General features: G+C 39.2%; 12 protein-coding genes and 1 long non-coding RNA gene across 20 annotated transcripts; 6 read left to right on the top strand and 7 right to left on the bottom strand.

Moving 5' to 3' along the window:
• The first annotated feature begins 16444 nt into the window (after positions 1–16444).
• sncb (synuclein, beta) lies at positions 16445–25872 on the top strand. The gene is made up of 6 exons (XM_077609388.1): positions 16445–16614; positions 17374–17507; positions 21103–21132; positions 21274–21359; positions 23152–23238; positions 25094–25872. The coding sequence occupies exons 2-6, from the start codon at positions 17387–17389 to the stop codon at positions 25121–25123; spliced, it is 354 nt and encodes a 117-aa protein (XP_077465514.1). The 5' UTR covers positions 16445–16614; positions 17374–17386; the 3' UTR covers positions 25124–25872.
• Positions 25873–26066: 194 nt separating this feature from the next.
• Positions 26067–31892, top strand: gprin1 (G protein regulated inducer of neurite outgrowth 1). The gene is made up of 4 exons (XM_077609387.1): positions 26067–26276; positions 26348–26410; positions 26813–28268; positions 28614–31892. Exon 4 carries the CDS (start codon positions 28635–28637, stop codon positions 30249–30251), a length of 1617 nt encoding a protein of 538 aa, XP_077465513.1. The 5' UTR covers positions 26067–26276; positions 26348–26410; positions 26813–28268; positions 28614–28634; the 3' UTR covers positions 30252–31892.
• On the bottom strand, positions 31570–41641 carry cdhr2 (cadherin related family member 2). The gene is made up of 31 exons (XM_077609386.1): positions 41398–41641; positions 40733–40789; positions 40588–40647; positions 40374–40513; positions 40235–40285; positions 40043–40132; positions 39745–39834; positions 39540–39662; positions 39214–39360; positions 39063–39138; positions 38869–38978; positions 38544–38765; positions 38314–38463; positions 37933–38097; positions 37761–37822; positions 37444–37687; positions 37111–37350; positions 36954–37023; positions 36296–36880; positions 35837–35911; positions 35531–35580; positions 35157–35308; positions 34974–35070; positions 34580–34668; positions 34362–34433; positions 34012–34147; positions 33188–33309; positions 32978–33091; positions 32796–32879; positions 32649–32712; positions 31570–32579 (listed from the first exon to the last, which is right to left on the bottom strand). Exons 2-31 carry the CDS (start codon positions 40785–40787, stop codon positions 32421–32423), a joined length of 3894 nt encoding a protein of 1297 aa, XP_077465512.1. The 5' UTR covers positions 40788–40789; positions 41398–41641; the 3' UTR covers positions 31570–32420.
• Positions 41642–43308: 1667 nt separating this feature from the next.
• rnf44 (ring finger protein 44) lies at positions 43309–54118 on the top strand. Of its 6 annotated transcripts, none has more exons than XM_077609915.1 (12): positions 43309–43416; positions 43496–43626; positions 49623–49818; positions 49907–50129; positions 50289–50456; positions 51210–51383; positions 51456–51617; positions 51698–51813; positions 52257–52353; positions 52636–52757; positions 53258–53357; positions 53431–54118. In XM_077609915.1, exons 3-12 carry the CDS (start codon positions 49712–49714, stop codon positions 53491–53493), a joined length of 1332 nt encoding a protein of 443 aa, XP_077466041.1. In that variant the 5' UTR covers positions 43309–43416; positions 43496–43626; positions 49623–49711; the 3' UTR covers positions 53494–54118. The 6 variants fall into 6 exon arrangements, with proteins under 6 accessions (XP_077466041.1, XP_077466042.1, XP_077466046.1 ...); XM_077609916.1 differs by having other exon boundaries at positions 43331–43416; positions 43493–43626; XM_077609920.1 differs by having other exon boundaries at positions 43346–43626; positions 50289–50408.
• A 5055-nt stretch (positions 54119–59173) lies between these two features.
• Positions 59174–63853, bottom strand: faf2 (Fas associated factor family member 2). The gene is made up of 11 exons (XM_077610297.1): positions 63716–63853; positions 62926–62994; positions 62109–62243; positions 61921–61997; positions 61707–61845; positions 61390–61475; positions 61185–61276; positions 60889–61066; positions 60443–60614; positions 60222–60365; positions 59174–60143 (listed from the first exon to the last, which is right to left on the bottom strand). Exons 1-11 carry the CDS (start codon positions 63776–63778, stop codon positions 59961–59963), a joined length of 1338 nt encoding a protein of 445 aa, XP_077466423.1. The 5' UTR covers positions 63779–63853; the 3' UTR covers positions 59174–59960.
• Positions 63854–64347: 494 nt separating this feature from the next.
• pin4 (protein (peptidylprolyl cis/trans isomerase) NIMA-interacting, 4 (parvulin)) lies at positions 64348–65223 on the bottom strand. The gene is made up of 4 exons (XM_077609961.1): positions 65083–65223; positions 64812–64879; positions 64605–64724; positions 64348–64530 (listed from the first exon to the last, which is right to left on the bottom strand). The coding sequence occupies exons 1-4, from the start codon at positions 65117–65119 to the stop codon at positions 64372–64374; spliced, it is 384 nt and encodes a 127-aa protein (XP_077466087.1). The 5' UTR covers positions 65120–65223; the 3' UTR covers positions 64348–64371.
• A 342-nt stretch (positions 65224–65565) lies between these two features.
• On the bottom strand, positions 65566–90122 carry LOC144082554 (uncharacterized). Its single transcript, XR_013303276.1, has 4 exons — positions 89780–90122; positions 89059–89144; positions 88669–88763; positions 65566–66746 (listed from the first exon to the last, which is right to left on the bottom strand). It is a non-coding gene; the product is annotated as an uncharacterized LOC144082554 (long non-coding RNA).
• On the top strand, positions 65788–68843 carry nek12 (NIMA-related kinase 12). The gene is made up of 2 exons (XM_077609789.1): positions 65788–66809; positions 67559–68843. Exons 1-2 carry the CDS (start codon positions 65837–65839, stop codon positions 67762–67764), a joined length of 1179 nt encoding a protein of 392 aa, XP_077465915.1. The 5' UTR covers positions 65788–65836; the 3' UTR covers positions 67765–68843.
• LOC144082553 (uncharacterized) lies at positions 69981–71547 on the top strand. The gene is made up of 4 exons (XM_077609792.1): positions 69981–70217; positions 70567–70611; positions 70698–70838; positions 71385–71547. The coding sequence occupies exons 1-4, from the start codon at positions 69981–69983 to the stop codon at positions 71478–71480; spliced, it is 519 nt and encodes a 172-aa protein (XP_077465918.1). The 3' UTR covers positions 71481–71547.
• Positions 74161–78202, top strand: LOC144082551 (D(1) dopamine receptor-like). Its single transcript, XM_077609790.1, has 2 exons — positions 74161–74608; positions 75303–78202. Exon 2 carries the CDS (start codon positions 75610–75612, stop codon positions 76717–76719), a length of 1110 nt encoding a protein of 369 aa, XP_077465916.1. The 5' UTR covers positions 74161–74608; positions 75303–75609; the 3' UTR covers positions 76720–78202.
• Positions 90123–90127: 5 nt separating the features above from the next.
• On the bottom strand, positions 90128–93584 carry LOC144082552 (B-cell receptor CD22-like). Its single transcript, XM_077609791.1, has 7 exons — positions 93338–93584; positions 92680–92961; positions 92177–92422; positions 92026–92095; positions 91583–91619; positions 90792–91054; positions 90128–90364 (listed from the first exon to the last, which is right to left on the bottom strand). Exons 2-7 carry the CDS (start codon positions 92933–92935, stop codon positions 90310–90312), a joined length of 927 nt encoding a protein of 308 aa, XP_077465917.1. The 5' UTR covers positions 92936–92961; positions 93338–93584; the 3' UTR covers positions 90128–90309.
• A 1237-nt stretch (positions 93585–94821) lies between these two features.
• LOC144082331 (cytoplasmic polyadenylation element-binding protein 4-like) lies at positions 94822–106724 on the bottom strand. Of its 3 annotated transcripts, none has more exons than XM_077609406.1 (12): positions 106583–106724; positions 104587–105709; positions 103687–103785; positions 100309–100399; positions 99953–100003; positions 99846–99869; positions 99504–99680; positions 99119–99208; positions 98922–99040; positions 98548–98662; positions 98288–98469; positions 94822–97690 (listed from the first exon to the last, which is right to left on the bottom strand). In XM_077609406.1, exons 2-12 carry the CDS (start codon positions 105646–105648, stop codon positions 97463–97465), a joined length of 2238 nt encoding a protein of 745 aa, XP_077465532.1. In that variant the 5' UTR covers positions 105649–105709; positions 106583–106724; the 3' UTR covers positions 94822–97462. The 3 variants fall into 3 exon arrangements, with proteins under 3 accessions (XP_077465532.1, XP_077465531.1, XP_077465533.1); XM_077609405.1 differs by having other exon boundaries at positions 100309–100402; positions 106583–106723; XM_077609407.1 differs by lacking the exon at positions 99846–99869 and having other exon boundaries at positions 100309–100402.
• Positions 106725–109982: 3258 nt separating this feature from the next.
• stc2a (stanniocalcin 2a) lies at positions 109983–114283 on the bottom strand. Its single transcript, XM_077610425.1, has 4 exons — positions 113943–114283; positions 112545–112687; positions 111308–111519; positions 109983–111169 (listed from the first exon to the last, which is right to left on the bottom strand). The coding sequence occupies exons 1-4, from the start codon at positions 114079–114081 to the stop codon at positions 110821–110823; spliced, it is 843 nt and encodes a 280-aa protein (XP_077466551.1). The 5' UTR covers positions 114082–114283; the 3' UTR covers positions 109983–110820.
• Between the last annotated feature and the right edge of the window lie 13506 nt (positions 114284–127789).

The raw sequence follows: 127789 nt of genomic DNA, 5'->3' as shown, positions 1-127789 counted from the left end.
GCTTAAAGACGCTAAAGTACTACATTTGTTGGTGTTTTATGAACATATGTCATTATAAATGTGTTTTTTTCCACCTCCTTCAGCTCCCACGCACCTTTTACCAAAATCCCCAAAAGGCACGTTCTGCATGTGCACGTAGTTATAAATGGTCGTTAATCTATAAGTGACCTGCTATTGCAAACTATAATCGTCACCAACTCAACTGTGTCAAATTGTGTATATGTATGGAAATCGTTGTGAATTTTTGTTATTACTCTGCTTTCCACTTTTCTTACCCACATCAAATCGTCTTCTCGTGTTAAGCAATATATGAATAGAATGTGGCAGCAATTGTCTACATAACAAAACAGACATGTCTGTTTATCTTCACCAAGGCATAATTTAAAATCCTCCCGTAATTTTATATTCTCTGATGGACAAAAAGTTTCTGTAATTTGATTTTTTTTTAATTCTATATTTGTTTGTAAACTGTGAGCAGTTCATTCAAGACCATATCTTTAATATCTTTATTATTATTTAAACCTTAGGTTAGTGGTTCTCTTTTATTATATGACTGCAAACAAGCACAATATGGACTACACCTTGTGTGTAATTTTAGGTTGGGATAAGTACATCCCATCACTCAGAAAATGACAAGTGAGATGAAAAAAATTCCTCCCCAAAAATTGTCAATTGAGTATCATCCCAGGCAAAATGTTTTCCACCGAAAGGATGACTGCTGCAAACTACACAATAGAAATATGAGCAGTCATAATTTTTCCTTCAGTTGCTTTCACTCAGTTAGACAATTACATCCCAGAATGCCTATTCAGTTTGAAAGGGACATAATTGCTTGTGGGCAAGTGATTAAGACAATATAAAAAGGAGAAATTTCAACTTGCTGGTATTCAGTCACTACTTTCATTTGCAGTTTTTTGTCCAACTGTTAAAAAATAATTATTCTCACAAATTTTATCAAAAGCCTAAGTGCAAAACATGTCATTAACAAGAGCTCTGAGTCTTCCTCCAAAAGCTAACTATTCCCTTAAAACAAACACAAAAAAAGGTAAAAACCGCTAAACAGTTCTTACTTACAACATTAATTAAAAAGAAAAGCTCAATGATCAGGTCATAAAGCTCATCACTGGATAACACACCAATAACATTAGGGTTTTAGGGCATTAAAATATAATTACAAGCTATCCCAAACTGATTGAAAAATGCACAGGTGTTCACCACACTTTTATTAGACAGTAGTTTGAATCAATAAATCAAATGGCAACGTAGGGTATGAAAGTCACGTGAAATTGCAGCAGTTCTGCCAGAAGAAAATAGAGATTAAAAGTAGATGGGGGGGCCAACAATGTGTGTAAATACAGTATATGCATGTTTGCTCATCCTTTGCATTAACTTGTATGTACTACTGTACCATGACTTCTGCACATGTTGCTAATAACTTTCGTCATTTTTTTTTACCTCACTTCATTTTTATTATGTATAAATCCATTAAGAACTACTTATTTATGTGTGCACTTTATGGTGAAGCTTTAAATCTCATTGTACCTGTAAAATGACAATAAAGACATTCAATTCAATTCAATACCTTAACAAAAAGGTTTCAGGGAATGAGAAGTTCACTTCTCTTGTGACAGGTATGGTGAGTAGTAACAGGAGTACCATGACAGGTGTCACAGTGACAAATTTTGTTCAGACGACGACATATCATGTCCCCATCGTCAACACTTGACTGTCATTTAACAGCAGCCAGTGTGGGAGTGAAGACCAATGCACATGTTGGTGTTATTATCGGGTACACTATAGTCAGAGGCTGACTGGTCGCGATCCAGTGCCCACTGCTGTTCACCATCTGTCATGTGAAAGAAAATACAATAAAAGGTGCTGATAATAAAGCTTCTCCTGCTGGGAAAAAAAAACAAATGTGCTCGTGCGATGAGGCAAATTCATGGCAGCCCTTGACGTTGTTTTAAAAATGAACATCTCCTGCCTTGTAAATGGCATGTGCTCCTGGCACTTCCAGAATAGCAGACATCTTATCTAGCGTTCCTTTCTTATCACCCAGCCCCAGTGGAAAGTATTGCGAGGAGGCAGGTTGTCATATGACACACAGCGCTGTGACAAGACGCAGCTCGGCAGAGTTTGCCATACCACTGGCAGCTTCTAAGTAATAATACATAACACGACAGTACCTGGGGGCTCGTAGATAGCACCAGGGGGATATATGAACCCTTTGGTGATCCGTATCTGACTTATTAAAGAGCTGACCTTGACCACTGGGGGAAACTGGATTAGACTGATTTTCAACAAAGAGGCTGGATGATGTTATGCTGTTGAAATGAAGAGCCTCTTGCATTTTATGTCCTCACCAGGCCTCTTTCTCTTTTTTCCCCTCCCTCGCTCTCAATGTCTTGTTTTTACTGGCAGTGTTCATTGTCCTGTTAAACAAAAGGAAGGGATGATGCACCCGTCTGTAGCCAGGCGTCCGCCAGCACGACGTAAACACTGCAAACACTGACTCCACACCCAAACAAACAACCAAACGCGCAATCATCAGCAATCTCGTTACCTCCATATGTGAGTTTTACAAGTACTATTTTTCTTACCTACCCCGCCATAAGGCACTCGTTTAACTCACTAGCTGCTATTGACAGCAATAGACATCCAGAGCCTGTCTGTAAATGATCGAAGATAGATTAAACAGTGGAAGAATTGAACAATTCATTAAGGAATATTATTGGTTAATCCATTGAATGGTTTCATAATAGGGGATCTGATAGATTAAAGTCTTGACAAATTTTGAACATAATTCTTTTTGAGAATAATCGATGATTATAGCACCATCAATAGGGCTGAAAGGGCTTAATGTTTGCTTGTTTGTTCGTTGTTTTTTTCGACTAAAACTAGTCAAGTGCCTGATTTAAAAAAAAAAGCCTTTTATCTATGTCCCTTTTAACTTCTAGAAAAAGCTGTAGAACAATGCAACATAGTGTGAATGGCTGTGACCTTGAAGATGCTGCTCTTTGCTCGCTTTAAATCCATTTTGAACACCAGTAATTGCAGAATGAAAACTGATAGTCTCAAAGGACAAAGGCCAGTTCTTGACTAAATGAATGGAAAGGTATTTACATCGCTGAATTGACTGCGGGACATTGAATTGACCTTACATTAAAGGGTCACTTCACTCATTTCTCTTCTCCCACGTGAGGCATTAGTGGCTGCTTTCCCCCTCCTTTTTGTCCTCCCTTTCCCTCTCTAGTTCCTCCCCAAGAGTCTTTCACCGTCAGACCTTATCTCAAAGACCAGATCACTATGGCAACAATTAGTCACATCATCATCGCCCACACATGCATTTGATGACTGATTTTTTTTTTTTTTTTTACTTTGGAGGGTTTGATGAAACGTTGGTAGCTCACTGGCACACGGCCAAATCTGCTCTGATGACGAAGGAGCAACGTTGCCATCTGTTGGATTGGCGTGATTGCGGACCGCCGACGACACTGACAAACATCCTGACAAGTGCCTGTCAGTCACACGTCAATTAGGCTCTCCTAAAAACAGAGCTATAGATTTCCCTCTGTTCAAAGGTCAGACCCTCCGTCGAAAACTGACAGAAAATGAAGCATTTCTTTTCACCATGTGAGAAGTTGACAGATGCGCAGGTATCTTTGGACAGCAAAAAGGGTGGCAGCTTTTCAAATTAAATCTGGAACATTTGGGCTCACAATCAGGATCCACATTTATTCACTGCTCGTCATTTTGTATATCTCTTAATGAAAAGAGTGCTTTCATGCAGCATGAGCCCATCTAATGTGAGAGATAATCTATCGGCTCAAATTTTAGCTCGGTGCTACTATTATAACCTCAACTCAGTCTGCTCCCCGGAGCAAATAATTAAATTATTTTTTCATCTTTTCACTTTTTGGGACCTATCTTGACTGATTAAATAATGTGTTATTTGTTGGACAGAATGTTGCTTTAGTTGTTTCGTATTGTGTTCACTTTAATCTTTCTCCGGGCTTGCAATGTTTACTTACAATATCAGGTGATCTGCAGTAGATATTGCTGGGGAGGATTGTTCTCTTTTTGTAAGTTGATTGGTTTGGTCTCCAAGTAAATACTTCATATCTTATGGTGTCTGCTGACATTCAAGTATATGGCTAGGTCTTATCTTGCTGCGTCGGTTTGGTCTTTATAGCTAATATAATATTGAAGCCGCAGTTACTCTGAACATAAAATAACTATAATTACATGTGATAAAGGTATTTTCAAATATTTAGTGTGTTGCATAGAAATATGGCGGCCCAGCGGCTGAGTGGTTAGCGCATCGGCTTAATAATCTAGGATCAGAAATCGTGTCAAACCACGTTTTATACAGAATAGATTCATATGGCATTGCAGCTATTTTAATCAAAATTACAATTCTTAAATCACCAGAGTATATTTTATTTTCTACAGTGGTTCTGTTGATTTTTTTTTAAATTTGAGATTGTTGATTTTTATGGTAAGAAATGTATTCAGAAAAGTATGCCTCAATTTAAAATTTAGAAATTGTCACAGTAATTATAGTTCAGATAATGTAGTGCTGTGCAAAATCAGGCCACAGTATTTTATCAATGCTATAATTGTACATGCTGTATTCATTTATTCATCCAAACATCCATCCAGAGGCGGTCCTGGACAAATGTGGACCAACCCAAACCCACCCACACAGACAACGTAGAAACTCAAGAATATATTATATTATTCGCTGTATTTATGTTTAACGATTGAACATTTGAATAAAATCATAGGTATTCTTTCATTTAGTGTCATTTTATCAAAAAACTAATTTTGACCAAATAGAAGAGTAGAAATATACAATATATGTACTCTAATGTAAAATATGCAAATCTAGAAACACAAAAATAGTATTTAAATAAAAAAACATTTAAAAAACAATTAACATAATCTGAATTCAGTGTAGCAGAGGTTTTTAGTTGTATTTCCCCCTTTTCACACTTTTCATACACATTAAATTGTTGCAGGCCCTGCAGGCACCAACCAGGTAATAGCAATGCCAAGCAAAACTTTGAGTCGGACACGATCAACTCCGGCAGCAATGCACCAGGCCAAAGTGCATTCCCGCCATCTTTATTGTATGAAGAGCCAGTGTGAGTGTGTGCGTGCATGCGCAGGCAGCAGTATTGACACATTAGATGGAACCCGCCAAAGTGTGTGGGTGATATTTACGTGTGTGATTGGGTTGGAGACTGTTTACCTGGCAACCCTGAGGTGCAATGCGCCATTGGCTCTGGTTCTCCATACTTGAGCGTCTGTGGTGCCTTGTATGGGTTTTAAAATGTTAATATTATGGTCTTGACAACTGGTAAAACAATTGATAAAAATGGAGGGACGGTTCTCATGCACCCCCAAATAGATTGGGCTCTGGGAGGCCGCCCATATTGCCCATGGCCAAAACCAGGCCTGCATCCATCCATCCCTTTCCCATTCCACATAGCCTATTCACAGTCACATCAGGTTGGAGCTTGTCCCAGCTGACTTTGGACAAAAGGTAGACTACACTCTGGAATGGTCATGGTCACAGAAGCCGTACACCATACGAGTCTTCATTAGGCGCAGCTCTAAGATAACGTCTCTAAATTTCAGATCTCTTAGTAAGCACGGTAACAGCTTGATGCCATCTGTCCCATTCCTGTTCCTGTAAAATTAATGGGCCACAAATGTGGAATTAAAAAAAATGACAGTCACAGCTGATATCATTCCTGTGGGAAGCTAAAATGTCTGCTTCAAACTGTCCATTGATCTGTCAAAAATAAGGTTGCGGTATAAAATTCCTGTAGTATGAATGTATATATTTTCTAGGCCACGTGCAAAATGATGATAAGCTCCAGATGTACGACACACAAAATACATTATACTTTAAGACATCTACTCACTGCCTGCACAAAAGTCAGATAATAGAGCTATTGCGCTCTGCATCTGTATTATTATCTGGACAATAATGGACATGATGCATTTTGATAACGTGTCCTACTCGCTTCAAACATATGGCACTTAGAATTGTTTCAAAAATATTTTACTTTATATTAAAATAGTACTTGACCCAAAATCAACAGAGGTGGGGTAAATCAATGAGCATGAAAGAAACTAATAAATCAATATTTATTTATTAATAATATTGAATATTGAGTCTCTTGCCTATAAAAGGTTATATTTTTTACTTCAATACAAATGGCCTTTAAGATGTTACAACAGAAGATAATATAAATTCCATCCAAAGGAAAGGAAAGAAATTCCAATTGAAAGTGGAAGAACTATCACTTGATTTTGAAATATAAACAATCTTGTGCAAGTGGTCATAACCCCAAAAGAGATTTGTCAATTATGGATACGTTCCATTTTCCATGCTCCTAAATGTTCAGAAGATTTAGGCTTGGAACTCTCTACAATCATTTTAATTTGATACTTTCCATACAGAAGTGCAGCTGTATATTTTGTTACATAATGTATTTGCTGACGGTGAAAGCGAAAACATTCAAAACTTGTATAAAAGTTTTGAAAGGTTTTCTGCATTGCCTTTCATTATTCAATTATTTACTGCATGTATTCATGCATAAGATGTTTCCTCTTCAGAGAGTCAACATCGGAAAGCTAAGGTTATAATCACGGTGAACTACACGGTGAAATAAAGAGGAGCTAAAAATATGGCACTCCATATGACCTTACATCAAGCAGCAAAGTATAAACAAAAACTTGATACTCAGAGAAAAAAAATGGACACTTGCCATCACTCATCATTACTTGTCTTTTAATTACAGCAGTATTTTCCATGTTCCTCCTCTCTGAGCCAGATAAATTTAGATCATAGTGGGGGGTACTTAGATTTTTTGTCCATTATCGGTACTGTATAGTATCTTATATTTGGATCTCTTTTCCTACCAGGAAATGTTGTGTTTTGGAAGACTCGCATGTAACAGATGTTTGTGACTTTCACTCCGTTGTTTTGCATTCTGTTCTGTTGTTGACGTTTTAAGTCTGTAAAGATATACTATTGTGTTTTGCCCAGTTTATCTTTTAGTCCAATTAAATCTAACATGGTCAATGGTAAGCAATATCTTAATATTAACAATTCACTTCTTTATTTTATCTATTCATTAAGTCTATTTGGACTATTATTTGGTTCATGAGCAGAGTTTATATGTTTTTGTTCATTTTACTTTTTTTCTTCTTTTAAATATTTTGATAATTTGTACATAAATATGTGGACATGACATTTGGAGTCATGTAGGTCACATGTGGACTACACCGACAATAAAAGCATTCAATTCAATTCAGTATTGAGCCATAAATGACCCAAAATGACATGTCTATGTATGTGGAGGGCAAAGTTTGTTTTTTTAAATGACCAAAAATGTTGACTTGCTCTTTAAAAGTTTAATATAGACAAACATTGCTCTTTGTTAAAAGCCTTTCCCAAACTTTAAATGTGTGCTGTTCGAGACATCCTCAAATCTTCATTGATCTTTACAGGTAGATTTAGCTATGTGAGCAGCAGTTATGACAAGATTGGTAAACATGAACTACCCTCACTGAGGAGAAAAAGCTACAGTGAAAGCACAATGCACCGCATGGGTCACCATCTAGACATTAATATTGATGAGATTGCAGTTCAGGCAATGCCGTATCTAGTACCCAGTGAAGATATCTCGATTAAATACGGCTACTCGGGTGGTGACGGCTATTAAGCCCCGGGCACGTGTAGACCATTGGAGTAAGTCTGAGGTATTGATAAGCTGGGCTTTTGAGGAGGGAAGGGGAGGAAGAAGTCGAACCGTTGGGCTGCAGTGTAATTAAAGTGCGAAGAGGGGCGCTTGTGGGTTGCATGCCGTCTCTCTCATTGACTTTCATCCACGTCGTCAGAGCAAGGTCACCAGCAAGGTGTTTAGAGCAATCTCCACAAATTGTTGGACTGGGTCTTGATAATCTCTAAGGTTTTTAATGGATCTCAGATTTGTTTACCAAGTGAGTGCACTTCACAAAGTCATTTGGCAATTGTTTTAACCTCTAACGCAATAATAGAACTGGAATTGGCTTTTTGATCAATGACATCGGTGGTTAGGTTGATATATTCTATAAGCACGACAACCTTGAGCTTCATAGAATCACCGTGCGTTTATGTGTGTAATGTGCCTGTGTGAATTACACCGAAAGGTAGGTGGTCTCTTGGTATTTTCACTGTACAGAGCACAGCTCACCACAGGAATTCATGCTTGAAAAGGCATTACTTTGGTTTCTTCCAGCCAGTGTAAAGTATTGATGAACAAACGACGGTAACAATACGGTAACAGGGATGAGGATGATTACCTAAGGAGTTGAGCCATTGATAGCATTACAAATTTGCATGAATTATGTCTCGAAGCAAGTTAGGAGAAAGGGGAGAGCACTAATATGCTGCAACCAGCTGAGGTCCTGTTGATTTATTCAATCGTCCTTTTTTGACACATTCTGTGAGGGTTGCAGAGGATGTTGGGCATAATGCAGACCACACCCATGGATTGATTACCAGTCAATCATAACGGAATGTACAGACTGAAAATCATTCTGCCAATCTAGTGCCAACCCCAAAAAATCATCATATTAATTTTGTTGTTTTTGTGGTGCACTCAAATAACTTCAAAAGATGACCAAAATGGAGCATAGAGAACACATTGCATCACCTTAAATTCTGCAGTGCATGGTTCAGGTCTTCAATTCTACAAATTGCCCAAAAATCAAATTAGACATAATCAAGCAGCATTTACATTAGTTGAAATGCTGCATAAAAATGGAATTAGGGTTGTCACTATGAATTATTTTTAGACCCAATTTTCCAATCAATTATTCCATCGAATAATTGAGTAACTGGAAGGCATTCGACTCACCTCCCACCCATTGTAATCAGGGACTGATGTCGCTCTCATGTGCCATTCATAGACCGTGCCAATTTTCCCATGATACCCAGTTCCCAGATCAGCAATCAGATGAAATTCCATTCCGAACTTTTCACCTTTTGAAACCTCTACTTGGACACCTAACAAAATGATGCGGTATATAATTTCAACTCACAATTGTGATTATCATAAAACTAATGTTGCAGAGATATTGTATTACGTCTGAAAGCTGTTTTTGACAACTTTATGCTTAAGTAATGCAAAGCCGATTTCAGTTTTCTGTTAAGCATGTAAAATCCTTAATTTTTTTTATCATTTCTGTGTTTTTTTCATGATTGTTCTTTTAACTGCACTACATGTTCTTTTAGTAATTTTGTGCTTTGCTCTCAAATCCTTTTGCGTGACCTTGTGAATTAAATGTGCCATATCAATCAAGCTGGTTTGCCTTGGGAAAAGAAGAAAAGAGAAAAACTAGGTTGGCGTACTGTACTCTACTGTCTTGTCATGTGTAAGAATTTATATTGAGGCCCAGCTCAGGAATCAGTGAGTTTGGAAGAGGAAAGGGACCCTGGTCTCTTTAAGGGCTGTAATGCTTCCTCTAGTCTACTCTTGGGCATTAATGGTTGAATGGATCGTATTGGACATGCCTGAAGACGCAACCAGCCTCTAGATTTGCTGCCAGCAAATCTCAACAACCAGCATCTTAAGCTCAAATAAGCACTGCGGTCACTCCCCCTCCAATAATTTGAATAACTCCCAAGTGTAAAGTCTCTCTTTCTTTGCATGCCAAACACGGAGCACCGGAGAGAGGAGAGCGGTAGACGGGAAAAAGATGACATCGTCTCAGCCCACCTTGGATGATTTCACTCGTAGACCTACAAGTCACATTTAGGAAATGTCATGTATACATAACATGCCTTATTTAAGGGGTACCGAGCTAATAGGCTCTGATGTTTACGGTTGAATGAGTGGGAAGGGTGGGAGAGAAATGAGCAGCAGTTTCATAAGTCTTTAACTCACGCTGTGCAATGCAGCAGAGATGGTACTGAAAAATATGCTTATGGTCTGTGCAGTCTTTTGCAACATTCTTTCCAGCACTGCCATTGCTTTGTCGTCCTAATTTCCCTGGAACCATATCCATAATTCAGAGCTGTTTTCATGATCTCGTTGTCGCTCTTGTGAGGAAAAGCTGCTGGATGGATTCCCGCAAGTTTAACCTCCAAAGATAGAAAAAATACTCGTCAGCTTTACTGACCCACAATGAGAACATGATTAGGGGAGTTGGCAGAGTGATGCCTCAAAGGCCTTACCACAAAAGCCTGCAGAAATTGGGAAGATAAAAGCACAAACTCATTAGCCTACCAGGTTTCCGATCACATCACTTTTTTATTCGCTGGGTTGCTCAGTCTGCAGGGCTCTCGTCCGATGGATTTTTGTGCTACTTCAAAGGATTGACTACTCCAGCATCAGACGTTGAGATGACATATTTGATTAAAATATAGGTGACGTGCAAATTCTCTTCTATGTAGTATACAATTGTTGCCCTTCCATCACTAGCGCACGCATGGCATGTTGTTCTTTTCCATTTTGGATCATGAGCACAGAGAGAATACAGCATTATGTACAGTTATTAAAAGTTCTTTTTTTTTCTTCTTCTCGCTATTCTTCAAGGACATTGAATATAACATACCGTAGCTATTACAGAATATTCCCAAAAGGCACACAGTTCAGTCTAGACATAATAATTGACCTTGTGTCCACAGCACAATGATAAAGCAGATGGATCCGGTTTTGAAATTTACCGAGCCAAACATTTCGACATTTTTCTCTACACTACAATGTCATCAATACATAAACTTTCAAAACAGCTGAAAAATCTTTATAGATTTATCCACTTCAAGAGGCTTGTAGAAACCTATTAAAACACTTCGACGTTTAAGCGATGTCATTATCTTGTGTTCAGATATTACTTTTACAATTAGAAGAGGCACACTTAAATACTTTGAGCAACCGTCTTTCACACGAATGTTATTCATACTATTGCTGTTATCGGTCCTTCAATGTTACTCTTGAGGGTTAACAACTCTTAGACATTGTCACTCCAAGCTGAGCATTACTAATTTTCTCAAGCAGAATTCTCATCCGGCTTGTACTTGTCTTTTATAGCAAACTCATTTGATTGTGCAGCTTTGAGAATATCACATTTCCACAAGATTTCTCCATTTTGTGGAGGATTCCAATGAAACACAATTTGGACAAGGCATAAATTCTCTGCTGTCTGTCTCCAGATTGCAACTTGAAGCTTGAGGACGCTGATTCCTCTTCTCCGTGATGGATTCACCGTCATGAGTGAGTGCATAGAAAAGTGCAGCCATGCCCACATACTGTAGATACTAGTCAGCGTGCCCCACTTTGAATCATCCCCCTGGGTAGACCATATGGGTGATGTTGAAAGATATATTGCTGTCATTTGCCATTCTCTCTTTTGGAAGGGAAAATAAATGTGCTGGCTGGTGCAATAATGGAAGAGGTAAGATATGAGCCTATTATCCCATTAAGGTGGCCACGTTAGGATGTGTTGCTTTCGTTTTCAGACACCTCACCCTCCTGCACCATTTCCTCCGCCTTAAAGAAGAGCTCCATTGCGATGCTGCACTACCATCTGGTGGGGAAGCCGCGGGCAGACTCACTCATGGCAAATGTTCAAGGGGCTTTCTTGCCCTCCCTCCTTCCCTTTGCCTCCCCAGACTGATTTATCTGTCTGTCACTGATGACATTGTATAACTGCTGGGTTTAAATTAGCAGCAGTGTGATAAAAGCCTATAAATGAATCAAATCTCCTTGGACTTAAAGTCTTCTAATGAGCTGACCAAATATATTGGAGTGCAGCAGCAGTTACGAAAGCACCATTAATACGGCTCGGTGTTGACAGATACCTGAGACAGCTTCTATTTATGATGCAGGCTTTTTTGTTTGCTTGGATAAAGGAGATTGCTTAATTCCGAGGCAGATGTTTGACTTCTCCTAAAGACAGGACAACACATTATGTAATGTAATTAGACATCAGCATTAACAGCCAGCAATTGTGCCGGCAAGGAGCCAGATGGGATGGCCTTATGTAACTGCCAAAAATTGACAAATCAAAGAATTACGGTCACTCCCTTTCCTTGCGGAGTGCAAATTCTCCGGGACACAAAATACCATAACTCATGGTTGTGTTCATGCACTGAGTTTAAAAAATTGCTCTGACATAATTGTAATAGTGTTTCCCGCATGTCACTTTGTTCATTTGTATAGCTTGGTTTACATTTGTGCGCTTTGTATGGAGGTCAATCATTGGGGAAATGCTCTCCCATAGATTCATTGAATTAAGCCTGCATGCATAAAGAAGATGGAGAATGCCTGTAAGCACTTTATGTGTACTATCTACATAATTCCCTTCATTTGGATTCATCTTTTATTATACTACCCAACGGATATTTTGATCTAGAGACTATAGACAAGTGCGTGCGATAACTCTAATAGATGCATTGGATTACGAAAATAAGCGCATTGACAACATATGTTACATAAATTAAAATCCATTATCTTAAGTGTGGCTGTGTTCTAACAAGACGGGGGGAAAGCAAACATGCCATAAACAAAACAGAGAGGAAGGGAAGCATCATCAAAGATATGTGATAATGTGGGCCTATTGTGATGCTCCTGATGTTGGATGTTGTGGCCAGCTCATGTAAAAACATACTTTTCAAGGTGAGGTGTAATTACACCTCCAAGACATCTTTAGAGACGAGCCATATACGAGTAAATACTTCAATCTGTAGAACTGTGTATGCGTGTACATTAATTCCAATCGATGTACGGGTGTCCTGGGTATACGAGTATATAGTGGCATGGTGATGGTGTGAGGCGAATAGTAATCACCTATGGGGAAAATGTAGTCTCTGCTGCCATTTTAAGGCAGAGACTCTAGATGATATATGTTAAGTGTCCTCTTTTTCCTTTAAAATACATAGTGGGATTCTATAATAATAACGTAAAGTGAAATTGTGATCGACGATCAATTCAAGGTCCTATCCCCACATTAGACTCATATGTACACCTCATAGTATGGATATGACTTTCACGAGTGTGGGTGTAAATCAAAGTGGTAATGCATCCCGGGTCTGTGTTTTATAACTCAGATTGATTGGGATTATATAATCACGACGGTGACTGGCTGACTCCACTCAATGAGTCTGTAAAAGGAAAGTTTCCTGTGGGAGCACAGGTCGTAAAAAGCGCCACGAAGGATAAAGGCCGATTCATTGGAGGTGGAGAGAAGAGGCTACCTAGTGCGGCAGTGAAATCAGAACGTACAACCAATTGCAGTGGTTAGGACATGTCAGGACATTTTATTTTACAATTCATGGAGCATTCCGTTTACGGGGTAACTTTCAGACAGGGCTAAAGTTACAACTCAAAACCAATATGGCTACCTCTAGAAATATTTGGTTGTTTATTTCATATTGGAAAGCCGCCTTGTGGTATAGAGGTTCACTCACCTGACTTCGGTGTGGGCAGGTGTGGGCTTGATTTCTGCCAGTGGCAGTATGATTGGAAGTACGGATGGCCGTTTGTCTGTGTACCCTATGACTGATGACTGACTGGCGACCAGTCTAGTAGGGTGTAGTCTGCCTTTCGCCCGTAGACAGCTGGGTTACGCTACAGCATCCTCTGCAACCCTATCGAGGATGTGTGGTATGGAAGATGAATGAATGAATGTCACAATAAATCTGTTTTACAATAGAAAAAAATGTCAGATTCATTAAGATTTATCTTCTTTAGCTTAATGAGTGCTGATAATCATCTTAATCATTGTTCACGGTTTCCAAGAATTGTGTGAAATGTGTAGGTTTAGAATAGTTCAGGTGGTGTGAATGGCTTTTTGTGCTTGGGTGTTTATGTCATCACATTTCAGGGTGACCTGATTTACACTATAATGTTTTCCTTGAACTCTTTGCACTGTAATGTGCCCATCTGCACTTAAACAACCGGACATCAGTTTGCAATGATCTGTGGAACGCATTAGCTGCAAAAGTTCAATTCTAAAGACCCCAAATGATTCCATTGCCCAGCATTTTGATTTCACATGCAGCACATTGCAATTGTCATTTCCATCAAAAGTGTTGTTCAAGTTAATGTAGTGTGGTAAAGTAGGTCTTTGTTAAATGGACCACCAAATTTGAAGGTGTCCTCAGTGGCTAGGCACTTATTCGGGGCGACGGACAAACTCCTGAGTCGAAGAAAAAGCCTACTGGGAAAAGCTCTTATGAAGGAGTGTTCATTAAAATCCATTTTGCTGTTCGTTTAACAATGCGGGTTAGCTGGAGCCTGTCTATATGTGGAATAGACCATACAAACCAGGTTACCCTAAAAATAAAAGCCATTGTAAAATTGAAAATAGTATAATTCTGAACACTATGATGTAAATATATAGAAAACAATAGCATTTGATGGCAAAGGTGTTTACTTAAAGATGCTTTAAGGTCATTTTCTTCTAAAGTTCTAAATGTCTGATTTACAGCCAGAAACACTTTTTGTCAGATTTTTGACGTTTTCGTGTGTTGTCATCACGATCACAAGCTCACTGCGTTGTGGCCCCCCAATAACAAAAGGGTACGCCCCCACCTACCAACTAAAACCATCTCTGCAGCCAGTGAGCATTTTAGAAACTGATAGTTTTGTAAATTGCAAACTTGGCCAAGTTGTTAAAAACAGTCTTTACTTTTGCCCAATCCAACAATGTATTCATTTTAATTTGACCTTACAGGACCTCTAAGAGAAACTTTTGGTGTTTTGTAACTCTCAATGCTCTTATCTGTTGAATAGATGTTATCATTTTTTTATTATTTCTATTGATCTGGAAGGCAAGCTTTCTTTGCAGCACAACTACAATTCTGACTTAAAAATCAATAAAGTCTCTGCCACACTGTCTGATCGGTTTAGCAAAGAAAGAGTAGTCATCGCTAGCAAGCCTCGTCAATGTTGGTATTGTTTTGTTTTCATTTCACTTTTATCAGCCCCCTTAGATTTCAAGGAATTAACCAAAATCTCAACTGCTGTTGACTTTTAATGACTCAACTTCCTTTTATCTGCTTCGTCAATGTTGAAAAACGTAAAGAGCCGATTTTGTATGTACATTGTACATGTTTAAAATCCAAAATAAATGTACACCTACATGTATTCTGTAGTTAGATAAGCATGACCAAAATTGCAATCTCTCGGTAGGTGGACCCTTGGTCTTTATGCAAAACTAGCAATATCTGGAATGACCACAAGAGAGCAACCTCGGCTCAAACTTTGCTTTTAAAACATTAATAAATTATCATGTCTTACACTGACACGTTTATTAGTCACATCTAACGCTATGTATAGTAGATACATTTTGTTCTTCAAGGTATCCATGTCTTTCTTTTGCAACATTTTTTTGTGCCGCGGGTTATCGACTGCATTTCAGAACCACGGACAGAGTTATTTCATCACCATGGACAGGGCGACTCTCCACTCCTATATAACTCGCCTTGACCGGAGACTGCGCATTGAAAAATTAAGACAAGGCGACGCTGATGGCCTCCATGAGAAACGAGTGTTCCACTTTACACCGTCATTTTACAGCAATCCCAGAATGTAGGCCAACATGGCGGGCGCACCTTTCCCATTTTCCTATTGTGGTCCTCTAGAGGACAAGAGAGGCGGATAGTTTAAGATAGCTGGGGTTTCCTTCCACCTAGGGGGAGTTCGAGGGGGGAAATCGTGAATGTTCGCCCGTCACACAGAGGACTGCGTCATTCTACCCACGTCAGAGACGAGAGGGGGTGGGGTAAAATAAGATAGTAGTACGTATAGTAGAGTATTTCTACTATCACTAGCGTTGAGCAGCGAATAATTACTGTCAGCTCTCCCAGTCTAAATGGATTGGATGTGTAGCATCGTCAAAGACAGTCTTCCCAGTTTAAGTATTAATGTTTTTTAGACTGGCTAAACGTTTCTTCTTTTTTTACATTTATTACATTGAAAAAAATGTCAATATTTTGTAGGTATTCATATACCTACAATATTTTGTAGGTATTCATTCATTCTATATAGCGACACAGATTTAAGACCTGTGAGGACATCACATATCACATTTTGGGTCATGTAAGCCAGTGTGATTTATAAGTACTATAATCTAGTGTTGTACTATACCAAATGGTATTTCGTGGCCTACTGGAACAAAATGTGATGTCCAACGATAGGTTTTTTTAAAATAAAGATTTCTTTTGTTTTCAATTACCAAATATATTCCCCTTACCTAGAAGCATCTTCTAGAAGGTTACAAATATATATAAAGAATTGTTTTCAAATAATAATGTCGGGATGGTAGGGGGATGAACGGCGTATATTGTAGTGGTGAAATCGAGCTCGGGGGTGATCAATATATCGTGGAGGTGGCTGGTAATGGGGGTGGAGGCGTGCAGGGGGAGGGTCGGGGAGGAGAGGAAGGAAGGGATACGTGACGGTCTCAGCCGCACTGTTGGTGGAGATCATCGTGAGGAAGGCCCACCGTAGTGATCATTGCAAGCTATCTCCGCTCTTAAAATCGGTACTTGCTCCCGATCGCACGACATCATCACCAAAGGGACAAGTCGAGGCTGCCTGTAAATAGGTAAGGACACATTTCCTAATGGTGAATTGGCTTAAACGTGTTATTTCTTGACGCCTGGAGTTGCAATCATTTGGGGACATCGTGTGCAAGGTTTGTACCGAGCGCTTGCAATAGGCTGCCTCGTGAAACAGATGTCTTGCTTTCTGTCGTTTTCCAATAAATACTATAACAAAATGAACCGGTCAGCAAATTGATACACGCCATCCACTGCGGTTTAAATTGATTTCTTCATATTTAGAAGAGAACATGTTTTAACACCGTGATGCATGTAGATATGTCAGTGTTCCCATCCCCCAGCAATAAAAAACCCCTCCAAGAATATAGTACTGTGCAGTCCCCACATTAAAAAGAAAAAAAACGTTTTTTCCCAGGCAGGCATCCTCCCACATAGTGAGCGTAGCATTACATGTGTGCAATAATTAATGACCCCCTCCACAATTAACCATTTCATTGAAATCTTTTCACCTTTGAATATTTTATGCATGGAGGAGGATGTTGAAAAGGACCTGGCTTGAATGCATGAGTGAACAGTACTATGGGTTTTTTCCTGCAAGCCTGTATACCGGACTGCAGCTATCAGAATTCACTACAGGGGTCGCTGGAGCTCTCATTTCACAAATCCTGATGGACACACTGCTTTTTATTAATATGCTTAATGAAAATGCAGTATTATGTAACATACAGTGACATTTTTGGGGCATGAAACACCTTGTGTGTTATGCACATTTATTGACTAGACACGTGTTTCCTTGCCCGTAGTTGCTCCACCAAGATGGACGTGTTAATGAAGGGTTTGTCCAAAGCCAAGGAGGGTGTGGCAGTGGCTGCAGAAAAGACCAAGGAAGGTGTTGCCGTCGCTGCTGAGAAGACTAAAGAAGGAGTTATGTTCGTGGGTAAGAAATGTGATATCTCCCTGTACTGTGTGACCAAGGACAAACAGTTACACTATATATTCTACTCATTTAATTAGTGTTTTTTATAGTTACGTAAAATATGGTTGCACTCTTTAAAAATATGTTCTCACCTCAGCATTAATTCTGTTATTCATTCAGACAGATGAATGATCAATGCATGTGTTTAATTTATGCAGGTCGATGAACTGTGTCATTAATTATGGAGACCGTTTTAACAACCGGCTACAAAATAACATCAATCTCAGAAATTGTAAATCAGTGCAGTGTGGTGAAGAGTGTTGGTGGTGGAGATGATGTGGTGGTCGGAATGTTCCTGTTGGCTCTTGCCTCACTTGATAGAGCTGCAAGAGGAGTTGGGGTGGGGTTGGGGGTTGGGGTTGGGCAGTGTGTGCCACATGTCTGCGCACTTGATTGCAGACAAAGCCAATGAGCAAGGAAATTTCATGATTCTTTTCATGTTTTGTGGAAGAAGAAGGAATCAAATCAGCATGAGTCTTGAGATAATGAGTTTTTTGCAACCTGGTTTTGCCTATATTTTATGAAATTTTTCACTTCTAAATATTTCATCATTACAGTCGTAATATAAGGGACACTATCATGAAACATTTGGCTGTCCATGTAACGTTGACACAGTTGAAAAAGGACAGCAAGATTTGTGACAAGCTATTTTGGTGTCATTTCTTTGAAAATGCCAAAGGAAATGTAAAACTCTTCTAGAGTTCATTCTTTAGGTGCAAATTTAGTCCTCAGCGGGTCCCATCAAGGTGTGATGTATAACTGTAGTTGGATCATGAGATAGCGGGGCAACTTGGGAAATTACTTTTAACCTCTTAATATTTGTCAAATCCTAATCGGATATTTCAGGAGTACTGAAGTTTTTCCAATTTAACTTGCCGTTTAAAGGCCCCCAAGTGGCATTTGACAGGATCTGTGTGAAATCCTGATGTTTGTCACTACCAATGTGGTCTTACACATTCAGTTGCATTTCCAGTTGACATAACACAAGTTGTCAGATGTACCTGCAATGAGATCTTAGCTGAAATCCAATTACTATGTGCTTGTCACTCATTATGAGGATCAAACCAGTGATGTGGTAGGCAAAATGCATGCAGGTTCATTTTTTGCATTCTCCATCTGTGCTTGCGGTTTGAGACACCGCATACGTGTAGTGTATCTACGCTTCTCCATCCATGCCCCAGAATAAAAAATACTCCACGAGGATGCCTTGATGTATTGAAAACTGAAAAAAAAACAGCTTTTCTTTATACGAGCAGATTTGTACTGTGTTATAGTACAACGAACCCATATGGCACACTAAAAACAAAATATATTTTTGGTCCCTTACCTTGCTTTGATGATTTGCACTGAATGTTCACTTCTTCAGTTTTTTTCTGTCGCATCCCTCTTAGTAGTTAATGTCGTGGCATTAAGAAAAGTCCAAAGGTGCCCTCATATGTCATCTTGGCGAACAGACAAGATTCACTCTGCTGCACGTGTTGTGACCCCAAAAGATTTCAGAGGACTTTGAGTGATCTTTCAAGGCCCACAAAATACTGCCTTTTATGATACCATAGAGTGAATTTACCAAATGAATGAATAGACTCCCTTTTTTTCACCAGGTAAAAAAAATACATTTGTACCTTTTTGCATTCTTGTTCAATCAACAGTAGCACATAAAATCAGAGCACTTCAGAAAATAGGGGACCTTATTGTTTCTTTTTCTAATGCCACGCAGCTGTAATCTATACATTAAGTTTTTTTTCTGACATACATAAGCATGTCCAATATTGCCATCTCTTGGTTACGCCATGTTCTCCTCATAGATGAGAATGTGTGGGTGGGAGCAGATTGTGCTTACCAAGTTTTATTGCAGTTACAGCTACCCACACAATTAAAGAAAATGTTTGGTTTGTTTTTAACTAATTTTTATGACTACAGCTGTCTAAAACAGCAATGCTTCATAGTGACAGCTTTTTTTATACAGTTTTAACAATCTTGGGCTAGTAAAATAATTAGAAACAGGTCAATCTGCTCTTTACTTGGCTTATGTTTTTCAGGCAGCCTATAAATTATAAAACATGTAAGAGCTTTCCTTCTGTAGCGATAGTCATCATTTGTGGACCTTTTTAAGCTGTTTTTTCAGTGTTGTCCACTACTTTGTTGTTTTCACATGGATGCATTTCCTTGATTTATGTTTGCTCTGAAGCTGTTGTTTGTAGAAAGCTTCATCATTTTCTCTTTAGTGGTCTTTGGGGAGCAATAATGCATGTAGATGTGAGATCAAATTCAGGAGCACTGAGTGCACCGTTAATAGAAGTGTGGATGGATGAGATCTGTCAAAAGGTCGAACAATGAAAAATACTGTGGTTGTATTTTAAGCAACTGTGTTTACTTTTCATAGAAAAAATGCTCCCTGGTGCCATCAAAGCTGCAGCCAGTTTGAGATGTAAGCTTTGTGGTCCAGCCCTAAAACAGTGCTAACAATCATCATCACTATCCTATTACTTTCACATGATGGCAAGGATCCAATCCTAAACCGCTGCCGCAGTTGTAACAAGGTTTTATTGGCTTACTGTGACACTTTAAGAACTACTACCTATTGCTCATAAACAATATAACTTTTATAAATCATACGCATGTATTTAAAATTAACCCTAAACTTCAAAGGTGAAACAGTTATATGGTAAGATGTATTGGAAACGCATTGTGATCAACATTTTTGAAAATCGATAATGTGAACTAAACTCCAATTGAAAAGTAATGTACATTTGCAAATGGAATACTATTATAAATTTCCTTGAATGACTGTAACAGAATCAATAATTTACTAGTTATGAATTTGGACTAAAAACTAAAGTGAACATAGCCATGTATTGCCCCCCAGTTGATAAAATAATCAGCAGTAACTTAAAATGGTAACGAATTAATTTTTGGTGTGTGTCACATTTTAGAAGCTCATTAATTTTTGGGGTGTGCCATATTGTGTGCACATACAGTATTCTATTCGTCTGCAGTGTTTTGGATGTATGCCTTTTCACATCCGATAATGCGGATGCTTATGGAAAGTAATCACAATGCAAGAAAACGTAGAATATCGCACACAGTGTCCTAGCTAGTTATTGCTAGATGGACTTCATCATACATTAGGAGATGACTGTCTGGTTTCAGGGGGCTGATGTAATTTTTGGACAAAAGATTTAGGCAATATATCACTTTATATGACCCAACGCAATCTGTCCCAATTTTGTAGTCAGCCAATTTTCTCTAGGACATTGAGTGAAAGTGCTCTGCTAATTTTGCAAATGGGAGCATGTCATAAACCAGGCAAGCTTTTCACACATCTTGTAAGACATTTTTTACATTGCAATGTAGAGATTAACTGCCTCCAACAATGACAATAGTTGTACACCTTGCTCTGACATTTAGCAAAAAAAAATTCCACCACTGAAATTGCAGGTTAAGATATTGTAAATGTGTTTCAAACATGACAATTAAAACATGTCATTTCAATGCTTGTATTAAATGTTACCAATATTTTTGGTGTAAATCTTTGGATTTTTTTTTTTCAATCTAGGTAGCAAGGCCAAAGACAGTGTTGGATCAGGTGAGTTATTTTTTCTAATGTCATTCCAATTAAAGCCATTTGATTTAATCTCACCATATTATATTATTTTTTAAAGTTGTGACAATTTTAATCTGAAAAAGGATTCTGATGAAACATTGTCGTCTATGTGACTGTTTGTAGTGGCTGAGAAGACCACTGGAGCGATGGGGAATATTGCTGCCGCTACTGGCCTCCTGAAGAAGGATGAATTCCCATCTGACATTAACGTATGCATCCAAATTTTATTAGTTCAGAGCCAAAATCATAAGAAATGCAGTCATATATATATCCAATCAATATATCCCATTGATTTTTTTATTTTGAAATATTAATCGAAACCTTGTAAGTTTCTTATCAAGTCTTTTAATACTGTAGTGCAGTGTAGTGTGTGCTTTTCCTTAAACTGATCACTCAGCAGAAAAGTATTTTAAATGCACCAATTAATTGTCTGCTGCATTGTCCGCTTGAATTAATTAGCCAACTCAAATAGATGCTTCCTTTATTCTTCTCAGGTGGTATGGTTACTTAGTTTTTATTTTATTCTTTGACTGTGTCTACTATATGCTACAGTTAATGAATGATTAACCAAATTTACATTCACAGCAGACATAGCATTTTAAGATGACAGCCTGTAGTTGAAAGTAAAAGTGGTGAGCATTGCAGAATAACAGCTAATTACTTTAACAAAAAGAAATAATGATAAAAAAAATCAATGCTCTGTAGAGAAAATGAGAACGACTACCAAGGATAAAAACAAAAAAATTGGACGCAGAACTTTTAGAGCCTATTTATTTAATGTGGGGGAAAAAACATCAATAAGCCTTTATGTAGCATAGACGACTGAGTAAATAAACACCCACGGCTTCTGCATTGTTATTTCCCCATACAATATGCTTTTCATTTTTGTATTATTTTCTATACCTTTTTAAAATGGTTGAAACCTTTATACACTGGGAGGGAAAAGTATTTGAATCTTTTGAAATGTATTCATACATTTTCTTCTTATACTCACAAGGGTCGTGGGGTGGGGGGTGCTGGAGCCTATCCCAGCTGAATCGATTTAACAACAGATTGAAACTTCTTTGGCAACAAAAACCTTAACAAAAAGGTTCTTGTAGATGCACACGTACAAAAAAAAATAATTTCATGTTCAGAATCGTGCCATTCACCGTAAAAACAAACCTTTTTGCGCATATTGTTGACATGCTGTCTAGCTCTAGCAGAATGTGAGTGGAAAAGAGCTCCACATCATTTTCTAAGCCTTCATCCTCACAGTTGGACTCTATCCACTGCTTTCCTGAGATACTCAATCTTACTGATTTGTAGATAAATCTTTCAGGGCAACACTACTGTTTACTTCTAAACTCTGGCCAAAGGTTGCTAATAATCTTCATTGGCATCATTCATGTCTGTTAGTCACAGACCACGAGGTGAGTCTTCCAGAGCTCATTAGTATCTACTGTTGTGCCAAATAGAGGGGAGGGAGTGTCTGCCTGCGGTGGTTTCCCTTGCAGTAAGACTGAGCCCATAGGATTATGGTCTGTTCTCTGACCTAATTGACTTGATTAGTGGAGGTTTAAAAATAAGAGTGATGACCCACAAGCTTTGTTTTCAGGTTTCATTGTTGCCTATTAGGGATGAGCAAACCTTCGAGTAAGGAAATAGTCAATGCCATACGATTACAAAGACACACGGACATTAAAATTGGGTAAAAAAAGAGAATTTGGTTTAAATGTATTCATTTACATTTTTCAGTATTAACGTTCAATTCATTTTGCCTGGGAAACTCAGAAGTGATTGTAATTATTTTCCCTCTTTAGTTCATTTCGTCGGTATCGGCAGGTTTTCAAAATCGGGTGGCTCGGAATCGCATGCAGAAATACGTGATTGGGACATCCCTAATACACACTTACATACATACTGTACATACATAGAAACCTACATATAGGTCTGTTTACATAGACACTAAGTTGAGTAATTTTCAACCTACGTATTTGTTTTGTATCTGTGTGCTCTCAGCCTGAGGAATATGGGCAGGAGGCCATGGAGGGCCAGTCAGAGGGAATGCTGGATCCAGAAGGAGAGACATATGATGACACCCAGCAGGTGATCCGTTTTCACCACACGTTCACACACGTCTGATGTCCCATGTTGTTATGTTCACTTGCTTTTCGAAACACAAAAACATTTTGTTTTACAATCTGGGATGACTCCATTTACAGTAATAAAAACAATGTTTTGTGAGACATAAATGGTGAATCTGATGAGACAAACAACTATCCGTAAATTCTGAAAACGGCGAAAGATATTTTTTATTCATTCATTCATTTTCCATACCGCCCATCCTCGAAAGGGTTGCGGGGGTTGCTGGAGCCGAACCCAGCTGTCTTCGTGCGAAAGGCAGACTAATCCCTAGACTGGTCAGCAGTCTGTTGTAGGGCACACAGAGAGACAAACAACCATCCGCACTCCCAATCATACCACCACCAGCAGGAATCGAGCCCACACTTTCCCGCACCGAAGTCAGGCGAGTGAACCTCTACAGCACGAGGCGGCAAAGAGTTTTTAATCATTAATAATTATTTCTTATACATTTTTATATTTTCAATTAATGAAGACAATTGTAACGTAATACATTGTTATTAAATCAAAATAAATACAATTTCAATTATTTTTTTAAAACATTAATACATACACTTAGGTGTTTGTTTTTTGCAATTATTATTATTCACTGGCAGGATTGGCTGTGAATGGGCATATTTCAATGCAATTGAATGCATTAGAGGTCCAATCCATTTTGACTGGGAGGGCCTCCCAGTCAAAATGGATTGGACGTCAATGACAGCTAGTGATTTCGATGTGCACTTGGAGTAGTAGTATGATTCAATCTCATTATGTCACTGTTTAATTTCCGTTACCTTCCTCTTATTGTCCCATTAATTCAGAGGAAAAAAATATATTTTCATCAATCTCATTTGTGCCAGGCAGCAGCTCATCCCATCCATGTTCTTCTATTTACACTCCTGCATTTCCTTCCCCTCCCCCATCCCTACACGCTCATGGTCAGAATGGGTGTGGTGATGACGTCCGCAGCCTTAGTGCATTGTGGGTAACGTCTGGGTCTCCCTGCATTGCTGTAAATGTGAATTCTGAAGCGGGTTCATTTGCATTCACATCTCTCTCCGTTGACTTATATTTTGATTGAGTGAAAACAAATGTATGACAGGTTTTGTAGAAACTGTGAATTTAATGATTTCATAATGTGAGGAGGCGTGTGGTGACAAGATGCTGAGGCTGAGGATGAGACCACCATGACTTGTCCTTGATGCTCTTGTATAGCCCTCTGCTTCCTTCTAGAGGCACTGCAGGCACATTGAACCAAGTACAACTCGTGTGTTGACGTCATCCTACAGATTTATATGCTAGGCCACACCAGTTGTTGCAAATAGTCTTTACAAATATAATCATTCAATGTCATGCATTTAAATTATTTATAATTAGAAATCATGTTTGCCATAACAGTAAACTGAAATGCCCTCAAATTGCATTGAATCTGGTTCACTAATACTTGATTAATACATTTTTATAAATATTTTAATAGATTCATTTATCATATATTTATTTATAATATATTATATGGTTGAGGGGGCATCTATTTCTGGTACTAATTTAACAAATAAAAGTAGAAGCATTTCAAGTTGGCCCTGATATATTTAGATTTTTTTTTAAGTGAGGCTCGGAAGAAAAGGTTAGGACACCCCTGAGCTAAAAAAAAAAAAAAAAAAAAAATCCAAATATAGCTTGGTCGGTTAGTTTTATATGAGGTCACAGCAACTTTGTCAATGATTTTTTAATTAACCCAATTTCTAGGTGTCTAACAACCAACACCTTCAGAATTTACCATCAAGAAATTGTATTTGGGGTCTTCATGTCATAACGTGAATGATTGTTCACCCTCTAGGAGAGTCAAGACTACGAGCCGGAGGCATAAAAGCATCAGTGCGAGCCACCATTCAACCAGCAGCACAACATTATTTATAATAATAAAGGACAAATACTATTCCAATTATTCTCCTGTTCCAAAAAAGAAAACTACAAAAAGACAAGAATCCCCACGGAAAAATGTTCTTCCTTCAACAAAAGAAATCTTTTATGATTATATATTGTAAATGTTCTCAATGTAATGTGTTGGGTGTCGGTAATTATTGAGCTGTAGGATTGTCCTTCACTGTCTCATTTCCTTGATTCCCTCCCAATGAAATGAGACCAGAAGCAGGGCTTGTGAATGTGTACTTTGCGTGTATATGTATATTTAGAAATGTGTAATAGATGTTCATCAACTTCCAATGAGAACATTGGGAGCAAAAAAAGTCTAAATTGCAAGCAGATATTAATACAAAATCCTCTTTTAAGTGTTGACGATGCCTGGTTGTTTACTATGGGATTTTTTTTAATGTTTTGAAGTATTTCTGTTGTTTCTTTTTTATTTTGTATCTTTCTAGTTGCTTGTGAAATCATTCCAGTAAACTATCTGTTGGAGATGGAAAGTATACATGTTTGTGTGTGGGTGTGTTTGTGTGTACTGACGATTTTAACAACCTAAAGTTACTATATTATGTCTTGAAATCATAATGGTTGTCATATCAAAAATGTGCTTTAAAATGCAGGACTTGTCAATAAAAAGGTTTGTGTTAAGCCAGACATGCAAATCCTCTGTAAATAAAAAAATGAAAAAATTAATGTTGTGTCATAGTTGATAACCTTCGAATTTGATGAATTGTGTGTGTGCGTGCATGTGTTTTGTTCTTTTTTCTTTTCGTTTCTTTTTTTTTGGCATCCGGGTCAGGACGTTGAAAATTTGCAGCGAAAGCTCCTGGCAAAGCTGCCAGGATGCCAGTCTGACCGGACCCTCTGAGAGACGGTTTTGTCCGGGTTAATCCAACTGGAACGTGCAGGCTCACCAGTGTCTGCCTCAAACCGAGGATATTAAACCAGCCGCCCAGGTTGCAGTGTACAGTCTGATCAAGCCCATGCAGTGGACCCCGCAGGGACCAGAAGAGGAACCATGGCCTCGTTGAAGAAATCCTTTGAGGGCCTAAAAGGCAGTAGCCACTCTGCAGTCAAAGGGGTCACAGAAACTGCAGGTAAATATACTTTTAGTTGTTGATGATGGATGTTTTAAATATGTTTACCAAGCAATGTCACATGTTTTCAGTGCAGGCAGCTCAAGAAGCTGTGCAGCAGGTGGCAGACTCATCCAAAGAAACAGCCAATGCGGGTAATGTACAAGTAAAATATATATACTATATACTATATCACTATATACTATACTTCAATCCTCAGGTTTACACAAGAACCAAAATATTTTGAAATAAGCATTTCTATATTTGATGGATCTATAAAAATGTTCGACGTTTTTTAAGGTAATGACAAACAGGCAGCTGGCAGAGGCATTTATGTAATAATAGATTGATTGTTAGACTAAATAATTTTGGTGATATATAAAAAAACAAGTAGGTAAATCTTGAGGTTTTTTTTTGTTCTCCTCAAGTCAAATTTAAACTTGAATTTTCTGAAAATTACCAATTACCTCATTTTGCCAGTTTTACATAAGCCTGAATCTTGTTATATTAAGATTTTTTTAAGATGCTGTTTTATATTATTCCCTAAATGTATGCAGTAGCTCAAGAGGCAAGCAAACAGTGCCAAACAGCCATAGAGAAAGCTTCCGACAAGACCACAGAGGCTATCAAGGAGCTAGGACAGAAACAGGAGACCAAGTGATCCCTTCGACCATCTTCCTAAACTCGAAGCCAACTCGCCATCGGGAGCAGCATCAAAATCCTCGACAGATTTTAGGTGCTGGAATGGGATCGTATCAACAAACTCTAAACTAACATTCCAAAAATGGCATTATTTCCTTTCACTATTGTCTAACCCTTCTATATTTTGTATGTGTGACTATTTTGCCAAATAAAACATTTCGCTTTCCTTATCTATGTGTTGCAAAGACTGTTTTGGTTGCTCACTGATAGTCCATTATGAGCAACCTTTGGCAAGCTCATGAGAGCACGTTCGTTTACCTTGGCTCTCGGCAACACACCTCCTTCCATCACACTACGCGGTTGCTAGGCAACAGAACTCTGTGGGGGCCAGAGAATGGCGGAGGCCTTTGAATTAGTGGTAAGAATACTTCAGGCAGCACACTGTGTTCTAGCCAAGGTGTAACGTAGTATTCCTGCCTATCAGGCAAAGGAAACAATGTCAATTAGTTGAATACAAACATTAAATTAACACATTCAGTGGGGCTTTGAACGTCTTGAATATGAAAGCAGGGATGGTGTATAAAAGACATGGTTGTGCACAAGTGTTTATGTGTGGGTGGCTCCATTCAGACTCCTTCAGGCTCTAACCTCTTTTTTGGTGCAACAAAGAATTTTTTTACCAGTATGGATGAAGTTAATCCAAGTATTTATCGCTAATGATGTCAATATAGTGACGTCAATTGCACAAAATAACATTTAAGTAGATACAACTGAAACTTTTAGAACAATTCTGTTTTGGCACCACTAGTATGGTTGCATAATCGCTGTTAACCTTTTATGGCCCAAAATGTGATGTCTATGTATATGGACAGCAGGTGTTTATGGAGTTTTTTTTAATGGTAACAAGCCAAAGTTACTGTGTGATCAATGTAAAAAGAGTTCACATTTAAAGCTTATCTCTGTCAATTTGTTGATGTCATTCACATCTTGCACGAACTGTTTGCCAAAATCCGTTTAGTCCAATGTTGCACATCCCATTGTTGACCCCCAGAAAGAGACGTTAATTACTATGAATTGCTGATGAGATGAGAGCCGAACATAGATTTTTGTCCTCACCACTCACCACAAGAACCCAAGCGTGGTTTCCAGGGAAACTGGAAATGTGAAGCTTTTCAACAGGCACAGCAGCCACAGATTCAAAGAGTGACGATTGGCTCAGACAGATTCTTCAACAGACGAACCTGTATCCACAGCAGTCAAGAGGAGAACACCGTGCATTGAGGATCCCTCAACATGAAGTTCGAACCATGTTTGACCTAAATGTGCTAGATTGTCTCGTGACGACTTCTTTGGTCTGAATCGACTCCTCAGGTACATTGCAAGCTCTTTGTTTTATCATATCACGATTGTGCGTGTTTGTGTGTATTTTGATTAACTCCACTATGCTCCTTATATGCAATTTCTTGATAATATTCATTTAAAATGTACTATGGAAACTAAAGCATAGCAAATGAGACACAGTGTTGGAAAAATGTATCCATGTATTTCTTGATTTTTGTTTGTTTTAGACTAATTCAAATTGGAATTGAATTGGAATAAAAAGAATTTTCAAAAGAAATGCAAATGAAGAAATCATTAGAGAAGATTTTGCTCATATTACATGACGTGCTGGTTCGTGTAAACAATATCGATCAGCATAGCTTTTCCCCCCTGCAGGAAAATCTTACGCAAGACAAAATGGGAAGTCTTAAGGATGAAACAAAAGGTTTCCGTAAAGACTCTAATGGCGACAGTGCGCTTGAAGGTCCGCTCACGAGCGCCAATCAAGACTCAATGGGTAGAGGAGGCGGTCGGATAGATCGGCCCCATGATAATGAGCACAGCTTTGCAGAGAATACAAAAGAAGCAAACTCAGGCAAGGGTCCTGATGGTAGCTTGCAGCTTCAAAATGATTGTGACAGTGAGCAGAATGTCCATTTGACACAACAATCAGAAAATGACAAAGACACGGCCATGGATGAAACCATTCAAAACACAGACAACACAGCAGAGGACACAGTCTTGTTTCCTTTATCGTCAAGTGCGGACCCCTTTGGCCCAAATTCCCCTGCACCTTTTGGCCAGCAACATATGCGCACACAGGTCAGCCTGGAAGTGGTCCAGTGTCAATCGGCTGCCACGAGCCCCATGACCCCTCCTGAGGGGGCTCATTCATTTATCTTCCCAAGCTCCTTCAGGATTTTTGGAGCTGATGCTGGAATGCAGGCGGCTGAGCGAGTGGAATTTTGTTCCGTGGCCACATCTCCCATGACCCCCAAGACACCCTCCACCTCAGCCTTCCCGGCACTGGCAGGAAGAGACGGGAACAGGACGCAAACGAATCCCCCAGCACGAGTTGAATCGAACTCGAAGGGGGAGAATCACAATCACCAAAGTAAGCAACAACGGATGGGTAGCATGGAACAAGACATTACCATCTTAGTCACTCACTATGATAACGACGAGGTTAAACAAAAAGAGCGAGAGATGATCAAGATTGATGAAGATAAAGAAAATGACAACAAGGTCGAGAACGAACGAGAAATTGAAGAAGTTCCACACGAGAAGAAAGATGTTTCTCGACCGCCTGTTCCGGAGTCTCCAGCTCCTGATGGATATCACAATATACGCACTCAGGTGAGTCTAGAAGTGGTGCAGTGCCACTCTGCGGCCACTAGTCCTATGACTCCTCCCGAGGGCGACCAGGCCTTCCGCTTTCCGAGTTGCAGCGAACGAACCGATGCAGAGACTACAATAGGTCAGCAGGTGCAGTACCGTTCTGTTGCTACGGCACCAATGACGCCAAGAACGCCCGTAGCTACGACTTTTCCCGAGATTGGAAAAGAAGACAACACAGAGGAGAACATGGAAGGAAAGGAAAGCCGCGTAAAAGTTGATGAAAAAAAAGAAGAAGAAGAAGAAAGTGAGGAAAATGAGGAGGAAGAAGGTGAAGATTGCAAGGAGAAGATCGAGGAGGTGCTGCAGGAGGTGAGTTGGGACGAGAAGGGAATGACTTGGGAGGTGTACGGGGCGGTGGTGGAAGTGGCGGTGCTGGGTTCGGCCATTCAGAAACACCTGGAGAAACAGGTGAAGAAGCTGAAAAGCCCGCCCTCGTTGCCCCCGCCTCCGCCGCTCAACCCCTCGGCCACACCGCTGGTCTACGACGCCATGCAGGGAGGCTCCGGCAGGTGCCGGGCAGGGAAGAGGAGGGAGCGGGACGACAAAGTGGGCCACAACAGAAGAAATCCATTTCGACTTCTGATGGAGAACATGCAGCAGCCTCATTGTTGCGCCAGAGCACATACTACGGAGTAATTTTACAGAATGAGATGAGAAGTAAGAATTTGAATGATTTACTAAATGGCCTATAGCCTGTCTTAGGTGACCGAGGCGTGTGCGGGTTGACTCGGCTGTGCATTCTGTAGACTTTACATCAGTCGATCAAGTGGAATGTCCAAAATTAGAACGTGGTCCGAAACGTTGGTGAATTTGGTGAGAATTTCAGGTTCTAATTTGAAAGACAACCTTATTTCATAAGGTCTCTTAAATGGTGAATGTATCATTGAACATTTTTAAAAGGGTCAACAGCACAACATCTCTTAGTTTTAGATCATATTGGCAAAATGAGGAAGTGTTTGTGTATAGTATCGGCGGCAATCACTGTCCAACTTTCATCCGTTAACATCTGGGAGACCCTTGAGCGTCCCTTAACTGTGATGGATGAATGGCATCTGTCAGCAGGCAGTCGATGCACAATATTTTGAGATCCATGGTTGCTTGATTGATATGTTCTAAGAAGTAATGTATGCTAATTTGTTGGTGGTGAACTTTGAAATAATGTCTTCAGTGCAGTGAAAATGCTGTTTATTGTTCACAAGTTTGCTGTTATTTTCATGCAAATCATTATTAACTGTTATGTTTTCTGCATGCATGGTAGTTGCATTATTATCTCCTCTGTAAAAAGTTGTTTATGTGTATGTTTTACTTTCTTTACATTATTTAGTGAATAGCCAGACTCAACACTATTGTTTTATTCTTGGTCTTGTCAAGCAAATTCTAAATCCAAAATGTTACACTTTATCCATGTTTACTTTACTTGGTTCCACTGTATTTTAAGATCATTATTGCTATTACTATTTTCTTTAAATGTTAAAACCATCCTATGCTTTCTACTCTCCCATTGTATAGCTGATTTTATTCCTAAAGCACTTTGTTCATGAACATGGCAGCAAGTTCCACCAATTCCTGAACAAACTAGACGTCCGTGAGTTTTGTGCTGTTAAATAAGGACAGATTTTGTGTGGGATATGAATTCTGAATCTAAACGTTGCGTGAGAGGAGTCCTTAATCTAATGTGTAGTGTCTCGTAGTGTGCTTTTTAATGGCGCCAGTGCTTTTTTTACTTGCTTTGTGAAAATGTTGATAAATGCTTCAATCAGAGCACAAGAACGCAATCATGATCAGAAGTTCTGACTGCAGCCATATGTCGTTCTTACCGCCCTGTTTGCCATTTATATTTAATTGTTATTAGAAATAAAGCCATGCTATCTCTTTCTCTCATATCTTTGATGTACTTTGGTTTCAGCGGTGATAGTCTGCGATATTGCTTGTAGACAATCATTCACAGCAACAATTGAGGTATTTGTTTATTCGTTGTTATACATTAATTTAGATTTGACTATTTTGACTACTTCTTGTGTTGAGTTCACACGGCAGTCACAAAAAGTAAATGTAAACACCACCAAACAATTGTATCAAAACATTTTATCGGATAAAAGACAATATTGTGTCGTTCACTCAGACAATGCAATGGAAAGTTTGTTCTGTCCAAGGCTAGCAAGAGTTTAATTTGGTGTTGCTCTGATGACAAAGTTGATTTAAATGTGATACACTTGTCGAAATATTGTTAACATAACTTTGGCCCAAATAAAAATGACTATCTGCACACGCAAACAACTATAGTTTCTGTCCTTTAATGTGTTATAACACCTAGGTAGGATTTTTCTTTGTTTAAAGTCAGCAATAAGTGTTAGTTTAAAATTGAATATTAATTAAAATGGTGATAAAAAATAAAATAAAAACGTTGAGTCCACAATCCACAAAAAAAACTCATGTGTGAATCACTAATGTGGTGCGTGAATGCAATTGATAAATTTAATGTACAGTATATGCACTATAAAGTGTATTTTAACATAATAAAATATATAAACAATTTCACCCTTAATTTAAGATGTTTTCCAGAATATATAAAAGATCGTGTATAGGCCAAAGTATTAGTGTGTATTATGGTATAGATTTTGGTTTTGCTGAATAAGAATACTCACCATAATCCAACATTCAAATTTTGACATCTCATACAAGAACCTCAAGAAAAAATGTTTTGGAAAATTTTAGTTGGTAATCCAACACTGCTAAGATTGTGTTGGACTCGCAATTTGGTTTTCTCATAAATTAAGTCACATGTGGTCGAGTTTCACTGTCACATCAAATGTCTGTTGTGCTGAACATGGGGTTTGTCACACCATCACTGTGAATTTCTTCATTTTTTGGGGGGCTCCATTGAGCCAACGCCGCACCCAGTGGTTCAATGTATCCGGGGGGGCTGCCATCCTCCTCTTCTTCCTCCTCTTCCTGGATTTTGTGCTGATAAGGAGCAGATGTAGGTAGGATTAGCCCTCTACATTGCTAAACATACACAAATGTGTTGCTTACCATAGTGGCTTTTCCATCCTTCTCAAAGGAGTTTGCGTCATCACTGTAGGTCAGGGAGTCAAGGCTGCCAAATGAGAGAGGAAATTACATGCTACATTAATTCATTTTTCTTTTAATTCAAATTTGTGGAAACAGTGTTCAGTTTACCTGATTTTGTCAACATCTGAACTATCTCCATCTAGGTCCAAATCCATGGCTGCCTCAATGTTAAGGTTGAGAACAGGATTTGCCCTAACAGTGTAAAATGATGGAACAGGGTCAAGAATAAGGCATATTATCAACCATTTGCTGATAATAGCTGAGATAGAATAATGGGATTGTCTTCTAACCCTTCCATGGTGTACTTGTTGGTGCCTGGCACCACAGGGCCACTTTTGAGATTGTCAGATGCCAGCATGGTTGCAGAATTCATGGCTTGTGCGGCTTTGAGCTTTCTCCCGTAACTGGAGTGTGAAGAAGGTTGAGGAGAACAAGTTGCAGACTTACTGGCAGCTCAATAATTAAATTAATATATCCACTTAGTCTTTCAAAGTACTTACTTTTGGCGAGTGCAAACCAGTGAAGTGATGAGGACAACAAGTACAATGAGGAGACCCGCCACGACACCATACAGAATATATTTTACGGTGTCTGACTCTGTTTTTTCCTCAGTATCGCCATCCTGAAACAAAGTAGAGAATTCTCACTTTACTTGAGGGTAATCAATGAGATGCATTCTTCTTTCGTTTATTCCAAAAACATGCATTTTGAACCATAAAAGTAACCTACAGGGAAGCAAGCTGCTCAATACCAACCTAGTTAAGAAAACAGCTGATACCTTAATTTCAAAAAAATGTTTAACCTCATGAGGCCAAACATATCATTTTTTTAATCAATGAATTCTGTATCTTTTCCCCTAGCGAAAAATAAAAAAATATGACAAATTATATTTTAAATTTTGCTGTGTTTTTCTTCTAAGGCTAAAAATATAACAACATATGATTTGCTTTAAATTAGTTGGTGATTTTGGAGAGTTAAACTGACTTTTTATTATTCCCCTTTCACATTTATGAATAGGTTACACACTGGAAATCAAAGTGTTTTTCTTAACAGTGTGAATCCAAATAACGATTTTAAAAAGGTAAAGGGAGTTTCTGATTAATCAAATTTGTGCACTTTTTTAAATCATTCATTTTTTTTCCTATCGTCACTTTATCTAGCTCACACTGCCATCTCTTGGCTCGGACATGTGATGGCAAGTTCCAATCTTTAAACTTTTACAGGACAAGCTGAATAAAATGTATTTAAATACACACAACAAAATGTTGGACTCAATAATTCAACCTGAAAAATTCAAAGAAATGTAAGCAAATGTAATACTTACAACGTACAAAAGGCCTAACTGTTCCAGCACTGCAAAATGCTCGGCAGCAGACACCATAAACTTCACTTCTTCTGACGTGAGTGCCGTCCCATTGGAAAAGAGAAAATATGTCACCATCATTGTGCCAATTGAAGCCCTGTAAAAATAATATTATTGATGATAATACAGCACATGCTTGAATAAAATAGATGAATTTTACATGCTATTTTCCTGCTGATTTTTCAACAAAGTAGCATCAACATTAAAAAATCAAATAAACCATCAATTTTCTTTGCTGTTCGCACCAGCCAGTCATTTTAGACTTCAGTCCACTAACATATAAAAAAAACAGAATTTGGACAACACTTCACCTGGTTTGTTCAGAGGTGTCTTCCTTTATGGAAATAATTTGAACCAATGCTTTGGTGGCAGATGTAAGTTCCCTGAAATGGAGCAAAGAAAGACGTTAGCATGATTTAAAACAAAAAAACAAATTGACAAAGGTTTTCAGCCATAGTTTATTCAGATTTAAATGTTGACAGCTATGTCCCCCCTTTTTGGTTAGCGTACATCGTTCATCTTCACACACCTGATGATGGCAGGCTTATTTTCTTCCACCTCAGCTGGGGGTTTACTGAATTGAAGTACAACTCTGTAAGATTCGTCAACCGAAAAAATCTGTGGTGTTAAAATAGAAGTTTAGTCAAGATACCTTCTGACTGATTTAGATACAGGGGTGTCAAACTGTCAGATAGATAAAACTCATTTTGGGTGGCCCACAAAAGTCAATCATGTGTATCAATGTCAGGTTGATATAGTCCAAATATATTGGACATACAGGACTGTCAATTGCATACATATTTATATGGGTTGATCACCGTAACGACCCCTTGGAAGGATGCAATCAATATGAGTTTGACGCCCCTGGCTTAGAATATATTTGCTCATTGATGAGATGAAGAATTCAAGACCCAGTGACTGACCTCAAGAGTAGTGTTAGTGGAAAGGCCGCCAGTATCAGTTGCAGACACCGTTAATAAATATTTCCCTTTCAGTTTGACATCAAGCTCTTCTGTGTTTCTGGATTCAGGATAAACCAAAAGTCAGTCAAGTATGTGAGAAGATTATCCACAGTATTGCAGAAAATCCTATGTGGTTCAACTCACTGAATAATCCCAACGTAAATATCCTTTTGCTGAGTGGTAACAACTTCGAAAAGCATAAGCGTGTCACTTGTTTGATTGAAGATGTCCTCAAATTTCACGTCGCTTACTTTAAAGTCGAGCTGCGCGTTAATTCCTGTGTCACGATCCGTTGCCTGAGAGCAACAAATGGTTGTGATGTCTATTGCCATCAATGGTAGTTTTAAAAAAATATATAAATTGTATTATTCTTTTACTAACAACCACAGCAGCTACTATGTGAATATTATTCATGTACAGTACCTTGGCTTGCATTGAATGAAATAACTGGGAAAGTCGTCCATGGCAGCTAATGAGTTAAATAGCTTCTTATGAACAGTACTTTCAATCATACTCACAGTAACTGTTGCAACTGAGGTCCCCTTGCTTGCAGTCTCTGATACCACAACTGAAAAAGGAAGACATTACTTTAAGTAAAGTTATTGAATCAAGAAGATTTTTTCTGATACTAGGTTAAGTGAAGTATTCATTTTATGTGTAGTCACTCGTTCATTTTAAACATTGCTTATCCTTGTTAAGGGCGCAAAGGCGGACTACTATATTGATTCTTTTCCGTCCATGCGCTATGTCTATTTCTAAACAAAATGTACGTGAAAATAAATATGTTATCAAGGCTGATAACCAAAAAAGGAGGGATCACTCACCATGGACAGAAGAATCTGAGAAGAGGAAATGTGGGGCATTGTCATTGATGTCTTCAATGTTGATTACCATTTGTCCTAAATGCAGAATGGCGTTAAGATGTAGTAATTAAATTTAACGTCACATATCTTGATGGTGTAAATGCCTATTCTTACACCACAAAATAACAAAAATATTTTTGCTGGGACTCCTATAAACAGGTATTTTGGAGACATTCAGCCAATCGTTACAATGATTTGCTGTATACTGTCACTTGCAAAAAAGCTGTGGCCACATTTCTACTTTTCCACATTAACGATTAAATCTTCAAAGTTCTTGTACAAAAATTGAGAAAACATTTTTATGAACATTTCCCAACCAGGGTTGCCATGATTTTTTTAAAATTCTGTTTTCGCATTCTTTGAACCATCACCATGGTCTCAGTCAGTATGTACATACGTATAGACTTCAAGTGAGCAGACCTGCAACGAGGCTGTAGTTCTCCCCTTTCTCGGTGTAAACGTCTATCACGTGAGCCTCCATCAGCGCCTGGTGACACAGCTCATAATCCACAATGATTTCTGGGTTGACCACTATGTCACCTGTCGGCTCTAAAAGGAACCAGTCACAAGGTGACAGAGAGCCATTGCATATACACTTGAGGGACTCAAACTCATAGATCAGTGAGTGGTTTCCATCTTTATCCGACGCCTCAAATCTCCCAATAGCCTCAGTCAATGTTGTGTTTTCCTTCACTTTCACTGGTTCGGAAGGGAAGAACTCAGGCCTTTCATCGTTGACGTCCAACACGTCCACCTCCACCGCTACCACAGCTTTTTTCTGTCCCAGATCGGTGGCTTCTACTTGCAACGTGTATTTCTTCCGATCGCTTTCATAGTCCAGATCAACACCCAGATCCACAGTGATGTTTCCCATATAAATCTGCTCTTCTGCGGTTGTGAGAATGGCGAAACTGTCGAAACTTCCAGCGATGATTCGAATAGATAGTCGATGAAAGTCTATTGTTTGGTCTAAATCTTCAGCCAGGACGGTCCCCACATATGCACCTGGTTGCAGTAATTTTGTCCTATTAAGAACACGCATGTATAAACAAATTCAAATTTACTGACAAATACTGACCTTCTTCTCCCTCTCGGACACTGAATTTGTATGAAGAGTTTTTAAATGCTGGTGTGTTGTCATTGACATCCTGAAGCGCATGGAAAGAAATACAAAATACCAAAATTAGGAGTTTCAGTATTACGCAGCAATCGAACTCAACCTGCTGTACACATACCTCCACATTGATGACGACTGGGACCATAGTGGACAAGGGAGGCATACCCTTATCTGTAGCTGTAACATTGAGCTCAATTCTCCCTTTCAACTCAGGATTCAAAGCCTCACGATCCAGTTCAACCTGGTTTCTCAACACTCCAGTGTTGGGTTCTATGATGAAGTAACTGCTGTACTCGCTTGGTAATAAGCCAAAGACGATTTGACTGTTTAATGTATCTGGCTCATCTGCATCAGTCGCCTAATCAATGTGGAAAAAAATAGACAGTGTGAATACTAGAACCAATGGCTTTTCTTAAAAAAAAAGGAATCCCTGTTTAAGAAAGTCTCTTACTTCTATTTGAAGTTCAAGCTTTGAACCCTCTTCAACAAATGCCTGATAATAGTCTTTGTTAATAACTGGAGGCTGGTCATTAATGTCTGTCACTGTGATTTCTAGCAAAGCGTTGGCCGGCTTGCCATCCGAATCTTTGGCCTGGAGAGTGGCAGAGAACAAAGATCTGATTTCACGATCCACCAGCGTTTTGTTTTGCACCGTTATCACACCCGTACGTGGCCCCACATCAAAATAAGCCCGTCTGAAAACAAAAATAACATGTGGTCAGTGGTAGGTCGTGGGAAAACTCAGACAGATGGTTAATCAAGTCGTACATGCTTTCTGGGAGAAGCTGGTAGGTAATGTTGTCTTTGTCCATTGTGTCAACGTCTTCTGCCTGCAAATAAAAAAAGAAATATTTTATGTTTTTCTTCTAACTATAATGTAGAATACTGTCCAACTTTCATAAAGATTCCAAATGCAAAATTTGCAGTTAAAAGTGCTTACAGTGATAGTAGCCACCACAGATCCAACGTCAGAGTGTTCAGGCACTTTCAAATCTGAATATGTATCTTTTGGGAATGTGGGACTGTTGTCATTAATGTCTTCTAACATAATAGTGACCGTAGCAGTGGAGACAAAGCTGTCTTCGTCTGCATCGGTGGCAATCACCTTTGTCGTGACACAATTAACACAAAACCTAAAAGTTAATTCATATCACAATGCATTCATTCGTGAGCACACAGGTTTAGGTTTAACTGTATTTGTTCGTATGATGATTGGTTGTAGTTACTTTTCTGGATAGTAGTTTTTATCAATGGGTTGCAGGTCAAAGAACTATCAAGTCAAATTGCTCTAATGCTGTTATCTTTTTTGTAGTCTTCTTACCTCGACAACCATTTGGTGCGTTTTTTCATAATCCAGTTCTTGTGGCTCTTTAACGACAAGTTGTACGACGCTGTCAGCTATGGTGAATTGTGGCTCAACAGAAAACACATTCTTGTCACGTCCCCCCAGGGTTAGTTCAGTGTTCTTCCTCTAAGAGAAGACAAACAAATTCTTGTTTGACCATTAGAGAAGCTTTGAGTAATACTCTATGTCTCGTAGAAAGTTGTTACCTTATCTGCATCCTTGACCATCATGTTAAGGGGAACAGTTCCCAGAGAGTGCTCGGTTATGTTTACACTAAATTGACTTTCTTTATTACATGTTTCCGCTATCCCTGAGCCTTCACACTTGAAGAACTCTGGTTTGTTGTCGTTGATATCAATGATGTTGATCAGTACTGAAGCTGTGGTGCTCGCGTGTACTCCGTGGATGTTTAGCTTTGACTCAGTAGCCTAAAATCGTTAAGCATGGCCACATATCATTTGATGGATCATCTCCAATTTATCATGCAAATTGGTTATTGGTTATTTTACCAACAACTGCAACATTTTATACCTTGACAGTCATGGTAACGGTATCACCAATTTCTTCTCTGTCAATTGCCGCTGAGACATAAATAATGCCGCTATCGCTCATGATTTGAAAGAGGCCATCTTCTGAGGAATCTGTCAATTATTCAAGGGTAGCGGACATATAAATAGCTGAATTGCTTTAATTGATAGCATAAGATGACGCTTTTGAAATCTCACCTTCAATGCTGTAGATTATTTTGTCATTGATTTCAGTGTCTTGATCTATAGCTGTCACTGTAAAAACTGAATGATCCTATAAAAAAAAATCAAATTAGATATTTAAAATATTCTTCAACATAAACAACACGTGTGATTAGCGGGAACTCACTAATTTTGAATTTTCCTCAACACTCGCAACGTAGGGAAGGCTCAAGAACTTGGGGTCGAGATCCGGGACATCCAAAACAGTAATAAAGTAATATACGAAGCTTGAGTGATAATTAAGCTCATCGTAGAAACATTTGCCCCCACCATCCTGCAAAGAGAATTGTAGAAATTAATGCAGTAACAAAGTAGTAGTAAACCCAATAATTCTATTATTAAAAAGGAAACATAATGGTCAGTTTTCTGCCCCAAGAGACAAACAACCTAAAAAAATAACTATTTGTATTTAGTTATTGTTATTGAATACTAACCCATAATATGAATACTCACGGTTGCATTAATCTTCAGTCGATAATAGTTGCTCAGTCCAGTGTAATTTAGCTGACCGGCCAATGTGACAAGACCGCTTGTTTTTCCAATACTGAACAGATTTAGCCCATGAATTGGGTTGGCCTGGAAATTAAAGTGTAATTCAGTTAAATGTGTGGAAAAGTCTAGAATAATATTGTAGACAAAGAATAGAAATGATACTCACATCAGAAATATAGTAACTAATCTGACCACCTTGTAAAATGTCATCATCAGTAGCTTTTACTTGGAAGAGACTTTTCCCTAATTCATGATTCTAAGAAAGAGTAGAAAATATGGGGAAATGTACATTTAATGAGTATAAGTAATACATTTATTGATGTTTCTATTATAATGACTGGTGAACATAATTTTCTGCAATAAAATTATTAATTAAATATGATACAGAAACAAGCACTAAAACGTGCATTTGAAATGAAATGGAGTAGTAATAAAGTATTAAGCGAAAAACACATTTGACTAACCTCATTCACACGAATGTCGAAATTAGATCCTTGAAAAATGGGTCTGTTGTCGTTGGCTTCTTTTAAAAATATGGTTATATTTTTCACCGTCTGAAACACAGTGCTCCATTAATGTGGTGCAAGACTGATTAAATTCAATTTCTTTGTATAACAGCAAATAATTGCATAAAAATTGTCATCATATTGACTCACAGCCTTGTTACCGTCTGAAACTGAAACTTCAAGATTAAATACATCTTGTGCCTGGGAAATAAACGGAAAATACATTATTTCCTAGAACTCTAGTTAATTTGGTTTGGATTATGCTGATATTTGAAAATGAACTCCATACCTCCCTGTCTAGCGTCCTCGAAACCTTTACATCTCCAGTCATTTTGTCAACACTGAAGTATTGAGCATTTTCGCCAAGGAGTGAATATGTCAGTACATCATTTTCTTTATCTGTTGCATTTATTTTGAAAGCAAATTCACCTGTGGAGATTTTGGAGTTGATAGATAGTAATGCATTTATTTGGAAAACATGAACCAAAAGTAAGCGGACTCACCAATGGGTGTATCTTCGCACAGAGAGGCGGATACGCTGCTTATTGAAGGACTGGTGTTTGCTTTAAAAACATGAGATTGAATTTGTCTCTTGTGACTTAAGTGTACTGGAGATTTCTCATGATAAGTTATTAACCCAATACATACCATTAATCAGGCCAAAGACACACAACAGTAAGAAACCTCCTGAGAGCCACGCCATGGCTGTGAACATAACAGATAAATAAATACATAAAGCTCCTGTGAAGTAATTGAGATTAGTTTGTAAATACTATAAATACGTGTTTGAAGATGTTGGCTGAAAACATCGATAATTGACTTAGAATAATCAACTCAAAATTGAGGAGACAGCACTGAAACTGTACACACATTAGTAGTATTCAATTAGAATATCATATCCCAAACAGTTCAATATAAGCAATAAATCACTCACATTGATTGTAGTCTGCCTTTTTCACCAAAATCATCAATAATAGTTTGACATCCCCAGCCACAGAAAATGGCTCAATGTGACAGTTTAAAAAATATTATGTATTGGTTTGGCCCAATTACAGAGGGTTTATATGTGAAATGATTTAATCTGACTACCACTGAAACTATGTTTGAATTTGTAATCTGCTTTTAAAACTAATTACTAAGTCTATTATATTTAAAGTGAGTAAGCATTCTTATTCAATACCATTGTTAATACTCGTTAATGATCAGTTTATATTTGAGTGACTCTAATCATAATAAATGCATACATTATATTCGAAAGTATTATTTTATCCATCATATCATATTTACTTTTAAAAAGTTCCAAGCAGACTTACCTAGCGACAGGCAAAAGGGTTTGTCCTGGCTGAAGTGTTATGAAGAGACCTTTGTCTCTCGTTCCCCACCTAGTGATAATCGTCACTATAAATATAAATGATTAACATCTACCAGTCATATACGTCAGCTGTCTTCCTTACGAAAAAAAAAACTGTGGCAATAAAAACATTAAAATGTGTTTTATGTGGGAGGAGAATCATGGAAGGACAGCATGGCAAAGTTCCCTAGTGTGCCCTCCTCCCTCTGCCCACAACAAAAAGGCTGCACTGGTCAAATTCAATTGGAACTTGGTCCATTACATTGTGTCTCATCATTTAGGCGTTCCGATGAAGCACTGGTCAGTAGACCTCCCTAATGAGCTCTTCCTGAAAAAGCCCACCACCCTCCATCCTTTCCTCAAGCTCCCCCAATTAAACTGCCTCATGCAAACAGTATTTACAGATATACACTAGATTCATTCACAAGCCACCATCTTTGTCCCAAAGCAAAAACACAGCATAACACCTTTCCATGACAATGTATTGTTTCAACATTCCCAGATCAGATTTTGTTTTTGTGTATGGAATGTGCATTGAGTTAAAAAAAAAGAGATTAATTGGTCCCAAAAAAACACAAAGCAGTGTCTCATTGTAAGAGTAGGTACATTTAGTGAAAGTTCAGTAATTGCATTATTCATAACTTGTATATGTATTTTTTAATGGGAATTATAGTATAATTAATATCAATACCACCGTTCTTTTGTTTTTTTTCTGTCATTTCTAGTGAGTAAAACTTTTATTGAAAAAAAAGATTTACAACAAACTCTGGGGAATTAATTCTATTTTACATGAAAGCTCCAAAAAGCGAACAATATGATACATTCAGCTAATATGGTTCCTGTACTGTGTTGTTTAGCCATGAAATCACAATCCATGGTTACATCTGGTTAAGCATAGTATAAGACTAAACAGCATGATTTATCACTTATTTGCGTAATCAAAATTATCGATGGCAGGCATTTCTATATTCGTCACATAATCTTATCCAATAGACTTTGGTTTATAACTTATAATTGTGGCCACATAACTGACACACCCATTAAAGCAAAAAAACAACTACAGAAGACTACATTGAAAGCTGTGATGGTAATACAATACAGCAATATTTCCTCCTATTTTGAAGCCGTATTATACACAGTAATGTTTTGTTAATTTAAATTTGGCAGGCTTGATAACACATTTTTGTGACTCAACTAATACATCTGTTTACTTAAATGTGACCATAGAAGAACAGGTCCGTCAAGAGGCAACAAGAACATTTAATTATTTGACTAATTTGTTCATTTAATTCAAAATCATGACGTCACCCTCACTGCAAAATACATGTGGAAAACACTAATAGTATGTACTAAAATGGCATGTGAAATGGGGGCCGGTAATTGTTGACCCGTGAGTCACAATTGGTCCATTTTCTCCAAATTTTAAATCTTACATGAATGAGAAAAAAAAAGATATTTAAGAAAAATAAGAAAAAATACACCTATGAAACGGTTACTTATAATTATTTCAACTATAAAAATTTAAATATAACGAGGCATGAAATATGAGAATGTGGTCATTATCTGCTGCCATTGACGGCAATAGATGTCCAATTCATTTTGACTGGGATTGCAACTCTGTCGTCATCAATGGCATGGAGAGATGATTTAGTTTGCTTCAAAATTGACAATGTTTACATATAGGTTTACGACATTAGTTGTAGCCAATGAGTTAAAATAATAAACATAAATTTAAAAAAATATATTTAAAAAATATATTTGAACAACGTGGATTATGTGATTATTCGTATCTTGGAACGTATTGTAATGATTTAACATGCATGACATCATATCTTCAATAGGTTAGCGAATAGTTAAAGGAAGTGCAGGAAGAAGACAACCGTGGGCTGGACTACCGGACTACGACTGCCCCAAAAAAAAAGAAGAGAAAATGGCGTGTGCAGAATGAACACAGGGCGTCGCAAAGACATAAAGTCGCATGGTAATGCAGACGCAAGTCTCTTAGGAGATGTCTGCCGTGATTTTTTTTATCTATAGCGCCTTGTTTTTCTTGATAGCAGTGGTGGAAATCACGGGATGTTCACCGCGGGGACGTCTGACCACCGGATACAGCTCGTGACGGATTCACGGACGAGATGTGAACGTAGCAAGGGACATATCAGCGATCGGATGTTTGCACATTAACAATCAGGTAATTGGACGTTCCGCCAAAAGGGAGGGCGAGGAGAGATCGATTCAATGATTGATGTTGAGGCTGGAAATCAAGACGTGTTGTTATCATGGCGATCGGCGCTCGCCGCTCATTGGGCTCAGCCTCCGCTGCCCCTCCTTGTTTTTTTTTTTTTCTCCAGCGTGATGTTGTCATGTTTACGCGAGGAGGGAAAGGCGCTCTTGATGTCAGTCTGGCGTGTTGTGAACTTCACTTGCGTTCTCGTTGTTTAGCAGTGGTTCTTAACCTGGGTTCGGTGAGTCGGTGGACCCTGTGCCACGAAAGGTCGAGACTCATCCACTCGTCGTGTCTATTCACGAGAACATGACCCGCTTGACCAGAACTGCCTGCAGATGATTGCGTGACATTGATTGGCCAATCAATGCTGTTGGGAGTTCATATATCTGGAACTAGGAAATACATCTTTTTTTATTTTATGTTACACTAAAGTAGGGTTCGGTGAATGCTCGTATGAAGCTGGTGGGTTTCGGTAGCTCCAACAAGGTGAAGAACCACTGGGTTAGAGGAAGAATTTAGGGTTAGGGTTAGGATGTAGGGTTATGGTTAGAGGTTAGGGTTAGGGTTGCCATTGCCCTGCATTCAAACCCTAACCCTAAATTCTCACTCTAACCCTAAATTCAATTTAGGGTTAACGTGAGAATAACGTGTTGTTATCATGGCGCTCGCCGCTCATTCTCACTATAACCCTAAATTCAATCTAGGGTTATGCTTAGAATTTAGGGTTAGGGTTAGAGTGAGAATGTAGGGTTATGGTTAGAATTAGGGTTAGGTTAAGAATTTAGGGTTATGCTTAGAATTAGGGTTAGGGTTAGAGTGAGAATGTAGGGTTAGGGTTAGAATTAGGGTTAGAGTGAGAATTTAGGGTTAGGGTTAGAGTGAGAATGTAGGGTTAGGGTTAGAATTTAGGGTTAGGTTAAGAATTTAATGTTATGCTTAGAATTAGGTTAGAGGGAGAATGTAGGATTATGGTCAGAATTAGGGTTAGAGGGAGAATGTAGGGTTATGGTCAGAATTAGGGTTAGCTTTACAATTTAGGGTTAGGGTTTGTGTGAGAATGTAGGGTTATGGTCAGAATTAGGGTTAGCTTTACAATTTAGGGTTGGTTAGTGTGAGAATTTAGGGTTATGGTCAGAATTAGGGTTAGTGTTAGAATTTGGGGTTATGCTTAGAATTAGGGTTAGAGGGAGAATTTAGGGTTAAGGTCAGAATTTAGGGTTATGGTCAGAATTAGGGTTAGCGTTACAATTTAGGGTTAGCGTTACAATTTAGGGTTAGTGTTACAATTTAGGGTTAGCGTTACAATTTAGGGTTATGGTTAGAATTAGGGTTAGGGGAGAATTTAGGGTTATGGTCAGAATTAGGGTTAGCGTTACAATTTAGGGTCATGGTTAGAATTTAGGGTTATGGTTAGAATTAGGGTTAGGGTTAGAATTTAGGGTTATGGTTAGAATTTAGGGTTATGGTCAGAATTAGGGTTAGCGTTACAATTTAGGGTTATGGTTAGAATTAGGGTTAGAGGGAGAATGTAGGGTTATGGTCAGAATTAGGGTTAGAGGGAGAATGTAGGGTTATGGTCAGAATTAGGGTTAGCTTTACAATTTAGGGTTAGGGTTAAAGGGAGAATTTAGGGTTATGCTTAGAATTAGGGTTAGAGGGAGAATTTAGGGTTATGCTTAGAATTAGGGTTAGAGGGAGACTTTAGGGTTATGGTCAGAATTAGGGTTAGCGTTACAATTTAGGGTTATGGTTAGAATTAGGGTTAGGGGAGAATTTAGGGTTATGGTCAGAATTAGGGTTAGCGTTACAATTTAGGGTTATGGTTAGAATTAGGGTTATGATTAGAATTAGGGGTAGCGTTAGAATTTAGGGTTAGGGTTAAAGGGAGAATTTAGGGTTATGCTTAGAATTGGGGTTAGAGGGAGAATTTAGGGTTATGCTTAGAATTAGGGTTAGAGGGAGACTTTAGGGTTATGGTCAGAATTAGGGTTAGCGTTACAATTTAGGGTTATGGTTAGAATTAGGGTTAGGGGAGAATTTAGGGTTATGGTCAGAATTAGGGTTAGCGTTACAATTTAGGGTTATGGTTAGAATTTAGGGTTATGGTTAGAATTTATGTTTATGGTTAGAATTTAGGGTTATGGTTAGAATTAGGGTTAGCGTTAGATTTAGGGTTATGATTAGAATTAGGGGTAGCGTTAGAATTTAGGCTTAGGTAAAGAATTTAGGGTTATGGTTAGAGGGAGAATTTAGGGTTATGGTTAGAGGGAGAATTTAGGGTTAGGGTTAGAATTAGGGTTAGAGGGAGAATTTAGGGTTAGAATTAGGGTTAGAGGGAGAATTTAGGGTTAGAATTAGGGTTAGAGGGAGAATTTAGGGTTAGAGGGAGAATGTAGGGTTATGGTCAGAATTAGGGTTAGAGGAAGAATTTAGGGTTATGGTTAGAATTAGGGTTAGCGTTACAATTTAGGGTTAGGGTTAGAGTGAGAATTTAGGGTTATGGTTACAATTAGGGTTAGCGTTACAATTTAGGGTTAGTGTCAGAATTTAGGGTTAGGGTAGAGTGAGAATTTAGGGTTATGGTCAGAATTAGGGTTAGTGTTAGAATTTGGGGTTATGCTTAGAATTAGGGTTAGTGTTAGAATTTAGGGTTACGGTTAGAATTAGGGTTAGCATTAGAATTTAGGGTTACGGTTAGAATTAGGGTTAACGTTAGAATTTAGGGTTAGAGTGAGAATGTAGGGTTATGGTTAGATTTAGGGTTAGCGCTAGAATTAGGGTTAGCGTTAGAATTAGGGTTCGCGTTAGTGTTAGCGTTAGCGCTAGCATTAGCATTAGCGTTAGCATTAGCGTTAGCATTAGCGTTAGCGTTAGCATTAGCGTTAGCGTTAGCATTAGCGTTAGCATTAGCGTTAGCATTAGCGTTAGCGTTCGCATTAGCGTTAGCATTACCGTTAGCATTACCGTTAGCATTAGCATTAGCGTTAGCATTAGTGTTAGCATTAGCGTTAGCATTAGCGTTAGCATTAGCGTTAGCATGCGTTAGCGTTAGCGTTAGCATTAGCGTTAGCATTAGCGTTAGCATTAGCGTTAGCATTAGCATTAGCGTTAGCATTAGCGTTAGCATTAGCGTTAGCATTAGCGTTAGCATTAGCGTTAGCATTAGCGTTAGCATTAGCGTTAGCATTAGCATTATCGTTAGCATTAGCGTTAGCATTAGCGTTAGCATTAGCGTTAGCATTAGCTTTAGCATTAGCGCTAGCGTTAGCGTTATCACTAGCGTTAGTGTTATCACTAGCGTTAGTGATGGTGTTAGCGCTAGCGTTAGAATTAGGGTTAGCATTAGCATTACACTTAGCATTAGCGTTACACTTAGTGTTAGCGTTATACTTGGGGTTAGCGTTACACTTAGGGTTAGCGTTAGCGTCACACTTAGGGTTAGCGTTAGCGTCACACTTAGCATTAGCGTTACACTTAGCGTTACACTTAGCGTTACACTTAGGGTTAGCGTTAGACTTAGGGTTAGCGTTTCACTTAGTGTTAGCGTTACACTTAGGGTTAGCGTTAGCATTAGCGTTACACTTAGGGTTAGCGTTAGAATTTAGGATTAGGTTTAGAATTAGCGTAATAGTTGAAATTTAGGGTTAGGGTTAGAATATAGGGTTATGGTCGGAATTTAGGGTTAGGGTTAGAATATAGGGTTATGGTCGGAATTTAGGGTTAGGGTTAGAATATAGGGTTATGGTTAGAATTTAGGGTTAGAATATAGGGTTATGGTTGGAATTTAGGGTTATGGTTAGAGTGAGAATTTAGGGTTAGAATTTAGGGATTTGGTTATTTAGAATTTAGGGTTACAATTTAGGGATTGGGTTATTTAGAATTTAGGGTTTGGGGTTAGAGAGAATTCAGGGTTTGGGGTTAGAGTTTGAATTTAGGGTTAGTTAGAATTTAGGGTTAGAGTTAGAATGTGGCGTTCGAGTTAGAATGTAGGGTTAGGTTAGAGTTAGATTTAGGGTTGTGTTAGAGTTAGGGTTAGAATGTAGGGTTAGAATGTAAGGTTAGGTTTAGCATTTAGGGTTAGGGTTAAAATGTAAGGTTAGGTTTAGCATTTAGGGTTAGGGTTAAAATGTAAGGTTAGGTTTAGCATTTAGGGTTAGGGTTAAAATGTAAGGTTAGGTTTAGCATTTAGGGTTAGGTTTAGTAGCATGTGGGGAGAGACTATAAAAATCACATAAGATACAAGAATATAGTCACACTTAACCTTTGTAGTTTAAAGCAATTTCTTCAAATGTTTCATGATTTATTTTACGGGTCAGCCATAGCTGTCTGGACGTCTGCTGTCTGTGTTTTCTGCACTCTGATTGGTCAATCCAAAGCGGAGGCGTGGCTTCTCCATAACAATGCAGTTTAGGGAGCGTGCACGCTGCAATGAGCTTTTTCTGTATTTGACGATCCAAAACGGACTTTTATGTCTATCATCTCTTTGAACGATATTTGAAAGGTTGTTTTTTCTAATACTTCCGGAGAGACGCAGTCATTGCGAAGGCAAAAGAGAGCGGAAGAAAGCGATCTCAGGTTAGCCAGCGGAACTGTTGACCACTTTTTAGATATATAATCATAGGCAAGAAATAGTTTTGGACTAAAAACGAGGAACAGTGTTGCAGCAGGGGACTAATGTCGTTTGGAGCCTAACATAAACACGGATAAGAGGACGGGATTTGACATTTTGGAAGCTGGAACACCTGCTCATCGCAAACTAGCCCTAAAAGTAAGATCTCAAGCTGCACCGACTCGTGTTACGATCGTGTTCACCGCGTGTTGCTGTGTTTATTCTGTGCATCTCGTTTGTAAGAACTTAGTTCTGGGTTTGAGCCAAAAAGTCCTGAAATTGCGCGTATGCTCGCCATCTGTCCTTGCAAAAGCCCGATGGACAAAGCGTTAGCATAGCATCGCTATGGAGCTAGCTCTGCTCTCCTTCAACAGGGGACGTTGACTTGTCTCCAGTACAAAGCGGATTGCGGCTGCTGTTGCCGTCCCTTTTGCGCAGTTTTGTACACAGCTTCGTGCGATGCACCGAAAAAGCAGCGAAGCAAGCCAAGAGGGCTGAAAAGAAGAGTCCGAGCGCGGCTAGAGCTTTTGTTGTTGCTTTGTCTCGCGAGCACATGGCTTGCCATTATTTTTGTTCAGGCGCGTCACAGCGACTCCTATCTATTTATGATAGGGCCGCAAGACGGACGTTTTTTACTTTGATCATCAAGCACATATAAATGATTCATGTTTAGTGTCGGGATTTTGATAAAATAATTTTAATATAAAACATATTTTCTGCATCTTACATGAAATTTTATCTGTGTTGTTATTTGCGATTGTGATTACAGCCTTGTTATGCTGTGTTTTTGTAGCCCTACTTAATGTTTACATACTGTTGTGTAAATAGTGCCTACAATTTATAGGCAAATTGGATCTCAGACAATTTTTAAATTTCTCAAAATCTCACAAATCTATGTTTAAGAATGTGGAAATGAATTCATGGCTGTTCTATTATTGGGAAACTATTATTGTGCAGAACAACAAACATTTTGTCAGCGGTCTACTTTTGTTTCCTCTGTGAGAATAATAAACAATATGTAATGTGTGAATACACATTCAAGACGTTTAAAAAAACAACAGGAGTCAATCTCAATGAGTGCTGATTTAGATGGCCTAAATTTGATATCGCAATATTTTTTTCCTGCATGTCAATATCCGATATAACTTGATATTTATTACATTTAAGTAAAAAAAAAGAATCTTCTTTCATCTGATATGTTAAAAAGAACAGGACATTCCATGTGCTTTGAAAAATCAAAGTCCAGAAATCTGGTATTTCTGAAGTTGCCTTTTTAGACCAAAAATGCTCAAACTGAAAGAGTTGAAGTGTCTCTGGAGTTTATTTTATGTTTTGCATGGTCTATTTTCAGGGTTAAGACAATCGGAGGCAACACACAGGTGCCTCCTCCACTGTGCAATTTCCTTTTCTAGAGAGTGACTCGTCTGCACGACGTCACCAATGCGACCATGGGAAGTAGCAGTAAATAGGCTGCCCCCAACAGCCCCCTTGAATCCAAGGAGGTTCCTTGGAGAGCCCTGTAACGTCCCTGTGCATCTCAGGAGAAGGTAAAATTCATTACTGTACTTTCAGTGCTCGTGAAATTTGAATCCCGTGTGTGTGGAATATCACAAAGCATTGTTTATTATCTTCCAGCCCACCAGTGAGACGCCAGTGGGGTCTCCGAGACAGGCCTGTGCTGCACACTTCTCTGGTCCAGGATGAGAATCTCCACCATCTGCTTTTCGCCCATCATCACCAACAGGTTCCTTTAGATGAATCCAGACGATATAGCCACACCAGCACACCACCACGCATGCTTCACCCTGCGGCCCACCTGCCCCAGCAGAACACCATCATGGTGGACCTACATGAGCAGGTAACAAATTATCATTTGTTCATATAGAAGACAAGTTTTTATGAACAAAATGAAATACATATGTTTTATTTAATAGAAGTTGAGCAGCATATTTTATGAAACCAAGTTTGTTCGTAATGTGGGGCAAATATTTATCACTGTGCTTGTTTCTTATTTCAGATGCCCCAGGGATCTGTTCCAATATCATACACTGTCACGACGGTGACGACACATGGATTTCCCATCCACACTGGGCAGCCTTTACCAGCGTGCAACACTCAGCAGCTCCCAGCATGCTCGGTAATGTTCAGCGGACAGCTCTCTCTGCTCTGCTGCCTTCCTCCTCCTGTGAGTTTGAAAGTGGGAAAAGCCCAAATGTCAGTGGCGTTCTTATAGCCTGTACACTATTTAAAAAAAAGCGTGCAGTTAAAGCTACAGTGTGTGCGTGTATGTCTGTGTGATTTATGAACAACACAGTTGACTTTTTTTTTCATGTGTTTGATGTGGCCCGAACATGCCTGGTGTTGTGGCAACACTGCCAGCACTGTCGTTTTATGTAATATCTCACGTCACGTTTGTTTATCACATGCTTTTAACTAGAGTGCAATGTGAAGTATTGTGAACTGTTAGCTTAACGCAGGGGTGTCCAAACTATTCCACAAAGGGCTGCAGTGGGTGAAGGTTTTTGTTCCAACTGGGACTGTTTACCCAATGAGACTTCTTCTGAAACAAGCAGCACCTGGGTGCAAACCACTGGTTAGAGTTTTACGACACCAGATAGGTTAAAATGTATCTCCTCTTCAGTGGTTGGAATGAAAATCTGCACCTCCTCTAGATGATGATAATAATGATAGTTTAACACTGGAAGAGGGACTAAGATTGAGACATGTGGAACACCTTTGACACGCTTAACTCCTTCCCTCCGTAAAAGCAGCCATAACATTACGTAATTGTAGCATTTGTCAAATCGCCTATCCTTACCTAAGGCATGCTTTAAAATTGTTTTTTCCCCGACCAGGTGAACGATAGATTACAAATTGTGAAAATGAAAAAGAACATTGCATAAAGTGTCTCTCTTCCTGTGCTTTTGTCTCTTGTCAGCTCATTCAGGCATGTACCATGCAACATCTGCCGGTGTCTTACCAAGCCTTCCCGCCCCTGATATCCAGCGAACATTTTGTATTGCACCCTACCCCGTCTGTACCTCCCCACCAGCCGCCGCACCTTACTCCTCTGAGCCAGTTTGTCCCTTTACAGCCTCAACACCCACGCATGGTGAGTAATTGGCACTTCAAAACCAGCACAAACACGAATAGTGGTCTTTTTTTAACTTTTTTTTTTTCTTAGCCTCTACAGAGGGTAGAAAATGAAGTTGATCTAAGAGGGGACCAGCACCCATTAGGAAGCTTCACCTACCCTCCATCACATCACCCACCAGCGCTGCCTCCTTCTCTGCCCATACAGTATCTTCCTCAAGAGCCTCTGCATCAGGAGCTTCCTTTCGGAGTGGTAGGAAACGGCAAATATCTTTTCATCTCAAAACATTTCAGACGATTCACGTGAATCTCCGTGCGGGTTTCACCCTCCAGCCATATCCCCACATGCTGCCCCGACGAGCAAGTGGGCAGAGATACCGGCTACAGCAGCCTCTCCCTCCTCCCCCGCCTCCTCCATCCTACTACCCGGGCTTTCTCCCGTACTTCCTGTAAGTACACAGTGTGGAGGATGCTCACTTCTCAAGAAAGACGATCACTTTTACTTAGAAATTTCACCCCCACTGTACGGACCAAAAGTCACACTTTTTTTTTCTTAATCTGGCTATGACTGCGACTTGTCTTTGTATTATTTTTATTTATTGGAGTTAGATGGAGAGTATGGCAAACTAGTTATCACATGTTGTTTGGGCTGTAATTATCTTAACCGTTCATCTGTTGTGTTAACAGAAGCCCCATTTAGCATTTTATCTTTGCTTATATTGTTATTACTAAATTTGTTCTTGGATTACAGTACTTTGTACACCCCCCAAAATGTAATTTATACTGCAGTGCGACCGTTTTGTTTTTGTTTTTTTCGGTTGGCGCGATACAATACTTGTGTCAGTGGCGAATGCTTTTACCAGGATTGCAATTCATTGTTTTTCTCTCTTAGTTTGTCTGGTTCAATGCTTCCTGTGCCTCCAACATCAGTGGGCCCAGCCATCAGTCTTGACCTTGATGTGGATGATGTGGAAATGGAAAACTATGAGGTTCGTTTAGTGCATGCTAGTGCTAGTCAATACAGTTATGGCTCAGAAACACAGTACAGTGGAAAAGCGTGGCAAATGCCACAAATAGGCAAATGACAAAATATATGTATGCATGCATGTGTATATGTGTATATATAGTATTATGTATATATGTATGTATCTATTTTTATGAATACATATACAGGAACTCCAGAAATGTCACTATTTGCCGTTAAAAGTTCATTTTTCACAATATGTACAGTTGAGGTAACCCTACTTGTTTTTCTTTTTTTCCTCCCACAGGCTTTATTGAATCTGGCGGAGAGACTGGGAGAAGCGAAACCACGTGGGCTCACCAAGGCCGATATTGAGCAACTTCCATCTTATAGGTTCAGCTCAGAAAATCATCTATCGGAGCAAACGCTGTAAGCCTTCTTTTCTACCTTCATTATACTTTGTATTCAATGTGTAATATTCTGCTGCTTATTTTTGTAACACTCAGCACTAGATGGTGCAAAATCACTATTATCACAGATCATCACCCAAACAGTGAACATAACAGTTAACTTATTTATTACAGTGGGCTATATATTCAGTACTGGCTGGCTAATGTATCGGTCAACCTTTATAAGAAATATGATCACCCAAAGAGTTATCACCAAGACTTATTCTGTTATATTGGCTGTATATTTACTCATATTCGACCTTGAAAACGGTCCATATATCGGCCGACCAATGCAACGGTCAACCTTTAACGTTGTGCAAGTATAAGAGGTTGAGCTTAACGTGGGATGTGTACTTTTATGGAGGAGGAAACAACTGGTGACCGCTAGTTTTGAACAATAGCAGTGTGTTAAAAATATATACAAGTCAGGAAAAAAAAGTTCAAGTGTGGATAACCCTACTTGTTATTTTTTTTCCTCAGGTGTGTTGTGTGCTTTAGCGACTTTGAGTGTAGGCAGCTACTTCGGGTGTTACCCTGCAACCACGAATTCCACGCCAAATGCGTAGATAAATGGTTAAAGGTAAGTCCCCTCGAGTCCTTTGCGTATCAGCAGATCAGGTTCACGCGTGACCCTCTTTCCGCTCAACCCACAGACCAACCGCACTTGCCCAATCTGCCGAGCCGACGCATCGGACGTTCACCGAGAGGCGGAGTGAGAGCTCGCTCGAGTTGGGAGAGAAAAAAAAAGTTAGTCCTTAAGATGTGGACACCCGCCACTAACTCTAACTACAGCTAGCAACCCACTTCCTAAATAATAAGCGGTTCCCAGAGCCCGTCACACCTCTGCTGTACTTCATTTATCCCGAGTATTGTGAACAAAAAACAAAACAAAAAAAACAGCAAACTCTGCTGCGGACCGGAGTGCCGGAATCAGCGGCCGCGTTTATTTCTGGCCTCTCAGCTCCCTGGTGGCGTATTCCAAAGAGTTTCCCCTTCCGTGCGCATTATTTGCTGCTTTTGTTTACAGGGTCGGCGGCGTTCACCAGGTCAGGAACCTAAAAGCTGGACACGATGGCGCTGTGAAGCGCCATAGATGCATGTTAGTGTTTGGCTAAATAGACTCGTCCACGTATCCGTTTCTGCAATACTCGATCATTTCCACAGACGAGCGACGCCAATCCGCCACGGCACCCTGGAACAGCTCGCATAACTGCACAATGCGCGCGTTGATCCTGTTCACAGAGCCAATGTATTGTGTAACCACTGGATACAGGGCGGCATGCTCGGATTTGCATGAACTGTTGATTCCGACTAGCAATATTTAAAACTTAAGCGTTACCACCAAAATGATTCAACTTTGGCCGCCGCCGCTGACGGCGACAGGGGCGTCCCATCCGTTTTGACCGGGAGGGTGCGAATGAACGAAGGTTCGACGTGTATCCCCGTCAGCGGTGGTGAATGAGTTAAGAGGGAAAAAAACATTGTAAAAGAACGGCTTGCTTACGGGAGAAGACGACGTCGTCCTGCGCAGATAGCAATACGTGCATAGGGGCGACTTTTGAATGGTCTTGTTTCTCCTCCTGTACCGTTTGTTTGTTTTTTGTGAGTCAAATCCAATATATAAATATAGCCTTCTTTTTTCCACACGTTAGACCTGCCTTCTTACGACCTTGACAAGCACAAACCTATTAATAATACTGATAAATACTGTCTCATTCTCACCGTTTCTAAAAGGTTTATTTATTGCTTCGTAATCTTTAAAGAAAAAGAATTGAAGGAAAGCGTTTGGAGCACTAACAATGTTTGTCTTTATATTACGGTAATGTGGTCATCCGCTTAATGGTGGTGTATAAGGTAAAAAAAACAAAAATAAAAGAAAAAGATAGAACAATTGTATGTATAACTTGCGCGTGAATGCTTTTAGATTTGAAGACAGAAGAATGTCGTAGAAGTCACTGGTCGCACTGCGCAGCACGCCGTCCGTCTTGCACCGCAAATGTGACGGAATGTGTTCAGTAGTGTAGGAACGCTGTTGGACTTCTACTTTTCCTGCTTGTGTTGACACGGACAAAAAAAAATTAGTAAGCACTAACAAGGCAGTTGTAAGCGTTGCTTTTACGTGTAAAGGGATCTTGCCTTTTTCTTTACTTCAGTGTCTTAAGTGAATGTGAGTCTTTGACATGTGTGTGCCATTTTCAAAAGAGAAAAAAAAAGAAGCCATTTAATGAGTTCTACCCACAGCTTGGAGAATTAATCTACGTGTACATATCTATTTGCAGGCTATATTGTATGTTTAAAAAAAAAAAACTCAGGGCCACTCGGTATATGAGGATTCAAGACAAGAAGAGTCTGTCAAATGGGAAGGATGCCATGAAACGCATATAGTATTGGAATTTATGTTTAGGTCATTTTCTTCTGACCGCAAATGATTTACCAATGTAAGCAATTATGATATCCTCTTGTATCTGAAATAGTACGTTTAAAAACAAGGCATGTTTAAAAAAAAAAAATTAAAAATCTGAAAAAGAGGCAACATAAGTCATTTCTCAACCAGTTTGACAATTTGCTGTGGTCCAACTTCTCAATGTGCGCACAGTCCTACCTAATCACTCCAGAAGGTGTTTGCATGCTTAACAAAGAAAACAAACAAAAAAAAGAGACTAATGACAAGAGCTAACGCGCAGAAAGCTTCACATCTGGCGAGGACGCATTTAGCGGTGCACAGTATGCATGCTTGTCATCCAGTTCTAAGTTGGCTTCTGGAAGGATTGGATTTTAACGCTCAGCTGATTACTGCCATGCATTGTACTGCACATATTTCTAATAGAACTGAATGACTACAAGATTTTATTGCGCTTTGTTTTGTTTATGGGAAAAAATGCTCTTGGTCTATCAATTCTTACATGCGTTGTGTTACTGTTATTGCCCTAATGACTGAAAAGAACTTGCTCTGAGACTACTGTAGTTTTATCAAAAAGCCATAGTGACAAGGTGCTAGATGTTCTGCTTTAGCTACAAAAAAACTCACTCGCGTGAATGCAATAGTTTGTCATGGATCTCATGTATTCTTAAAGCATGTTATACTAATACCCCCGTGGAAATCATAATTATAGTTTAAGGGTTTAAAAAAAAGAAGTGTTGTCATACATATTCCAGTGTAGTACTGTATGTGCCACTGGCACTTGCTCTCAGTGTATCAATATCTTAAAATGTATTGTTCACATGTACTTCATGTTGATATTAGCGCTTATTGAATTGACATAATCCAGCTACCCCCACTAATTTAGAAAGGTGGGGGGAAACAACCTCCCACTGAAGCAGTTATGATAAAAGACAACACAGAATAGAGTCTTGTAGTCTTTCTGTTAACTTTCAATAATTTCACAGCTTGTCTGGTGCAAAAAAAGTGTTCCAATAAGCAGCTACAAATTGTTTTGAATTTGTGATGGATTGCTTTGTAGATGCCGTTTATGGTTTACCAATGATTCTTTTTTGCTGTGGTGGGATTGTGGTTTACTGTTCTTGCCCTCCCTCGTTGTTTAAGGGATCCTCAGCCCACCCACCAACAGAGCCAGGGGCACGTGTTGTGTTAGGCGGATATATTTTGCTTTGGTACTTGCACATTTACAGTTACCTCATTTTTCCATGTTTGTATTGTGGGGGATGGGAGGAAGGAAACTAATATATATATATATATATATATATATATATATATATATATATATATATATATATATATATATATATATATTAGACATATATTATATATACACACATATATATATATATATATATATATATATATATATATATATATATTACATAGAGAAAATGGTTCTTGTTTTAATTCCCATTCCATTGGAATCATTGTTTGTAGCATTTAACATGAACTAGTATGTGTATTATATGCATCTGTATACTGTTTGAACTTTTTAAGATTTGTACTTTTTTTAAATGAAAGTTGCTAGTTATGCTTTACCAAGTAGTGCAATCATATTTTTTTTAATTGTTGTGGCTGATTGGAGAGGGTTGTTCACTAATAAATGTATTATCTATACCAATATGCTCGTCTCATTTTAAACTGTGATGTAGTTTAACACGATTTAACTCTTTGATGCAAAACATGGTTCAAAAGTGATCATATTTTTGGCTCATTTGATTAAGAAGCTTCCAGATTCGGTCTAAACAACTTGCAATATATATAATATAATATTGATATTTGAATATCTCACTTAAAAAAATATATACAGACGCTCCCCTACTTACGAACATTCAACTTACGAACAACGGTACATACGAACATGTCTGCAAATTGCGTTTAAGTCCAAAAATGTTCGCAACTTCCAACTTTACTGTGGTGCAGTGGCAAAGACAATGGGTCAGAACTTCAGGTGGACTCAAGTTCAAATCCGAAGTGAGTTTGATTCCACTCTTTGCAATTCTCAAATTGTTTATTGAGGTAATGAAAAGGATAAATATAACTTCCAATCACATCATTTCAGAAGACACTGTGGTCCAGTGGCAAGAACAATGGGTTGAAATTGAAGTTGGACACAAGTTCAAATCTGGAGTGAGTTCAAGTCCACTCTTTGCAAATCTCAAATTGTTTATTGAGGTGATGAAAATGATAAATATAACTTCCATTCATTTCATTTCAGAAGTCACTGTGGTCCAGTGGCAAAGACAATGGGTCAGACAGACCTCAAGTTAGTGGATTTGACTGCCATTTGGGAGATGGGGTTCGAATCCCGCTCTCGTTTGACTAATCACTACACTAGTAGTTCAGTAAATGGGTAATCCTTTTTTCATTCAAATAAACACTTAGTCATTTTTTTCAGCAAAACAATATTTCCGGTCATTCCGGTCAGCCTTCGGCTGACCGGAAGACAGTTGGGAGGGGGGGGTTCCTGGTGGTGTTCGACAGTCGGCCTTCGGCCGACTGCCGACACCATACAGTCGTTGACTGGCGACACCGGGACGTGAACCCTCGACACCCACGTCGCAGGCAGGTGACTTACCCACTACACCACGAGGCGGCCCGCCTATACATGATTGGAAGTTATATTTATCCTTTTCATTACCTAAATAAACAATTTGAGAATTGCAAAGAGTGGAATTGAACTCACTCCTGATTTGAACTTGAGTTCACCAGAAGTTCTGACCCATTGTCTTTGCCACTGGACCACAGTGACTTCTGAAATGATGTGATTGGAAGTTATATCTATCCTTTTCATCACCTCAATAAACAATTTGAGAATTGCAAATAGTGGAATTGAACTCACTCCTGATTTGAACTTGAGTCCACCTGAAGTTCTGACCCATTGTCTTTGCCACTGGACCACAGTGACTTTTGAAATGATGTGATTGGAAGTTATATCTATCCTTTTCATTACCTCAATAAACAATTTGAGAATTGCGAAGAGTGGAATTGAACTCACTCCTGATTTGAACTTGAGCCCACCTGAAGTTCTGACCCATTGTCTTTGCCACTGGACCACAGTGACTTCTGTAGTGATTGGAAGTTATATCTATCCTTTTCATTACCTCAATAAACAATTTAAGAATTGCAAAGAGTGGAATTGAACTCATTCCTGATTTGAACTTGAGTCCACCTGAAGTTCTGACCCATTGTCTTTGCCACTGGACCTCAGTGACTTCTGAAATGAAGTGATTGAAAGTTATATCTATCCTTTTCATTACCTCAATAAACAATTTGAGAATTGCAAAGAGTGGAATTGAACTCAAGTCCACCTGAAGTTCTGACCCATTGTCTTTGCCACTGGACCACAGTGACTTCTGAAAGTTTCAGTTTCTAATACATAAATCTCTCTCTCTCTCTCTCTACAGTACTGTACATATTCTCTCCATGTTATTAAATGTTTTTTTTTTCAGTACAAACCAATGCGTGTTACTTATACAAGCCTTAAACATACAAATGCACTTATATAAACCTTCAATATACTTATATCAGCCTTAAACATAAATTATAATACAAAATATAGCACTGAATCAATTGCGTTCGTAAGTAGGGGAGCGTCTGTATATATATATATATATTTTTTTTTAAGTGAGATATTCAAATATCAATAACGCCAGCATGGGTCATATTTTTTAACCATGAGTGCAAACTTGATATGGTAAAATAAAGTCAATTTCTACTCTATGTATGGAAAAAAAAATCTGAAGTAATACTCATTATTATGAAGCAAGCTACTTAAATATTTGACATGTTCAGTCATAAAAATAAATGGATTTCAAAAGATACTGAAGGAAAACTCAAGGATAAAATAATTTTGGAAATGTGGGTTAATTTTGTGTTGCACATAAGAAGGGGTGCACATATTTAAGCATTGAAGAGTTTTTTTAACAGTGCAAGAATGTTCAATAAACCCATGGTTAAATTGTTTTTGTTTTAATTTATGGTTGGGGAAATGACATCTTTACAAGAGCTTATTTGAATATTACAAGCAAAACGATGAGTGACAGCAGACAAGCAGAGCATGCCAAATGGAAAGAAAAAAAATGTTGGCCTCTTGTGAAACATGAACTTCAGCCTGCTTTGTACTGTCCACGTGTACCTGGTCATCAGATGACACAGATAATTCGGGGATGGATGAAGACCTTAATAGTGTATGCCATGTAAAACAGGGTTCCCGTAGTTTAAATCTACAAAAAAAATCTGCCTTCATCGGAGTCCTCGCATGGGGGGGAAATGGAAAGAATGCCCAATCTGCCAAACAAATCTAAATATTACAAAAACAAAGCCAAGGCAAAACCAAGAAAGAAAAAAAACAATCCTTGTATCCGAGGGATTAATAGATGCTCTAAGGTAATTTTGGTCACATGTCAAGTGGCTCAGCTACTTGTTGCAAGACGACTACGGTCATGGCTATGGACGACAAACGGGCAGCTGACGGACAAGTTGAGACTTGCAGGTGAAAAGGGCTCGAGGAAGAACTCTATATTATATAATAATAAAATTCAAGACTTTCCAGGCTATTGGGAACCCCGTAAACACAGGTGGGCAATGGCCGCTGAAGGGGAACTTGACCCTGTCCCAGATTTGAACGTGATGATCCCATAGTGGCCATTTAACAAAAACTGGGAAAAGGGTGGGCAGGTATGGGATGAGCATTGGAGCCATGAGGTCTCAGTTTTGTTTTTGCTGTTATTTTTGTTTTGTTTAATCGTCCGTAAGATCCTGGACAAATAGCACCTCGGAGCGGCTTAGTCCAGCCTCTTTCAACGTGGGAGGGTAGGGATGTTCTTCGCATGGAAGGCAGGGCAGTACCCGGCGGGGAAAGTTGGTGACGATTTGAAACTTCTCCGGGCTTTCTTTCAACGAGAACAGGAAATCATAGATGACCTGTCAGGGGGAGAGGAAAAAAAACTGAATTTTTAAGCTCATGGTAATCAGCGTGAACATCTCAATGTGTGGACTTGCTGTAAGAGACTGCCCGAAGAGGAATCGCCGTTCGACGCGCGTGTCATTGGGCAACTTGAAGACGATTTTGACGCTTTCCGGATCGTCCGCAGGCGGCTCTGGCGGGAGACATTCGGACTTCCTCTCCTTTTCCTCTTCTAGTGTCTGGTGGCGAAATCAGAGCATTAAAAGCTCACGTTTCCACTTGACACTATCTGTTTGCGCCACGTCACGGCTCTCACCCGTCGTCTCCTCTCCTCGGCGAGCGCGCACTGTCGGACCTTCTCCTCCTCTTGCCTGCGTTGGTCCTCTTCCTCTCGCTTCTTTCTGTCCTTCTCCTGGTCGGCGCGCAGGGACGCCTGGTACGCCTCATCTTGCTGCTGTCTGAGCACTTGTGTCTGGCTTCTCTCCTCGCTGTAAAGATTCAGCTAGTTCAAATTCAAGTACCATGTTTTCTGTACCATGAGTTGTACTTTTTTTCCTTGCTTGGCTGGGCCTGCGACTTCTTTTCAAGTAATATTTTGTCTAGTTGTTTAGTTATGATACTTAAAAGGAAAACTAATAGTTATCGGGGCTGATAATGAGAGGTAATGCAACTTATACTCCAAAAAAACGTGGGCTCTCATTTGAGCATGTACTTGAACATCAGATCTTTTCAGCTTTAAGAATCGAGGGGTATCGTGAGTACCGTTCAAGGCGCTCGGACATCAGATATGTTTGATTGGCCTCCATGATGAAGGTGAGCTGATTGACAAAGTCCTCAGGCTGAATGAGACCCTCGAGGCGGCCGACGACCGTCATCTTGCGGTCCTTTAACATAATCATGGCCAGGAATGGGTACGTGTTTTCCCGCAACGCTTGAGACACTGAAAAGGACAAGAAAAAAAAAAGATTAATTTTAACGTTGTTAAACAGCAGGGGGAAAAAAACAACAAGTTTTCTTTTTTGTTGTGTTTTTTACACATATACCAGTGCAGCCCTTACCTCTGTAGCCCTCTGGCTTGCTTGTCGAGCAGGCCCAGAACAGCATTCGGGTGTTGATAAAGGCTACTATCTCTTCAGTACACAATGTGGAGCTACAGGAAGAGACAGGCAAGCAATGTTAAATGACCTGAGGGTCCCCTATTGCATTATAAGCTTGGGGGTCATCAAGGAATGGAAAACGACGATCAAAATTAAATAAACCAACCGACAAAACTCATCGGTGTCTTGATGATCGTCTCCATGAAGGTAGACTAAGAGGTAGCGGAGCTCTCGTTTAGCATCATTTAATGCCTGTTAACATGGATATAAAAAAGCATGTCAAATGTTTCCCTCATTGGCCGTCATTGACGACGCGAGACATCCAATTCATTTAGACTGGGATGACTGGTAGCCCCTAGCAGTAAAATTCTGATATCATTTTTTTTCTTCTTTACTCACTCCCACAACACATTCAGTGATTAGGATGCATATACCTGGTCTGGCATTTTATTCTTCAAAACCTAACCTCTGTTCTGAACTCACCTGGCTGTATGTTCCCTGATAAAAAACAGGATGTGAGCGTCCATACTGTTCCTCAAAACTATGAATAAAAGAAACGACATCCCCAACTGGGTCCGTAACACGACCACGGGGGTCCGGCCTCACGAATCGCAGGGCAAACCTAGTAAAAGAAATTGTGTCCATCTGTAGAACTATCCTTCCATATGTAGGTATATAATTCCGTCATTGTAATCACCTGAATATGTCCAGAAGTGTGTAATATGTAAATCTGAAAGGTAGCATGATCAAGTAATAACTCCATCCCAGCAAGCCCTGAAATATAAAATCAAAATAATCAATGTTTGGACACACACTAAAAGTAAAAAAAATGTTTAAGCAAGCAATTAAAAGTGTCAATTTTACAATGCAAGGCAGCAAGCCTACCCTTGGTTGTGGTCTGGAGACAATATAACTATATACTCTGTGGTCTGCTGTGTTGACCTGTAACGGTCTTGGCGGGGGAGGGTTGAAAACACTGGGCACTCCTTCCTGCTCGTTGAGTCTGTCTTGGACTGCAGACTGAAAGGCAAACGGGAAAATCCATCACAACTCCTGGAAGAACAAGCTGAAACCCGCAATGACTACACTTTGAAACGAAGGTAGCCTAAATATAATTTGGCAGATAGCCAACAGTTACACAGAAAGAGTCTGACTTTGATGGTTTTAAAATTGTTTATTACACTAATCATAGAAGAAAATTAAAAAATGTACATGAACATTCAGAATTCTCTTCACATTGCTTGCGCAGCGGAATATTTTATACTTTTTCAATGGTGGGAACAGGAAGACTAGATCGTCAGGATTGAAGGTGATATGAATATAGCAATTTATAGAGACGTGCTGGACAGAAAACCTTCCTGACACGACAAATACACCAGATAATGTTGGTCAATGGAATTTGACTATTTTTTTCAAGGTTGTGCAGGAAGAATCAGATCGATTTAAATGTAGCTATGAGCAAAGAAATTGACATTACTGCCACTTCATCACAGCCTCACTCAAAGTCAGCACTGAAATAATTGAAAAAGTTCACTCATATTTTGGTTCTGAAGTTGTTCAGTAATTTGGAACAAAACTGTACCTGACCACACCTTATTGCTACAACTAAAATGTATTTTCCACGAGTTTTATTTGCACAAAATTCACCCCTAGAGTGTGTCAGTGTTCTTAGAGTATGCAAAATATTTTGATGACAGTTTACCTCAATATTCCAGTTATGCTGCTCTAATGTTCGCCGGCATTGGTCAATTGATTCCAAGCCAGTTAGGTCCTGTAAAATAGGGAAAAAAATGATTATTAGACAGATCAGTACAAATATTTTTGAGCGAGTTAACTGTAACAGGTACTAGAAAAAACTTCATTTTACCATGGCAAACCGCATTTGTGGTAAACAAACAGCACATTCAAAAATAAACAGAAGGAAACCCATAGATTGACAGAGGAAACTCCCCAACGACCAAGCTGCTAGTTTTCCATCAAGGAAACTAGTAGTCCATACAAAGGTTCCGAGCAGAAGGTGGATTAGAGATTTGCGTTGGACCCTTTTTATCAGCACAATGTCGCTAAAATTGACTTTAAAGACACGTGTTTAAACTTGAGTTGACAGATCGGACCTTAATGTAACGATACATGAACTCCTCGTCAGCGATTTGGTGACAACTGAGCCAGGGTTCAGGAAAAGACACACCACAGACCATGCCATGCTTAATAACACTTGGGAATAACATCGGTGGCTATTATAGAGACGTCCTAAATCATCTGCGATTTAAATCAATTCCTCCCCTTTAAAGTCTTCTGACTCATAAGACGTTCAAGCTAATGCTAGCTAACATTAGCTCTGAAGTTGACCAGTATCGAAGTTGACTCTGTGGGAAAAGCTTCGAACACTGACGCTTCGGCCAATCAACGCTGGTTCGGGCTTGACTAGGAATGCCATCGTGTGGTTCCACAGATTTTTATGTGTGAGGGGTCGTGTGTTAGACCGCATTTACCTGAAATTGGAGGAGTTTTTCGGTCTGCGCCTGCGATAATTCTGGCTCCTCAGGCGCCGCCATCTTAGCTCGCCAATCACCTAGCAAGGGTTGAGCAACGTCAAAGCGAGGTTTCCGCAAGTTCGATGAGGACGCTGCTGACATCTAGTGGCCTGGATGACGTGACGTTCAACAACTTAACCACATTTTTAAAAAACAAGTTAAAAAAATACTAAAAATTTTAACATTTGGTCAATTTCATGTGTATGTCAATCGCAGAAAATGCAGCTCCATCTATTAAGTTAGAGTGCAAATGCACTTTTCTAAATTGCCTCAAGAAATTTAGTTCCCCATGTTTGAATAATTAAACCAGGGTTGAAACAACTATGAACTAGATCAGTATGTAAATTAGTTAATTTAAAAAAATATTTCAAATGTATTTCAAGTAATTCACTCAAGAGGTCTGTATTGTTAAACACATTAACTTAATTAAATAGAAAACAACCATAAGCCCAATTGTTTATTTCAATAATATGTAATTAAATGTTCTTATGTGGAATAAATTCACCAAATGCTTAATGAAATAGATGATTTTTTTTGCACTTTAACAAAGTAAAAGTGAAAACAATAATTTCCACAATAAAGCAAAGTGGTAAAAATTGAATATTTCAATTTTATTACTTTTTCCCCTCCACCATAATGATGTGATAACCAAATTTGGTCTTGACAGGGGGGTCTGTGTAAACAGGCTTATCCATGGAAGAGATAGCCAAGTTGAACGCAGCCTCTTGAAACGGTCCGACCATGGATCCTCGCGTCATCCATCCCAGATCACCCTGTCAAAAACATTCAAAATGAGTCAAAACGTATGTTTACGGGAGAAACTCAGCAATTGTAATTGTGTATTTACTCCTTGTCTCGCTTTGTCTTCACTGTATTGTGATGCCACTTCACTAAAACGTACTCCAGCCTTCAGTTTCTCCATTGCCTCCATGCATTTCCCATGCTTTTCACAGAGGATGTGGCGAACCTGGGCATAATGTACAAGTGAGTACTACTTTGGCTTTTTAGGCTGATAAATGAAAACAGAGAAAAGCACCAGTAAATTGGGTCTCACCTTTACTGCAGTGCCTCCTTTCGGTGCCTTCTCCTTCTTGTCAGCTTCTGCGCTTCCTGATGCACCTCCTGAACACAGCATCAAAAAATGTGGACAATACGCCCATATTTTAATAATTGAGGTCAATACAGCAGCATTATTAACATTAAAGCAGCGCACATCAGACACCTGAAATAAGGTGTAATTGTAAACTAATGTCATAATACAAGTCCTGATTTGTGACCATTCAGCCCATTTTGAGCAGATATTTACCATAATGGAGAAAACAAACCTTTCGATCCTTTGCCACCTTTTCCTTTTGGTGGCATTTCATTTAATGGTTATTTAAAATTCAAATTGAAAAAAATGTAAACACCACTCTCGAGTGTATGTTCATGCTTCTGTAAATTTAGACATGCGCAGTAGCCCCCAATCTTCTTCTACTGCGAAAAGTTGGGACATATGTACTAGATTTTGCCATCTAGTGGACAATATGTTGTTAGCACAAACAAAATATTGAATATTGAACTTGAACTACAATGGTGATGTTTCATTGCCATTGACAGCGATAGACGTCAATGTCAGCCAATGAGTGAATTTAAAAATACATACAGTAAATCTGATTCGGGCATTGGAAGTTTGTTGATGGTGTTCCTTAGTGTGTTAAGTAGTAATATACCAAAATGATGCGCCGTAATTGTAGGAAAAAAAAGTTATTTTTGAATGCAACTTTGGTTCTTCTAATAGGACCAATCACATCTAATGCTTTTAAAACCTTGCACATCTGCAACCCTTGTGATGATAAGTGGATCACAAAATGAATGAATAACAAGCAAGCCACTTGGCTGCTGGAACCAATAACACAACAACAGTAATTAAACAAGTGAAAATGGAGTAACGGTAGGAGGGCATAAACATTGGTGAACAGAAGACAAAGAACCCTCATCTCAGTTTTCAAAGTGCTTGGTCACCATAGCAACTGCAACACAAACGCCCTTGATGGTGTGGCAGTCAGAGAGCCAACACTCCTCATTTGCTTTGAAATAATGGAGAAGTACGAGAAGATGATGTGTTTGGGCAGGGGAGCATCTGGAGAAGTTTTCTTGATGAGACACGCTGAATCGGAGAGGTTGCATGCGGTCAAGAGAATCAAACTGGGAAACACATGGACGCATAGTGCCGTTCTTCAAGAGGCGGAGATCATCGGCAAGCTGAAGCAGCCTCACATTGTGAATTGCAGCGAAGCTTTGGTGAGCCCCGATGGCAGCTTTATTTACATTGTGATGGACTACTGCGATGGCGGGACGTTAGACGACAAAGTCAAAGAGAGGAAACCGAGAGACTTCTTCACAGAAAGTACCGTCATGGGATGGTTTGTGCAGGTCGCTTTGGCCGTGAGGTACATCCACAAAGCGAAAATACTTCACAGGGACATTAAAACCTCAAATGTGATGCTAACAAAACAAGGCATGGTGAAGTTGGGTGATTTCGGGGTATCTAGAGTGATGACATGCACAGCAGACCTGGCCTCCACCTGTGTTGGAACTCCTTGCTACCTCAGTCCCGAACTTTGCCAAGATGTGCCTTACAGCTCCGAGTGTGACATCTGGGCCTTGGGCTGCCTGCTCTATGAGATCTGTGCTCTCCAGCCTCCATTTACCGCCTCTAATCTCCTCAGTCTCTTTTATAAAATCACCAAAGGAGAATACGATCCAGTGCCTGACCTTTACTCCCCAAACGTCTTCTCTTTAATCCAGACAATGTTAAATACCAAACCTGCAATCAGACCAAGCGCTTCCTGTTTGGTGGACGACGCCTTTGTGCAAGAGCACTTACGGCGCATTCGATGTAGCAGCACGCTGATGGAGGAAGATGGTGCCCATGTGGACGCGCAGAATCAAAGTGGCTGCCTTTACCCAGATGACTTTGACGAAGACGACGAGGGGAGTTTGTCTTCTGTAGAGGAACAAAGCCAACATTCAGCTTTAACAGCAAGAAGACTCTCTGCAGAGTATTTTGGTAATACACAATAAAACACTGGTGTAAACCTCAAGGCCCAGAGGACAGAACATGCCCGTATTTTATTTTGGTGTGGTTTGCAAAATTAATTTGTGCATTGACTTCATGTTTTTGTTTTATTTGCTAAAAAAAATGAAAGATTATGAATTACAAAAATTAGGGTATTTTAGGGTTTTTTTCCACTCATTCGTTCATTTATCCATATATCCTCAAGGGTCATGGGGGGTGCTGGAGACTATCATGCAAACTCCACACAGTGTGAGGACGAACCTGGAATTGAACCCCACCAGGCCACTTAAATGTTTTTTTAATAATCATATTTTATTCAAAATAAGGAGAATATATATAGTCTTCCCCTTTATATTTGTTTCGATTGCAAATTATCAGCAGTGGATCTCAAATGTTTAGACTTAAAAGTATAGTGAATGAAATGAATCATTTCCTCACAACTGTCACACAAAGTTTCTGACAAGAAAGTTGACCTCTTCTTCCCTTTTTGATGTTGTGTTTTTCAAAGAAGTAGTTCCCTGACGTATTGCTCGGTCATAATTGCGGAATTTAGATATCATCCCTTTAGATAGCAGCATCAATTAACAATAAATACATTTCATCCTTGCACTACAATTTTCCAAAATGTTCAATTTCACAATGTTTTCTATTCAAGTTTTGCCTTCTTCCACTTTGAAAAGATTGTTGGAAAAAACTTCCTACCACGAATCACGGCAACTAATCCTCCTTCTGTTTTACAGTATTTTCACAGTGTTGCCAGGATGCTGGAGAACAAGTGGAATATCCCGATGATTTTGAAGAAGATGAGGAAAAGGATGAGGGTGCAGATGTGGTACATGGATATCACAGTTCCATTCATGTGCATGACGATTCTTTGGATGAGTTTCAGCTATGTGATGCAGGAGGAATGGTTGTCACATTGAAGGCTTTGAAGGAGAAGGGCTGAATAGGCTGCAATATTTGGGTTTAATAACAAAAAACATTGTCCCAAAAAGGCATTTTAAATTAGAGGATTGTTTCAGAATCTTTGTAAGAATGTTGTTGAAGTCATAACCACGTAGTAAAGCCAAACACATGTCAGGTCAAGAAAGGGCAGGCAGGGGTTGTCAGAAACCTAAAAATAAGTTTTTTATGCATCAATTCTTCCACTGTTTGTGTCAACATGTGTAATTGACAATGAGTCCATGCAGAATACGTGACTAATAAATAAGAAGTACATGAATGTCTTATTTTAATTGCATAATAACATAAAAGTGATTACTGTGTGTTGCAAAGAGGAGTTTCCAATGAATTTCCATGTGAATTGAAGTTTTTAAGTTAATATTGTGTAAACTGTGAAGTAATTGTAGTTACTTCACAAATGTAGATACAAATAGAAACCAGTAAGCTTTTTATAAATATTTTTAGATTATATTTGAATATTACTGTGTAGTAGATATATTGAAGAGTCAATAGTACTTTTTATACAGTATACGTTACTACTCTACTTCTGGGGTCTATATTGATCATAGGAAACATCTTGTATTTAATGTTGTTTTTGACATAGTGAAACATCAAATGTCAGAAAGTCAAACATCTAAAATACAATAAGGAATATTTAGTTGGTTTATTGTTTATCCGCCTTGGCAGTGTGTTTTAACGGAAATGTAAGATTCGTGGTTTATCGCCACACAATCGCTCGAGAGATAAAGGAGGTTTCAACCACTTGTGTGAAATTTGCAAAAAAAACATTCTTCTATGAATGACCCATTAATGATAAATTGTTTGACATTTTCCTTTATGGCCACCCCTCCCACATCCTGCGTGCCTAAAGTGATGACACATTTTTTTCTCATAAGAGTTGGACAGTGTAACCTGTGATTAGGTCATGGTGCTAACCAGTACTAATATTGTCTAATATTTTTCATCCAAAAATCTAAGGTAGAGGCTCAGTCATGGTGTTGTCATGTATTTATCATAACATTTTGATTAATGATGAAGCAGACAGTCATTTCCTTTCATACTATTCCAGTGGTAATACGGAAAACCAGGTACCAAATGTATATTTTGTTACAATACACTAATATTTCACTGATTATATATATATATATATATATATATATATATATATATATATATATATATATATATATATATATATATATATATATATATATAATATATATATTACTAGTGTTACTTTAACCTATGTTTGTTCTTAGTTTCTGATTAAATAAAAAAAATGTGACACTCCAGTGTGTTTCCTAAAAATATAGTAATGACCACAAAATAACATGAGACTGATGTAACATGCATAAATTATAGACTGGGGGGACTTAGAGTTGTACAAATGTCTCACTACATCCTGCAAAGATTCCCCTCCTTAGATACATCTTTCAAGCGATACCAGTGTCGCGTCCTCCGGCTGATGGTGTTAAGACAAATTCACCACGTTTCCACATTGACACGTAAATGTAACAGCTGTGTTGCGCAAAAATGACTTAATACTTGATTTTTACATTCTAATTAGTATGCAGAATTCTTTCTCTAATTTAATTATTTTTACTAAGATTTTAGAGTGAATTGACTGGTTTTAATTAGTTGTACTTTTTCATGAAATTGATGGTTTTAGTATCGCTTTTAAAAAATATATACATTTTAATTTAGTTTTTCGTATACATTAAAAAAATACATAAATTACATGTGGGCAAGGGAATGGAAAATTCAAAAGGGGCTCCATCTTACAATGTATTACTCTTCAAGAGCCATTTGTGTTTACATACCATCTAATGTAGGTGGACATTACCCGAACAGGCCCTTATGGTTCATAACTTCTGGACTCTGTGTCATATAATGACACCATATGATAACATCGACATGCTGTGTTTCCGACATGATTATTTTAAGAGGGTCAGTCCAGTAAGGCTTGTATATACCATAAAGATACTGAAAATGAGACAATTCTGACCAGTTTAAGACATTTTTTTATGAATCAACCACTAGTCTCAATTCACTTGATATGATCTCATCAGATGTAAGAAAATGTGGTTGAACACGATTGGTCCAGGAATGTGGCGGAAGTCTAAATTTGAATATGCGTTTTGCATTTTGTGTAGGTTCACAAAGATGATATCACTTGCTTCCTTTTTCGCGCCAACTTTAGGAATCAAATAAAATGGGCTGATGCTGGTCTCCTCAGTAAGTTGTGACACTTCGAACCACATGGCGGAAGTATTTAGAGAACGACACACACACGAGTTGAGGAAGAATAAGATGAGGTGCATGTTTGCGCTTGCCTTAGTTCTGCATTTTTGCTCCTGTGCAGGCTCCAGAATCAACTTTAACCTGAACGTGGAGATGATTGAAAGACTGGACATGCTCACCAAACTATACAGAGGCAAACAACTTAATTTCACATCTGTAAGTAATGATGCATTATTCACTTTAGTGGGTGTTTCTTTTATTACACTTGATTGCATTTTTTTTTACTTGCACTGTCAAGGATTAATAATTCAGGTATATTATTCCACATGCACCTGGAGTACAAATTGGTAACGGTTATATAATAAGACTCAAAAAGGTGTAATCTTACAGAATAAACTCAATCAGATAATGGATGTTGTTTTTAAAATATTTTGTTTTATCTAGCATTACATTTTTGGGAAAAAGTTAAGTTTGGGTTAAAGGTATTGAGTGTACTAACAACACTGTACATAGAGTAGATAGTATATATTCTCTGAGTTAAGTATCACTTTTTCTCTCCTTTTAGCCAGATACAGTAAAGATACCAAGCATAGAGATGCACAATAATGTGGTAAGTTGTGTGTAATGTCAAAAACAATAAAAATAATCATAAAATATAAAGCCTGCCCATTAATTCCTGTTCTCCTTCTATTTCAGCTCTTCTGCATGGATGTTTTCAAACGAGAGCTGAGGCTTCTTCTTAACACTGTGTCGGTGAAGTCGGTGAAAAATGAGAGTGCACACATTGTCACTGAGCTCAAAGCAAATCTCGATCAAATGAAGACAAATGTTCCACAGGTTTGTTTGAAATATAGAAATTCTGCTGAAGCCTTTAAATAACATCCAGCTCATCACCACATTGTACACCCTTAGACAACACTTCTAATTTTTAAATTCCCTGGAGCGAGATCTAAAAAAAAAAAACCTGCTTGCTTTGTTTCTGTTGTTCTTCTGACTAACTAAATTAATTAATTGTGGGCTTATTGTGGCATGTCGATTTGGGGTGTGTGATGTGTGCTGTGTGCTCTTTGATTTTGTCTTTAATGTTTCTGGGCATCCATAGAGAGGTAAGAGCGGTCGTAAATCACTTGGAACTTGTTTCATCAATACCATCGCCTTCTTTTTTCCAAGCCAAATTAGGAAAAATTTGAGTATAACTAACTTGTGGAAAATGCTGAAAAAAAGAAAGTGGAACTTGAACAGTTTAATCAGGGAATAATTCATAATTAACTTGTAAAATCACGCGTATAGTATGGAGGGTATTTTAAAAAGGGTGACACGTGATATTTTGAAGTCCTGTCAGTGAACTCTACAAATGATACTCATGAAATTATTTTCTTCTAGAAAGAGAAGTGCAAAATGGAGAATGGCAAAGGGAGCCTGTCACCTTTCAAACCCTACGTGACTTTCCTCAAGAAACTTAATGCAAGGGCATGGTAGTTTTCTTTTGAATAAAATACAGCTGCAATGCAGTTATTAAATACCTTTTTTTATTTAAAAAAATATGTAAAGCAGGCTACTGCAATGAGAAATAGTACATGATAAATGTATTTGTTTTAGATTTTGGCTTATTTATTTGGCACTATATTTATTATTACTATTGAGCTAGAGTTCAAGGACATTCATATAGTTAATATGCAAATCTCTAAATATCTGCTGTTGTATTTAAAATACTGTTTTTACTGACTTCTCTGTATCTTTGTAAAAGCTAGAAGACTCCTGTTCCACCTTGTTGTGTTTTTATAGCAAAATAGTGAGCAGGAATCTCCTTCAAAAGACTAACTTGTGGAAAAAAGTCGTTTTGTTTGTCTTTTTGTAATGATAATAAAGGAGTGTGTCAAAATGCAGCAGAAAAAAAAGTCAAAGAGTGCCAGTCATTCTTGTATGTATTGTATGAATGTGATTAAAAAGAAAAAAATATTAATTTGGTTCATTTTCTGAACACTGAAAAAAAGATTATTTATCGCAAAACTACACACCACTAAATTACAGTATTGCATTCCTTCTTTGTGATGTAACCCTGTTACACAGTCACAAATGTATCCTTGAATAAATCACCTAAAATTAAACATACCAATATACATAACTATTTACTTTTAATATACCTAATTTAACAGAAGGGAGGACACTTTGGCCATGGTTAAAACATGGCCACAACTAGCTTAATAACACACAAAAACATAGGTTGGAATTTGCCAGACTATGTTGACAAGCCAAACAAAACCAAAAGAAATTTTTGGACTATTTTCTATGTATGCTGATGTAAATCCTGTTCAACAAACATGGAGAAAACTGGAGAAAGTACAGGGACAGCTGCTACAGTTTGCTCATTAAAAGTAGGGCCAAAATACCAGCGAAGCTTGACACAAATCTTATTGAAAATCATAACAGGCCTTTGATGGCAGTGGTCACCTCAAAAGGTTGTGCAGCAAAGCATCAATTTAAATATACCATAGTTTTATCAGTGTGTTTCATGAGCAAGGCATCTATTTTGGACGTTCTAGAGACACCTTATTAGGCACTATGAAACACATCCCAACTCCAACTTCCAACCATTGACAGCGCTAGATGTCCAATTAATTTGAAATGGGAGGTGTAGCTTCACTTCTCATTTCAAATGCAACCTCCCACTTTAACTGGATCAGAAGTCTCTTAATGATAGACACCGCAACATGATTGGACCTTTATCACTGTGAATGCCACCCAATGAGTTAACATACAGTTCTTATCAAACAATTTTGTAATATTTGTAGAAAATTAGGGCAATATATTACTCAGATGTGTTTTAAACCACTCATGGGAAAAAATGGCATGAAAATGGTTTGTTTACCTGAGGTCCCTTCTGAGAAAGTTTTCTTTTTTTTGGCACCCAGAAGCACATGTGGTGAAGAAGATTCTGAAACTAATGAGGCATGACTCACAAGCTGGGCTTGAGAACACTGGGGTGTCTCCCTCTGAAATTAGAAGAGCGAGTAAAAAATAGAGGATGTCTGGGACAGAATGAAGCATCTTTGTGTTTGTCTACGTGTGTGTGTATGTGTGTATAAGGAGAAAATGGCCCTTATTAAAAGATTAGTGTTCCTCTGCCATTAGTGCAGGATCATATTAATGGAGTGCCGCTGCGCAAATTAGTGAATGTAAATATTAAATCGCAACATGATCATGCACTCTCTAGTTTAAAATTAGAATATAGAATGCAAATGAGCTGCCACATTTGATTTGTAATGGCAATTAAAGATAAATGAAAAATTAAAAGAGAGTGAGCTATTGTTCTAATTTTAGTTTGTTATTTGCATCCCTCCCCTGCCCTCATGGCCAGTCTTGCCAACTGCTTATAACGTGGATGCTTGAGAGGGAAAAGGCTAAAAGCTGTCGTTCCGGCTCCCGTCACCGCATGCATGGATGTAAGGCGACAGCTGGTATGTCACGATTGTTCTGAATTCCATTATGCGCTGCATGCAAGAATGCCAGCATGGAGTGAATAAAACAAGCCACCACAGCGACAGACAGATATTGCTGTGTTTTTTTTTTAAGATAAGGGATGCATGATTTAAACATCAAAACAGACTCCAGCCATGGGGTGACATTCTGAACATGTTGTCACGGGGTGATGGAGAATATTGCGTTTGGGTTAAAAAAAGAAGAAGGTATTTTTAATTTTTTTTCCTGTCACAATGGGGGTCTTTTTCCTAAATGCAGCTCACCCACTGAGCCCACTAGATGGCCACAGTGGAGCACTGCCCTCTTTGTCTGGCCTGGTGCCCTAATTCAGTTTTATAGCCTGGTTGTTAATATAATTCAACTTCTCAGCGGTGCGCATTACCTGGGTCAATAAATAAATACATATATGAAACCACTGCATATTCATAAATATGTGCGTCTTTTAAAAGAGGTGCAATTATTATCAATGTATTCGTGTCACAGTTACACAAGGCGTATTAAGGGAGGGAGACCTGCTTAAGTCGAAGGTCCCTGACAAATAAACATTTTCTTCCAAGAACATGTGATACCGCAATCAACATGATATGTTCCTACATTTTTGCTTCGTATTTAAATCTCGTTACAAGCCAAGATCGGGTTAGAATAAACCTACTGACGTCCCGGTGTGCTTTCTTCCCCACAATGTATTCAAGCTTTATTTTCTCATGTTAGGTAGGCGTGACGCGCAATCACGAAAAGGATTGCATTTTTTTTTCCAGTGAATGAATGGCACAAAAGTTAATAGAAAGGCAAGACAAGCAGGGATGAGAAGGGCTTGACCGTGTCTTTAAGTGGGACACGGTTGACAGACTACAGCGCGCCGGTGAGGAGGAAAGTGTGCGAAAGAGCGCACATGTCAGTGCGCTCGTCCGCAGAGACGCGCCGGAGCCGCAGGGGGAAGCAGCCCTCAATACGCGAGCGTGGATCTTATTTACAGGCGAACAACATGACTAAAAGGATGCTCGTGCTCCTCGATGCCGAATGCGTGGACTTGACGCTATTTATTTGGAGAAGAATTGGGGGAATACAGTCACTGTTCTGATTTCAGCGACGATTATCACTATTAGAACTGCATGGGCAGCAGGATGGTAGGTGATACTTTTTGTCCTATTTTAATAGTTATTTTATGAGTGAGTGAGGGTGTGAAGAAATTTCTAAAATAACAGTTCTTGCTGACTTTGATTAAATGGGTGTAGATTTGGAGAGACATACAATGCACTGTAATGGACATGATATCATATTGCCATATGATAATAAGTAGCAGTATATTATTGGGCTGCAGTGCAGTGATACGTTGAAGTAATTTGGCTGTCAGGTGCTTTTGATAGTCATCAAATGGAACTAAAGGTGACCACACATTCGAAACAGCATTCAGTGTAGCATGAATGTTAAGTATCAATAGAGACACAATGAAGCATACAGTATTAATTCAATTGCTATTGAATCTTTCAAGACTAAAAATGGCCAAAATCACTTTTCTTCTCTCAAACTGAATTAAAGATGTATTAGTAGGATGTGAGGAAGAACTTTTCATTTGAATCATAAACTCATCCATGATTCTCATACTTTTCATTCAGCAGTAATCCATTCGAATGTACTACCCTAAAAAAATACCATTGTCTGTTTGTAGTTAAACTTGTTATTTCTTTGACCTACATTTGGCCTAGGAATATATCAATCGTGAGTAATGTCATTTGTGTGTCTTTTGATTCAAAAATGTTTTGGGGTGGAAAGTCTCCAAACTAAAACATCCCTAAGGTCATTAATATTGTTCCCCAACAGGTTTTCTGGTGACCTCACCGAGCAGACAGCTGATCTTGGAAACGGCACAGGTTTGGTTACACTGCGGAATTGAATTACTCCTACCTGTTGAGCACTGAAGCCCAAACTATGTCAAATCTCATTTGCCAAGTCAAAGGGCACATCTCAGCGCCCAGGTGGCTCAGCCTTGAGAGTAGCGTTTTTTATCATTTACCAGAAGATAAAAACATTCAGCTGCAGATAAGACTGGAGACATGTTAACAAGGGGTTATGAAGCAAGTGTTTTCCCGCAACATGACTTGAATGAACACTCCCGGGACTTTCAGGGATGGATGACATGAACTTCACAACGGTCATGGACAGTGGCTTTCAGGACGAGGCTTCCTCAAGTCGAGTCCTGACTGGCTGTTTCCTCTCACTGCTCATCCTCACCACATTGATGGGCAACACGCTGGTGTGCGCGGCAGTCACCAAGTTCCGCCACCTGCGCACCAAAGTCACCAATTTTTTCGTCATCTCGCTGGCAGTGTCAGATCTTTTGGTGGCCATCCTGGTGATGCCTTGGAAGGCGGTGAGCGAGATCGCCGGTTTCTGGCCTTTCGGCTCCTTCTGTGACACCTGGGTGGCCTTCGACATCATGTGCTCCACAGCTTCCATTCTCAACCTGTGCGTGATTAGCTTGGACCGCTACTGGGCCATCTCCAGCCCCTTTCGCTACGAGCGTAAAATGACCCCCAAGGTGGCGTACGTGATGATCAGCGTGGCGTGGACGCTGTCCCTTCTGATTTCCTTCATTCCCGTGCAGCTCAACTGGCATAAGGCCGAAACGACGTCCTTTACCTCATTTTCTTCTCCCGCCTCCACACTTCTGAGATCAAATGTCACGTCAGAGAATTGCGACTCCAGCCTGAACAGGACCTACGCCATCTCCACCTCGCTCATTAGCTTCTACATCCCCGTCGCCATCATGGTGGTCACCTACACTCAAATCTACCGCATCGCACAGAGGCAGATCAGGAGGATATCTGCCTTGGAGCGGGCGGCCGAGAGCGCCAAGAACCGACACGACAGCATGGGAGGAGGCTCCAGCATCGCCGAATCGGAGAACTCCTTCAAGATGACCTTCAAGAGGGAAACCAAAGTTCTGAAGACCCTGTCTGTGATCATGGGCGTGTTTGTGTGTTGCTGGCTGCCGTTCTTCGTGCTCAACTGCATGGTCCCCTTCTGCGAGCAGTCGAGTGGAGGAAAGGCTTTCCCCTGCATCAGCCCCACCACCTTTGATGTATTTGTGTGGTTCGGATGGGCCAATTCTTCCCTCAACCCCATTATCTACGCCTTCAATGCAGATTTCCGCAAGGCCTTCTCCATCCTGCTGGGATGCCACAAACAATTTCCAGGAGGCCACAACTTGGAGACAGTAAGTCTAAACAAAAAATGACTCACGACACGCTCACAGCACTGACTCATCCACGGAGGGGTCCGAGCGTCCCCTGCGAAAGCCAGTCTGATTGCCTTCAAAGAAAGATGCCGCTCGGTGTGTGTTAGAGTGACTGAAGGCGCTGACCCTACTCGGATCCCGCTTGTGCTGGGCAAGTGGACCGACTCCAGGCCGACTGTCACAGGGAACACGCTGTCTTCATGTCTTTGCATGAAACTAGATGAGAGGAGGGGATTTGGGGATTGAGATTAAGACTCTTTGCTGCTGTGGCAGGGAGCACTAGAGCACCGAGAGACCCATGGAGTAGATAATCCCATGACTGGGCAGCGTGCACCATAATGCGGCCAGACACTGCTCGCTTCCACACCGTCACACACGCAGCGTACAACAGCATGTCCACAATGCCAGAGAGAGAGAGATCATAGATTAAAAAAGTATGTCAGCAACAGTGGGAAAATTGTCAGTGAAAACACAATTCACCATTTGAGCACCAATTTAACAATTCTTGTCTTTCTATTAAAAATTGAGCAGGGTGTTTCCTTTTGCTCTCACCCAATAATATAATTCATGTCCCATTTGTAGCTTTGTCATATCCACTACTCTGTTTGAAGTGGGTTTTTTAATGTCATAACAATGTCTTTCAGGTGTGTATTTTAAGAAAAATGGAAAGAAATTTACTCTACTTTGTCTTTTGTTTTTGTCTATGTGGTCGAATACATAATTATATGGCAACCACTTATCCCTTAAATTGCTCATAGTTAAATAAACACTATTTTGGGATTATTATCATTTGTCTTACTCTCATAGCTCAGCATCACAAAAATTTACAATGTCAACTTCAATGAGAAACCTGACTTGAATATTATGTTTAGTTTTATGTCTGCAGTTTCAGCCTAACTAACCAAATGTGTAATTAAACATCGACGAAAATCTTAGTTAACGTTAATCCCACATGGAGCTTCTCAGCCAAGGATTTGGCTGCTGTAAACTGCACAAAGTTCCAGAGCAAAATACTCTGAAATCAACACTCACAGAGCTGATATACGCATATAGAGCTGGGACTGTTATTATTTAAAAGTGCTATCAACCATATATTCAGAAAATCCTGTTACAACCATTTTCATCTCAGTAATCGACATGTTATTATTTGAAGATGCCTTATAGTATGTACATGGGACCAATACCAGTGCATGGTGATATGGATAATTTAGTTAATTAATGCATTGAGTAGTGTGTACACAATTTGTTGATGTTGTTGGTTTATATTGTACACAGTAATTTTCATTATCATTTGCAAAATTTACCAACGTATACGAAAACAGTGATCTTGAGATGTGTTGGATCAGACTTAATAACTTGCATATATCAGAAAATTGCACTAATTCTGGATTTTAAAGTGCTTGTTATCTCTTATTCTTTATAGTCTCTTGGGTGTGGTTCCATTGGATCACATGAAAGATTAAACGGAATATTTTCTTATTGATACGCTGCTTCATGCAAATTTGCAATAATGTCTGCATGATCCAATTTCCTCATATATAATCAAGTTTAGGAGCCTTACATGAAATTGAAAATTGAAACAAGAAGACCTTTGTAATAGAAAGTGGATTGCAATAAGCCATTTGTCTCACAGAGATTGTTTGTCCTACTTTACTCTTCACAATAACCAAAATGAGATTCAGGATATGATAGGAAGGAAATACGACTATACAGTCTCTGCCAATTTATCATTTGAAAGGTGGGCGGAAACCGGAGTATGCAGAGAAAAAAACATGCGGCCAAGGGGAGAATATGTTAATACGGTACAGGAAGAATTGGTCTAAAGCTACAACCTCTAAAATATGAGACAGTTGCACGAAGCAGTTGCCCACCGTTCCTCCATATAGTATGTACATATATATAGATCTACATATAGCTCATTGGCAGATGTGCTCCAGTTTCTGCTTAAGTGGACACGCCACAATGATCTTAATTAAACACTATTTGTTCAAATATACGTACTGTTGGAATTCAAAGACCTCCACACGTCAAGCTGTAGCACGTTTTAGTCCAAAGGGCGAAATATAACAAGACCAGCTGTTTCTCACATTTAGAATTTCCCTCTTAAATAACTCGCTCCTGTGTCACTTGCATCCATCCGGTGATGTAGTGCCATCATTAGCAATGTGACAGGCTAAAGCTGGAGGTGTGAAAAGCTCGGAATAATAAAGCAGGGATGCCCACTGAAACACCTCTGATACTACAACTGTCACGATTTCTTTACAGAAGAAATTTTTCATCGTTATTGATAATGTAAGTTCAAGTTTCTTCGGTCGTCACTGCTTTCTGGCCCACCCCTACTACTATTTAAGTCAGTTGGTTTTCCATTATAGCAAGGAAAAATACCACCAGGCCTTTAATATGGACATTTTCTGGATCCCACAGTGCACTAAACAGGTTATTTAAACTAATGAAAAATGAGGAGGTTGAAAAGACTTCATGAGGAGTCACACAAATGAGACCTATTTTACAATTATTGGAATATGTTGTATGTTCCGTTTTCAAAAGTGATGCGCCAGAAAAAAAAAATCAACAACAGTGTCAGTAGTGGGACGGGTTAATAACTCCAAAAGGATGGATTCTCAAAATTTGGCAATGGTGCAGTCCACTAACAGGGGAATACCAACTATTCCAAAGGGGTCTGTTTATTTTTTATTTTTTTTATTCATTCAAAGTTGTCAGGGCTACCAAAATCATTCATTTTAATTTGACCTTGAACGGGAGTTATGACTTTAATGTGCATCAGTAACTTTGTATATTTAGGATACACTTGTCAAAAAGATGTATCCTTTGTTATATTCAGGTCCTGGAATGGTACCAGTCAGGAATTGAAGCGTGAAAAGCAAGCAGTGTTATTCTATCAAAATATGTGACTGTGTGCCTGACAGTCCTGATATTATAAATTGATTCAGGATATGTGCTCCACTAAGTCAAGAAATCTCAAAGTGACCAAGACAGTGTACACCAAGAGAAATGTTCTCCCTCTTTCTTCCTGAGGAGCTTGGTAGCTACTCAAAGTACTGCTGTCGTCCTCGATTGGCACTTTGTAGACGCGATGTCAGGTTCGGCGACTTTGCGCGATGCTAACGACCCGCCCTGAGGAAATGATTTACTGAGACAGGGCAAGGAGAGAGAAAAGAAAGTCTTACGTAAGTATCAAACAATGGAGTGGGAAAAAAGGAAGTGCGAGGATGCTCTTTAAATATAACATAACCCACAAGTAGCAAGGACGGACTGTTGTCACATCCATCATGGAGTGTCTTATGTAGTCAGTTGCTCCTCACCAATAGACAGGCACAGCTGGCCATGCAAGCAGCTTGCTAATGGACTTGATGATTTCCTTATCACTCACTCTCGGCAGTCACATCCTCTGAGGATTCGAATGCAATCAAACAATTTGCAATATCTGTATTACCCCCAATTAAATATGTATTATTCAGAAATGGCAGATCATAATTGAGCCAGAGCCTAATGCATAATTAATAACTCACATAACACCCAGGATAATCATAATTAAGAGGGAGCATGTTAGCGACTTGAACCAAAGTGCATCAGACATGAATTTGCTTTGCATCTTGGGTGATTTTATGGTGCCGAGAGTGATACACGGAATATATCATTCAAAATAAGATGCTAGGACCTTTTGTGTATGTTCTTTGCAGCTGGCCACTCCAGTGCTCTCTGTGGTTTGGTCTTAGCTTTGCTTATGACACCACTTTTCTCCTCCACCCAGTCTGTTTACTGTTTACACTGCAGCCCACTGGCAGTGCCGCGTCGCCATTCGTCACTCTGGCTCCAGTGGAGAGGACGGCGCCTGTGACCCCACCAACGGAAATGAAACAAGGGAACGAGGGCAAAGGGACTGTAGAGGAAAATGACAACACAATGGGAGATAGCTGACGGAGGAGGATGCAGTCACGTTGCAGAGTAACGAATTCCTCATTGGGAATGATGATGGTTAATGAACAGCAAGAATGATGACCTTACATATAGTCAGGGGTGGATAAAGTATCCAAAATGTCCAAACAAGTAAAAGTACTGTCACGTGTATCGCATTTAGGTAAAAGAGAAAAAAAAAACATTGTTGGCATTACCAGTAATAGATATCCATGTACTAGTAGGATACGAAAAACTATGGCGTGACAGGGCAGACTGAATGACATTTTAACTAATTGGCTGCCATTTATAGCAATAAACATTCAATCTATTTTGATCGGGAGATCTGGTAGCAATCATTTTGTTGTCGTCAATGGCAGTCAAAGAGTTAATGTGGGTTAATATGCTGGTATACATGGAAAGCAAAGAATACTTTGAGGTGGTAAGTGGTAACCAAGAGAATAACTAATTCAATAGTCCAAGTCCATTATGACTGCAGCTCTACATTATATTGGTTTTCAGATGTATTAATGATGTGAGTATAAATAAATACTGGATAGAATGTATACATATGAAATTGGAAAGCAGTTAAATTATAGCCATCAAGAGTCCTGCCTATTTGGAGCACTGAAGAGATTTTAAATATACAAACTTGGACAGTAATATTGTTGTAAAAGAGGACAAACAAAGCTTGTGACATGTGATGCATTGTTGCTCAAAGCTATTTCTGGAAACCCTTCACTTGATTATGTCAGCAACTCACAGAAAAGGAATAGCACAGCTCCCTGACATACTTTCATTTTTCAATGGAACACCTGCAAGTGCTTCCAAGTCAAGTCGCACCCAATTAAAAAAAATGCCACTTTGTTGAGTCTTTGATTCAAGTCGCTGACAGAGCATATCAACAGGTGCCCTCTTTGCATTTTTTGCAAAAGAGTCATTATTCATGTGTGTTATGAAGTGTATGAATTGATCATAGATGTGCATATGATATTCTGTATATATACAGTACATAGAGTATAATGTATTAGAAAGCGACCTGACTAAATACTGTAGGATGAATCTCCATTCATAAATAAAAATGATTAACAATGAATAACATCCATGTTTTTTTTGTTGTGCCAAAAATAAATTATTTTTGGTGTTAAATTGAGACAAAAAAAGCGGTGAATAACTTACAGTGTTAAAATAAAGCAGTATTATTACCAAGCGTCTCATTGTTTATCACTCAACACAACTTTCAAGCTAAATAATGACATTATCTGCAGATGCATTTTAGAGGTCCTGCTGTGTTTATATAAAAAAGTGGAACAACAGACTTGAAGCACTCAGCATCCCACAGCTGTGTGAAGCTGAACAAACATCCCCAGCAGAGAGACAACGAGAGAGCGAGAAAGCAGAGCGATGTGAGACCGACAGGTCCTGACAAAATGCGGCATATACAGTAGAACTCTAACAGATGTTTTTTTATGCCCTCAGTTGGTTTAGGTGACAAGGAGCCAAGGCTACAGGGCTAAATCTAGGGTTCTCAGCTACAGTAAATTAAGACAGGCAAAAGCGTGGATGTTGTTGGAGTGTGGGAGAGAGACAGAGCACCAAGAAAAAAACAGAAGCATGCAGAGGTGCATACAAATGTCACGCAGGGGTCACAATGTGAACCTCTAGAAGATTCTCTTAGATCTCTAGAGTTTTAGCTAATGTACACTGAAGCCAGTAAAAATATAAAAGCAGAACAAATTGACTTTGGTGCCGTCAGTGGAGGAAACCGGAGTACCCAGAGAAAACCCATGCAAGCCCAGGAGAACAAGTCAAGAACGATTGTGTGTGTATGTGTGTGTGTGTATGTATGTATGTATGTATGTGTATATATATATATATATATATATATATATATATATATATATATATATAATTTTAAAGTGATGGTAAGGTTATTCTAAGTTGTTGAGAAAAAAAAACAATAACAGATTATATTTTTTCTTAAAAAAACGGTGTACTTTGTATTCATTGGTTTAGCATCAGCATATCTCCAGTAGCTTTCCAGCTCTGTCATGCATAACATTGTGAATTGTAGCATCAATACTCTCCGGTATGCTGGCAATGAGGCTTTTAGAATTTTAATATATTACTGAAAAGGTAACTTATAATGTTCCCCATGCTGTAAAAAGTAGGGAATGCTATGGGGGTAATAGAGAGAAAGATATAATTCTAAAGTCCTATTTAAGCTTACTTTTATGATTTGCAAATTCACTTCAGTTGTGGACAAATGATATTTGAAGCCATGAATCAAGGCAGGTATACGGATGAGGAGAGGTAAAGACATGATAGGCGAGGAGGGTCCAGATAACGCGAGGAAAGGGAGGAAGCAGCGTCCCCAGATGGACCAGGAATAGAAACACCTCAAACATTCATTGTTGCAGGAAGATGGTTCTGTAGCTGGGCAATTGTGCCGCTTTTTCACTTCCATAGGAGCAGAGCAGACAGTCAACACAATTTGTTCTATTTTGGGGAGGATATATGTCAAATAAGAGTGCAGCAGGAGACATCTTACACCCTCAGGAAAATTGGGATGGGCCCATTCAGTACAAGGAGATGCACAGAGAGGCTGAAAGCAACAATTTCACTTGAGCGCAACCAGTGAACCAAAAATATTTTACCGCATATTATTTTCTGTTTATTTGAGTGTTAAACCTCAGCCTGTGGCATTCTGAGCCAAGAGTCTTATACGTAGTACTGAATGGCCGAATGGTTTGGGCTATTTTTATTATCATGGTCCATGTAATGTTTCCTTTTTCATAGTCAGGGACTGAAATGATATAAAGGCATTTCTTCTCTATACAGTGAAAGCATAGTCACCCACAAAACTACTTAACTGTGTCTCTTAATTTGGTACATTTAAAGGTAATGTTATTTATCTTTTTAAAGAGTATGAATACGTGGAAATAATGTGGTGAACATAATGTTTTTAAAATCAGACAAAAACCCAGATTACCCACTGTTATTTCAAACATATATTCCTATGCACACCACAACACAAACAATACTAGAGGGGCACTCGAAGAGCACAGAACCCCTGTCTAAGCAGACAAATACAAAGCATTGCCATTTTTATGACCTCTAAGCTGCAAATTTGAGTTACAGAAAATACGCTGATTCGTTATCATTTTGACAAAATTCCTTTTCTGATCCTGCAAATTTAAACACATTTTTCCGTTTCATATTACAAATGACCTGAAAGTTTGACAATAATCCCTTTATGTTTCCTTGATTGAAGTTTTACACAAAAACAGACAGACTGAGAGACGAAGACAGTCAAATATATAACCGCCGCTTCCTGTAGGGCCAAAGGTAAAAATGATATTGACACTTCTAATAATATTTTAAATGATTATGATGGCAGTGGGAACATTTGTAAGGGTTGATTTGGTGATGGTTTGAGAAAGGAATGGGGGAGAAAATTCTACTCAGAATCACTCAGTGGAAATGGAACATCCGGCTAATAGAAAGTTAGATATGTCTGTGAGAATATTTTTTATAAGACAGCAACCATTATCACTAAGTCTGATCACAAAAGTGAATCTTGAGTGGCTTAGGCATCATTCCATTAGAAATTAAGAATGTGTGTGTGTGTGTGTGTAAGCACTTGTCATGTGATAGTCGCAAAGGCTACAAGAGTAGGGTCAGTCAGATTAGACAAGTATCCATATCTGTTGCATGACTATTTGGGGCATTAGCATACTTTGTCTTTATCTTGCTTTATGATCCGTCACTAATAGTGGTCTCGGCAGCACGGGAATGAGTGCGGATGGTTGTCTGTCTCTGTGTATGCCCTACAACTGACTGGTGAACAGTTTAGAATGCATTTTAGCTGTCTTGCTCAATGTCCGTATGGCCTAATTATCACTTTGTGCAATTTTGAGGTCTTTACTTTTGGATGTTTCACGTGCAGTGATCATCCATGCTGCAGCTTCAAGTTTGGCAACTATTGCGGGGTCTCCACATGGTGGTTGAGGAAATAAAACAATAAAAAAAAAAACAATAGCAAACAGCCATCTGTCCCATGCACTCATCCAGCAACAACATGACAGTAAATGGAGCTGGAAACTAACCAGTTTATTTGTTGTGAGCCTTGTTGGGAGACTCTACGCATAAAACAAAGGCATACGAGTCTTACTGGAAATGTTTCAAATCTCCCTGCAGATTCACCACAAAAATCAAAGGTCGAGAGCTCTGTGACTGGTAAGGATCTACAAGATGTTCATTATCACTATCTACACTCATTGCACCCAACAGTGATGCCACTTGTTCAAAAAATGTATATCATAAAATATGCCAAAAGCCAAAATCCCAAATAGTGAAGGACAACCAAACATGTGTAAAAAACACAATTTTGTAGTCAAGTATATTGTGATTTAGTAGAGATTGACTCGATCAAGGCTCTTCTCTTTTGAACAAGATAACAGTAAAGCGTTGAAATACTAACTTCTGATCATTAGAATGAGCACAGGAGAAAAATTCCTTCACAAAGTTCATAAAATATAATATACCTGTGGCAACCCCTGAGGGGATAAGACGAAAAGTCTGTCATCAAAATTACTTATGAGTGAGTCTTTGGGTGTTTATCTTTCTACCTTAGTCCCACATTCCAGAACTATGATATCAAACATAACACAAAAGATAGTGTAAACAAATACATGTGCATTATGTAGTATATTTTTGACTGTATGAGTATATTAGTATATTTACACATTTTATTACATTTGGTGTTGTGAAATAAATTTAATTAAAAGTATACTAAGTATTTATTATGGTATCTTTAACAGGAATTGTAGCAGAATATGTCAAAATAACTATCCCAATTGTGCTTATAGCTGCTATGTATGAATATTAATGGGGACTGATGAGGTGAGTCAGGGTGTGTGTGTGTGTTGGGGGTAGGAAGTGGACATGACTGCTTACGCTGAGTAAAATGTTAATCCACTTTAATTGTCCCATCTGGAAGTCTGCTCCCTTGCTTAACCCTCCTGTCTATCAATAAATCAATATAGAGCCAAAAAGGATATTATCAAGCTGTTGTATGGATGAATATGTTTCACAAAAACATTGATATGTGTCTTTGGGCAATTCAAAGTCATCAAATATTAACAAACAAAGGAGGCAACTGGCCAGCCGTTGATTATTTCTCGACTAGTACACAAAAATAAGCTGTGATGGCTTTCTGTGGAAAGCTTTAACACTGTTCTTCTTGCTCATATTTACTGTAACTACAATTACAGAGGTCAGCACATCTGTGGAATTTAATCTCTCGCGAGTGTGTGTGGAACAGACTTATTATTTCTTAGAGGAGGTGGGGCTACTACTTAACTTTATAGAGGCCGTGTGGGAGCAAGTCAGGATAACGAGTGGCTGAACTGTGCAAAAACGTCTCTAAGGGACACTTCAATGATGGTCAAAGCTTCAGCTCCCACTGAGTTGTATACACCAAAGTTTCATGATTTGAATTACAGACGTACCTCTACTTAAGAAATTATTTGGTTACAGAAGTAGTTTTGAAATTTTGAAAATATTTACTAAGAATGGGATGGAATTGTGAGTGGCAGCTAAGGACTAATCATACGTACATACGCACGTCAAAACACAACTTAACTTTTTCAAATTATGTTACTCACAATCTGGAAAAACTCGAGAAACACTGTGTTAGAACTCCGTAACGAACACGGGTCTAAGGCAATCGAATCAGGGCCTCGCCACCGGCCAGAGCTAATCAGCTATGGCCCCGGAAAAAGCGTAAAAGTTTTTGAGTGCCAAGGCTCTTACTGTTTTCAAACAGACAATAAAGTTGCAAAGTTACGTTGAAAAAAAAATCATAAAGTGGGACCTACTGGTACAATCTGAAAGCCACAGCCTTTAGGTGTGTTTTTTAATGAATTAAATAGGTCATGTCTTGCCAACCTTGCATGGGCCTTCTTTTAAAAAGCACTTGAAAGAACTATACAAAAGACAGAAACTGCTGGAGGTGGATTTGGCTTTGTGTCTGTTTTTGTGCACAGGAGCACACATTTTCAACAATGGATCAGAGTGCAATCTAAAGTTTAACTAAGGTAACATAGTGACAATGACGAAAAAATATATGATATGAGGCTTCAATACTCTAAAAATCATGCCTTGCTCGCTGCTTCCAAATGAATCGGACGGCCTGGACCGCCCCTTATTGTCTGGCTACTCAAGTTTTTCCCCACTTCACAAAAACACGCTCGGTATGTCGGTCGAACTCTATATAAATTTTCCGTATATGCAACTGTGACACTTAAAGGTTGTTTGTCTATATGTGTGCTGTGATCAGCTGGCGACCAGTGTAACATGCTCATAGTCAGATGGGATTGTACTCTTAACTTCAAAAGGAACATTACTGTGTAGAAATTGACAGCACTAACCTTTGAAAGAAAGGGAAAGGATCATCTGCTGAAGAGACACCTGTTCGAAGCTTTGAAGACTAGATAAAAGCACACACTAGCTACATCACCAATGTTTTGAAGTCACAACCTGACTCCCATCGGCATTTTCTTTTCATCAGACTCCAGATTGTTGGACCTCTTTTCAAAAGTGATGCTTCGATTACTTTTTCTCTAGTGACAATGAAGCGTGTAGGTTACTCATCTCAGTTTAAGTGGGCACAGGGATGCTACGTTGGATGATGGATGGATGGATGGATGATGCAAGATGCAAGGATGGATGGAGGGATGGAGGGAGAGGGGGGGAGCACCGACGGCGGGAGGGAAGGAGGGAGGGACTTTGGATGGATGATGGATGGATGGATGGAAGGAGGGGGAGGGAGGGATGGATGGATGTGTGTTGAGTGGGTGTGTTGTGGGGTGGATTGGTGGATGAATGAATGAATGAAAGAATGAGCAATTAATTTACATGACTGTAGCGTGGGAAGGACAGAAATGAAGGAAGAATAGAAAGGACGCTGCGGCACCTAGTGTAGCTAGTGTAGAATTACAACTACATTTTGCATGTTCTGAAGTTCAGCTGTGATTATTTCAAAAGTATCACATAGACAGTTGACGGATTGTGTGATTGTTAAGGACTTAAATGAGACTATTATTATCATTATTTAACAGCAAATTTATACCAAAATCAGAACACGTTTGTGACCTGTGAAAGGACAGCACTTAGAAGTGAAAAAAGCCTATTTCATGAGGTAGGGGGTAAAAATGAGGGGATCTGTGCTGATTATGAGTACCCTCAGTTATTGCACAGTTTAAGAATTGTAAACTTTTATTTTAATCAAATTAAATCTGGGTGGAGCAGCTCTTTGAAAGTGACAGAGGCTCGTCTGTGGAATGTCAAACACACAAGCTACCACGGGGATGGAATCTTTATGGGATTGTTGCGTAATTAATGCATAAAAGAGTGAGTGAGTGGTGTGGAATGTGAACACAACAATGACCAAACAGGTATTAAAAGAAAAAAAGTGCATTCAAGACACAAACAAAATGGAGAGATATCACAAATGTAGAATCACAAATTCAAATCTATATTTTAGCAAACTCTGCAATACAAACTTTACTACCTACCAAGTTACCAACCCACACTTTCTGGATTAACTCATTATTACTACTTCTATTTATAACCTCTGTATAACTGGAATATATATAATGCAATGTTATTGGAAAGATATTGTTGACTTCATCATATTGTAATGAGCTTAAACAGAAAATAATCAAATAATCAAACAGTTAGAAGCTAGTCTAAGTATTACACAGAATTACTTGAAATACGTTTAGTACAACTTGAAGTTTACGTCTACTAATTCACTTTTTATACATATAAATTGACACATTTCCGTATATCTGCTGAAAAACTTCCCCATTCTTACCTTGTGGGCTGTTAATGAATTCTCTAACATACCAGAAGAGGGCGCCAATTCAATCAATTGTAACAAGCATAACTACTTCAAGAACTTCAGCTAATACACTAGTATTGGAACGATGATGTAGGGGAAAATTCAACAACTAACTTTGTATGTACCGTCAGACAGTCTGTTTGAGAGAGGCCAGACGCTTCCTGATGAGCTGGTTCTCCTCCACCATTTTGGAGATGGTCCTGAGAACAGATAGCCTTGCCTGTCTCAAAAGAACAAACAATAAAAAGTGCTTCATTTGCCTGCTCATGGAACTTGCTGTTGCAAATCAAACATGACTTATTGGAAAAAAAAGATTATTATAGTACATTACATTGTTCAGATTATGTAATTTGCCTTTAATTATCCAACCAACATGACACGTTATACACAGTGTCTCCATGCTTTGCAATGCCTGCAGTAATGTCATTTAGAGTAATGTATCAAGTCTTGGAAAAGAACTGGTCATCATAAAACATTATTTGACACTAACATGGTCTGAAAATGGCTTACTGTACCTTCTCTTTGTAGTTGGATGTTTTGCTTTGGGAATTTGGGGAGAAGATGTATGGATCTTCAACTGGTTTGCAGGGCATTTCAGCAACTAACAAAACAAAAGTGCCTCATTATTGTTGTTTACTTTGAATCATGATAATTTCCAAGCCCAGGAAAACATGCAAACTCCGTTGTTTACTTTGAATCATGATAATTTCCAAGCCCAGGAAAACATGCAAACTCCGTTGTTTACTTTGAATCATGATAATTTCCAAGCCCAGGAGAACATGCAAACTCCACACAGGAAGGTCCAGAATTGGGATCAAACCCTTGACCATGAGCCACTCTTAATAATCAGTGTGTTAATTTATATGTTGTTGTAGAACAGTCACAAAAAATCTTATGAGCTAATGAGCATAGGAATGACGAAAAATAAAATTGTTAACTTTGGTGTTGGACATATGTAACAAAGTACAATGTTGTGGAATTGTAATGTAATTCCCAATAAAAGCATAATTATGTACAGTGTTTTAAAGACATTGGCTGCCATTGACGGCGCCAGATGTCCAATCGGCAGTTCTCCCAACTCAAATGATTAGGACGTATATGTCTGTAAATGGCAGGCAATAAATTAATATTAGCTAAATGTGGGGGAATCCATGGATCTGACAGACGGACAAACAGACTGAACGAAGGTAGCTATATTTTTGACATCGCTAGTCATATTTTTAGTTTTACTTTTACCTTTTGGATGTGTGAACGTTTTTCCACAAGGTATCTTCTGGCTGCTGTCATCTTCGGACAAAGACAGTTTGTGTCTTTTGGGCAATTTTATTTTGAGTAGGACTCGATTTTGGACGTCCGCTGTCCTCTTCTTCTCGCTATTACACCTGCGATTTCCATGAGTAATTTTCTGATGCATTTTGTCTTTGTTTTCTTGACTTGAGTTACAACGCGAAGCCGAAATTGCTATCTTCGCTTTCTTAGAATACATCACGAAAGCTATAGTGTAAAACGCAGTGGCACACAAATAAACCTTGTTCTATATTCAAAAATAGTGAACAAGCGACACTATCCGTCTGTCGAATTGTGCTCTGAAGCTCTACTGAGCATGCGCCATATTATACTAAATGTGCAAAATTATTAAATTACTAATAATAGTCACAAAAAAGATAAACACTAAAATTTTGACTCGGACGTCATTGCAGAAAGCGAGTCATATTTTAAGTGTATTTATTTATTTTTTTGTGCCTTTTCACCATTAAGCAATGCCATTAGGTTGCCAAGGTGCTATAGGTTACAGAATCTGCAGTTTCTCCCACTTTGGACCTAAGGATGACAACAACAACAAAAAGTAGGCATGAGTATAGTATTAATTTAACAGCCAGTTAGTGTCTTCAGTATATATTATTCTCCACTAGTGGTCAAATCATACAGCACCTTGTAAAGAACAATGTCATGGCTCTCTTGACTTTCTAGTTATTTCTACAACTCAGATTTTTCTCTGATAGAGCGACTGCAAAGGATAGTTCATTGTTGCAGGAACAAACAAAAAAAAACACTCATTACGTTTTTTTAGGACTTGCTTATGAATAAGAGGAGTTGTTCTGTTAGGATATAAAGTCATAAAAACCAAACTTCACGAATGTTTTTTGAGAAAAACATAACATGAACATCACATTCTTTACAAGTGTATGTAAATTTTTGACCGGAACTGTAGGCCCACTTCATTTGACATCCTGGGTCATAAACCTACCTTAATACTTGACTCGTGACTGCTGTGTAGGTAACTTCATCATCATTGGAAATGGACTGTTGGTTAGTATGTGACTGTGGATTTGACAATTGGCGTCGGGTTTTCACGTGTCCATATGAGTGCATCACATTTGCGTGTTGTTTCTGTGAGTATTTTCGTGCCAGACTTTGAGGAGATGGCACAACCATGTTGACATTGGCATAGATACTGTTTGGCTGATCTTCATTGGGTGCAGAGCTGACTTGCTGAGAAGAAAACCGTGCCTGATTGGTCAATATTAATGTCTGGTTAGGATATGTGCAAGAAAAAACATAAATGAAATGTACAGATTCCTTGAAATATTCTCAGTGTAATCTGAATATTTTGAGATTTCTAGCAGGTTACCAATCTCCAACCTTTCCTTTGAGAATGACATTTCAAATATCTTTTTCTTTGTCCGTATTCTGTATAAATAAAACTCCTAGGCAGTAAAAAGGCCTCACATTCAACATCTGACGCTTAATATCAGTACCAACCGTTCATGCTGATGTCACGCATTAGAATAATCAGGGTCAAGGATGCATAAAATCCCACAGTTGCAGCAATATGCCTTATAGACAGATTTTTGTGCAAACAAACAACGGGCTTAGCTGTGATGGGGGTTGACTGTGTTAAAGAGGCTTATGCCTCACATCTGGCCAGGGAACGCCTCTTGTGGTGGAACTAGGAGAGGTGGCCATTGAGAGTGAAGTCTCACCAGAGCCAGATGAGTGGAATAAAATGATGGTTTTGTGTGAATGGAAGATACAAACCTTTATCTCTTTTTTTTCTGCCTTCCTCTGTTTCTTCCTACGGCAGAAGACGAGGATATCAAATATTAGAAAAATAATTTTGTTTAAAAAAATATTGTCGGAAAAACAATCTTTGACAAATTACATTCTCTTCATAGCATCAAATTTTGGTCAATAGAACCTACCAACTACTTACTATCAGAGGGGCATTACGGATTACATCGTAATGTAGTATCATTGGCCAAAGAATCAATACTGTGTTGTGACCCATGTGAGTGTTGGAAAGCTTCAAAATTATTTTCTCACAGCACCACTAGTTAGGAAATAGCCGTCCTCAATGTTGTGCAAAATGTGACTATTTCCAAGCATACGGAGGAAGTTTTAATGTACCCGCAACTGTTTAGAGACGCAGATGTCAAAATACTTGTGAACATTGCACTACCACTATTACTTCAGTAACCCACCAGAGAAAAAGAAGAAGCATTAAAAAAACACAGCCTCCAAATCCACCCAGTAATCCAACAGTCACATGACCTGAGAACACAAAAATGAGTAAATGTATGTGTTGATAGGACATTTCAACATGTTTCACATAAGGTAGAAAGTAACACAAACCAAAATTTTGGGGCTCCATTAAAAGTAGGACTGTCGTTGAATTAACAAATTCATACTGACTCCGGGCCTGACAGAGATAGATTCCACCAAGGGGCGTTTCCATGGAGGGAAGAGAAAGCATCTGTCCCGAGCCCAAATAGAGCAGCGAGTTGGAGCTGTTCCACTTATACCACATGTAGCTGTGGTTGACGGTGTCGGCTGTGCTGTTGCACATCATATCGACGCTACTGACCTCACTTGGCACATCTGTTGAATGCAAGAAGTTTGATGGACAATGAGGAAAAAGTCAAGCTTGGTCTAGTGTTAAACGAGAAATGTGACGTACTGTTGTGAAACAATTAACACTAATGTCATTTAGGAAAATCTCACTTTTTTTAGATGAAAAAAAAAATCAGTGAGAGAGGAACAAAATGCTTCAATTCTACACCATTGTATTTAGTACTAAAGTTTGAGGAAGAAATGGAAGAAAACATTATATAAAGTTAATATTTGAGGATACATACATTGCACATGAAGGTTGAACTCAGTCGATTTAACAGATGTGATCCCTGACAACGCAGAAATTTTGTTAGAAGCTCGACAGTGATACCATCCACTATCGCTAGGCTGAGGAAAAGAGATGATGTGATTTGGCCCAGAATTTATCAGTTGCTTGTCCTTATAGAGGCTGTATCCATTTTGTGAAACTTGTGGGTTGGCATCACTGCTGCAGCTGAGAATCAAAGAGCTCCCATTGCTGATGTCTTCAGGGGGTGTCATTGACAACTTAAAGTTGCTCGGAGGATCTAAATTTAAGAGAAAGGGGGGTACTTATCATGACAGAGAATTATAACTCAGATCAATTCATTCACTTCAAATATATCTAAACTGTGAGGGCTGGTAGTGAGGGATTACTGACCACATGACCGTTGCATCACTAAACCTAAGTTCCTGCTTTCTTCAGTTAAGAAATATATGCAGATATAACCTGTTTATTCTATAAATATCCATCTACACATTCATACAGTACATTACATACATTAGTGTAACTCCCTTTACACCTGGCTGCTTTAAGTCCTCTGTGGGTTGCTAAAAATATTCTTAATACGGAATGAAAATAATTCCAAAGAAATTTGATTATACTATTTGCCTTGAAAAAGTCATTAAATTTTTGATACTCACATTGAACATTCAGAGTGACAGAAGCCGATTTGATCTTATCTTGTCCAAAGACAGCACAGTGGTACCTCCCAGAATCCTTTCTATCAGCCTGGAAGAACGAAGGGCTTCGGCCCACCAGGTTTCCATCTCGGTACCAAGAAACCTTTACTGAGTCGCAACCGCTGGTGCAGGTCAGTGTAACAGTTTGCCCCTCTGTCACTGTGCTTGGCTCCACAGAAGCAGTTAGGTCTGCTCCAGAAAGTCATGATTAAAAGAGATTCAATATCATCCAAATCAATCATGAAAAAGAATCCCCCACAGAAAATTGCAATACATTTGTTTGTTTCTTAACTACATGCTTTGAGATGACAGAAACCATTTAAAAGAAAATCTTAGGAGCAACAAACACAAATTAATCATCTATCCCAATAAACACAAGAGTTGATACCTTTTACTGACAAATGAAGTCCATCATGGCTTTTCCTTTGATCTGTAGTCAAAAATACATGGTAATATCCTTCATCAGCATGTTTTATGTTATTGATCCGTAAACTGCAGTCCACCATCCTGTTGCCCACATATTCAAAGTGCTCCAGGAAGAAATTGGACATGAAACTGAAAGGAAATTTAACCCATTGAATTGAAATGACTTTTTCATGAAGTTGATAGTGGTACTGGCATTTAACATGCAGATTCGCCCCTTCCAAAGCACATTGATTCTCAAATGTCACTCCAAAGTCTTCACTCAGTACACCTATAAAATAAATGTGAAGAAAAAAAAAATCATTCAACCAATTCAACTTTAACCAGTTTCAGGTCAGGTTGGTTTTGGTAGCATCAAACTGAATGGTGCCAAAAATCATACATAGTTTCTGACTAAACAGGATAAATGAAACCTACCTGACAGGAGTGCCAGAAAAATCCAACCTTTCTTCATTGTTAAATCAACCTGAAATATATTCCACTTGTCATAAGAGGACACAAGCTGATGTGTGCAATGAAAAAAGGTTCATTTTGACATTCCGCAAACAATGACCTGTGCATGAACAACTAAAGTTCTGAAAAAAAAGCAGAAGTGGGAAAGAAAGTAGATCCCCATGCTTCAGTTTGATTGAGGTTTAGTAGCTGGCTAGAAAATTGACAAAAACATCCATTATTGATCTTATCAAGTACCTATAAAGACAAAACTCAGTCAATTTAATAATATAATAATAATCGGACATAGGCCCTGTCGTCATTATCACAACACAAAAGCCTACTTGTCATCACACGCAGAAACTGCGTGTGATGACAAGTAGGCTTTTGTGTTGTGATAATGTGTTAAAATGCAATTAAATTTGTATTTGTTTGTTAGAGCTATTGAGCAAGTGAATGGAAAGTATGTCTTTAAGATTACCAACTGTAATGCGTTTCTTAATTTGGTCACACCAGTGTTACTGTCCTGAGCACCATTACACTATTTCTAACTGGTCAACCTAGTTTGGGAGGAAAACTTAAGCAATTGATTCTTCCTCAACGCTGTTTTATTCGTTCAACATCTCACATTACAAATACTTCGAATGTATGCAGACAGTTACAAACAAGGTTGGCAGCAAATGAATATGACATTAGATCTTTGTTTTTCTGTCACTTCTACAAACCAGGTATGAAAGAGGACTTCTGTATTGTAGCGTTAAATCAGGAAGAAAAAAGGTAAAAAAAAAAAATAGAACTTGCGTATAAATGTGAAATTACTTAATAAAAATCCAAATTATGAATGTGAAATTACTTAGTAAAAATCCAAATTATATTAAGTAAAAAAAATGTTAATAAATATAACCTTCCCAGCATACAATTAAAACTATTAAACATTTGCAATCAAGTAATACTAAGAGACATATTCAATATTCTTTTTTTCTTCTGAAAATGCAGAGCACAAAACAGCAATTAGAAAAACTAGACATCAAGTTTAACACATCACCCCAAAAAATATAACAAAAATCTGATTCAAATTATAGTTATACATTTCAATTGAAAATATAGCAAATGTAATACCTTAACCTTGTATATACAATGTTTTAATCACAGTTGCATGGTAGTAGCAAAATAAGTACGTAAGCACAAAACTAAACGTTCAAAAATAAACTTGTATAAATTAGCTTTTTTTTAATATATATTTCTCATCAGTATGAGGGAACAAATAAAATTAAAAAAAGGGGGGGGTGGATAATGTGACTGCATGACTTATGGATTCAACATCTGACTGCAAAGACTTGTTTCTGGAAAGAAGGATTAAGTATTGCACATAATGGCTCACAGTTAACTTGCAACATTACATCACATTCAGGTTATGTCCCAAAGCATGCCACATCACAAAAGGGGTCAAGTGATCAAGTCTTCTTACCTATGTCCTACCGAGTGTCCTCTACATTACAAAAGTGTTGTCATAGTGTAAATTGCATAAACATGATGTCTGAGTGAGGAAGGCAGACTCCATCATGTCAAGAGAGCGAGCGGTGAGCTCGAAGAGAAGTCGCAAAGAAAGGAGGATGGAGATCTAGTGCATTACATCATTAGGTCCTGCATCGACACTAGCCAGGTAATTTCCGTAGTAGATAAGTATGCATGCCAAGAAGAAGAACTTACAGGCAGTCTCAGAACGAGAATCTAAATATTCAAATCCACTCAGGTGATAGAAGGATGATTACAGGTTGACCGAAGCCAAAACATTTATTTTACTCATAATCATATCAACTACACCTAAGAGTGAAATACCAGAATATATATATTTTCAAGACTATCAAAATCTTTTAGAAAGGTCTTGCCATGCCTAATAATGTTAATCAGGGCAGAGGAGAATCTATGTACGATTGGCTAATGACAGCCTATTTTGAAGCTCCAGAATCACACCATTACACCAGACAATGTTCAAATTTACCAGCACTTAAATATATATAAAAGCTAATTGAAAATTATATTAATATCCTTTTTTTCCTTAAATTAAGTTTACCATAATTGCAGATCTCTTAGTAACAAAGGTACAAAATTATTTTTCACCAAGTGAAAAAAATGAGGTATTGCAAAAGGAGTTCTCCCATCTGTGAAAAATGTGCCTAAAATGACTATTGAAAAAAATATTTAGAAAAGTAGTGCATAATAAATGTATATATGTCCATGACAAAATAATCAGCTATAAAACACTGTACAAAAATCAGCAGGCCATGTATAAAATAATATCTTTATCTCTGTGACAGCAAATTCTAGCTACAACCATATCCAACCACAACACTAGTGAGAGAAGCTCCAATCAAGGTAGAGTGTGCAGTGGTACACCATGAGGACAGCTCAGAAGAATGGACTGTGCATTCCCATAGTTTGAACTACATTAGAATGTTAGCTTCCAGTGCTAAGATCCCTGACAATATACTGTAAAGCGAGCAAATACTCCTGCCAATACCTGAGCCACGAGGGCTGGGCCTTATAGTGAGCCAAAACTCCTGACAGACTCCTCCGCGTTGACGTCTGCTCTCCAATATCCGTTCTAGGCCAATCTTTGGTTTGCCCTTGCCATTCGCAAAGCGTCCCCTCTTAAGCCGGGAACTCACATGGACGTTCAAGCGCGGCTTCTGACAAACGCAGGGGAGAACAGCTTCCGAACTAATCCATTTGCCATCTAAAACAAAACATTCCTCCTTTATCCAAACCCAACTCAAACTTTGGTAAATGGTCGTTGTTCTCAAATTCTGCACGCAAAAAAACAAAAAGAAAAACGTGCGCTCTTCAATGCAGCTTCTATCATCAGGATGCTGATTCCATTATTATGATGAACCTCAATTAAATTGTCTTGAAACAAAAGTAAGCAGCTTTGCCAGCTAACACCAAACAAAATTACGTCAAGTAGGAAAACATCGAAATCCAAATAAAACGCATTCATATGTTCATGCACACCAAGTCAAAACGTAAATGGGATTTTACTCTCTTCTTAGTTACTATGTTCAGAGGGCCCAATTTAAAAATAAAAAAAACAATATAAATTAAGTAGGTTTTTTTTTTTAACTTAAAAGAAAAGTGCAATTATATTTTTTCATATCATAGGTCATCTCATACCCCTTCCCTAGTTACCCCTTTCTCCCAGACCCTCCCCAATCCTAAATGGTCTCCCTTGCCTTAGTTCCAGCGGAAGGAGATATGCCGCGGTCGGTCGCCACCTTCCTTCACCAGGGGCTTGTGGAACTCACGGCCGGCGCGGGAGTGGATGGCCGCCCAACAGTATTCACAGTAATACTGCAGACAGGTCACGTTAGCGCAGAAGAAAGGAGCAAACTTCCCCCCGCAGCGGGTTCCCTGGCACTCGTCACACAGCTGGTCATCCAATACGTATGGCTTTACTTCCACCTAGAGAACACATTTAAATAAAAAATGAAAACGCCTGTCATTCAACTGAACTTGCCGGATTACGATTTGTTAATTTCTTTTATGAGGAACAAAGCACCTGTGGTAAAACCTATCTGCCATTTTGGGGTCGTCTAATATGACAGAATCCAGAACAGGCAAATATTTCACAATTAAAAAACAGCAAGTTATTAAAATAGGAGCTAGAAATGAAAATAAGGAGATATGCATTTGAGATTTTCAAATACAATCATCAAATCAATTTTTTTAAGTGACAAAATAGAACAAAAAAATAAAAAATGCAATGGTTTTTAAAAAATTTAAAAAGGGAAGACCACCGCAGCAAAAGCATAAGCTTCCTTTAGAATGCCTTTGCAGCTCATAGGTTAGAGTTGTGGTGATGAATCAATCTGCTTGACATCACTTCTATGGTATCCTTCTTACAAATAGTAACTCAACATAAGACGTTTCACTAACAAAGGGTACTGTAAACAGAAAACTGCCAAGCCGGAAAGGTAGCACAAAGTAGAAAGGAACATCAGCGTGTTGTCCTAAGGAAAAAAAAATACATGACCCAATTCAAACATCATAGTGACTCACCCTTTTATCAATCTCCCCATGCTGCAGTTGAACAAATCGAGCACTGATAGCTGCAATGTAGCTTTGCTGATTAGAGAAAGCCACTCGCCCCGCCCCCTTCGGATATTTCAGCTCAGGGTCTGTGTCAATGCCAGCATAGCAGACTCCACCATAGAGACGGTCCATGATCATGGCCAGCTCCACTGGAAGGACAACATACAACTTAGGTTGGTGTGGAGGGGGACAGTGTCAGTCACTGGGGGGCCATGACCCAAATGTACCTGCGCGTAGCGGGCGAGGGACACCTCCTACAAAAATGGTCTTCCTTGGATCTAAAGGCTGAGAGCCATCCATGACAAAGTCGCTATCATTTAAATTCCAGGGCCTGATTTGGACCTAGCATATAAAAAAAAATATTGAGAAAATATTTGTGAGGATGACACAGCACGTTTGGAGGACATATATCAACAGCTTCCAGCTCTTGCAATCGGGTTGTTTGTTAACTGGGCTGCCGTCTTTATGCAATACAAATGGAACCACAAAAGCAGCAAGTCTCTTAGCAATCTTGTCTGTTCTATGAGGTACTGTGTCCCATGCAAATGTCATTAAGAGCTAAAATGGCTACAATAGCTTAATAGAGCATGAAAACACTCACAGGCTTGTCTTTGATGGTGGGGCTGGAGACACACAGGTACAGTTTACCATCTTCTTGAATGCAAGCATCGATCAGAGCCTGAACAGAGCTCTCATCTTGAAAGAGCAGGAAGGCATACCCTATCGATACAATGGAAGCAATGAGCACCACGGCACTTTTGCATCCAACGTAGACAAAACATGAAGACAAACACTTACCTTTAGGGGGAAAATAGGACTTGCTCTCTGCCTTGTGTGGCCAGTCCACAAACAAGTGGCCAAAACGACGAAAACTTGCAGTGATTTCATCTGGAAGACAAATAACCAAAGATTTAGTTTTTTTTTTTAATTCCAGTTTTAAAAATGGCAAAACTACATTTAAAAAAAAAAAGTTTAATTAAAAAGGATTGAAACCCATTTCTTTTAATTGAATTTACAAAATCTAAAATAAACATGAGCATTTACATCAGTCCTAGTTGAAATGAATTCGATGTGTTTAGTTGTAACTGCCAGCCAATGTGTTCAATAGTATACTTACACAAGGAATTATAGTTGAACATGCAGGTACGTGAAATTGTACACCACCATTGTTATCGTGTAGTACCTTCGTCTATGTCCGGGGGCAGCCCTCCAACAAACACTTTGCGAGAATAGCGCTCTATACGCTCCCCATTTAGGTGTGGGAAACAGTGTGCCGAGCCTAGTCCACTAAGCCCCTGGTCAGTAGTCTCATCATCGCCAAAAGAGCGCTCGTCCTCCATCGGGAACAAAGTGGAATGACCTAGTAAGAATATCAAATAAATATTAAAATGGTGAGGAAAGCTGAAGTATATAATTATTTGGGCAGATTTAGATTTTTTAAAATAATTACTCAGCAATTAAAACAAATAAAAAATGAAATTGCAAAAAGTTCACTTTTCATTTTTAAGTACATTACGAGTTTTACCTCGTCTTCTGCCATAGCTTCTCGCTGCATGTAAAACAACATACAATCCTTTACGTGTTTTTGCAAGTGTAGGGGACTTTTAGTTTTATGCAATGTAATTTACATACCATTCATAGGCAAAGGCCCGTCTCCACCCTGATGAGGGAAGGTGAAGCGTCCTACAGTAAATGACATAACAGCAAAGGCTCAGAACACGTTAGAAACTGGAATAACTTTCCATCACGGATGTTTTTTGTGGCCCAGATAGTATTTGCGAGAAATTCCCTCTGCTTCAGTTGTTCATAAAAGGCACAGCAAGTAAATTACAAAATCCAATACATATTGTGACATCTTCCTCTATTGTGAATCAACTAAACTTGAGGCTAAGCGGAGAAACTTGATAACTTCTGTCAAATAAGGCTGTATTTATTTACAGCCAATGGCAACAGAGCTCATCCCTACTATTGTTAGTTTGGGAACCAACCTTTCAAGGAATCCTGCTCAGCCCTCATAATGTCAATCAGGGAGTTCTCCAGAGAGTGCATGTTGAAACCATCAAAGGAGCGGGTTCTCTCCTGCTAAAAGAGTGGAAGAAAACAATTACGAGATTCATCACAGCTCCCCACCAGCAGCCATTGGCTAGAGATGATCTAACTGCAGGCGAACTCATGACAACAAGTAAAATGACACGCTACAGGGGATAGGTTTTCAGCTCCTCTGAGAGAAATGATGCAAAACAAAAGATTTGAATTCGTAATAGGGATTCAAAAAGGCATGATGTTCACAGTGCAAGTGTGAAAGCATATACAGGTTTAGAATGCGATACTGTAGACCAGGGGTCTCGAACTCAAATTACCTGGGGGCCGCTAGAGGCCGAGTCTGGGTGAGACTGGGCCGCATCAGGATTTCCACAAGAAAAGCACTGATAAAACATTCCAACGTTATCAAATATCTTTATTTTTTAACAAAAAATAATGAATTAAATAAATTAACTTAAAGATGAATAAAAAATAAATCAATCAGTAATACAAAACCAAATAATACTAATGAGCATACAGTAGATATACACTGGCTGGCTAAGTAGAGAAAATGAATTATTTTTATTCCGTTTCAAATGTCTGTATTAACAGCTCTTTAACCTTTAACTTTCTGAACTTGAATGGAACATTGAACATGAAATATTCTGAACACGGCTTCTCTTGCCTACTCCTTGCTGCTAGAGACCTGGCAGCGCTTCTTCTCACATAGTCACATTTGGCTTGAGGGAGGAAGCAGTGGAGACCCTCAGTAGAGCTTGAAGATGCTCATCAGTAAGTCTGGACCTGTACTTGGACTTATTGAAGTTCAAGGTGGAGAAGAGCTTCTCACACAAGTATGTGCTCCCAAAAAGGCACATGGTCCGCTTGAACCTTCGGGAAAGTTCAGGGAAGCTGGGGGTCAACTCTCTCAAAAATTGCCCAAGCTTGTCTGCTTCTCCACTCACCTCCCTGAACTTGGCTTTGAGTGCAGAGTTGCACTGCAGGTCAATGAGCTCCATTTGAAGCTCAGGAGGGGCATCTTGCACATCAAAGGAGAAGGGGTCCGCAAAAATTTGAAATGTGGCTTTGTGTGTCTTGAAGTCTGCAAATCTGTGATCAAATTCCTCCTGTAGCTTCGAAATGGCCTCAACATACTTCTCACCACTGAATGGTGTGCCTGCATCCACGAGAGCCTTGCATGCTGGGAAATGGCAAAGGTTTGTCTGAGAGAGCTGGGCTTTCCATAACACAAGTTTAGTGCAGAATGCTCTCACGTTGTCATAGGCAGCACTGACAAGTTGCCCCTGGCCTTGTAGCTTCTTGTTCAGTACATTAAGCTCATGTGTGATATCAACAAGAAAAGCCAAGTCCATGAGCCATTTGGGATCACTTAGCACAGGATCAATCAACTCACAAACGGCGTAGCTAGCTTTGACTGCTGCATTACTGTCTTTGGTAGCCTTCTTGAAGAGATCCTGTTGCCTCAGAAGACGTGTTTTAAGACTGGCAACCTGGTTGGCTCTCTCATCTCCCTGGTATTTTTCGTACTCCTCAGCATGTCTCGTAGTACAATTACGTTTCAAATTGTATTCCTTGTGCACCGCAACTTTTTCAGTGTTAATGAGACACGTCGGGGTGCCCCTGTGTTCAACAAAGAAATATTGCACTCCCCACTTTTCTTGAAACTGTCTGTGCTCATCACCGACCTTTCTCTTCACGGCAGGCTTTGAAAGAGACATCTCTGGGGCTCTGTAATATGTTTTTCCACTTGGAATGAGTCTCGGGTTGATCTTTCACATTCAGTCGCGCGGGTTTGTGGCGCATGTGCACTTTCGCTCTCCGTTTCAATCGCGGAGATGGCTACAGTCACTGACACAGGCTGGATCACGGATCATAGCGCCTCATTCAGTTCTATGCTGAGAGCAGCGGAGGAGTGTGCGCGCCGAGCGGAGTGATCGGCCTCACGGCTTCTCCTCCGCCCAGCTGATTGGAGGAATGAATGAGTGAGTGAGCGAGGCACTGGACAGCCCGGCCGATGTCCCGCCCTCCAGAGCCGTATACCTCACCGTGATTGGTTCATTCAGCTCCGAACCAAAGTTCCCTCTAATTTTTTGTTGGTCTGAGCAGAAAGACAACCTCCCTGAGCGCACTGAGTACCAGTGTGAGCGACATCATCAGTACTCGGATGATTCGCCTAAAGACGTTTCGCCGACGGACGTTTGACAGACGGGCAGGTCGCCGAATGGACGTTCCACCGAACGTTCATTCGGCCGAACGGAGGTTTCGCCGAAACGGGATTCGAACGCTCGCCCCGCCGGATCGTGCGTGTACAAGTTTTTCAACCTCGGCCCGCGGGCCATATACGGCCCGTTAGGATTTTTAATCCGGCCCGCCGCCGGTGTTGTCCAAATTATAGTAAAAATCAATGTCCGTCTACCATCAATGGCAGTCCGGGAATAAGCACTCTTGGGCAGGCAGATGTAGCAGAACCGAGCCGTAAAATGACAGCAATCGGGTCAAATCCATCCTAAAACAGCATTTAATGATTAAATACAAATACTGGATGATATCGCGATGGAGGCAAAAAAACGTCTATAGACGTCCATTCGCCAAACGGCTCAAAATGCTCTCAAATTCGGTCAAATCCAGCTGAAAACAGCGTTTAATGATTAAATACAAATACTAGTATTTGTATTTAATCATTAAACTAACAAATACTAGTACGACCTGTCCGTCTGTCAAACGTCCGTCGGCGAAACGTCTTTAGGCGAATCATCCGGTCACGACATCATCATTGCTCGCTATCGGCACACCAGTATCACACCTGCCGCAAGCAGGTGCATGTCAATGTTCCCTCTAATTTTTCATGTAAAACATGCTGTAAAACAAGAAAAACATGAGTGGACAGAGCTACTGCCACTGGCTGCCACTTAAACGGCGCCATCATGGGGAAAGGGGTAAAAAAAAAAAAAAAAAAAAAAATAAAATAAAATAAAATAAAAAAAAAAAAAAAATCGATCTTTCATATTAAGACGGGGGCCGCAAATTATCGTCCCGAGGGCCGCAGTTGGCCCGCGGGCCGCAAGTTTGAGACCCCTGCTGTAGACCAAAAGATTGAAGCATTTGAAAATGTGAACAATATCAAGGCCAGGGGGTTAAAAACAGATAATCTACATATAACTGGAAGCGATCCTGCTTTGCTGAATGGCACATTTGTTGCATTTCATGCCGACAAGGGGATATAATAGCTTTTTTTGGTATGGTTCGTGGTGCAAAACTTGCAATCAAAAAACACTAAGCTAAAATGAAGTTCTACATGAATGCAAATATTGTTATATTCTCACCTGAAAAGGGTAGACGTTATCACTGCGGCTCACTGCATCCTCCACCCAGCCCTTGTGATTGAAGCCAGAGCTATTCCGAGGAAATTTCTGGGAAGGAACCTGTAGACCAGCAAGTTTCATCAGCAGCCCAAAATTGTTCTTTTACAAGTGGCAGCAGGTATCATGAAATACATTAAAATTAAGGCTGGGCGATTTTGAGATGAAAAAAAATTGGAAAAATAAAAAATCTCAATACCTGTGCTAATGCATTCCATGTTTAATGCATATACAGATGCGAACTGACTAATTTTGAACAGTCTTTCAAAGACTTCAATGATGACGGTCTGCAAGTAGGTTATTATACCATGAAAAAGCACAAAATGAAGAAAATTACATAAATCGTGCACTAAAACACAAACCTATTTTATTTTCAATTGCCTGCTTTGTGTTAGAAGAACAACATCAAATCTTTAAAAAGATTGTAACTTTAAAGATTTGATGTTATTGCCACAATTTGTGATAAAATGGGGGGAATATCAGATCGCCCAGCCCTAATTATGAACTTAATTTTAATCAAACTGCGCTTGCTTAAAGTTTTCTGCTAAAAATAAGTAGCAATTGACCCAAATGAAAATGACAGTGTACTGAAACTACAACTACGGCATTCAGAATAAATGCCCCAAGGTGACATGGCATTAGCTGACTGCTCAGCCACCATTTTGTTATCCCTACATTGGTTTCTAAAGGGGAGTTGATATCAGCAACACGTTTTAACTTTTATTCTTCTTGACTTGCGGTTAAAGTACAACCGTTATTATAAAGGAACTATTGATAAAGACCTATATTTGATGGCCACAAACACGGGACAACTTTGGAGTTTTTGCAGTACTTGAAAGAGAAAACTTCAAGATTTGGATCTACCTGACTATTGGGGAAGGACTTCTTCAATGGAGAAATGGAGTTTAGACCAGTCATTCCTCCACCTACACCACGTCGGTAATCCCGAACTCCATGTGTGCCCCCCCAGCCTCCGTAACCTCCAGGGCTCCAGGTGGTTGAAGTAGGTGTGGAAGGGCTCTGGTAGTTTCCCCAAGGTGAAGGGTGTTTGCTCTGGGCAGGAGTGAGGTGGGGCAGCTGGGGGAAGCCTCCGGTCCGGTGAGCATGCGGAGGGAACGATGGCTGAGGGGGGTGAGGGCTTGCCGGGGAGCGCCGGTGCTGCTGTGGAATGCCCTGGCCATGAGGGTGATAGGGCTGGGGATGAGGTGTTGGGGGGTGGTGCTGGGACACTGGTCCAATCTGCGGGGAGAAATTGCCACCTGCGCCAAAGCCAGGACCGGCGTGGTGGGAGAAGCTCGGGAACAGCAAGGGAGGTGCACTGCCATTGGAGCCAGCTGGACCGAAGAAGCCCCCGACGTCATCACCTACCACAGGAGACTGGGTAGATGGAACAGCAGGGGACCAGTTGTTGAAGCTTGTCAATGAGGAAGGGGGGGACTGCGTGCATCCAGCCGTACCCATTCCCAGGGTGTCCTGGTAGTCAAAGCCACTGAGCACTGGAGACTCCATTCTAAGCTTCTCCTTCCCACCACTGATCTCTAGAGAACCTTTTTCTATCATGTTGTCTTCAGGAAGGACTCCCTCCAGCTCTCCTAAGGAAGCGCTGGGCTCCTGCTGGCCTGGAGAGATAGCCTGAGGCTGGGCTTGAACCTGAGACTTTTCCTGCATTTCTTGGAGGTCTAAAGCCTTAGACTTGTCCGATTCCAGAATCTCATCTTGCATGTTACTGTGTTGGGCTACTGCGGGGAAGAGCCAAGCACTGCCCCCATTGGTGGAGCAGGTGTTGTTTACGAAGGAGGGGGGGCTTGGGGGGTTGGAGGGGTGGTGAGGGTGCTGGGGTTGGAGGTGAGGAGGGATTCTTACAGGAAAAGCAGATTTGTTACCACTGCTGTTCTTCACCAGAACACCAAACCCGTAGTCCCCCATTTAGGACAGCCAGTAAATAATCAGTAGGTTTTGGCTTTCACCGATCTTTTTTTTTGTATTCCTGAAAAAAACAGAGGCACAGGTGGATTTACATAGGTTAAAATGCACTCAGTGTACACCTTGATTAGGTCTGGGTAATAAAAAGTACATCAAATCAGGCGAGGGATTACTTGCATGGCAACATGTCTGTCTGTTTTCAATGCATCCACACACAAAAACGAAAACTTGTCTTGCCAGCATTATAATGGTGGTAGGAAAGCAGGCAAAACACCCAATCGAACCAACACTGGCAGGGGCGAAACGCCTGCTTTGACGCCTACAAAGGTCGTCGTGCAGCTAGCAGCAGAGCTAACATCGATTCCACCACCTTGCATGTGTCCTTATCTTCATGCAGACGCACCAGGCTATTTTAGATCACCCTCAGCATTACTGTTAATTTGTGACGGCCCCGGTCAGCGCCGGGGTGGGAATGATCGTGGACACCTACCGCGAAATCTTCCTTTCTAAGCAATGACCTCCTCACACGTAGCCATTTAAATACAGGAAAATGCTGATGACGTCTATCGTCGCTTCTCGATGTAGGGTAGTTCCCTTCCCGAAGCCGCTAAGCTAGCAAAAGCAGATCGCTAGCATATTTGCAAAGCAGCTGGCGAGCATTACTAAAGCGTTTTCGGCGGATCGCAATGTCAAACGAAAGCAACCTAAGTACGCCACGCCATTACAGGCGAGAGCTCGGTGGAAATTTCGAGCAGATGACTAGTTGGAAATGGAGCTGGCTTCTTTCAACGACCTCGTCTATTTCGTGCCCTGTATGTTCAATGTCACACAGCAAAGCCATCAAATTTTCACATCGAAACCAACGTAACGCAAAATCGTCCGCTGATGTGAAGCGTTGAGAATGGAAGTCAATGGATCGCTTCTCGGTTGTAACTACCTTTAGTTGGACGTCATGACCTTATCGTTTTGATGTTGCCATATTTCTGCGTTTTTCCTTTTTCTGCATTTCCCCACGGCCGGTGTAAATGGTTTCTCCTCTCATCTAGATGACAGCTGAGCCAGTCGGTGGACACTTCCGACTACAAGCCCCGCCCATTGTAGAACCAGGAAGCCAATGGGCGTCCGGATTTTAACTCTAGTCCCGCCCATCCACGACCTCTTTTATCATTTGATTGGATCTTCATTGTGTAGCCCGCGGGTACAGAACGCCCATATTCAATGAATGGCACATGTTGTCCTCCAAATAAGGATTCATCGAAATCAATGGGAGGAGTTGTTGGGGGACACGTTCATAATCCAAGGAAGATGCTTATCGATGCTAAATGTTATCTTTAGTAGATCATTTCAGGTTTAAAACGTGCAGTACAGTAGGGAACATTATTTACAGGCGCTTCTTAAAAATGCACAGGGAACGATTTGAATTTTGAACACACAAATGTCTTCACTCCACTTCATCCATCAGCACTTGCCCCTGCTATCTTTTGCAGAATCATCATCTGTTATAGCAAATTACATCATGGAATTTTATAAAGGGATATTAAAATGACAGGTTTGGCCATCAGTTTGTTATCCAATGTCAAATTAATTTAAAAACGTCACAATTGTTTTTCAAGATATCTGGAATATAATTGCAATCGGTGTGTTAGTTCGTTATTGCATTTTTACCTTCCAAGGACGGGGAATACTGAACATTTTATTTGAAGAAGAAAACGTAACCTGGTTTCCCTGAGCAACATGTGGAAATATGACTTCTAGGGAGACCCTAAATTTAACATGCATTTTTATTAAGCCATGTCCAATTAAACAAGATAACCATATATTTTTTTCTATGAATGAGAAAGCATATAGTTGGGCATCTTGCCAGTCTTGCTCATCATTCTTGTAGCTGAGAGAAGATTGCATTCAGTGGAAGCTCTGCATTATACATTATTTCAGTGGGAGTAAGATGATGAGTCTTAACCTGCTCAACCAAAGCAAGCTTGTTTCACAAGTTCTGGCAGGAGTTGTTGGTGGTTGCTGTTCTTACCAAATTTCAATGACATTACCCTGAAATTCTTTTTCTGTCCAATTTTCCATGAGCTTACATATGACACAATTATTTGGCTTGCAATTATCGTGAACTCAGTTTATCATCTATTTCGAATTCCAAACCCCGTGTTTAGTGTCTTTAGTTGCACTCACCACCCAATTCATTCTGATGTCCTGCAGGTCCTTTTGGGGTGGTTTAACAGCACAGCTTGTTTCGAGAGGCCCTTCTTGCAAGGCATGCATTTTTATTGTCTCTTTGATAATTAGGCTAATTGGGACCCGATAAGTGTACAAACAAAGAATTAAAATGTGTTATCTAAGGTCTAATTTCAGAACACACTCTTTGTGGTCTTTCCACAATTTTGATAGAGCTCTGCTGCCGTCAACGAAGCAAGTGTAGCAAATTCAAGTCCAATGAGCAGCATCATGTTGTTGGTAAGCGGCCATTCAACAAGCAGTCCTTTTTATTATGCCTTTGACTATAATTGTTGACCCTTCATCCACGTGAAAGGTGGCTTGATGTCATCAATGAAAAGGCAAAGACACAAAGGAACATATCAGATGAGAAAATAAAGGCACAGTTGAGAATGAATGTCAGCACATGTGCGGGATTCAGGACTGTGTGTTATGGATAACACTGACCTTGTGACCTTTGACTGAATTACGCTAGCTACATTTGCATTTCTTAATCAAAGTAGAGTACAAATTGATAATGACTAGGCAACACTTCAAAATATTCTGAAGGCAGACACAGTGGTTATTTGACAATGGTCAACATAGCCAGTAATAAAGATATACTATACTACTCGCTGACTTTGTTCAAATACTTATAGATCTAATTCTAGTTGAATTTGTTACACACACAAAACAGCCAAGAAATGTTACCATCCAGCGGTCATTTTCTATTACTACACCGTTATTCCACGCCATGATGCTTTTACAAAATAAGTCTAATAAACTGGAGGTGAAATTAGTCATTGGTATGTTTTGTGACTTTACATCTAGCCTGACCGTTAAAAAAAGAAGATATTTTTGCAAGCTTGGCTCAAGTTTGCAGTTTTTGTGAAGAACAGAAGAAAAACTGTACTACTGTGAATGTATTTTTGATCTGTTGACAATATTTTTTTTTAAAAAGCCAATGGCAGCTATTCCCATCACTGTACTTGACACTTTAAAACTTTTAACACAGGCCGCATTTCAGCACCAATAGATGTGACTGCTAGCTAGTCAGACGAGAACCGGGTGTCTTTTGACATGTGCACACCTGAGACATTTTCCACTGACCTGACTTCGTTTCCACTGAAACAACTGCACTGCTTCCACTGGGTTACACTAAATTGTGCAAAGCTAGACACCAAGTTTGCTTTACAAAGTCAGGTTACAAGTCTTTTAATATTACCAAGACCTTTTACCTCATTAATCCCCAAATTTTAATTAGGAACCGCGTGAAAAAACGAAAAGTCCTTGTGTGATGATAAAAGTAACAAGGTTAGTTTATTGTTCTGCAAATATGAAAGCGACTACATTAAACATGTCATGTTACACATCAAATAGAAAATAGCTTATGTCTCCTTAGATCTCGAACTTCTGTAACAGAATGGGGAAATATTCCTATTCTTCACATCTAACAAAAGGAAATTGAAACTTGTAAATTCTAATTTGCCATTGTGCTTTTGAGAGGTGATTGAGACATGATTCTGAACTTAATTTCAACTGCTAGAGTGGCTGGCCTTAAAAGGTCAACAGCTTGTGATGATGACCTGAGGGGAGACATAAAAATAAACCTTTCTCTGTGCTTCTTCCTACATAGGCTAGCCTCTTAGAGTTGCTGGCTCTTGGCTGAGGCCCAGAGGAATGCTCTGGTTGCCTCTGTAAATATAACATTTATAATAACACAATCCATGTGTGGACATAGCCCACTTCCTGGGTCCTTGCTTTATCGCCCGCAGCTCAAACAGGCCCTCTGATCTGTGCTGACCTTGGCGAGTGACTCCAGAGGGCAAAATGGACTGATTTGACTGTGTCAAACAATGGGCACACATGCAGAACTTGGTGCTTGGTCAAATTAAATACCCTAAAGCGGCGCATTTGTGGTGGTGGTGGGTCACATGGTTCATTCTGAAACTTTCAGCATTCCAAAAAAAATTCAAACAAAAGTGCAAGAGCAAAGACATTTGAGGCTCAACATAAAAACAGAACATTCAATCTCCCCAGTTCTTCGCGTAAAATACTAAAGCCCCTTTCTTTGTGTGATTGTTCATCTGTGAGATGTAATCATGTGCTGATGAGTAGATAGAGAAAAGATTGGAGACAATGTTGGAACATTTGCTGGTAAGACAGCGTGACAAATTTTTGTTTTCTTTACTCAATAATGTGACTGTTTTAAAAATTTGTTTCTAGATTGTAGCTTACTCTTTACTCATATCCATCTATACTGTAAACCTGCTAAGGATTTGCAGTTGTGAGGGATGTCAGGGGTAACTTTCTTAGTTGTATGTTAATTCCTAATTCCTTTGTTGGCGACATGACTATAATAATGAACTACAATTCATATGTGCCAGAACTGGACTTCAAACCTGTACAATTGGTATTTCACTATCAAGTATATATCTATTTAATTACAAGACATATTCCCACTTGGAAACTAACGGTGTATGTTACATATCTACAGAACAATGTGAGATAAATGCAATATTGTAGGGAAAACAACAGAACACTGTATACCACCTAAATCACTGTTCTATATTTTAACTATATTTATACAGACTCATATAAATATAGCATTTTTTGTCCTATTTACATTTTAATAAATCAACATTGCGTAAAGAAAATAAATAATACAAATATAGTCAAATCTTACAATAAGTATGATTAGAGAAATGCTAGATTAGAGCCAAAACAGTCCTAAAAATAAAAATCATCATGATAATAATACCCATTATTCATTAAAAACAAGTCAGACATAACAGTACATGCTATGCCACAATTACCCTGCAAGTTTACCATGTGTGGGATTGCTGGAATGACTGGAGAAGGTGAAAAAAAAGTACACAGAAAAGGGGCTTCTTTCTTCTCTGCTGACTGCGAAATGTCCAAGTGTGCTATTAAATGGTGTTGGATTTATCAGTGTTGTAATCTCCTGCATTTTCACCTCCTAATGTCAGTGGCCTCGGGGTCTTCCAGCTCCAAAACCGCTCTGGTATCTGGACTCTGGCGACGCAGTCCCTGATTGCGACCGCGAGGGTGGGCGTGGAACCCAGCCTTACCGGGTTTGTCACCGTGACGTGGGTGGCGAGGGTGCTCTGGCTGAGGGTGAGAGGGCGACGGGCGGCGTTGTTCAATAGCCGAGGGCGAAGGCGTTAGTGAAGAGCAGAGGCTGAGGCTGTCACACAAAGCTCCCCAGTTCTGCTCGCACTGAAGCCGGACACTACGAGTTAACGCCTCTTTCACCTCCTCTCCGCAACCCAGCAGAATGTTCACCAGCTCCACATAAGGACTAGGCACACAGAGGCCAATAAATGATACATGGTTTGAACCAATAAAGGTCAAATGCTTTAAGAAAACAATAATTAAAGTCTAAAAGATATCCTAGAGAGGACAAGCTTTGCTTAAAAAACTCTGTCCAGTTCCTTACCCTTTAGGGAAAAGATCTTGAAAATGGATCATCTCCACCATGACGGCTACATTCTCCTTAGCAGCTGAGCAAAGATTATGTTTTATATAACATTCTCTCTGGAGCTGGAACACCATCTCCTTAATGGAAACACACTTCCTACTGATACAGCTAAACTTGTGTCGAAGCCCGTGGGCCATGCACTTCAGAGCATCCTTGATGAAAGATTTCCCCTGCACAAAAACACACACAGGAAGACAATGTTATGACAAAGCCCTTTTTCATAGCTTCTAGAAGACAAGTTGAGTTCTGGCCCAACATTGTGTTGACACGGCAATCCTCTGTTCAAATGGCAATTCGATCATAGGCTGGGCAAAAAAGTGTTCAATCAGAGAAAAGAGAATGTTAACCAATGTATTATATCATATCAGGGAGATAAAGACGGACATTGTGCAGTCTTACAAGTACCATTATTTACAAAAAAGCAGGAACTCCTATAGAAAAATGCTCATTCACTGCCATTGACAGCAATCGACATTCAAGAGGGAGGAAAGGAAAGACTAGAGTATGACTGGGCAGTGTGTATGCAACATTTTAACTTATCGGCTGCCATTGACTAAATTGACATCCAATCCAGTTTGACTGGGAGGGGCTAGCAGTGAATGATCGCCGGGTTTAGTGGAGGTGAGAGAGGGAGATCGGGGGAATAAAAAATAACTAACACAGGTAGGGGGAGTGTACGTAACAACAGAAAATACACACGTATATGCTTTATTAATATGCTGAATGCTTAATTCGGCACATTTTAGAACCAGGGAGTGGCAACCGCCAGACAGTTTTCTCAGTACTCAGCCCCCCGATAATAGTTAGGCGAGGGGGAAGAACAGAGGGGGTAGGTACTCCGCCTTATAAGACACAGTGCGACACCATACCCATTTCAAACCCTACCATTTCTAGCCAAAATAAATGGCAAACGTGATTTCAATCAATAAAAAAAACTAAAGAGATAACGCACTTCTAAGAGGCGCACTCTTTTCAATCTTATGCATAAAACAGTTCTACGTATTGGAAAAGGTCTTTATTGCCTCTTTAAGCGTGTAGTTAAGATCTCATCATTTGTCATTTAAAAAAGCTTTTTTTTTTTGCAGAGCACAACAGGAATAATGAAATCTCTTCCCAGATGACTCCAGCAAAACGAGTCAGTGTAAAGGAATGTTACCCCCTGGTTGTACAATTATTGCAAATGGTCCACTAATACCTGAGAGTCAAATTTGCCAGCATTATGTAAGAACGTCATGCAGATCTCCTGCAGCCCTCGTATCTCGCAGGAGTTGTTCTCGAAGCACTCGAACACACCGCAGCCGACGTCTCCAGCACTCACAAGACAGTGCTGGATCTCAGCTGGAATAGAAAGAGCACATTAGAAGAGGTAGTAGTGTGTAAAAGACAAAGCTGCCTGACACATCACACAAACAAATATTTACACAAATCCAAGTGTTTTTTATTTTGCCCATGAGAGAAAAATGATAAGTAGGGCTGAAGAGATGCAGCACAGTCCAACTGCAAAGCCTAAATTGAGTATTGGGATGGTGCATTGCAGATGCGAGCGTTTCCTCCGAGCTTTACCAGAATGGCAACGTGTGCAATGAAATGACTATATGTGTTACTAAATAACAAACCTTGTGAATATTGGCTACTGGTTGCCACTCAACTGACCTATTAGTTATGAAAGGCAAATGCTGCTGAATTTGAAACTGTCAGATCATACCTGTTGGACCCCAATGAAGTTTCATTAAGGGCAAATTGCCGATAAGCTGCTTTTCCTCTGCCTTTATATGCAAAACCACCACACAAGCCCTTTGGTTTGTGAGCCCTAGTTGAACTTAAGTGCACAGGAAAAGTGAGCCGCTGACGGCAGTGCTTGTTTTGGCATCAGGGGAATGTGCTTGGATCGTACGAGCTTGGCCGCAGCGTGCATTGAGTTACATGCTGCTGTTACAGGAGTGTGAGAGAGGGAGGGGGTACTCTACTATTAAACACGCCTGGGAGTTTGTCAATACCATCAGGGAAATTAGCCTTTATTTGCACCAGTACGTTTGAGGGAATGGAAATTAATTAAGAGCAGCGCTATTGCCAGTGGTGTCCGTTTACCATGTACCAAGAGTCAGATGCAAACAAGTTAATGGATTACATTAGATTAAACTTTATTCATCCCGTACTCTGGAAATTCATGATGACGTGACAACCCATTTGGCAAGATTCCGTGAGAGATCATCAGGTGTGCTCTGGGAAATGTTCCAATTTTTCCAAGTTGCTTTTTTTTTTTTTTAAAGCTGTTTTTACCAAGACCAAATAAATGCCATCCATCCTTGCTAGTAACATATGACATGCAAAACATTTAAATGCTCTTCCACTAGATGGCAGAAGGCCCATAATTAACCAATGTATTCATTTTTTTGTAGCATTTTTGTAGGGTGAGATGCAATGTATCATACAGTAACATTTTTTATTCGAAATGCATACCTTGGCTCAGTAAAATGTAAGGACAAAAAAATATGAACTGTTCACCAGAATATGTTAAAATTATTTACATATCGTTTGTCAAGTGGCTAGAAGACAGATTTTTACAGCCATTCAATTGTTCCATATTGCTGACCTGTATTCTGCAGGGACAGGCGTCCTTTGGAGATGACCAGCTTTTCCGACGGGGTGTCGTAATTGTCGCTATTATCCGAGCCAACCACTTGCTCCAGTACCGAGAGAATCAGCACCACCACGGCCACTTTAAGAAACATCGCGTCCCTGCACCTTTCCCTGCGAAGATCCGCCAGCGTACGTGGGGAGCGTGCGCGATACGTGCGTGGATGATACGTGACGCTTCACCTCTGGGCAGGGAACCGCGCGGCTGCGCTTCGGTGTCGGTGTCGAAGTGACTGCATGAGCTGCCCTGGATGCTGCCTATATTTCTCAAGAGTCCCGGGTGTCAATTTGGATGAAGGAGTTAAACAGGTGTTGTCGCTCGGCCCCTCTCAGCCAATCAGAGCGGGCGACGTTACTGTCCACTGTTTTGTGGGCGGGGCCACATCAACTTCCCCATTTTAACATTAAACTGTGGAGCAAAAAAATAAAATAAAATAAAAAAACAATAATAATAATAATAATAGTTTTTATTAAAATCACTAGTTAAGTACCACTGGTGGCTGATGAAAGTGTCAAGTACAAAACAGGGGGGATAAGATACATTTAACTAGACAAGAGCAGAATATTTGAAATAAATATAATGTACAGTGTGGATTAAAATGTGGTTTCTTTTTTATTCTTTTTTTTTAGAATATAATTCAGTTCAAAAGCACTCCATAAAAATGGTTTCCAGTGACCATGGAAACGGTTTCCACTGGAAGTTGGTGCATGGTGTGATCCTGCCTGCATGCCCCAATGCACCCAAATGCCAGGGGAGGTGGCTTACTTTTGTTATCCGCTCCGCAAAAATGGAAACGATTTGTCAATAAAAATGAGTGGTGGGCAAAGTTTAGTTAGATAATAATCCTCTAGGGGGCCCCATAGATACGAATAGCTACTCAGTTGCCCCAATGCAGCACTTGACTGTGAGATTTAGCCCAACAAAAGAACATTTTCATTTCAATCATGCTTAAAAAAGAAAGGGCACATGCTGCAGTCAACAAAATATAAATACTTTTGAACAAGTAAGCAAGAAAATTAAAATTTTGATGAGGCATCACTTTACATTTTCTATTCCACCTGTGATTTAGTGCCTTTGCACAAGACAAATCTAAGAAAGTAAAAAAATAAATAATTTTAAGCAATGATAATATATGTTTAAAATTCATACAGTATATATAGTTTAGTATACGTATGACAAGCATAGGGTTAGGGTATATAAAACACACATACAGACTCTGGCAGCCCATTTACCGGCCTGCGGACCAAATTCTGCCCACGTACCAAATTCTGCCCGCGTACCAACTGAGTGGTGCATAACTCATCACCAGGCTTGAGGAGGAATGGAAAACATCTAAACGTGTTTACAGAGTGACCTAGCAAAAAACAGGCCTAGAATTTGACTAGGTTATTTCTAGATTTTTTTTCTTTGATTTTTTTTAAAAATTTGGAATGAAAAGAGCCTGCGGTGTGGCTAAAAGTAGTTTATTTTTTTTATACTATGATGTTCTGAAATAACATAAAATAAAATAAAAGAACAAGAAATGCTTGTTCAAATTTGGATTGTTTGTTGGTGGGGGCACGTTGTATTATTGGAAAAATATATTAAAAACAAAAGTAAGATTAGCAAGCAATGTAACAGTGTTATGTTCGAGTTACAGGAAAGACAGTCAAAAATCATATTACAGGTGCATGTATCCACAATGGGAATTATTTTGCTGGATCAAAATTAATATTGTTATTCATAATATGTTAGCCTTCGTTTTCCATTTCATATCTTTTAACAAATAAAGTTTGTTAACCAGTAAATGGCAGAGAATTGGATGTGTTGGACATGAGGTAATGATTTGGCTATGTATACCCCTTTCAGATTTTCAATAAAAGTGTCACATGGTGGCGTAACCTAGTACGATACATGGCCATCTCAGAATTCTCTTGAGAAAAAAAAATTCCAGTCTATGCACCACAAAATGCTTAAGGACCCTGGGAACAGGGTGGAAATTGCAATACAGCAATATTTGAAGTCTGCTGGATTAGGGCATCTCACATAGGAGAGTGTAACACACCACGGCACATGTCTTGGGAGGGTTTGCATGTTTCCACTAGAGCTACAACCACAAACAGAAATCTCCTGCTCAACTGAAGTCAGTTGCAACCCACCCTCGCTGTAAACACACCCTCAACATGATCCAATCAGCTAGTTGCATTTGACCACAGGCCACTAATGCGAGTCACCTCAGTCTGATGCTGCATTCACAATCCATGGGAAAAAATGTGACCCAATCCAGATGAATGTGATGGATATAGACAAGTATGCTAGTCATTTCAAGACATGCTTTATTAGATGCCGGAGGAATTGACACAACAAGAATTACTACGAGAACCACAATTACCACCACATGCTGCCTGTAAGGTACTGTAAGGAGTGTGTAAACTGGTAATATTTGCATCCACAAAACCTTCCTTCTGGTAGCAATAAACCCACATAGTCCCCTTTTTACATACAAACATGCCCCCAGCCTGGACTCTTTGTTGTGGTTTCACTAGTTGATCACATGCCAGGGGTCCCAACTCAAAACATGCCTGCTTTTTGGGTGTTAGACTACAACTAAACTGAATGAAATGTTACTGCTGTCACAGCATATTTGCAGATTTTCTGGAGTGTCATCTAAAAAAAGCCTGTTTTCAAAAATACAGGAGAAATAATATATATATACTTTACATGTGCACTGTGTAAAGCTTAATATTATGTTAACAAGCCATCACAAGCGTGTTCTTACCCAGAATAAGAGATTGTATTAAAAAGACAGATGTATCGTATATGCCTAAAGTAGCAAATTGGTCCGTCATCCCTAGAGCACCTGACCAACAAAGCAAGCTTTCCGAGTACTGCAACGTGTGAGAGCACCTCATCCCATGAACCTCATTTAATTTGCTTAAAACAATGCGCTATTATAGATTTTGCTTTGTGTGGGTTATATTGCGCTGGCAAATTGCAAACTCTCATTACTGTTCATATAAGCCCACAGGCCTGGCTAGCACAAAGGAGTGATTGAGTGATACGGAGAAAGAGATGGCCCATAGAAAGACATCACCTTCGCCTCGATGAGGAGGTGATGTCATCGTGACTAGAAACACAGGGGTCGACCTCTCTGATAGGTGGGCACGCTGGGACAAATGAGAGGGGATTGCAGACAAAGACCCTATTTATGAGCCTGAGACAGGAAGCCAAAACTCACTCCGTGGGTGGCACATGGTGTCATAGCTGCTTAAAAACCGGTGAGCAATTAATCATCTGATTCAAGAAGTGGGCAAAGGGCTTATTATGTAAGGTCATTTCAGATGACACCATTGAGGCAAAGGGGCCAAGCTTACACGTCGATCACACATGGGTCCTCAAATTTTCCCTGATCCCACAACATTGCAGGCAGAGATACTATATTTGTCATGATGGCCAACTCCAACAATTGTGTAATATAATATGACACACTTACTCCTCATTAGAGCTGAAGGGCCCTTTGTGGCATCCTGACAATCATTAAAAGCTCTCCATTGGCTTGGCTTGTTTACTCTCTCGTAATTACCAGGTGATTGTGCGGCCTGTGACCCACATTGAGAGTCAGGTCAGCCAAGCCATGGGGGATAATTGACAATATTCAGGGAAGTGCACGTAGAGAAAGAGTGTTAGTGGAGAGACATTTGTTCTTGCATCATTAGACTGTGTTGTAAGACAAGCCTGCTCACAGTATTCTTGCAACAAAACAATTCTTCTGTCCAGGCTGAGACCTTAAGGTGAGGGGAGGCCCTTTGGGGGCACTTGTGACTACACCAGCAATCTATTAAAGGGACAAACAACACATTTATTATCATGAGCATCTCAACGAAATAATTTTCTTTAATACATTGAAAAATATATAATTTCAGTTTATCTGATGTGTAGTAAGGAAGAAAAATGTAAATAATAGTCAGGAAGTAACTGCCAAAGATGGGAGCAGACATTTTATCGATGCTGTTATAATTTTGCGGAGGTCAAAATGCGAGTATCACAGTTTGGATGCCCTTTCTCATGATTTTCAATTGCGAAGCACTTCTATGCTACCCAAAAGGGCAAAGGTTGCAGTGAGCTTCAATATTTTTATCTTAGTTCCAGCATTTTTTTGACACCTAGTCTTAATGGCCCCATTTCACATGAGGGTACATTACTGGATTTGTAAAATAAACTTTGTAAAATAAACCAAGAAATGCAAAAATCAGCTTTATTCTAATTTGTTTAAAAAAAATTCACATGTAGGTATTATTGACACGTAGCCACTAGACTTCCAATCCACTTTAATTGTCAGGTCTGGCAGTGATCAGCCAACAAGTAAAACGACTATCCTAAAAAATGGTTATACTCCTTTTAAATATCTCTGAATAGTATTTGTATAAAGAATGTGACAGAGAAATCTTCTAAAGTCCATTGTAAATCTGATTGTTGTATTGATCCGAAAAGTGATGCTTATAGAAGTTGCAGATGAACAGAAAGTGGTGCACAATGTGATGGGAACTTTGTTATCACATGGCAGAGTCAGACCCAGCGAATGATAATGACTTCAGTGTGTAACCCAGAAACCTTAGAAAAGTGTTGTGTGATGGGGCTTCTTTGTCGAGTACTCAATATAAATTTTGCTTTGTGATTACAGATTTTTATAGCCCTGGCGTTGGACTGGTACAATGCATTTTAAAAAGAGCATATGCTTGTCAAGCGGAGGACATGATAGACCTTAAGCATATTAAAGATTTACAATAGCTGTGATAAATTAGTAAGCTCATTAAGCTCAAAACAACTTATCACATCTGCTACGCCATGATGTTTCAATTGTGGATTGTTTCAGGATATTTGTTGTTTACGATGTGCTCCACAAAGTATGGGGTAATTGATCGCTGTTATGTGCATGTTGGAACAGGCTGGATTTTTCCGTAAGGCCAGCCGAGAGGAGGAGTGGGGTGGGTCGCTGCAGCAGATGAGAAGTCTCCTTGGACCATCCAGCACCATGAACCCATCACATGGACATGTGCGTGCACGTACAAACACGTGCACATTCCAATTACTCATCCAGCAACATCAACACAGATGGACAGTGTCAAGAAAGAGCAGAAAAGATGCAGGTAGATAGGATGTAGATCATTTGGGGAAAGAGAAGTAGTAAAGATATGCCTGGCTTGACAAATGTTGCTATATACACATTGGGTTGGTCAGGTTTTGCTGTTTTTTTCCCCCCGAGTGACCTGTCCTTGTAATTGCCCATTGAGTTCACTTTTGCCTGCTCCTGGTGTTTTTCCTTGTCAGATCGTCGCTGGTGTGTCGCCTGTGTTCACGTGTGCTCCCCCATGTCCCATGCACCAAGACTTCCTGCGTCTTCCCCGTCAAGCTTTGGTTTTGTTCTCTTGGTTCTTAAGTCCTAGTTATTTTTGAGAGCATCCCAACTTATTAAAACTTATGTTAGTCCACCTTCACTCCCTATCTCTACTTGCTTCCCTCCCTGCTTTTGGGTCCAAACACGCTCCAAACCCCGCACACATAACTCTATATCTTGAGAACTTTACAAGATTCTTCTCCAATTTTGAATTCTTATGATAAATCACATAGTCACCACTCTAATTGAGTTTGTAGAAATTATAGACTTTATTTTTCAAGCTATTGACATCTGGATCCTGATTGGACATTACCATTGGCCATGGCTACAGCCAAATTATTATTATTTTTAAATAATTAGTAACAAATGTTTGTTTCTTTGCGTTGTATCTACCTACAAAATATGAACATAAAGTACCATAGTATACAGCAGTAGTAAGTATTTTTATGGCAACCATTTACCTACAGGCACCTGATTTCCAATGTTGCCACACATTGTTATACATTCCAATGTATACCATTGTATTGCTATATCCTATGCCCATGTAGTCCTTGCCTAGGACTTCCGCGAAAAGAGTTTTTAAAAGATAAAAAATGTTTAAAGAAAAAAAAGCTGAAGTGAAACAGTTAAAGCAAAGTGGCTTTTTAAAAAGGCATTCAACTCATAATCTACATATACTTGTGTTATATATGTTTAGGGGAAAGGTGGATCTCAATTGAAATTGAAAGGCCAGGTTAATATAAGAAGAAAACGTTTCTATCTTAACTGACCATAAACACCCTCGCTGTCACGTCGCCATTTACATACTTGCATGTCGACATGTGAAATTGCAAGCAAAATAGTTTCAGAAGTGTCAATAACTCATGAAAGCCATAGTTGCAAAACCATGCACACTGCACGAGTGAATATTTCAGTGGCTTAAGAGTCATCTACGGGACTGTCCCAAAACCTGCCACTGTCTGTGTCCCTGAATTACAGTTGATTAATTATAGACTGCCTTATAATATTCCATCAAATGATGCAATGTTTGCTTCGGCTAATTTATGCTCATTTTGTGAGTTTAAAAAAATGCCCATAGTTCTTTCCTTTCACATGGTGGTTAAAGTGGGCACACGGCAGACCATAAAGACACTTATTGCCAAGACTCTGGTAAGAGCTTAAACCATGTAGTTGTATGTTACTGACTAGACTATGAAATTTGAACACTTGATTCACTTGTGGTTTGTGCCCTGATTTGATTGACTCAAACTTTTTAAATGAATTGGGGTTTTGGTCCATCTTTCAACACAATTTGCTGATTTAATCTGTCTGTGTTTTTGGTGTCTGGCAGCCTGTGTTCTTGGGATTTTTTTTCCTTTTTAGCATTACACTGTAAATAGCTGCTACTTGACTTTGGAATCCTCCATACGCTCATACCCATTCACAAGTAATCATATAACCACAAGCTATAATTTGACTATTAATCATGGCTGTGTTAAGAGGGAAAATATCTCCATTTCCTTAAAAATGCAGAGATGGTTAAGTGTTTTGACAGGCTCCTTGCTGCAGGAGGAGCTGGGGACACAAACATACTAGTGTAAACCTACGGATATGAACTAAGAACATTTTGTTCCTGAGGGAAATCTCACTGATTAAGTATAACTATTTTGACAATACACCAAGTGATACAGGGAGGGGATGAAAATAAGAGCTTTAAAGCAAACCAACCCTTTCTCAGTTTCCACAGATGCCTGTCTCAATGCCTATTTTTATGTTGTTTTTACAATTAGGTATTCTTCATTTTAATGAAAATCTACTCTTGTTTATTTGTAAACGGACAGTCGGTTTAAAGTATCAGTGAAAGCATTAGAATTCTCATAGGTTGGCCAACTGCTAAAATGCATATGCATGTATCTTTATTTTTAGCACAGAGCCCCTCACCAGACTGCTCTGAGGAGCTCAGGGGATAAAAGGAGCCTTTATTGAAGATGGCATACAGGTTTCCTTCATAAGGTCCACATGGGAAATTTATAACATCGGACCTCAGCATTTGTGAATGTAGCATGTGGGTCTATTCCAGGTGTCAATTGTCTAATAGATTTTTTTTTCTTATTGAATAACTACAATTTTAAGAGAGCCAAATGTGAAAAATTATCCTAATGTAACTCAGATTATGAATTAATATGTGATACAGCATCAGAAGAAGTAGACTGTAGAAGTTTGAAAGAACATAATGACACGTGAACGAAGTGAAAGTTAGTCTAGGTGTCCTCAGACTGTAACAGTCATTTGGGGACAGGGTGGACGGGGACTTGAGAAAAAAAATCTCAGGACTTTAGAACCAGACTATCCCACAACTTGCCCATGATTTACCGTTATTTTTCTTGCACTGTTCTCACAGGGAGCAGCAAACATGTACTGGGATATGCGCACAGACAGACTTCAAATTCAATATGAGATTATGCAGTAAATAAAGTCTGTAAAGATCTAATTTCAGTATTTTACTTTTGTATTCTCAGAGATTTTCCATTCCATTTACATTTCCACTGCACCACTCTGCCAGTCTGCCATACTCCCCTGATTAGCCACTTTGTTAACCTCGTTTTAGAGGTGCTTTGAATGATCAATGAGCCATTATTTTTAGTTGTTTGCCTTTACTAGTTCATGGCTTTTCTATGTTTGGTATAATTAGGATGATAAAGCACAAGGATGATAAATTCACATGCGTGTTCATAATGCAGAGGTGTCGGATAGACATCCGATTTATATTCACACATGAAGGAGTCCAGTTCAGATTTTATTAAATTGGAATTAGACTGTTCATGTTTAATGAAAGATTGTGATAAGTGTCGCATATTGGCAAGGAAATTGGCTTTGACCTGCAGTGTAAACAAAGACAAGAACTCTAGCTGGCTTTTAGTTCTCAGAATTCTATTGACGATGCATTTATGAGCTGTTATATTAACGGGGAAATTGTTGGAGCATGTGAAATTTTTGTTGACTCTAAAGCTCTCTATATATATTCTCAAATATCATCCATCTATTTGTGAAACTCCTCCTTGGCTGATTCTAGATAACCACAAATATCAGCTTGGCTTCATCATTGATTGTAAGCTTTCAAACCTCTACTGGTCTTCTGCAAGTCTTTTTTAAGGTCACAGACTTCAATTTTGGCTCTCAACAGTTGAGGTTGGGAACCAGAGAGATGCTGCTTAGTTTACATGCTGATGGGCGCCATTCATTGTCATGGTTCCAGGCTCCAATCTGATAATTACACTGTCTTGGCCTTCGGAGTATTTCACGGTCATACCTGTGGGTTGGATGAGGGCTTAATACATGCGAATTAAAGTTGATTAGTAAGAAATGGCACTGGTGCCCAATGCTGTCCTTGTGTAGCCCTTTACAATGGATTTGGTAAGTTTGTTCCAATCAATTTGAGATAAACTAAATACACAAGAACGAATATTACCCGTACTTTGCATCAAAATACATTTCAATTTGGAACACCCATTATTTTAATCCTGATATACGTTGAAAGATGCCATTTGCGGTCTAACAAAAATGTTCAGCCTAATTTCTTACTTAGTACTTTATATGAAAGCCAATTAGCAGTTTTATCTACTCTCTAGTCTTCCTTGCAGATCATTTGGAACTACGAGTATAAAAAAGAAAAACTATTTTTTTTAAAAATTGAAAATAATAAAGTTCATACAATATTTAAAATAAAATTGTATTCCTTTTATGGGTCAGATCATCCAGCCCCAACCCATAATATAATGTAAAGCTTCTTTGCAGGCCATATGTAGATGTGTGAGCTTCGTCGGATTGACTTAGACAGAGCGGGCCCGGAAGCATTGGATGTAGTAGACATGCACAGTAGTGGGAAGTATGTGGTAATTATTGTGTTCATGACTTCCATCTGTCATCTCAACCCTTCTAGTTATTTACTGGACTTGCATTCCTCTTCTTGGATTGGTGAAAAGGATGCGATGCATATGTGGGAGAAAGTGTGTGTGTCATAAAAAGATGTATACGATGCAAAAATTGAAGCATATGCAGTGTAAACTACTCTCTTTGCTCCAGGCCTTCTTCCATCAATTCTAAACCTCAGTTCAGTCTTTCACGTCCATGGTTTATACCTCCTCCACAGATTCCATTTGTCCTATTGAGATGTTTACATTTCCCAAGAATAAACATACAAAGAACCCTTGGGATTTGTCCATAGTCTCTCCATTATGATGTGTTAGCAGCATACAACGTTTACAGCTGGCTTCAAATGTTATGGAAGACAAGTTTAGTTGAGTATTCTTATGGTGATTTATGCCTGGTGTGACTAAATACAAGTTCAAAGCAAACAAGTAAAGGAATATGGTTGCATCAAAAATTTTGAGGGGTTCATTGTCCATTTGTTTCGAAATTATTTGTCGATGCTGTGCTGACCTCACCATGCATCTATTTATATTAGCCGGGTAACTCATGAGCGGCGAAAGGTTTTCTAAGTTAGTTGCGATCAATTCAATCCACTGAGAATGAAATAACCTGGATGCATGAGAATATTCATAGGCAAGTGAGGTGTCTCATTTATTTAAAAAAAACATGCTTGTCAGGGGTGACAGGAGTTATTTAAATACATTTGTCCTAAATGTCTGATTGATTGACCCACTCATGGGTCTCTATGGGAGCGTTGAATGGCAACAGGCCAGGCAGGAATGTCAGTAAACCCAACAGGGGTCCCTTACAATCTTTCATAGGATAAAATAGACCAGGTCCAAGCAGTGGTGTTGGCTGTCAGAGTCAAAAAAAGGAGTGTATGTTTTTATGGGAAGATTCCCAAGCCACAGCATTAGGTCTTATTCCCCACAGACATTAATGACAAACCAGCCGGTTCAGATGTGGCTTTTCCACACTAGCACAAATACACAAGAACAGAGTGGTTTATGCTAGTATTTTAACACACCAGTAAAACCAGTACTATAATAAACTGTGGCTTTATTGAGTAACACGTGAGCCAGTGATTTCTCTGTTATTGTGATGCAAAAAAACCCAACCCAAAAATTAATCATCATATTGGCTCCGCGAGTTAGAGCGCCTTCATACGACCTAGCAGATGGCGATACCCATCAATAATACTGCGGCTGAGGTTATTTTAATGAGAGCTCAATGTTTCCTTAAAAGTTAAGGCAATAAACCTCGTTTCTCAGCCAAAGATCACACTGGTTTAAATTATAATATCATCACTTTTTAAATGTAACATTCTTGTAAAATATACGGGTTCTCTGAAATTTAATGGAACGTTGCCTAAATATGCATTTGTCAGAATATATGGTTCTTTGAAAATCTGGTACCGTACTTAATTCCAAGAATTCCTGTGAAACCCAAATATGGGCCCTTTTTTCTTTAAATAAACTGGGGCTTCAAATCAGATTGATATAATGAAAAAGGGAGGTGCACTTGAGTACGTTTTAAAAATATTTCATTACAAAGCCCCACAACACAAATGTGCTCTTCTGGTGATCTTGTGGGTCACTCACTGCACACATTAGAATACAATAGGACAGAATAGAATAAATATAATGAATTAATCATTTTGATTTTAAACATTTCTAGTTGTAATGGAAAAGTAACTGTTCACTTCCTCCAAATGCAGGAGAGTTTAGTACCCATTATAGCAGGTGCAACATATCTTATTAAATCCTTATAGATTATTCTCCATGCACAGTTTGGCCCAAACATAGTATGTTTGGTTGTGTGTAGTTCTCATAAAGTCGCACCATAGGAGTAATTTACAGAATTCAATAGATTAGACTTCGCTGAGCCACAACCATTTTCTTTGTAAAATAATCCCCCAAAAGTTTTGATCCCATACAATTTTAATAATTTTGGATCTGTGTGAGTCTTGATCATTCTTTTTTTAATACATTCACAAGATATTATCACTTAATTGGTGTGTAAAAATCAAAGACAGTGAGACTTTAAAGGTAAGTGCTGTGTTCAGCATACTGGACACCAGTTGTGAAACATTGTTCACCAGCCTCATTGGGCATGCATAATGAAAAACCAAAACACACGAACAGACATTTAAATGATTGTCGAGGCAATTGCGCCCAGGTGGATTCCTGGTCTGTGGTCGCTGACACTGTGTCTTTTGTAATTTTTCAGTATTGACAGCCAATAACACTTAACACCAGATGTCGGAAGACCAAGAACATTTGTTTGACTGGAATCACTATTGGCTTGCACACAACTAACCTCATTTGCAGCACATCACCACCTGGCAACTGTTTTTTCTTCTTCTTGGCATCTATCCAATTTTTTAAGATGTATACAACGGAGTGGAGGACCTGTATGACGAATGGATTCATCTGCATATTTTGACACAGTATTCCGTTCACATCACACTCAAATGCCACGCAGGTGGTATCAATTTTCTCACCCACACTACACTGTAATCCAACTGGATGTGTAGGTATCACGACATATCGCAGCAGTAAGTTACTCCCTGCCCTTCATAAGTTACTCCCTGCCCTTCATGCCAAGTCAGTTCTTGGACTTAGTGCTAGGTTATTTTTAGTCACAGAGCTGGGTCATTCAAATGGTGTTCATGTGTTTTGCCAAGTCCAGGAACGGAAGCCTGGGCCCTGAACTCTCAAGTTCTATAGGAAACATACACCTACAAAAGAATGTTTTGTTTGAATTATCTCTGTAAACTGCAGATTTTTTTTCTCTCCCCCGGATGTGGTGAAAGCAAGACTGCCTTATTGTGTTTTGATTTCAATAACAAATATGGTTTATTCAAGGATAAACACGCAATTGCATTTCGGAGCCATGCATTATATGCGAGACTCGCGCGAGGTACGTATTTGATGACCTGATTCATCGGTGGGCCGGAAATGAACTCATCCCTCTGTCCCTCGTTCTGGCTCATCTTCGGGGGTTTCAGTGTGGATTCAGAGCCAACAGGAACATGGAGTCCATCCCAGATAAACATAATGGAGTTAATTGATCAAGTGAAGTTCAGATCCAGGACAGGCCTTGTACAGACTCAATCCATTTCCGTCCCGTTACTCATTGAGGTCCAACATTATCTCCCTCCATTCAACATGGCATACCTGAACGTGAGCTCTCTGGTCACATCCGATCATCACGATGGCAGCCATTGAATCTCTTTGGACAGTGAAAGAGGATGGGAAGTTGGCTTCAGACAATGTATGTCATTTAAAGGCTAAAGACTGTGTTACACCAAGGCTTTAATTCACTTGGGGGAGGCATCTTTGCTTTTATTAGCAGTTTAGGATAAAAGTTTAGCATGAGGAAGCATCCCCATCTAAGAATCGTGAAAACAAATATCAAGGTTTTCACTCTGAAATGTTCAATTCTCAGAGATGAACAGCAACAATCCATACAAATGCGAGGATGTGCCTTCTGCATTTAGCAATTCATTTCTATCCGTTTATGTCCTCAGACTTTCTGAATATCAAGTAACAACAAACATGTCAAGGAAAGCAATGCCTTGGCTTATTGTGCTTGCTATCAAACCACTTGTGAATGGCATGCCTGATTGCCGTGCCAACTGGAGTCTTTATTGTTAGTTTTCCTGAATGTGGTGGTTTCCCGACATCGTTTCACTACTGACGATTTTAATGTAAGCAATATAGTTTTTAATATAGTATTGTAAACATTTACAAGATGTAGGACTCCAGATTTAAAACATGCAAGGTTTGAACCACAATAAGGTTGTGGAAACGTGGTTATTCAATCATAAATTATTTGCAAAGGATAAGTATTTTCAAACAATGTCAGAAAAAAAATGTCAATTCCTGTTTTAATATGAATGCCGCAGGGAAATAATGACCATAAAGAATTCAAACTGGAGAAAACATCTTGGCTTCATTGCCAAGAAGAGCTAAAAATGAAGACAAAAAGGTTACACTGCATTTTCATTGTCTATAAAGACAAAAAGAATCCAAATTAATGGTCTGTGTTGTAATGAACAGCACAAGCTAATGCCTCCACTTAAATGGTTATTCTCACGGGGGGAAAATGTGATTAGTCTAGCTACATTTCCACAAAGCTGTAAAATTCAGCTTGGGACATTACATTCTGATTTGGTTTGGATTTCAAAAGAGTTGGGAATTGTTAAAAAAAAAAAAGGAAAAAAAAGAAATTAGAAAGTAAAGGCACCAGAGTGTAGTGTGTATTTGATTTTCTTCATCACAGTCACATTTTTAGATATTTCAAAAGTTGTAAATGCACATGAAAATACTATAGGACAAAATAACAGGTATTTTTTTGGAAAAATTGAATTTGTAATAACAACACTACACACTATCTCATACGTATTAAGCTTTCCAGTGCAATTTAAAATGTTCTTCCACCTGCTGCATGCTTACACTGAATATCACGTCATCTGCGATCATGATGTTCCATGGGAATTCTCGTCTTCCCTCAT

This window comes from Stigmatopora argus, chromosome 9, assembly GCF_051989625.1.
Source record: "Stigmatopora argus isolate UIUO_Sarg chromosome 9, RoL_Sarg_1.0, whole genome shotgun sequence".
NCBI classification, from domain to species: Eukaryota; Metazoa; Chordata; class Actinopteri; order Syngnathiformes; family Syngnathidae; genus Stigmatopora; species Stigmatopora argus.
This window is presented reverse-complemented; position numbering and strand designations above follow the sequence as displayed.

What these genes read in the sequence shown, in the direction of transcription:
- sncb (XM_077609388.1), top strand. Translation starts at nt 17,387, where the DNA reads ATGGACGTGTTAATGAAGGGTTTGTCCAAAGCCAAGGAGGGTGTGGCA. An exon ending in CAAAGACAGTGTTGGATCAG is followed by an intron (nt 21,133 to 21,273) that starts GTGAGTTATTTT and finishes GACTGTTTGTAG; the next exon opens with TGGCTGAGAAGACCACTGGA. An exon ending in AATTCCCATCTGACATTAAC is followed by an intron (nt 21,360 to 23,151) that starts GTATGCATCCAA and finishes GTGTGCTCTCAG; the next exon opens with CCTGAGGAATATGGGCAGGA.
- gprin1 (XM_077609387.1), top strand. Translation starts at nt 28,635, where the DNA reads ATGGGAAGTCTTAAGGATGAAACAAAAGGTTTCCGTAAAGACTCTAAT.
- cdhr2 (XM_077609386.1), bottom strand. Translation starts at nt 40,787, where the DNA reads ATGGCGTGGCTCTCAGGAGGTTTCTTACTGTTGTGTGTCTTTGGCCTG. An exon ending in CGCACCAAATGGTTGTCGAG is followed by an intron (nt 38,098 to 38,313) that starts GTAAGAAGACTA and finishes GTCACGACAAAG; the next exon opens with GTGATTGCCACCGATGCAGA. An exon ending in AACAAGTACACCATGGAAGG is followed by an intron (nt 32,880 to 32,977) that starts GTTAGAAGACAA and finishes TTACACTGTTAG; the next exon opens with GGCAAATCCTGTTCTCAACC.
- rnf44 (XM_077609915.1), top strand. Translation starts at nt 49,712, where the DNA reads ATGCGACCATGGGAAGTAGCAGTAAATAGGCTGCCCCCAACAGCCCCC. An exon ending in CCTGTGCATCTCAGGAGAAG is followed by an intron (nt 49,819 to 49,906) that starts GTAAAATTCATT and finishes ATTATCTTCCAG; the next exon opens with CCCACCAGTGAGACGCCAGT. An exon ending in GCGTAGATAAATGGTTAAAG is followed by an intron (nt 53,358 to 53,430) that starts GTAAGTCCCCTC and finishes CTCAACCCACAG; the next exon opens with ACCAACCGCACTTGCCCAAT.
- faf2 (XM_077610297.1), bottom strand. Translation starts at nt 63,778, where the DNA reads ATGGCGGCGCCTGAGGAGCCAGAATTATCGCAGGCGCAGACCGAAAAA. An exon ending in AGCATAACTGGAATATTGAG is followed by an intron (nt 62,244 to 62,925) that starts GTAAACTGTCAT and finishes TTTGCCTTTCAG; the next exon opens with TCTGCAGTCCAAGACAGACT. An exon ending in ACACTTCTGGACATATTCAG is followed by an intron (nt 61,846 to 61,920) that starts GTGATTACAATG and finishes TTCTTTTACTAG; the next exon opens with GTTTGCCCTGCGATTCGTGA.
- pin4 (XM_077609961.1), bottom strand. Translation starts at nt 65,119, where the DNA reads ATGCCACCAAAAGGAAAAGGTGGCAAAGGATCGAAAG. An exon ending in AAGGAGGCACTGCAGTAAAG is followed by an intron (nt 64,725 to 64,811) that starts GTGAGACCCAAT and finishes CATTATGCCCAG; the next exon opens with GTTCGCCACATCCTCTGTGA. An exon ending in AAGACAAAGCGAGACAAGGA is followed by an intron (nt 64,531 to 64,604) that starts GTAAATACACAA and finishes TGTTTTTGACAG; the next exon opens with GGTGATCTGGGATGGATGAC.
- nek12 (XM_077609789.1), top strand. Translation starts at nt 65,837, where the DNA reads ATGGAGAAGTACGAGAAGATGATGTGTTTGGGCAGGGGAGCATCTGGA. An exon ending in ACTCTCTGCAGAGTATTTTG is followed by an intron (nt 66,810 to 67,558) that starts GTAATACACAAT and finishes TCTGTTTTACAG; the next exon opens with TATTTTCACAGTGTTGCCAG.
- LOC144082553 (XM_077609792.1), top strand. Translation starts at nt 69,981, where the DNA reads ATGCTGGTCTCCTCAGTAAGTTGTGACACTTCGAACCACATGGCGGAA. An exon ending in AACAACTTAATTTCACATCT is followed by an intron (nt 70,218 to 70,566) that starts GTAAGTAATGAT and finishes CTCTCCTTTTAG; the next exon opens with CCAGATACAGTAAAGATACC. An exon ending in TAGAGATGCACAATAATGTG is followed by an intron (nt 70,612 to 70,697) that starts GTAAGTTGTGTG and finishes CTTCTATTTCAG; the next exon opens with CTCTTCTGCATGGATGTTTT.
- LOC144082551 (XM_077609790.1), top strand. Translation starts at nt 75,610, where the DNA reads ATGGATGACATGAACTTCACAACGGTCATGGACAGTGGCTTTCAGGAC.
- LOC144082552 (XM_077609791.1), bottom strand. Translation starts at nt 92,935, where the DNA reads ATGACACCCCCTGAAGACATCAGCAATGGGAGCTCTTTGATTCTCAGC. An exon ending in GTTCAACCTTCATGTGCAAT is followed by an intron (nt 92,423 to 92,679) that starts GTATGTATCCTC and finishes TGCATTCAACAG; the next exon opens with ATGTGCCAAGTGAGGTCAGT. An exon ending in AATGGAGCCCCAAAATTTTG is followed by an intron (nt 92,096 to 92,176) that starts GTTTGTGTTACT and finishes TTGTGTTCTCAG; the next exon opens with GTCATGTGACTGTTGGATTA.
- LOC144082331 (XM_077609405.1), bottom strand. Translation starts at nt 105,648, where the DNA reads ATGGGGGACTACGGGTTTGGTGTTCTGGTGAAGAACAGCAGTGGTAAC. An exon ending in TGAGCAGGATTCCTTGAAAG is followed by an intron (nt 100,004 to 100,308) that starts GTTGGTTCCCAA and finishes CATTTACTGTAG; the next exon opens with GACGCTTCACCTTCCCTCAT. An exon ending in CCCTCGCCCGCTACGCGCAG is followed by an intron (nt 98,470 to 98,547) that starts GTACATTTGGGT and finishes TTGTCCTTCCAG; the next exon opens with TGGAGCTGGCCATGATCATG.
- stc2a (XM_077610425.1), bottom strand. Translation starts at nt 114,081, where the DNA reads ATGTTTCTTAAAGTGGCCGTGGTGGTGCTGATTCTCTCGGTACTGGAG. An exon ending in CCTGTCCCTGCAGAATACAG is followed by an intron (nt 112,688 to 113,942) that starts GTCAGCAATATG and finishes TTTCTATTCCAG; the next exon opens with CTGAGATCCAGCACTGTCTT. An exon ending in CAAGATCTTTTCCCTAAAGG is followed by an intron (nt 111,170 to 111,307) that starts GTAAGGAACTGG and finishes CTGTGTGCCTAG; the next exon opens with TCCTTATGTGGAGCTGGTGA.